This window comes from Bombina bombina, chromosome 2 (assembly GCF_027579735.1).
Source record: "Bombina bombina isolate aBomBom1 chromosome 2, aBomBom1.pri, whole genome shotgun sequence".
Classification (NCBI taxonomy): Eukaryota; Metazoa; Chordata; class Amphibia; order Anura; family Bombinatoridae; genus Bombina; species Bombina bombina.
This window is the reverse complement of record NC_069500.1, coordinates 132,306,228-132,450,406: the sequence shown is the minus strand read 5'-3', so window position 1 is coordinate 132,450,406 and position 144,179 is coordinate 132,306,228.

Sequence of the window (144,179 nt, the reverse complement as noted above, 5' to 3'; positions counted from 1 at the left end):
ATCTTTGGGAAAGTCACTAAGAGAGCATTGGCACATTGTACAGGGTGATCCTTCACTTCCATTCAGTAACTGGCAACACCCTAGAGTGGGGTACAAACGTGACAAGAACCTTAAAGATCTTTTGATGCTAACAGATCCGACTCACTGCTATACCCCTGAGACATGGTTGTCACAGAAAAAGAAATCAGGGTGTTATAGGTGCTTAGGATGCACGACCTGCAATTCTATGATTCCAGGGGCCACTTCTGGCCACCCTCACCGCAATCAGAGATACAAGATCAGGCATGTATTAACCTGTACCACCACCCATGTGGTATATTTATTAAATTGCAGCTGTGGGCGTTTTTATGTGGGTAAAACCACAGACGATGCCAGAATTCGGTTTGCCAACCATAGGTCTTCAATCAGGACAGCACTTAAAAAGGGTTCGAGTGACCAGCCAGTAGCTAGACACTTTGTGGAAAAAGGACATGGACTCCAGGATTTAAGATTTACACTAATAGACCATGTCCCCCCATTGAGGCGAGGGGGTGACAGGGATACACTCCTTCTACAAATTGAGGCCAAATGGATTTTTCGATTAAACACCCTTCAACCACATGGACTGAACACTATGTTTGATTGGCACTGTTTTCTGTAGATTGAAGTGTCCTGCCTTGTGCCACAACAATAATTTTTGGGAACCCACGTAGACAGATTGGGAGAGTTCACTTATCATTCAATTTAATTCACCTTAGCCCCTTTGACATTTCCTACACCCTGTATTGGTGATTTAGGCTTAACTATGTATATTCCCCCTTTTTTCTTTGTACTCTCATGTGTCTCTTATAGATGGTATGTAGAGAGCTTGGGAGATGGTATTTGTAGGTCATCACTATTGAATTTAGGCATTTTTTCCTTGGGGGTGACACTTTATTATATTGTTTGCTGTCCGGTGATTATATCTTTGTTAGTCCTTACCTTTTCTTTGGTCCTTATCTTTGGGAAAACTACAGCTCTATCGTCTGTGAAAGTGGGCCCTTTTGAATGTGGATGCTCCGGTCTGACAGAGTATGTGAAGGGGTGACTATTGGTATACCTCTGACTGAGGTGGCATGTAGTCCTGTGTGTTTACTGAATTTTACATCATTGTCCTTGATCTATGGTTTGTATTTTGATTTGATTCAGTGCTGCGCTCAGTTGCATCGTGCGTGTGTGTATTCCAGTGCTTCAGATCTTACGTGTGACTTGATGCTTACGGTCACTGTGGCAACGGTAAACAATTCTGGTGATTGGCCGATTGCCCCCCATGTGAGAGTCCTGTGTAGTTCCGGGTTTTTTACCCGGCGTTGTGTACCGGTGCGGCAGTGAATGGCCTCTGAGTCTCTGGCGTGTCTCAACTCCGGTGAGTTAGTAACTGGTGTTGCGATTCTGATCTCCAATACCTTTAGATACTATATGGAGCAACAAATGGCGGTATGAATGATTGATTGGAAACCCTCATTCTGCTTATTATGTGATCTGAGTGTATATTGAACTTCACATCATCGATCCTTATTTATGTTTGTATTCTGCTTTATTTATTTACATCATGCGTGTGTGCTTCTGATCTTACGTGTGACTTGATGCTTACGGTCACTTTGGCAACGGTAAACAATTCTGGTGATTGACCGATTGCCCCCCACGTGAGAGTCCTGTGCAGTTCCGGGTTCTCTACCCGGCGTTGTGTACCGGTGCGACAGTGAATGGCTACTGAATCTCTGGCGTGTGTCTTAACCCCGGTGAGTTACTAACTGGTGTTGTGATTCTGATCTCTAGCATCTTTAGATATTAGATGGAGCAACAAATGGCGGTATGAATGATCGATTGGAAACCCTGATTCGGTCTATTATGTGATCTGTTTGTGTTTCACGTCTGTTTCTATTATATCACAGTTCCTGATTTGTTTCATTTGGGCTGTCACTATCATGTTAGAACTAGGATTGCTCATTTATACACATTTTATATACGATAGCACTTGTTTGTGTAATGGGACTAAGTGGTCACTATAGTTACCAATTTGGCATTTTTTTGTCTAATTGAGGGGAGGGGTTTGATTTTACACAGTGTATAAAGTCACTATTGTTTGTTAAACACATTGTCTGAGGAAGGGGATTTTTTGTCCTCGAAACGTCACAATTTTTCAGTAAATTATTTCACTAAAAAGACCAGCGAGTGCAAGTTTGTTACTTTTTTATATTGATTTTTACTAGCACCCTGGCTGTTGTTACAAAGTGAGAGTGCACATCTTTGCTACTGATATATATATATATATATATATATATCATTTGTTTCCTTTTTTAATGTGCCCACCTGATTAACCACTGGCCCCACCTTGGCCCCCTCAGTAAAATTCGTCTAGAACCGTCACTGGTGCAGAGACATAAGGTTGGGGTAGCTTGTCACATTGGTTGTAGTAGCAGCAGTGAGTCAGGCAGTTCATGTATTAGTTTGGTTTGGATGAGGGATGGAGGAGAGATAGTAAGCCTCTCTGAATAGGTGGGTTTTCAAGGAGTGTCTGAAGCTATACAAGGTGGGAGACAGTCTTATGGAGCGGGGTAGAGAGTTCCAGAGACAGGAACAGCACGTGTGAAGTCTTGGAGGCGGGAGTGGTAAGTAGAGATAACAGGAGTGGAGAGACGTAGTTCAGGGGTTGATGGAAGAGGACAAGATGGGGAATATTTCATGATGAGAGAGGAAATATAGTTGGGAGTTAGACTGTATAGTGCTTTGTAAGTTAGGGTTAATACTTTAAATTGTATTCTGGAGTGTATGGGGAGCCAGTGTAGAGACTGGCAGAGCGGAGCAGCTGATGTTGATCAGTGACTTAGGTGAATGAGTCTAGCAGAAGCATTCAGAATAGATTGGAGTGAGGAGAGGAAATGATTTGGAAGGTCATTTAGGAGTAGATTGCAATAATAAATGCATGACAAAATGAGGGAAAGAATAAGTATTTTTGTAGCTTTTTGAGTAAGGAAGGGACGAATTCTGGAAATGTTGCGTAGGTGTGAACGACAGAATTTAGTAAGTGCTTGTATATGTGGGTTAAATGTGAGTTCTGAGTCTAGTGTGACCCCAAGTCAGTGGACCTGGGGTGAAGTGTTGAGAATAGAGTCTCCAACCATCAGAGAAATGTCAGGTGCTGGATGTCTCGAAGAGGGGGGAATAAGAAGCAGCTCAGTTTTGGACAGATTGAGTTGGAGATAGTGTAAAGACATTCAAGAGGAAATTGCATAGAGGCAGCTGGAAACCTGGTTGAGTAAAGAGGGAGAGATATCAGGAGAGGAAAGATAGATTTGGGTATCATCAGCATATAAGTGGTACTGAAATCCAAAATAAGGCTATAAGTTTTCCAAGGGAGGATGTATAGAGAGAGAAAAGTAAGGAGCCCTAGACAGAGCCTTGCGGTATTCCAACTGAGAGAGGCATAGGTTCAGAAAATATGTTGTTAAAGGAAACTGAAAATGAGTGGTTTCAGAGATATGAGGCAAATCAGTAGAGAGCTGTGTCTCGGATGCCAAATTAATGCAGTATTTTTAGGAGGAGAGGATGGTCGACTGTGTCAAAAGCAGCGGATAGGTCAAGAAGAATTAGTAAGGAGTAGTGGCATTCTGCTTTATCTGATAACAGGTCATTTGTTACTTTAGCAAGAGCATTATCAGTTGAGTGTTTAGGGAGGAAACCAGATTGTAGTGGATCAAGAATGGAGTTAGTTGTTAGAAATTGAGTTAGCCGATTAAAGGCCAGTCGTTCCAATAATTTTGAAGCAAAGGGAAGTAAGGAGAGCGGTCGATAGTTAGAAGGCGTGGAGGGGTCAAGCGAGGGCTTTTTTAGGATTAGTATGATTGACACATGCTTGAATGTATCAGGAAATGTGCCAGCGGTGAGAGATTGGTTAAAGAGATGAGTTAGGGTAGAAGAGTTTTGTTAATAGAAGGGGTGGGTAGGATTTCTGGGTTTGAGGAATGTGAGGTGCAGATATCTTTTCTAATGGTGTCAATTTTATTTTTTAAGTGATCAGCAATAATCTGAGCAGTGAGGTTGGTAGTGGGCGGGGGTGCAGGCGGATGTAGAAGGGACTTAAAGGTTGAGAACAGCTTTCTGGGGTTGGATGTATGAGATGACACAAGGGAGGAGAAATATACTTGTTTGGCCAGGCTGAGGCTGTATATATATATATATATACTGTATATACTGTAGGTATTGATATATACATATATATATATATATATATATATATATATATAACAATATCTATTTATAAATACTTAGACCATATTCCCTTAGGCGCAGAACATTGGAATGTGTAGTATTTTCAGTGAATACTTAGTATAAGTTATTAAATATGAATATTGCATAAATAGGATTTTTCATGTTTTATCTGCAAACGACTCCAATGCAAAAGACTCACATGGTGTCATTATGAGTGTAAGTGTACTTTGTAATGTATTTCTGATGTGTTTTGTGAAACTTTTTATTTTCGCAAAACTGTTAATCACAGCTCTGAGATCGCGGTAATAATTCTAGTGTAAAGTCCGATTGTGCTCACAATCACAGGTACTTATTTCTCCTCTGTTAGTGGGTTTAGGTTATAGTGCTGAAAAGGAACTAGCATCTATTTATTTTTCAATGCTAAAAAATATTTAAGATATACCTGCAGATAACAAGGTCATTATGTTTAAAATATAGCAACAACCATTTAATTTAATTGTTTTTACATCTTTCTTTTACTATAAAGCATGAAATTACTGCTGCAATCAATGCAATAAATAACATAGCAAAAACCATTACATGAAATCAAATTCCAGGAAAAACTTATAAAAAAAATAGCTTTATAAAATACTTTCCTTTTTGTCTCTTAAACATTTTTTTTTTTTTTTGGTGGGGGCTGCTGAAATACTACTTATCCAGATCTCCTGATTTATGCTGAACTTTACATCCTGACTAGATAAGGATAGTAACTCTTCCACAGATAATTAGCTGAGACATGTACCCTCTGTCTGAATTAGTATTCTGTCAATAAACAAGATAACAGCCCTAGAATACATTGCTGTTCTATATCCACAGTTGCCACCGGTGAGGTTCTTTTGGCTTACCCCACTAATCCAGTTAGCCAAATGGATCAAGATAGACACATGTCTCATAAATCACTTTCAAGTACTGGGAGAAGAAGTAGCTAATTTATCTGCCCTGTCATTATATGTGCCTTCCAGCTGTCTTGCTTGGTTCTGGATGAGCACTGAGTAGTGTAATCTATTCTATGAACCAACAAACAGATACTGAAACTTGTGTCACATAACAAAGCCAATGAGCATAGCAGCAACTACTGTTGCTAACAAGAGAGATTATAAGATTAATTAGAAATTGATTGGTTTTTAGATAGAGAGAAAAATATATATTTTTGCATCTCCTTTTTTCACAAAATGTTGTCAAATTGAATCAACAGCTGCACTATTTATTATTATTATTATTATTATTATTATTATTATTATTATTAATAATAATAATAAATAATAACAATTATTATTTTTTTTTTATTATATTAATAAATTCCAGACGCATAGATTACAAATATAAATTTAGACTATTGTATTGTATTAGTGGTAGTAAATTGTAATTCAGTATTAGGTTGATAGCAATAATGTAGCTAATTAATTCACGCTTCTTCAAAAAAATAATATACATGCATACACATCAAGCAAAAACAAAAAAAGAAAGAAAAAAAGCTACACCTGTACACACACAAATATTTGCACATATCGCATAAAAAAAAAATATGAATGAAATAAAAAACTAAAACAAGCATTACTGTTAACTGAAAACATATATGCACACAAATGCATCTCGCGTAAAAAATAATTAAACAAGCCATACCTGAGCACACACATGTATAATCCCAATTCTGAAAAAGTTGGGACAGCATGGAAAAAAGAGTCATTTGAAAATTCAAGTTTACCCTTTACTATATTAAAAACACATTATTAACACATTATTTGATGTTTTACTTTGTGAATTTAACGTATTTTTAAAAATATACACTCATTTCAAATCTGATGACTGCAAAACACGCCAAAAAAAATTGATACAGTTAACTTTTTACCACTGTGTAACATCACCTATTCTTTTAATAACACTTATTAAGCATTGGTTAAGTTTAGCAAGCGGAATTTTCAGGGACGACCCTGGAAAATGCAAGGACGTCCCTGGAAAAGACGACTTCTGGATAGCAGCACTTGTTGCTCCAAAATGTTTACATATCTTTCTGCATTAATGGTGCCCTCACAGATGTGCAAGTTACCCATGCCATGGACACTGACACACCCCCATACCATAACAGACAGAAAACCTGGCACTCACCAGCATATTCACAGCAGTTTAAAAGCAAAACTGGGGGAAGTCAGTTACATTTGGCAACAAAGGATCAAGCCCAGGACCTTGTCAAGGTCTCCCCCTTCCTGGGACCCTAAACCAGCACCCACACAATGCATGCTTTCAAACAAACCAACTGGGGACCTCCCAGGGTGACACAGGCTTTTGTAAACTCCCCTATGTAAATACAAAACACAGGAATGGACCGCACTCACAGACTGAACTGGCTATACCCATATACCATGACAGACGCTGGCTTTTGGACCTGACGCTGATAACAGCTTGGATGGTCCTTTTCCTCTTTGGCCCGGAGAACATGACAGCTGTTTTTCCCAAAAACTATTTGAAATGTTGACTCATCGGACCACAAAACACAATTCCACTGCACTACTTTCCATCTCAGATGAGACCGAGCCCAGAGAAGTCAGCAGCGCTTCTGGACATTGACTGATAAAGGTTTACCAAAGTATTCCTGAACCTAAGTCAGGATATCCATTACAGCGACGTCTGAAAGATTGGAGATCACGCACTTTCTGAAGTGGTTTTTTGCCTTGAGATTTGACTGAATCCCTTGAATCTTTTAATTATATTATGCACTGTAGAAGGTGAAATTCCCAAAATCCTACCTCAAAGTGTTGGATTATTCGCTGTTGGCAGATTGGTGAGCCTTGACCCATCATTTCTCTTGAAGGATTAGGCATTGCCTCAACTGTTTCACATCACCTTCTTATTTCAACCTGTCACATTGCTATTAGTCCTAAATTGCTCCTGTCCCAACTTTTTTGGAACGTGTTGCAGTCATCAGATTTGAAACAAGTGTATATTTTCAAAATACATTAAATTCATAAAGTAAAACATCAAATAATGTGTTAATAATGTGTTTTCAATATAGTACAGGTTGAATTGAATTTTCAAATTACTATTGGCTAGATTACGAGTTGTGCGTTAGGCTTAAAAAGCAGTGTTAAGAGATCCTTGCGCTGCTTTTTAACGCCCGCTGGTATTACGAATCTTGAAGGTACAGGCTCACCGCTCACTTTTTTGGCCAGACTTGGAAATACCGCAAATCCACTTACTTAAATTGCATATCCTAGTTTTTCAATGGGACTTGCATAGCGCCGGTATTACGAGTCTGCCAAAAAGTGAGCGGTACACCCTCTCCTGTCAAGACTGGTACTGCATTTTAAAGTCAGTAGTTAAGAGTTTTACACTACAACGCTGTAGCATAAAACTCTTAACTAAAGTGCTAAAAAGTACACTAACACCCATAAACTACCTATTAACCCCTAAACCGAGGCCCTCCCGCATCGTAAACACTTAAAAAAAAATGTAACCACTAATCTGCCAAACCGGACATCGCCGCCACTATAATAAATATATTAACCCCTAAACCGCCACACTCCCGCCTCGCAAACATTTGTTAAATATTATTAACCCCTAATCTGCCACCCCCAATGTCGCCGCCACTATACTAAAGTTATTAACCCCTAAATCTAAGTCTAACCCTAACACCCTCTAACTTAAATATAATTAAAAGAAATTGAAATAAATATTCCTATCATTAACTAAATTATTCCAATTTAAAACTAAATACTTACCTATAAAATAAACCTTAAAGGGACAGTTTACTCAAATATTTTCTCCCCTTTAATTTGTTCCCAATGATCCACTTTACCTGCTGGAGTGTATTAAATTGTTTACAAGTAGCTCCTTTACCCTTATATTGGCATTTGAAATGGTTAATTTAGCATGTGGTATCCCCACCTATTCTGAAAGTTTGTGGCCGCGCGTACCAGCTATAGATAAGCTTTGTAAACACAGCCAGCAGAAGAAATTACACTCCCAGTGTGATAAAGAAGAGATAAGGTAATAAAATGTTGATTTTCCATTGTTCACTCAAAGTATTGGTGATTGTTTTAAGGACAGATATAAGATAAAGAAGCAGGTATATGTACACAATGTGATACAGTAATGAGATCTGATTATACCTACAAGCTCAACCTATTTTATTAGGTTGTGGCTTCAAAACACAAAATCAGAGCTTTAATATACAGAAATAAACCTTAAAAAGCTAATTTTCACACATTTTTTACTCTGCAGTTGGTAAAAAAAGCAATTGCAAACACATTAAGGGAAAAACTATTTTACAGTATACTGTCCCTTTAAGCTAGCTACAATATAACTAATAGTTACATTGTAGCTAGCTTAGGGTTCATTTTTATTTTACATGCAAGTTTGTATTTATTTTAACTAGGTAGAATAGTTACTAAATAGTTATTAACTATTTAATAACTACCTAGCTAAAATAAATACAAAAGTACCTGTAAAATAAAACCTAACCTAAGTTACACTAACACCTAACACTACACTATAATTAAATTAATTCCCTAAATTAAATACAATTAAATACAATTAAATAAAATTAGCTAAAGTAACAAAAAAACAATAAATTACAGAAAATAATAAACAAATTACAAGATTTTTAAACTAATTACACCTAATCTAATTCCACTAATAAAATAAAAAAGCCCCCCAAAATAAAAAAGCCCTACCCTACACTAAATTACAAATAGCCCTTAAAAGGGCCTTTTGCGGGGCATTGCCCCAAAGTAATCAGCTCTTTTACCTGTAAAAAAAATTACAAATCCCCCCCAACATTAAAACCCACCACCCACACAACCAACCCTACTCTAAAACCCACCCAATACCCCCTTAAAAAAACCTAACACTAACCCCTTGAAGATCACCTTACTGGGAGAAGTCTTCATCCAACCGGGCCGATGTCCTCAATGAAGCCGGGAGAAGGCTTCATCCAAGCCGGGCGAAGTGGTCCTCCAGACGGGCAGAAGTCTTTATCCAGATGGCATCTTCTATCTTCATCCATCCGGCGTGGAGCGGGTGCATCTTCAAGACAGCTGGCATCCTATAGGCTGATTGGAACAGCCAATAGAATGCCAGTTCAATCCCATTGGCTGATTGGATCAGCCAATAGGATTCAACTTCAATCCTATTGGCTGATTGCATCAGCCAATAGGATTTTTCTACCTTAATTCCGATTGGCTGATAGCCAATCTGAATTGAAGGGACACCATCTTGGAAGACGTCATTTAAAGGAACCTTCATTCAGTGTTAGCAGTCGGATGAAGAGGATGCTCCATGTCGGATGTCTTGTAGATGGACCCACTCCATGCCGGATGGATGAACACAGAATATGCCATCTGGATGAAGACTTCTGCCCATCTGGAGGACCACTTCGCCCGGCTTGGATGAAGACTTCTGCCGGCTTCGTTGAGTACTTCGGCCCGGTTGGATGAAGACTTCCCCAGGTAAGGTGATCTTCAAGGGGTTAGTGTTAGGTTTTTTAAGGGGGTATTGGGTGGGTTTTAGAGTAGGGTTGGTTGTGTGGGTGGTGGGTTTAAATGTTGGGGGGGATTTGAATTTTTTTTTACAGGTAAAAGAGCTGATTACTTTGGGGCAATGCCCTGCAAAAGGCCCTTTTAAGGGCTATTTGTAGTTTAGTGTAGGGTAGGGCTTTTCTTTTTATTTTGGAGGGGCTTTTTTATTTTGTTAGGGGGATTAGATGAGATGTAATTAGTTTAAAAATCTTGTAATTTGTTTATTATTTTCTGTAATTTAGTGTTTAGTGTTTTTTTGGTACTTTAGCTAATTTTATTTAATTGTATTTAATTTAGGGAATTAATTTAATTTTAGTGTAGTGTTAGGTGTTAGCGTAACTTAGGTTAGGTTTTATTTTACAGGTACTTTTGTATTTATTTTAGCTAGGTAGTTATTAAATAGTTAATAATTATTTAGTAACTATTCTACCTAGTTAAAATAAATTCAAACTTCCCTGTAAAGTAAAAATAAACCCTAAGCTAGATATAATGTAACTATTAGTTATATTGTAGCTAGCTTAGGGTTTATTTTATAGGTATTTAGTTTTATATAGGAATAATTTAGTTAATGATAGGAATATTTATTTAGATTTATTGTAATTATATTTAAGTTAGGGGGTGTTAGGTTTAGGGTTAGACTTAGGTTTAGGGGTTAATAACTTTAATATAGTGGCGGCAAAATGGGGGTGGCAGATTAGGGGTTAATAAATGTAGGTAGGTGGCGGCGATGTTAGGGCCGGCAGATTAGGGGTTAATAATATTTAACTAATGTTTGCGAGGCGGGAGTGCCGCAGTTTAGGGGTTAATGTGTTTATTATAGTGGCGGTGACGTTGGGGGCGGCAGATTAGTGGTTAATAAGTGTAGGTAGGTGGCAGCGACATTGGGGGCGGCAGATTAGGGGTTAATAAATATAATGTAGAGTTTGGCGATGTTGGGGGCAGCATATTAAGGGTTCATAAGTATAATGTAGGTGGCTGCGTTGTCCGGAGCAGCAGATTAGAGGTTAGTAAATATAATTTAGGTGTCGCCGATGTTGGGGGTGGCAGATTAGGGTTAATAAGTGTAAGATTAGGGGTGTTTAGACTTGGGGTTCATGTTAGGGTGCTAGGTGTAAACATAAATTTTATTTCCCCATAGGAATCAATGGGGCTGCGTTAGTGAGTTATACGCTGCTTTTTTGCAGGTGTTAGACTTTTTTTAGCCGGCTCTCCCCGTTGTTTCCTATGGGGAAATCATGCACGAGCACGTTACACCAGCTCACCGCTGACTTAACCAGCGCTGGTATTGGAGTGAGATTTGGAGCAAAATTTTGCTCAACTCTCACTTCTTGTCTTTTAACGACAGGTTTCTGAAAACTCGTAATAACAGCGCTGAAGGTAAGTGAGCGGCGAGGGAAAACTGCTCGTTAGCACTGCACAGCCTCTAACGCAAAACTCGTAATCTAGCCGTATTTTTTTTAAATTTTGTATTATCCATACTATCCCAACTTTTTTCAGAATTGGGGTTGTACAAATCAAATGTTTTAAAAAAATAATAAGTATTACGGATACCTGTACACAAAGACACACACACGTACATATATACACATATCTAATAGTCAAAATAATAAAGAAATACTGTCACTTGTTCACGCACACATCATAAACATACAATCTACATACAATACGTCTACAATACAAAACAATTAAAACAAGTACTTCTCATACCTTTAGACTAGTGATGTCACGAACCTAAAAATTTGGGTTCGCGAGCGGCGAACGCGAACTTCCTCAAAAGTTTGCGAACCGGGCGAACCCCCATAGACTTCAATGGGCAGGCGAAATTTAAAACCCACAGGGACTCTTTCTGGCCACAATAGTGATGGGAAAGTTGTTTCAAGGGGACTAACACCTGGACTATGGTGTGCCGGAGGGGGATCCATGGCAAAACTCCCATGGAAAATTACATAGTTGATGCAGAGTCTGGTTTTAATCCATAAAGGGCATAAATCACTTAACATTCCTAAATTGTTTGGAATAACGTGCTTTAAAACATCAGGTATGATGTTGTATCGATCAGGTAGTGTAAGGGTTACGCCCGCTTCACAGTGACAGACCAAACTCCCGCAGCGGGTACAACATCATCATCATCACACCGTACGTCCATGTGTGTAATGCTGCCTGACTGAGACATATCCCTGTTATCTACATCCTCTGGCAATAATGGTTGCGCATCACTCATTTCTTCCAACTGATGTGTAAATAACTCCTCTGACAGATCAAGTGAAGCGGCTGTGGTGCTAGTGTTGGTGGTGGCGGCAGGCAGGCGAGTGGTAACTTGAGAGGTGCCCGAAGCTAAGCTGGAGGAGGATGGTGCGTCAAGGTTCCGAGCGGAAGCTGTAGAAGAATGGGTGTCCTGTGTTAGCCAGTCAACTATGTCCTCAGAACTTTTCGAGTTCAGGGTACGTGGCCTCTGAACACTGGGCATTTTTCTAGGGCCAAAGGGAATCACAGCACCACGACCACGACGGCCCCTGCGGGGTGGCCTGCCTCTGCCTGTCATTTTTTTTTCCATTAGTGGTACTATGCGTGCAAGCTACTGTGACAACAGATATGAGTGGCACTGTGCACTGGCAGAAGTTGGCAGAGTAGACGCTGTAGGCCTGACACACACACTTGCAGACAACTAACTGCTATTCAATCTATTACAGTCAAAATTGTATTTTTTTTTTTAATGTACACTACTATTACACCAGATATGAGTTGCACTGGTGTGACACTGTGCCCAGACAGGCCCTGAAAAATATGTTACACATCTACAACCACCAAAAAACAACCATGCTTAATAGTTTCTAAATTTTGTCCTGAGTTTAGAAATACCCAATGTTAACATGTTCTTTTTTGCAAGTTATAGGGAAATAAATACAAGAAGCACTTTGCTATTTCAAAACCACTTTTTTTCAAAATGAGCGCTAGTTACATTGGAACCCTGATATCTGTCAGGAATACCTGAATATCCCTTGACATGTATATATTTTTTTTTAGAAGACATCCCAAAGTATTGATCTAGGCCCATTTTGGTATATTTCATGCCACCATTTCACCGCCAAATGCGATCAAATAAAAAAAAAATGTTAACTTTTTCACAAACTTTAGGTTTCTCACAGAAATTTTTTACAAACAACTTATGCAATTATGGCATAAATGGTTGTAAATGCTTCTCTGGGATCCCATTTGTTCAGAAATAGCAGACTTATATGGCTTTGGCGTTGCTTTTTGGTAATTAGAAGGCTGCTAAATGCAGCTGCGCATCACACGTGTATTATGGCTAGCAATGAAGGGGTTAATTAGGTAGTTTGTAGGGAGCTTGCAGGGTTAATTTTAGCTTTAGTGTAGCGATCAGCCTCCCACCTGACACATCAGACCCCCTGATCCCTCCCAAACAGCTCCCTTCCCTCCCCCACCCCACAATTGTCCCCGCCATCTTAAGTACTGGCAGAAAGTCTGCCAGTACTAAAATAAAAGGTTTTTCATTTTTTTTTTCTTTTTTTTTAGCATATTTACATATGCTGTGGTGTAGCATCCCCCCCTTAGCCCCTAACCTCCCTGATCCCCCCAAAAACAGCTCTCTAACCCTCCCCATCTGCCTTATTGGCGGCCACCTTGGGTACTGGCAGCTGTCTGCTATTATTTCACAGTCAAAAAAGTGTTGTTTTTTTTAAATCTACACTACTGTTACACCAGATATGAGTGGTGGCACTGGGCAAGTGGGCACAGTATACGCTGTGAGCCTGACACACACGCTGGCAGGCAGGCAACTGCAATTAGATTACACAGGAAAAAAAAAAAAAAAAGCAGACTGATGTTCTAGCGCTAAAAAGGGCTTTTTGGGGTGCTGTCCTTACAGCAGAGATCAGATGAGTCCTTCAGGACTGTAGTGGACACTGAATACACTAGCCTAGCTATCAATTTCCCTATTAAATCAGCAGCAGCTACACTCCTCTCACTAAGAATGCAGCTTCCAAATGAATCTAAAATGGATGCTGTGCAGGAGGTGGGAGGGTCTGGGAAGGAGTGTCTGCCGCTGATTGGCTGTAATGTGTCTGCTGACTGTGAGGTAAAGGGTCAAAGTTTACTCAATGATGAAGAATAGTGGCGGATCGAGCATCGCATATGTTCGCCCGCCACGGCGAACGCGAACATGCTATGTTCGCCGGGAACTATTCGCCGGCGAACTATTCGCAACATCACTACTTTAGACACATAAACAAACACACAATTCTGATACAAGTAGACACATTATCAAAAGCAATAATAAATAGTTATCTGCATTGCAATTTTGCAATTTAAAAGGAAATGTATATGATTAACAACAAACAAAATGGTGATTTTGGGTAGACCTGAATTAATTGTGTTACAAATGCAATTTTGTAACAAAAATACAGATATTAGTTTTGTTTTCACTAAACGAATGTCAGAACAAATTAACGTGGCCCTGGGCTCTGGGAAGAATGGTCGTAATGAGCGTGGCTTCCCCAGTACGCTGCAGATCAGTATAAATCTACAGGTGACATTTTTTCAGCTGCAGCAAAGGATCATTTACATTTGTTTTAACAAAAATGAATGTAAATCCTATGACTATTCAGTGTTCATTTAGTTTTAAATGAAACAAATACCGAATAGTGAAGCAAACGAATATTCTGATTTTATTTTCGTTTTGAATTATTCATATGAAACGATTTATTTGCTGCTGCACATGTCTAATTTTAGATGTTTACCCATTATATTGAAGAGCATATGCTGATGTGACATGTGTGAAATTAACCTACTATAGAACGTGTATTTCTCACTAAAATATTGGAACAGGGACATTATTGGTACAGTAGGCATATGTATTTGTTGTCGTTTTAATTTTGCCAATTTGTATTAGTGTAAAAGCACAGGAAGCATTTGTATCTATTTGGTGACTTTGTTTCCTAACATCACCTAAAATGGTGGGGATATTTTAGTGTGTTTTGACCATGCTCAAAACTAATGTTCCATTCTAAAGCTTGTTGGGGTACTTAGTAGTTATTTTATAAGTGTTGTCTATGTTGTCTGGAGATTTATCAAGTCATTGTAGCTGATGAAAGCCATAAGTGAAAAATGGCACTGTAAATGTGTTGATAATTATAGTCAATTTAGGTTGTGATCAGCCAAACAATTAAAATGGTTGATTGACAACAAAAAAGTACTTTCATCATCAGTCATTAATGATCATTTCCTCTATTTGTAAAGTCTACTCTAGACCTTATTTAAAAAAAAAAAAAATCAAAAAATTACTTTGCTGTACTGATATCATTTTTATGCTTTTAAAGTTTCACTATCTACTAGAAAGAGGGCAATCAGCCTTTAAAGGGACAGTAAACACTTTGAGATTTTTATATAAAATGTTTAGTTAGGCATAATGAAGCAACTTTGCAGTATACTTTAATTATCTATTTTCCTTGTTTTTCATGTCATTTAGCTCTAGAAATTTAGGATTTTCTAATTCTCAGAACGTAAAGGGACAGTTTACACTAAAATTGTTATTGTTTAAAAAGATATATAACGCCTTTACTACCCATTCCCCATTTTGCACAACCAAAATTGTTATATTAATATACTTTATAACATTTAAACCTCTAAATGTCTGCCTGTTTCTAAGCCACTATAGACAGCCTCTTATCAGATGCTTTTTTATTTTATTTTCACAACAGGAGACGGATAGTTCATGCGGGCCATATAGATAACATTGTGTTCACACCCAATGGCCCCTATTTATCAAAGTCTGGCGCACCTGATCCGACAGTGCGGATCAGGTCCTCCAGACTTCGCTGAATACGGAGAGCAATCCGCTCTCCGTATTCAGCAGTACACCAGCAGCTCACAAGAGCTGCTGGTGCAACGCCGCCCCCTGCAGACTCGCGGCCAATCGGCCACCAGCAGGGGGTGTGTCAATCAACACGATCGTACTCGATCAGGTTGATTTCCGGCGATGTCTGTCCGCCTGCTCAGAGCAGGTGGACAGGTTATGGAGCAGCGGTCTTTGTAACCGCTGCTTCATAACTGCTGTTTCTGGCGAGTCTGAAGACTCGCCAGAAACACGGGCCATCAAGCTCCGAATGGCCGTGGAGATAGGCCCCAATGAGTTATTTAAGATTTAGCACATCACAGTACTAAATTCAAGTCTATAGATAATAAATAAAAAGTAATGTGATCAGGGGCTGTGAGAAGATGCTTAGATACAAGGTAATCACAGAGGTAAAACGTATATTAATATAACAGAGTTGGTTATGCAAAACTGGGGAATGGATAATAAAGGGATTATCTATATTTTAAAACAATACAAATTCTATTGTAGACTGTCCCTTTAAAAATGCAACCTGTTGTTCTTAAGGCTAATCCTGCTACATATCTCTCTGATTATTGTCTTTAACCGATAACAATTGAAAAACATTGCAATGCATATTATACTAACATTATAATTGTTGCTAGCCTTATTTTCTGCTGACTCAAACCTAGATTGACTCCTCCAAATAAGACAAATTGTGAGTGGAATGTGACTATTGAAAAACAATTGCAGTAAAAAGAGGATGTTAATTGGTTTAACATTTTTTAGACTTAGCTCATATGTCATTCTATTGCAAGACCACATACATGTCTAGTAAAGTGTTTAAGACCCAGCTGTACATAGACATGCACTTCCTCATAGCTATGAAAATAAGCAGCTTAAACATAGCATTTTTAATGCAAAAATTAATATTTTAATATGTTTACATAATGTTCTTTCTTATGAATTATTTAAAAGAGTTACTGTCTGGCTCAAGTAAAGAGGCATATGTAGTAGGGTTCTGTTTTTTTTTTGTAAATATTTAGTTGAAATAATTTTTATTGTTATAATTAGTTTCCAAGTATATAACATCTTGGGATATACAACAACATGAATATACAAAAAAAAATAACATTTACAATATCTGTCAGTACAGTCTCACGTGCAATTTTGTCTCATCACATAATAGATCAGCACTATGGAGCGCTCAACTATTGAGTCCAGAAAATCCCGAAGCACTGAGGACCGAATCTCATGGAGTTGTTGTCTTCCATGGTCAAATCTCTCTTTGCCTTTTAGCACATATGACCACATAAGTAGGTAATAATACTTAAAAAAAAGAAATATTGAACCAAAGAAAAAGAAAGAGACAAAAACAAAAGGAACAAAAAAATTAAGAAAAAAACTTCTAAACTGTAGAAACTTTGTATGTCTTATCCATTTGGTTTGCCTGTCATTAACACGTAACTTAATGCTTGTAATAGAAGGTATAGCTATGAACGGTGTCTAAAAAAACCCAACACAAGTTATTATTTTTTGTCGAACAGAGCTGGGGAGGATTACATTGTAGCCACCCATGAACTTCATATCTTTCCCCTTTAATCTTAACTACCAAACACGTCCAACCTTCCTATCTTATTCTCCCTCCCTCCTTTCCCTCATAATCCAGTAAAACCAGATTTTCTGGAGATTTTCTCTCGTTCCTTGAATCAGAGAGGCTTGCTCTGACATGGAATATGTAACTTTAAATTTGTCCATTATCTCAGTCCAAGTCGGGACCCCCACCTTCCAGTGTTTAGCCACACATATCCTAGTAGCTGTACATAGTGTTTTTATAAAGGTATTAATAGCTGAATTATATGTTGGGATATATTCGTTCAATAGGGCTTGTGCCATAGAAAGGTTTATGTCCTCTGATAGTATAGTACTCAATAAGGATGAGAGTTCCGACCATATCAGACGGGCCTTGGGACAATCCCACCACATGTGAATATATGTACCTACCTCCTGACACCCTCTGTAGCAGTGGTTGGTGGTGGTGGAGCCTCGTGAGTAATGAGAGGTCTGAGTCGGAGTCAAGTACCACCTAAAAGTGGACTTAAAGTCAGCACTAATCATGCCTCTACCTGAGTCTCGAGTAATGGCTATCCAGTCTTCCATTGTTAATTTGATACCTAAGTCTTTAACCCATCTGTCAACTAAAGGGGGTCTTGATTTGTATCTCGCTTTTTGTATAGCTATATACAAGTACGAAATCATTTTTTTATCTCTTTTCTTATTAATTATAAAGTGTTCCAATATAGTTAATCCTCTTGTGAAGGGGAAGTGCAGATATTTATGTATTGCGGATGAAATTTGCAGGTATAAAAACCAATGAAGTCTGTCGGGGTCTAATCTCTCTTGTGCCTGTTTAAACGTAATGAATTTCCCATCTACCAAAAAGTCTGTAGCTCGCTCGGGAGTAGGGTTGTAACCGGTCTAGCCACTGAGTCTAATGGTAACAACTGAAGAGATTTGGTCAGCGCTATCCATGACCTCACCGAATCCCTGAAGACTGATAAATTGGTATCGAGAGTGGAATGTCCCTTAGTGGTACTCCACAGTAAGATTTATTATTTCCCTCTACATCAGCTTCTAGTGTCGTCCATACAATATCGTCTGAATCTTTGTTTAGTAGTAAGTCTTGGGCTAGTCTAGCTGCCTGATAATACTCCATCAAGTTTGGCATGCTTACACCACCCACTGTTTTGTGTTGTTGTAGAGTCCTGGAGGCTATTCTAGCTATTTTATTACCCCTCAAAAATCCTGTTATTTCCTGTTGTAGTCTAAGTATATCTGGAGCTGGGAATTTTATAGGTAGGGATCTAAAGAGGTACAATATCCTTGGGAGAATCGTCATTTTATTAGCCGAGAGGCGACCAAACCACGAGAATTGTTTGCTTTTCCGTTTGTGTAAATCTGATCTAATTTTCTTAAATAAGGGAACGTAGTTTAATTTAAACAGATCCTTAAAGTCATGGGACAATTTGACTCCTAAATATTGTATTGCCTTTTTTGCCCAGGTAAATTTGAAGTTTGTATCTATTAATTTACGGCTATGATTCGGGAGAGCTATAGGTAATCCCTCGCATTTATCCAGGTTAACTTTATATCCTGACACATCTGAAAACTCTTGCAAGATATTATACAAATGTGGTAGCGAAATCAGGGGTTTCATTAGGGTCAGAAGAATATCGTCCGCAAAAAGTGAAAGTTTATATTCTTTTTGTTTTATTTTGACTCCATGTATGTCTGGGGAAAGCCTAATCCTTGCCGCCAAGGGCTCTAAACACATTGCAAAAATTAGCGGAGAAAGAGGGCAACCCTGCCTAGTGCCTCCCCGGATTTCAATAGGGCTTGATTGATACCCCGCTGCTCTTATCACAGCCGTAGGGGAGGAGTAAATATTTCTGATAGCTTTCAGAAAGGGGCCCTTAAGTCCATATCTTCTGAATACCTTGAACATGTAGTCCCAATCCACTCTGTCAAACGCCTTCTCTGCATCCAAAGAGAGGAGCAGAGAAGGCGTTTTGGTCTTTTCCAGGTAATCAGTCAAGTCCACAGTCCCTCTAATATTGTCGGGTGCTTCCCTCTCCATGATAAATCCCACCTGGTCCGGATGGTCCAGAGAGGGCAAGTGTATTTTTAACCTATTGGCTAGAATCTTAGTAAAAATCTTTATGTCTTGGTTTATTAATGAGATAGGGCGGTAGCTTTTGCATAGTTTTGGGTTCTTACCGGGTTTAGGGATGACAACTATATTGGCTCGTAGTATATCTGGGGGGATGTTCCTTCCTGACATTATATCATTGCAAAATTTGAGTAAATGTGGCACTAGCGCTACCTTAAATAGCCTGTAATACTCACCCGAAAACCCATCAGGGCCTGCGGCTTTACCTGGCTTTAGATGTTTAATTGCGTCTAATATTTAATTCAATGTTATGTCTGCATTTAGTTCCTTTAAGGCATCCTTATCAATTAATGGGAGCTGGACCTTTCTTAGGAAGTGTTCCCTAAGTGTCTAAAGGCTAGATTTAGAGTTCGGCTGTAGCCGTGAAAACCAGCGTTAGAGGCTCCTAACGCTGGTTTTAGGCTACCGCCGGTATTTGGAGTCACTCAAAATAGGGTCTAACGCTCACTTTTCAGCCGCGACTTTTCCATACCGCAGATCCCCTTACGTCAATTGTGTATCCTATCTTTTCAATGGGATCTTTCTAACGCCGGTATTTAGAGTCGTTTCTGAAGTGAGCGTTAGAGCTCTAACGACAAAACTCCAGCCGCCGGAAAATAGCAGGAGTTAAGAGCTTTCTGGGCTAACGCCGGTTCATAAAGCTCTTAACTACTGTACCCTAAAGTACACTAACACCCATAAACTACCTATGTACCCCTAAACCGAGGTCCCCCCACATCGCCGCCACTCGATTAAAATTTTTTAACCCCTAATCTGCCGACCGCCACCTATGTTATACTTATGTACCCCTAATCTGCTGCCCCTAACACCGCCGACCCCTATATTATATTTATTAACCCCTAACCTGCCCCCCACAACGTCGCCGACACCTGCCTACACTTATTAACCCCTAATCTGCCGAGCGGACCTGAGCGCTACTATAATAAAGTTATTAACCCCTAATCCGCCTCACTAACCCTATAATAAATAGTATTAACCCCTAATCTGCCCTCCCTAACATCGCCGACACCTAACTTCAATTATTAACCCCTAATCTGACGACCGGAGCTCACCGCTACTATAATAAATGGATTAACCCCTAAAGCTAAGTCTAACCCTAACACTAACACCCCCCTAAGTTAAATATAATTTACATCTAACGAAATTAATTAACTCTTATTAAATAAATTATTCCTATTTAAAGCTAAATACTTACCTGTAAAATAAACCCTAATATAGCTACAATATAAATAATAATTATATTATAGCTATTTTAGGATTAATATTTATTTTACAGGCAACTTTGTATTTATTTTAACCAGGTACAATAGCTATTAAATAGTTAAGAAATATTTAATAGTTACCTAGTTAAAATAATAACAAAATTACCTGTAAAATAAGTCCTAACCTAAGTTATAATTAAACCTAACACTACCCTATCAATAAATTAATTAAATAAAATACCTACAATTACCTACAATAAAACCTAACACTACACTATCAATAAATAAATTAAATACAATTTCTACAAATAACTACAATTACATAAACTAACTAAAGTACAAAAAATAAAAAAGAACTAAGTTACAAAAAATAAAAAAATATTTACAAACATAATAAAAATATTACAACAATTTTAAACTAATTACACCTACTCTAAGCCCCCTAATAAAATAACAAAGACCCCCAAAATAAAAAATTCCCTACCCTATTCTAAATTAATAAATGTAAAAGCTCTTTTACCTTACCAGCCCTGAACAGGGCCCTTTGCGGGGCATGCCCCAAGAAAATCAGCTCTTTTGCCTGTAAAAAAAAACATACAATACCCCCCCCAACATTACAACCCACCACCCACATACCCCTAATCTAACCCAAACCCCCCTTAAAAAAACCTAACACTAAGCCCCTGAAGATCTTCCTACCTTGTCTTCACCATCCAGGTATCACCGATCCGTCCTGGCATCCGGTGCTGAAGAGGTCCAGAAGAGGCTCCAAAGTCTTCCTCCTATCCGGCAAGAAGAGGACATCCGGACCGGCAAACATCTTCTCCAAGCGGCATCTTCGATCTTCTTCCATCCGGTGCGGAGCGGGTCCATCTTGAATCAGCCGATGCGGATCCATCCTCTTCTTTCTGTGTCTCCTGACGAATGACGGTTCCTTTAAGGGACGTCATCCAAGATGGCGTCCCTCGAATTCCGATTGGCTGATAGGATTCTATCAGCCAATCGGAATTAAGGTAGGAATATTCTGATTGGCTGATGGAATCAGCCAATCAGAATCAAGTTCAATCCGATTGGCTGATCCAATCAGCCAATCAGATTGAGCTCGCATTCTATTGGCTGATCGGAACAGCCAATAGAATGCAAGCTCAATCTGATTGGCTGATTGGATCAGCCAATCGGATTGAACTTGATTCTGATTGGCTGATTCCATCAGCCAATCAGAATATTCCTACCTTAATTCCGATTGGCTGATAGAATCCTATCAGCCAATCGGAATTCGAGGGACGCCATCTTGGATGACGTCCCTTAAAGGAACCGTCATTCGTCGGGAGACACAGAAAGAAGAGGATGGATCCGCGTCGGCTGATTCAAGATGGACCCGCTCCGCACCGGATGGAAGAAGATCGAAGATGCCGCTTGGAGAAGATGTTTGCCGGTCCAGATGTCCTCTTCTTGCCGGATAGGAGGAAGACTTTGGAGCCTCTTCTGGACCTCTTCAGCACCGGATGCCAGGACGGATCGGTGATACCCAGCATGGTGAAGACAAGGTAGGAAGATCTTCAGGGGCTTAGTGTTAGGTTTATTTAAGGGGGGTTTGGGTTAGATTAGGGGTATGTGGGTGGTGGGTTGTAATGTTGGGGGGGGTATTGTATGTTTTTTTTTACAGGCAAAAGAGCTGAACTTCTTGGGGCATGCCCCTCAAAGGGCCCTGTTCAGGGCTGGTAAGGTAAAAGAGCTTTTAAATTTATTAATTTAGAATAGGGTAGGGCATTTTTTTATTTTGGGGGTCTTTGTTATTTTATTAGGGGGCTTAGAGTAGGTGTAATTAGTTTAAAATTGTTGTAATATTTTTCTTATGTTTGTAAATATTTTTTTATTTTTTGTAACTTAGTTCTTTTTTATTTTTTGTACTTTAGTTAGTTTATGTAATTGTAGTTATTTGTAGAAATTGTATTTAATTTATTTATTGATAGTGTAGTGTTAGGTTTTATTGTAGGTAATTGTAGGTATTTTATTTAATTAATTTATTGATAGGGTAGTGTTAGGTTTAATTATAACTTAGGTTAGGACTTATTTTACAGGTAATTTTGTTATTATTTTAACTAGTTAACTATTAAATAGTTCTTAACTATTTAATAGCTATTGTACCTGGTTAAAATAAATACAAAGTTGCCTGTAAAATAAATATTAATCCTAAAATAGCTACAATATAATTATAATTTATATTGTAGCTATATTAGGGTTTATTTTACAGGTAAGTATTTAGCTTTAAATAGGAATAATTTATTTAATAAGAGTTAATTAATTTCGTTAGATGTAAATTATATTTAATTTAGGGGGGTGTTAGTGTTAGGGTTAGACTTAGCTTTAGGGGTTAATCCATTTATTATAGTAGCGATGAGCTCCGGTCGTCAGATTAGGGGTTAATAATTGAAGTTAGGTGTCGGCGATGTTAGGGAGGGCAGATTAGGGGTTAATACTATTTATTATAGGGTTAGTGAGGCGGATTAGGGGTTAATAACTTTATTATAGTAGCGCTCAGGTCCGCTCGACAGATTAGGGGTTAATAAGTGTAGGCAGGTGTCGGCGACGTTGAGGGGGGCAGATTAGGGGTTAATAAATATAATATAGGGGTCGGCGGTGTTAGGGGCAGCAGATTAGGGGTACATAGGGATAACGTAGGTTGCGGCGGTGTACGGAGCGGAAGATTAGGGGTTAAAAATAATATGCAGGGGTCAGCGATAGCGGGGGCGGCAGATTAGGGGTTAATAAGTGTAAGGTTAGGGGTGTTTAGACTCGGGGTACATGTTAGAGTGTTAGGTGCAGACGTAGGAAGTGTTTCCCCATAGGAAACAATGGGGCTGCGTTAGGAGCTGAACGCTGCTTTTTTGCAGGTGTTAGGTTTTTTTACAGCTCAAACAGCCCCATTGTTTCCTATGGGAGAATCGTGCACGAGCACGTTTTTGAGGCTGGCCGCGTCCGTAAGCAACTCTGGTATCGAGAGTTGCATTTGCGGTAAAAATGCTCTACGCTCCTTTTTTGGAGCCTAACGCAGCATTTTTTTGAACTCTCGATACCAGAGTTAATTTTATGCTGCGGCCAGAAAAAAGCCCTCGGAGCGTTAACAGCTCATCTACCGCCAAACTCCAAATCTAGGCCTTAGTTTGTACAGTTGGGTTGGTTTTCTTGCCATCATATAAAGATTGGTAGAACCTAGCAAAGTTGTCTGTAATTTCCTGTGGGTTTGATGTGAATGAACCTTCGCCTGTCTGAATGGAGGGGATCGAGAAAGATCTAATTTTTTCTTGTAACTTATGGGCTAAATAATTATCAGGCTTGTTTGAATAAATATAATAATGGGCCCTCAGTGTTTGAGAAGCTCTAAAAGAGGCGGTTGACATAATCTCAGATAGTTCCCATCTTTTCTCTTGGATAATTTTGAATGTTTTTGTAGAGGAAGTGCATTGATGTTGTGTAGTCAGGACATTTATCTCTGATTGTAGCTTGTTTGTTTTTAGTTGTGAAGCTTTATTATATGCGGCTTTGGCTTTTATAAGTAGGCCTCTAACAAATGGTTTATGTGCCGCCCAAGTACAGAGTGGATTAGTGGTTGTATCTGTATTTATGGACCAATACTCAGTGAGAGCTTTTAATATTGAATCTTGTGTAGCCTGGTCTCTAAGTATGTTCGGATCAAATGTCCAAGAGCGACTACTACTCTGTCCAAGAATTCCTGAAACTCTAATACTGACTATAGAATGGTCGGACCACGCGCATGCATGTATAGAAGAGGTCTGTAAATTAGGTATAAGTATTTGACTAAGGAAAATATAATCCAGTCTGGAGTATGCCTTATGAGCAAAAGAGTAGAATGTGTAGTCTGTAGTCATTCCATATAATGATTCCCATGAATCTATCACATTGTGAGCCGATAAGGCTCTCTTAATCGATCTAACCATTGCATTATGGTGCCTCTGTTTATGGGTTAGTCCGGAAGGTCTATCAGCCTCGATGATCTGAATGGGCAAATTAAAGTCCCCCCCCAAGAAAATTCTTGATTGAGACCACTGAGTAAGTAATTGGGCTATATGGCTAAGAAATAGGTCTTGCTTTTCATTTGGGGCGTAAATGTTACACAACATGATCTCCTTCCCTTGAATTGACCCCCTAACTATCAGATATCTACCTTCCCCATCCCTTAAGACTTCCTCCGGGACAAAGTTTAGTGAGTGATGTATTAATATGGAGACCCCCCTTTTCTTGCTATCTGTTATTGAATGGTAGTGTTGGGGAAACTGTCTAGACCAATATTTGGGGATAATAGAGCTGGTAAAGTGTGTCTCTTGAAGGAATATTAGATTGGCTTTCAACTTATCGTATTGGGTCATGGCTGTTCTGTGTTTAATATCAGAGTTAAGACCCCTTACGTTATGTGAAATAAGGTGTATGGTGTTAGTCATCTTTATCTTACCCTGGTGTTATAATGATGCAAACTCCATCTTCCAGGACCCTCCTGGATTCTCAGACGTTGTTCTATCCCACCCCCCCAGCTCTGTCGACCTTGACCTTCTTTCTGAATAGTAAGGCAAATACAAGCATAGTTAAGCAATAAGACAAAATAACAAAAAAACACAATCTAAATAATAAAACAGATGTAACTTCTGTCAGGTAAATGCTGTTTGCCATCTACCTATAATTTAAACTAAACTAAACTTTGGTATAAAAAAAGAAATTTCCCAGTAAGCACCATGAGACACCGCCTCGTATCAAATATACCATAGCATTTTGTTAAATAAGCTTCTGTAACTGTAAAAAAGAACATTTTAGAACAGTAGTGCATATGTACTATGTCAGCAACAGCAAACTTTCAAACATTTTGGGAACATTAACCTAAATCTTCATTTGTAAACACCTATCACAGGCAAGTCAATTTGTCCCTTACTCAAGGGCTATTATGTAATTACTGAAGAATCACAGCATCCAGAGTTCCTCAGAGATATGGTTGAGAATACCTTGTCCAGCTGTTTATCACTGAGAGTTCCAACTCTTTGAGTGTGAGAGATAAGAGCTTAATATATACGCTACCAACAAACTCCCCCTGCAGCAGAGACAGAGTTACCCTCCACCTCTAGACCGAAGCAGCGAGGACATTTCCTGAATCAACCCCACATAGGGTGTTAGGGGTATATATAAAAAAGAAAAAGAACAGTTAATATCAGTATTGCTCAGGTCTTGGTGCCCTTCTTCGATACTTTAGACCATCTCTGATTCTGAGGGTGGAGTGCTTTGTGCTTCTTTTGGAGTTCCTCCCATTGGAGGGTATGTCCGGTACTTCCAGCCTAAGCCTCTTGCAGACCTCTGGCATCTCTGATAAGTCTCTGAGTGTGATGGATCTACCTTCAAACTGGATCTGAAGGCCAAATGGGAAAGTCCTCCTATAAATGATTTGGTGTTTTCTCAGTAAAGAAGTTAACGGTCTCAGCATACTTCTTCTTTGTAGTGTGCGCAGGCACAAATCTTGGAAAAATTGTATAAAATTGTATAACAGACCACTGGAACTTAAAGATCGGGTGTTTCCTTGCTGCTGACAATATTTCTTCTTTCTCAGGGAATCTAAACATCTTGATAATCACATCCCTTGGCAGAGCATCTTCTTTGGGCTTTGCACAAAGTGATCTGTGGGCTCTCTCCATCTGGTACTTCTCATCGCCCGATGAGCTTGGAATAATTGGTGTAGGTAATTTGATAGCTCCGAGGAGGATACTGATTCTGGAATCCCCTTGATCCTCAAGTTGCTTCTCCGACTCCTATTTTCAATATCTTCCAATTTATCCTCTATATCAGATTTTATCTGTTGTTGGGAATTAATTTGCTGGTTTAGTGCAGAAATTTCTTCTGTAGTAGAATTTTCACTTTCCTCTATTGGGGCTACTCTGTTGCCTAGATCCAGCATGTCAGACTTGATCTCTGCAAGATTATTTGTGATTGTAGTTTGAAAGCTATCAATCTTATCCCATAGCTTTTGTGTTGATATCTTGTTTTGAGACAAGTAATTTAAGATCAGCTTTGGTCACCGGTGTAGTGTCTCCCTCTGCTGACCGAGAATCCAAGTCTGAACCGGCATCCTCCTCCACAATAGGTTGATGAAGTTCCGCCACTTTCTCCCCTTTAGATTTGAAAAAGAGGCTGGGGACCTGAGATTTGCTTGTCGCTAGCAGCTTATTTTGTTTCCTGGCTGACATTTTACAATGAGTGACAACGATAACAAGTATTTTGTACTTTCTGTAAATACAGTGCTTTGGGATAAAGCACAGCTCACAAAACTGAAAAAAAATTAATGTACCAGCAATTGACTTGTAGGCAGTTCAGGAAAGTCCCTCCTTCAATAAAGTGATGATAAATTAGACTGTAGACACGCTGCTATCTCTTAATTTTTTAGCTTATCATCTGCTGTTATAATGATTTTTAAATGGTAACTGTCGTACCCTCTATGTTCAAAGTAGCAACGTTTTCCAATAACAAAATCTTTAGCTCATTTGGTGACAGTGTGAATCCCCAAGTTAATGCTCATAACACCCACATGGCTCTAAAGTATCGTATCAGATACCAGAGGTATTATAGTAAAAGATTTCCCCCAAGCAGTTTATATTCGCTGCCATTATAACTTATGTGTGCTTCAAGATTGCTTTTTTTTCTTTTAGTGCACTGCCTGGCTCCTCTATTAGCAGAGCTTCCGCTCAGTCTAAGTCCTGCGTGTGTTATATTGCAAGAGTGTCTGCAGGCTGTGTCTAGAAATTGCCACCACTGTTTATAATGTGTAAAGCTTGTGACACTCCGACCCTCAATCGTTAGCTCTTCATGTCGGCACCAATTGCATGGGTCCGATTTTGTAGCAGGCAGCAAGATAGTGAAGTGCTGCGTGTCCAAAATGGCAGCCGTTAGCTGTTAATGCCGTTTTGATCTGACATTTCATCCATCAGCTCCTCAGTCCAAAGTTGTTTTCTGGGCTACTTCTTGCCTCCGGTATGTCAGTAGGCACTTGTGGCAAAGTTTACAGTATCCAACCTAGGATTTTACAAGGCTTCTATGGCGATGTCTCACGGAGCTAAGGGATCAGACCTCCATCTCTATGCGGCTCCAGGCTCCGCCCCCCTTTTTTTTGTAAATATTTAAAGGGACATAAAACCAAAAACAAATATTTTATGATTCAGATAGAACATACAATTTTAAACAACTTTTCCCTGTATTTCTATTATCAAATTTTCTTTTTTTTCTTGTTATTCTTTATTGAAAAGCAGGGAGGTCAGTTCAGAAGTGTGCATGTGTCTGCAGCACTCAATAGCAGCAGTTTCACAACAATGTTATACATTAACAAGAGCACTAGATGGCAGCACTATTTGTAGTCCTGTAGTGCTCCAGAATTGTGCACACTACCTATCTAGATAAGCAAATTTAATAATAAACATACATTAGAAACTTTTTAAAATTGTATTCTCTATCTGAATCATGAAAGAAAAAAATGAGTTTCATGTCCCTTTATGTCCCTTTAATTAGGGAATCTGTCTGCTCGCAGGTAGCAGCTGCTTGTGCAATGCCGCCCCCTGATTTTACTCACCCAATAGCATGCAAGTAGGGTTTGTCAATCACACCAGTTTGACTAGTCTAGCGTAATTTTTTGGTATTCTTAGTTGAAAGTTAAACCTTGGTAGGCTTATATGCTAATTTCTTAAACCTTAAAGGCCACCTCTAATCTGAATGCATTTTGACCACTAGAGGGCATTAGATCATGTGTGTCATACAGATAACATTGAGCTCACGTGATTGAAGTTACCTAGGAGTTAGCACTGATTGGCTAAAATGCAAGTCTGTCAAAAGAACTGAAATAAAGGGGCAGTTTGCAGAGGCTTAGATACAAGGTAAACACAGAGGTAAAACATGTAATATTATAATTGTGTTGGTTATGCAAAACTGGGGGATGGGTAATAAAGGGGTTATCTATCTTTTTAAACAACACAATTTCTGGTATTGAATGTACCTTTAAATGAAAAATCCAGTAGTATTTTTTTTTTGGTAAAGACTACATATTAATTATACTAAATGTAGGTAATTTTTCCCTATCTATCAAAGGTCCAAATGATAAAAGAAAAAGCTTTCTATCGTGGAGAGAAATCTCACAAAATATTTGTTTTTATTTGTTTGTTACTTTCCATCCAGAGCTCTGAATAACATGATAAAAAAGCTCTCACGCTAAAATGTTTTGTTCTAGAATTCTTTGAAGAACCTAACAGTGCTGATGAGACTTCTTTGTTAATCTCGCCAGAGCAGAGAGCTTTAGACCATCAGACCCAAAGAGATAGCCTCAAAAAGAAGTGCAATAAGCACACTATAGTATTATCAAACAATTTGGTTTACCTTCAATCAAAGTATTCTTACTTACAATAGATGCACTTAAAAGCTTTGATTTAAAAATTTAATGAATAATAATAAATTAAAAAATAATTAATAATAAAGTCCTAGATTACGAGTGGAGCCCTACTGAAAGTGCAGATTGCACTATCAATACCACGGGCCCATGCTCAGAATAGCGCACAATCTGTTATTACAAATCCGTGGTAAAACAGAATTAACAGATAATGTTTAGCACAGCCAACATCTATTTAGCCCACCCTACACTTTCAATTCATAGTGCAGACATCTCTCAAATTACAAGTTTTGAGTGCAGTGCCCGAGCGTAACATATAACAGCTCTAAAACCAATTACCATGAATGGATACCTGAAGTGTTAGGGCTACAAGCAAAGTATATCAAAACATGTAAAACATATTAAAAAAGCACACATTTAAAACAAATTATAATAAAGTATAATGGTTTTATATATATATATATATATATATATGTCTGTTCAATAAATTAGTATTTTGTTTTGCAAGTGCAGAGAGTATGGATGCCTTTATACACGTACTATTTTAAACCTTTGTAACTAACACCCTGGCAGCTGTTGGACTATTTTATATATATATATATATATATATATATATATATATATATATATATATACACTCGCCTGCCACTTTATTAGGTACACCATGCTTGTACTGGGTTGGACCCCTTTTGCTTTCAGAACTGCCTTAATTCTACATAGCATAGATTCAACAAGGTGTTGGAAACATTCCCCAGAGATTTTGGTCCATATTGACATGATAGCATCATGCAGTTGCTGCAGATTTGTCGGCTGCTCATCCATGATGCAAATCTCCTGTTCCACCACATACCAAAGGTGCTCTTTTGGATTGAGATCTGGTGAATAAGGAGGCCATTGAAGTACAGTGAACTCATTGTCATGTTCAAGAATCCAGTTTGAGATGATTTGAGCTTTGTGACATGGTGCATTGCCCTGCTGGAAGTAGCCATCAGAAGATCGGTACACTGAAGTCATAAAGGGATGGACATGGTCAGCAACAATACTCAGGTAGGCCATGGTGTTTAAACAATGCTCAGTTGGTACTAAGCAGCCCAAAGTGTGCCAAGAAAATATCCCTCACACCATTGGACAACCAGCCTGAATGCCAAATTTAAGAGTCATCAGATCAGGCAACGTTTTTCCAATCTTCTATGGTCCAATTTTGGTGGGTCTGTGCGAATTATAGCCTCAGTTTTCTGTTCTTAGCTGACAGGCGTGGCACCCGGTGTGGTCTTCTGCTGCAGCCCATCTGCTTCAAGGTTTGACGTGTTGTGCTTTCAAAGATGGTATTCTGCATACCTTGGTTGTAACGAGTGGTTATTTGAGTTACTGTTGCCATTCTATCATCTCGAACCAGTCTGCCCATTCTCCTCTGACCTCTGACATCAACAAGGCATTTTTATCCACACAACTGCCGCTCACTGGATATTTTCTCTTTTTCAGGCCATTCTCTGTACGCCCTAGAGATGTTTGTGCATGAAAATCCCAGTAGATCAGCAGTTTTTGAAATACTCAGACCAGCCCATCTGGCACCAACAACCATGCCATGCCGTGTTCACCACGTCTAGATGCCTAAATGCATTGAGTTGCTGCCATGTGATTGGCTGATTAGCAATTTGTGTTACCAAGCAATTGAACAGATGTACCTAATAAAGTGAGTGTATGTGTGTGTCTATATATATATATATATATATATATATATATTTATATATTTATATATTTATATATTTATATATAAATGGGTTATGGCATTTTAAATTGTTACAATAAATCTTAAAATCCTGTGAGTGCTGCATTCATTTTGACTTTATTCTTTTATATATATATATATATATATATATATATATATATATATATATATATATATATATATATATAAAATGGAAAATATATGTTTATTATTGAAATAATCCATAAAAAGTGTTTTAAAGTGATATGGTTTATGATAAAGTGTTGGGCTGTGAAGCGTAAGAGCACTATTAATTTAACTTGAGAGGTGTTAGTTCTTCTTCTGTCGAAGAAGGAGAATCATAAACTTTGAGACGTGTAAGGATTCTTGTACAATTTGAATTCTTAAACTTTTAATCGGACACTGTCATATACATTTTTATTAATCCGGGTTTTGCCCTCATATTGGTTAAGGAGCTCAGGATTTACATATTTATATCTCACACGTTTGAAGTTTTGAAAATAAGAGTGTAATACGGTGGTGCTTATCTGAATTTAATTAAAAACAAAAATTAAAAAACTATATTACACTATCTTTTGCTCTAGTTCTATTTAATTTGAGGATATATTATGCAAAATATAATGTGTGTTCACTAAAACTAAAAATGATTTCTGTGTACTGAAAATTAAGTATATTTCTTACAATTGCAAATTTCATAATGGAACGGGTTGAAGAGACCGGTGTACGTGGAAAAAATGCACCTAAGATGGAGGGATAGTCCTTTTAAAATTAGAAACTCTTGGTGAGGTTTCTCAATTAAAATATAGGTTACTCCCATGAAATGCCTATATATTCACTATGTATGCAATCGCCATTGTTAATATAGAAAAAACTTAATAATAAACCTATAAGGGTTGGGGAGTTGTGGGTATATTGTAGACATGTATGTTAAATACTAAATTATGTATTTAAGGTATTTTTGTTAGTTTAAAAATCAATAGAATCAGGGCCGGCTCAAGATATTGTGCTGTCTGGGTCAGAGAATTAAATGACGGCCCCCTTAGTAGTAACATTACTGATTAGCATATAAACCTACTAGCCTCGCCACTGACCTTACTAAGCTTGCTTGCATACCAGCATGCAACCAATTCTTATGCACAACTGCACATAAGAAGGAAGTTAGTGAAGAGATGCACTAGTTTCACCTTGACTGTAGCCCCTCACCAGTTATGTGCCTTTGTGCATGATGAGGTTATGCTGCTGGGAGCCTGTGACTTCCCCCCATGGAGATAGAGGACAGGAGTGGTCTGGGTCTGACAGTGATTCTAGAGCTATACTGGTATTTGTGGATCATGTATATGAAGATGTATTCTGAATGAAATGTAATGTTATCTACATGGTACAATGTTCTATGCCATACTCCTCACTTAAAATAAAGATCGGTTCAAAATACATTCTGTATAAAGTAGTCATACCATGGCCTCTATTTATCAAAGTCTGGTGGACCTGATCCGACAGGAGACCTCACAAGAGCTGCTGGTGCAACGCCGCCCTCTGCAGAATCGCGGCCAATCGGCCGCCAGCAGGGAGGTGTCAATCAACCCAATCGTACTCGATTGGGTTGAATTGTGGCGATGTCTGTCCACCTGCTCAGAGCAGACGGACAGGTTATGGTGCAGCGGTCTTTAGACCGTTGCTTCATAACTGGTGTTTCTGGTGAGTCTGCAGGCTCGCCAGAAACACGGGGCCTCAAGCTCTATCCGGAGCTTGATAGATATGCCCCCATGGCTTTAAAAAGAAAAAATAGGGAAATAACTATTTTAACATGATGTTATTAAGCTGTTTCTTTCTTGTTGCTTAAATTTGATATAACATGGAGAAGGTTAAGAGGAACCTAGTGATTAGTACTGCAAGCCACCTTTGAACCAAGGGCCTCAATGTAAAAATCTTTCATAGCCTTGTTATTCTGGTTCTCAATCCCTCAATGCTCCCCAGCATGATCCTCATGTAGAAAACTGTATTGTAATATCCTACATGTCCCACAGTGTGAATAGCCACCCATCTCCCAAAGTTTACTTTGAGAAACCCCCATTCAATGACCTCCTACCTCACTAACGTGTACATTCTATTCATAATCTTACAATGTTTTCAACTTTAAAGGCCACATATTAATTGTTAGTCTCTTCTAGCCATGTAATACCCACAAAGCAATCCAGCCTGGGAATATCCTCAGCACAGACACTGTGGGGTAAATGCATCTCAATTTATGTTTTTGAAGATTTCTGATTTGTTCTTCAGGTATTTTTCTTATTGAAACAGTGGGCATTAATTCCTGGGAGATATGTAGTGGGGGTCATTCTAGGAAGGTTTGTGGGGTGGTATTGTGTATGGAGCCTTTGGTTTTTATAGGTTTATGGTGGAGAGGATCATGTAGGGTAGGTATGATATGCTAAATTGATTTTGTATCAGGATGTCCCTTAAGAAGAAGATTATAGAGTGTTAGGTTCCTTTGAAAACAAAATTAGGGGAGATTGCAGTTAGGATATTTTGGTTGTGGCTGGTTTAGGGGAAACAACTATATGGTCCAGGGCTATTAGGGTTAATGAGATAGAGACGTTGCAGTTACAGTTACTGTGGCACAAGGGGATCTGCTAGTCCTGAAGTTGCTAATATTTTATATGTGCTAGTATTAAAATTACAGAAAACAAAAGCCCTTAGAAGCACTATATATAAATCTATGCAGTGCACAGCTATACCTGATAAAATGCTAGAATTTTTTTTGTTTTTTTATTATTTATTTCTTACCTTTTATAGCAAGTCGGGAACCATGCCCCTTCCAAAAGGACTTTTTTCCCCCTTAATGCCAAAGCGGCAAAATCGCCAGCATTTTGCTGAACGTGAAAAGACTGGTATTTTGAAGTTCCCTAATGCAGAATCAATCTTGCTGGAATTACGTTCCTCTAAGTGTAAGCAGTATATTTTCCCGCCTGAAAGCTCCCTGCTCTAGCTAGCCATGCGGCTGGCCCATCAACGTAGGGTACAAAACTTAAAAAAAAAAACAACACTGCCTACGCCTGCTGTGTGAAACATTAAAAGTTGGGTGCACCTCCCTCTGAAAAAGGTGTGCGCACGGTGGACAGGAGTGGTCTGAGTCTTGACAGTGATTGACTCAGTCCCTGAAGTGCTGCCCCCTGTCCAGTGGTTGAGCCAACCCTGAATAGAATACATAAAAATAAATAGAAAAAATAATAGAAGACAGTAGCCAGGACTTTTTAAATTTCCCAAAGTGCATTCTGTCAAATTTGCTCTATGTAACATGTTTTTTTGGAATTGACTGCTTTTTCAATATTGTATTTTTATAGATTCTAAAAGCTCACAGTGCACTGAACGTGTTTTACTTTTAATATTGTGGCAGCACTATACCAAACGTGTTGTATAATGATAACACATTTGTTACAGTGTAGCCGCAATATTAGCAGTAAAAGTCTTCTTATAGTGGCAATACAAATACAATATTAATAGAGCTGTCAATTACAAAAAAAGAAAGAAAAAAAACAGTGGCTGTCTTTTTTTTTCTTCTGTTAAGTGTGATCAGTCCACGGGTCATCATTACTTCTGGGATATTACTCCTCCCCAACAGGAAGTGCAAGAGGATTCACCCAGCAGAGCTGCATATAGCTCCTCCCCTCTACGTCACTCCCAGTCATTCTCTTGCACCCAACGACTAGATAGGATGTGTGAGAGGACTATGGTGATTATACTTAGTTTTATATCTTCAATCAAAAGTTTGTTATTTTAAAATAGCACCGGAGTGTGTTATTACCTCTCTGGCAGAGTTTGAAGAAGAATCTACCAGAGTTTTTGCTATGATTTTAGCCGGAGTAGTTAAGATCATATTGCTGTTTCTCGGCCATCTGAGGAGAGGTAAACTTCAGATCAGGGGACAGCGGGCAGATGAATCTGCATAGAGGTATGTAGCAGCTTTTATTTTCTGACAATGGAATTGATGAGAAAATCCTGCCATACCGATATAATGTCATGTATGTATACTTTACACTTCAGTATTCTGGGGAATGGTACTTCACTAGAATTACACTGTAAGAAATACATAAAGCTGTTTAATAACTAGAGATTATGTTTAACGTTTTTGCTGGAATGTAAAATCGTTTTCATTTACTGAGGTACTGAGTGAATAAATGTTTGGGCACTATTTTCCACTTGGCAGTTGCTTAATCTGTTTTCTGACAGTTTCTGTTCTCCCTCACTGCTGTGTGTGAGGGGGAGGGGCCGTTTTTTGGCGCTTTTACTACGCATCAAATATTTCAGTCAGCAACTCATTGTATTCCCTGCATGATCCGGTTCATCTCTACAGAGCTCAGGGGTCTTCAAAACTTATTTTGAGGGAGGTAATTTCTCTCAGCAGAGCTGTGAGAATTGTAGTTTGACTGAGATAAAAAACGTTTATTCTGTAATTTGTTTCCTGCTTTCAGAATTTGTTATCTTTGCTAATGGGATTAAACCTTTGCTAAAGTTGTGTTGTTTACAAGGATTGAGGCTATAACTGTTTCAATTTATTAATTTTCAACTGTCATAGATCTTCTGTGCTTCTTAAAGGCACAGTACGTTTTAATATTATTCTAATTGAATTGTATTTCCAAGTTGCAAGTTTATTTGCTAGTGTGTTAAACATGTCTGATTCAGAGGATGATACCTGTGTCATTTGTTGCAATGCCAAAGTGGAGCCCAATAGAAATTTATGTACTAACTGTATTGATGCTACTTTAAATAAAAGTCAATCTGTACAAATTGAACAAATTTCACCAAACAACGAGGGGAGAGTTATGCCGACTAACTCGCCTCACGTGTCAGTACCTACATCTCCCGCTCAGAGGGAGGTGCGTGATATTGTAGCGCCGAGTACATCTGGGCGGCCATTACAAATCACATTACAGGATATGGCTACTGTTATGACTGAGGTTTTGGCTAAATTACCAGAACTAAGAGGTAAGCGTGATCACTCTGGGGTGAGAACAGAGTGCGCTGATAATATTAGGGCCATGTCAGACACTGCGTCACAGGTGGCAGAACATGAGGACGGAGAACTTCATTCTGTGGGTGACGGTTCTGATCCAAACAGACTGGATTCAGATATTTCAAATTTTAAATTTAAACTGGAAAACCTCCGTGTATTACTAGGGGAGGTGTTAGCGGCTCTGAATGATTGTAACACAGTTGCAATACCAGAGAAAATGTGAAGGTTGGATAAATATTTTGCGGTACCGACGAGTACTGAGGTTTTTCCTATACCTAAGAGACTTACTGAAATTGTTACTAAGGAGTGGGATAGACCCGGTGTGCCGTTCTCACCCCCTCCGATATTTAGAAAAATGTTTCCAATAGACGCCACCACAAGGGACTTATGGCAAACGGTCCCTAAGGTGGAGGGAGCAGTTTCTACCTTAGCTAAGCGTACCACTATCCCGGTGGAGGATAGCTGTGCTTTTTCAGATCCAATGGATAAAAAGTTAGAGGGTTACCTTAAGAAAATGTTTGTTCAACAAGGTTTTATATTGCAACCCCTTGCATGCATTGCGCCGATCACGGCTGCAGCGGCATTCTGGATTGAGTCTCTGGAAGAGAACATTGGTTCAGCTACTCTGGACGACATTACGGACAGGCTTAGAGTCCTTAAACTAGCTAATTCATTCATTTCGGAGGCCGTAGTACATCTTACTAAACTTACGGCGAAGAATTCAGGATTTGCCATTCAGGCACGCAGGGCGCTGTGGCTAAAATCCTGGTCAGCTGATGTTACTTCTAAGTCTAAATTGCTTAATATACCTTTCAAAGGGCAGACCTTATTCGGGCCCGGGTTGAAAGAGATTATCGCTGACATTACAGGAGGTAAAGGCCATGCCCTGCCTCAGGACAAAGCCAAAGTTAAGGCTAGACAGTCTAATTTTCGTTCCTTTCGTAATTTCAAAGCAGGAGCAGCATCAACCTCCTCTGCACCAAAACAGGAAGGAGCTGTTGCTCGCTACAGACAAGGCTGGAAACCTAACCAGTCCTGGAACAAGGGCAAGCAGGCCAGGAAACCTGCTGCTGCCCCTAAAACAGCATGAACTGAGGGCCCCCGATCCGGGATCGGATCTAGTGGGGGGCAGACTTTCTCTCTTCGCCCAGGCTTGGGCAAGAGATGTCCAGGATCCCTGGGCGCTAGAGATAATATCTCAGGGATACCTTCTGGACTTCAAATACTCTCCTCCAAGAGAGAGATTTCATCTGTCAAGATTGTCAACAATCCAGACAAAGAAAGAGGCGTTTCTACGCTGCGTACAAGAGCTCTTGTTAATGGGAGTAATCCATCCAGTTCCACGATCGGAACAGGGACAGGGGTTTTACTCAAATCTGTTTGTGGTTCCCAAAAAAGAGGGAACTTTCAGACCAATCCTGGACTTAAAGATCCTAAACAAATTCCTAAGAGTTCCATCGTTCAAGATGGAGACTATTCGGACAATTTTACCTATGATCCAAGAGGGTCAGTACATGACCACTGTAGATTTAAAAGATGCTTACCTTCACATACCGATTCACAAAGATCATTATCGGTACCTAAGGTTTGCCTTCCTAGACAGGCATTACCAGTTTGTGGCTCTTCCATTCGGATTGGCTACAGCTCCAAGAATCTTCACAAAGGTTCTGGGTGCTCTTCTGGCGGTACTAAGACCGCGGGGAATCTCGGTAGCTCCATACCTAGACGACATTCTGATACAAGCTTCAAGCTTTCAAACTGCCAAGTCTCATACAGAGTTAGTGCTGGCATTTCTAAGGTCACATGGATGGAAGGTGAACGAAAAGAAGAGTTCACTCGTTCCACTCACAAGAGTTCCCTTCCTGGGGACTCTTATAGATTCTGTAGAAATGAAGATTTACCTGACAGAGGACAGGCTAACAAGACTTCAAAGTGCTTGCCGCACCCTACATTCCATTCAACACCCGTCAGTGGCTCAATGCATGGAGGTAATCGGCTTAATGGTAGCGGCAATGGACATAGTACCCTTTGCACGCTTACACCTCAGACCACTGCAACTGTGCATGCTAAGTCAGTGGAATGGGGATTACTCAGACTTATCCCCTTCTCTGAATCTGGATCAAGAGACCAGAAATTCTCTTCTATGGTGGCTTTCTCGGCCACATCTGTCCAGGGGGATGCCGTTCAGCAGACCAGACTGGACAATTGTAACAACAGACGCCAGCCTTCTAGGTTGGGGTGCCGTCTGGAATTCTCTGAAGGCTCAGGGACAATGGAGTCAGGAGGAGAGTCTCCTGCCAATAAACATTCTGGAATTGAGAGCAGTTCTCAATGCCCTCCTGGCTTGGCCCCAGTTGACAACTCGGGGGTTCATCAGGTTTCAGTCGGACAACATCACGACTGTTGCTTACATCAACCATCAGGGAGGGACAAGAAGCTCCCTAGCTATGATGGAAGTATCAAAGATAATTCTCTGGGCAGAGTCTCACTCTTGCCACCTGTCAGCAATCCACATCCCGGGAGTGGAGAACTGGGAGGCGGATTTCTTAAGTCGTCAGACTTTTCATCCGGGGGAGTGGGAACTTCATCCGGAGGTCTTTGCCCAAATACTGCGACGTTGGGGCAAACCAGAGATAGATCTCATGGCGTCTCGACAGAACGCCAAGCTTCCTCGTTACGGGTCCAGATCCAGGGATCCAGGAGCAGTCCTGATAGATGCTCTGACAGCACCTTGGGACTTCAGGATGGCTTACGTGTTTCCACCCTTCCCGTTGCTTCCTCGATTGATTGCCAGAATAAAACAAGAGAGAGCATCAGTGATTCTAATAGCACCTGCGTGGCCACGCAGGACTTGGTATGCAGACCTGGTGGACATGTCATCCTGTCCACCTTGGTCTCTACCTCTGAAGCAGGACCTTCTGATACAGGGTCCCTTCAAACATCAAAATCTAACTTCTCTGAAGCTGACTGCTTGGAAATTGAACGCTTGATTTTATCAAGACGTGGGTTTTCTGAGTCAGTTATTGATACCTTAATACAGGCTAGGAAACCTGTTACCAGAAAGATTTACCATAAGATATGGCGTAAATACCTATATTGGTGTGAATCCAAAGGTTACTCTTGGAGTAAGGTTAGGATTCCTAGGATATTGTCTTTTCTACAAGAAGGTTTAGAAAAGGGTTTATCTGCTAGTTCATTAAAGGGACAGATCTCAGCTCTGTCCATTCTGTTACACAAACGTCTGTCAGAAGTTCCTGACGTCCAGGCTTTTTGTCAGGCTTTGACCAGGATTAAGCCTGTGTTTAAAACTGTTGCTCCACCATGGAGTTTAAACCTTGTTCTTAATGTTTTACAGGGCGTTCCGTTTGAACCCCTTCATTCCATTGATATAAAGTTGTTATCTTGGAAAGTTCTATTTTTAATGGCTATTTCCTCGGCTCGAAGAGTCTCTGAATTATCAGCCTTACATTGTGATTCTCCTTATTTGATTTTTCATTCGGATAAGGTAGTCCTGCGTACTAAACCTGGGTTCTTACCTAAGGTAGTTACTAACAGGAATATCAATCAAGAGATTGTTGTTCCTTCTTTATGCCCAAATCCTTCTTCAAAGAAGGAACGTCTACTGCACAACCTGGATGTAGTCCGTGCTCTAAAATTTTACTTACAGGCAACTAAGGAATTTCGACAAACGTCTTCTCTGTTTGTCATTTACTCTGGGCAGAGGAGAGGTCAAAAAGCTTCCGCTACCTCTCTTTCTTTTTGGCTTCGTAGCATAATTCGTTTAGCTTATGAGACTGCTGGACAGCAGCCTCCTGAAAGAATTACAGCTCATTCTACTAGAGCTGTGGCCTCCACTTGGGCCTTCAAGAATGAGGCCTCTGTTGAACAGATTTGCAAGGCTGCAACTTGGTCTTCGCTTCATACTTTTTCCAAATTTTACAAATTTGACACTTTTGCTTCATCGGAGGCTATTTTTGGGAGAAAGGTTCTTCAGGCAGTGGTTCCTTCTGTATAAAGAGCCTGCCTATCCCTCCCGTCATCCGTGTACTTTTGCTTTGGTATTGGTATCCCAGAAGTAATGATGACCCGTGGACTGATCACACTTAACAGAAGAAAACATAATTTATGCTTACCTGATAAATTCCTTTCTTCTGTAGTGTGATCAGTCCACGGCCCGCCCTGTTTTTAAGGCAGGTAAATATTTTTTAATTTATACTCCAGTCACCATTTCACCCTTGGCTTTTCCTTTCTCGTTGGTCCTTGGTCGAATGACTGGGAGTGACGTAGAGGGGAGGAGCTATATGCAGCTCTGCTGGGTGAATCCTCTTGCACTTCCTGTTGGGGAGGAGTAATATCCCAGAAGTAATGATGACCCGCGGACTGATCACACTACAGAAGAAAGGAATTTATCAGGTAAGCATAAATTATGTTTTTTAAACGTTTTTTATTGAACAAATACAACATTACAACAAAACAGATTTGTCCATAAACAAGAATAGCATGGGGATAAGATGTACACTGTTACCACACAAACAGTACTACATAAACAATAATTCACGATCTGAGACATCTATGCTGTGCTCTAGTAGGATAAGATGTACATGTAATTGGTACCAAAATAATAAAAGAAAAAAATATGCAGCTAGATAGCAATATGATCGCCGTATTCAGCATTGCACACATTGCTCACAAGAGCTGCTGGTGCCACGCCTCCCCCTGCAGACTCGTGGGCAATGGGCCGCCAGCAGGGGGTGTCAATCAACCCGATCGTACTCGATCATGTTGATTTCCGGCGATGTCTTTGTGACCGCTGCTTCATAACTGCTGTTTCTGGTGAGCCTGCAGGCTCGCCAGAAACACGGGGCATCAAGCTCCATTCGGAGCTTGATAGATAGGCCCCATAGCCCCAAGATCTAGAGCTATGTCTTATATTTTAAGTGCTTGTGTGGAGAAAAGGAAATCTACAATTTGAGGTAAGCATATATAAATGAAATCTAATGCCATGTTTAACTAAAGTTACATAGAGGAGATAGGACTAAATCTAAAGGAACTTCAGTTTTATGTTCCCCACATTGCCATAGTGAACACTCTTTTGGCTCTATCCAATCTGATGCATTTGGGGCGTGGGGAATCAGCCTTTTGTTTTGATCGCTCTTGGACCAAAGTGTATAAGGGGAGGGGGGGTTGATTCAACGGTCAATAGCCGTTCAAAGAAACGGAGGAGGGGTGGGGGGGCGAGGCTTTGAAAGTGACATAGAGTTGTAGCAAATAGAATGGAAGGAGTATTTTCACAATAAGGGCGTGGAGGAGAATATACAAATTACTGCATCTATCTTTGAGCTGTACTAATTGTATTCAATACAAGACTATCCTTGACGTGTCTGTGTAGCGTGGATCATTTAGGTCTTGGGTTAGTGGCAATATATAAGTAGGACTCAGGAATATTACAATGAATAGAACTAATAACAGTGAGAGAACAAAACATATACAACTCACAGAAATAAATTCCTTATAAATGGGTTATTATAAATTATTGCATATGGTGCATGTGATTTCATACTGTTGATCGGTATACTAGTTATTTTCAGGCACCTTAGGGAAGTGTATATGTAACGTAAAGCAACACATTATCACAGGTGATAGTTGGTCTACAAACAAAGACTGTACAGAGCAATCTAACAATATTATATAAACCTAAGGGAGTTACACAACAGACTAGCATATTCACCTTAGGTAAAGTAGAATTAGTAGTGATGCCAATATATATTGCAGAGATAATAGATCAAACATGAACTAGAAATATACTTTACATGTTCTTATACGTGTATCCCTTACAGTAGGTGTATCACATATAATGTATAGGACAGGAATCTGCCACAATAGTTCATATCTGTGATGAGATAATGAAAAGTATGATATCAGCATTTATATTATGCCTTATGAATTGTAACATTAAAATGGAGAGTACAAAGGACAAAGTATGGAGTTCTCCTATAGATATCACCAAATTATATAACAAAATAGTCAGAGTAAACTTGATGACATGTAGGCTAACTTTTTTTTGCCCCACATTACTTACTTCAGTTCTAAAGTGATTAACAAACACATCAATAGTACTCTTTACTAGTGTGTAGGTATCGGAACGCTGTGTACCTCAGGGTAACTTCTCTCCATAACCTACTGTGTAGTTGTTGTATGCAGTAAATATATGAGGTGCAGATATAATGTAAGCTATATTTGATCACAGTAGTTGTTGCTATACATTCAATAACCCTATAGATAAGGTGATCTATCAGGTAAGACAACAGCTAAGAACCCCATAACCAAGAGCTTAATAAAAACATTTAGAGCAGGCATGAGTAAAAACAGCCTTGTGTGAAGGAGAACGTAATATGGTTCTCAACTATTAATTAGAGGAAATAGACTTATACACTAGGGGAATAATACATTGGACTTTACAGTCGTCATCCATATTGTAAGTAAAAGGTCAGTGTCCCAGAGGTAGATCTCTACAGAGAGATAGAGAGTCTTAGGGAACATTACCCAATGCCAGTCTTAATACAGCAAGCAGAGAGAGACCGGGTGATGAAGCTGCACCTCGCCACCATAAAAACACCTCCCTTTGCTGATGAAGAGTATATAAGCTGATGTCGCCAGAGCAAGGACCATCCTACAAGCACTTTTACTGGCAAGGATGAGTCGGTCGGAGCATCAGAGGGCCGGCCGCATCCCCCGATAAAGCCACCCAGACCCGTGCAGATTTTCTGCCACAGAGGGCTCATTTGCTTTTAGGTATTTCCCACCTGGTGTCTGCACAGCTTGTGGATAGCGGGACACTCTTCCTTGATTGAAACCTAGCAGGGATGGTGACTTGAAACAATGGTGTGATCTGGAGGCCATGCAGCTCCATTTTTGAACTTGTCATCGGAGTCAGCTTCCTCATTAAGAGATTAGGGGATTTTAGGACCTCGGGTCTTAACTTATTTTGGGTTGAAGTTACCTCAGAAAGATCAGTTTGGAGTGGGTGTCCGTCCATCAGCCCCACCTCTGACTTTAGTACGGTCCTCAGGTCCTCTATTTTCATGCAAAAATCCTGCTTGAAATTCTTCAATAGTGTGTATATTAAACCATCTATTTCCTCCATATTTGCCTATTTGGTATACTCCTTTTGTTGGAAGGATAGATTTAGTGTGTTTGCAGCTTAACCCTTGCTGCCGGGGAAGAGTGGAAAGTGTGCTTGGTAGGCCATCTTCCAGTGAAAATCCAGGGAAAGCAAAAAAGGTTATTAGTCCAGCAAAACATTCATAAGGTTCTGTTTGATAGATGTCCGGGTTTCAGTATATAGCTGTATGAGTGTACGGTGCTGGCTATTCCAAGAGATATTTAATGGATTACTCAGTTCTCTTTTGCCACCTCAGATATTGTGAACAGCCATGTTCTTTGCATAGCCACGCCCCCCAGAACCTGACTACTGTCTTTTATGGGATTTTAAAACCCCTACATGAAATCTTCTTCCTAAAAAGAAAACAAAACATGCCAACATTTTAAAAACATGTTTATTTAAATAAGAAAAATACTTGAAATACATATTATTGTATTTTACGGTATAATTCATATACATTACACAGTGTATACACATGTATGGTATACCCACAATTCCTCAGGTGCTAAAGGTATATTATTCAAGTCCTAGTTTCACTATTGTAACAAAAAAGGTTGAGTTTCTGTTGACTCATGCATATTGTATTGCCATTCAGGATAATTTTAAAATCCTGCCAGTATCAGAGAAGCCTTCCACAGATAAGTATAATAAATGCCTCTTAGTGAGACTGCCTTCAGATACTGATATCAGCCTTTTATAACAGTTCATAGCCAATCTCGATCGCAAGACAAAATATTTCTATTGTCACAGTGCTTTTGTCAATGGGGCAGTAAAGAGATCAATTTTTTACTTAAACCCCCATGGTTTCTGATTTTTCAATACCAATTAAAAAAATTATTTAGATATTCCCTACAGTTAGAACAATGGGCTCCAGTTATTAAGCTGCGGACGCAGCTTGGACCCTCAACATTTCTGGCCATGTGAGCAGGGGGCAGCATGCTGTCTGCTCACAGAGATACCGGTTGGACAGGTTCTCGGAATATGTTTCTTTGTATTATCACTGTCTGTATACCAAAGTCCAAAACTAAGGGCCCAATGATCTAAAGGTCTCTGGACTAGTGAGATTATTTAAGAATGCTCACCAATATTTCTATTTACCTGGTGGAATTATCTAAAGCCCCTTTTTACCTGAAAACAGTGAGTCTCGCTAAGGGTACATTTCAAAAGTGAATAATGGAAATTGTAATTTTAAAAATCATTTAAAAAAATGAATTGAACCATTTCCACAAAATACACAGAAAAATGCAAATCATAATTTAACTGGATGTGCAAAAAACACAGAAATACAAAGCATAATTGTTGTTTTTTCATAAAATGGGCTGAACATGGGCGTTTCATAACAATTTATGAAATAGTCTCTCAAATCCAAGCATAATTATATAAACATTCCCACCCTAAAGCTCTCACTGTATTTTCTTGCAAAATAAAAGGTGGCAAAAGTGTGACAAAATTAGCAAAATACTTAATACCCTAGAAAACACATCCATACAAAAATATAGGTGATTGTAAGATGCTATAAGCATTTTTTAAGATAATTCCATGAGGGCAGTCCCTGCGAGGGTCTACGTGAAAAAACACGTCTGATCAGGAGACTTTAGGTCATCGGTCCCTTACAGAGAACAATTGAGAGTTTAATTTATTCTGCTGGCTATGTTTACATTGCTTTTTTATAGCCTATACTTAAGTATAGAAACTATATGTAACAGTAGATATACTTTAGACAATATAAACTATTTCAATTGCCAAAATAAAGATAAAGAGGGTATTTGTAAACAATTTAATGTACTCCAGAAAATGGATCATTGGGAACATATTAAAGAGGAGAACATTTTAGGGTAAACAGTCCCTTTACTTTTTCACTTGCATCTCAGTACTTGTATCTGAGAGAATAGATGGGTAACAGTAATTAAGGAAAGTCAAATTTACGCAATTTAAAATGTTTAACATGTTTTGACCTTAGCCAGGGCGCCATAGTTTCTAAAATGTTTTATTAATTGTTTGTTATTTTTGTATCACTCTTATATTACATGTGCTGCTTTTAAATTATGTTTTACTCCACACTTTATATATACATCATACTCCTAAAGACAAATATGATATATACTGCAGAAAATAATTATTACTATTCATAAGCATTACTTTTATAATTAATATTTTATCTTACACAAAACTATTTGTCAAGCATGAAAGAATCATAGGTGATGATGTACACCATTTGTGTGCTGATGTTAGGTCAACACACCATTTGCTAAATTTTTTTTTTTTGTCAAATTAAAATTTATTTAAAGTAACGCAATTAAACAATGAAAGAAAACTTTCATTGATAATAGAAAACCATGATAATGGAAATGAAGCAAGTTAAGCTTTTACACTCTCATATTAACTCTCCAGATGGTAATGTTAATGATAAATATCTCTGAGTTCATTCAAGGGTTAATCATGGCTTTGCACATATTTCTGTCTTAATTCTTATTTAGATTCATAGTTAATATTTTGTATTATCCCTACCAACCTATAACATTTCCTGAAGCAAATGTGAAATTATAAACTCGCCTGTGTATGAAGCAAATATAAATCTGACACACACTCTCACCCTCTATACTAGTCAATTTTATACTATGTTTCATAATTTATAATTCACACAGTTTAGCAGTTAATTATTAAATCCTTTATGTAGGTATTAAATGGACACATTACTGTAAAACTGGTTTTCCCTAAATGTGTATTCAATGACTTTTTATACCAGTTTCAGTATTAAATATACATATACAGTATATATATATATCTATATATATATATATATATATATATATATATATATATATATATATATATATATATATAGGTGTATGCAAAAGTTTAGGTACCCCTGACAATTTCCATGATTTTCATTTATAAATAATTGGGTGTTTGGATCAGCAATTTCAATTTGATCTATCAAATAACTGAATAACACAGTAATATTTCAGTAGTAAAATTAGGTTTATTGGATTAACAGAAAATGTGCAATATGCATCTAAACAAAATTAGACAGGTGCATAAATTTGGGCACCCTTGAACTTCATAGACAGGTGCATCCAATCATGAGAACAGTTATTTAAGGTGGCCAATTGCAAGTTGTTGTTTTCTTTGACTCTCCTCTGAAGAGTGGCAACATGGGGTCCTCAAAACAACTCTCAAATGACCTGAAAACAAAGATTGTTCAACATTATGGTTTAGGGAAAGGCTACAAAAAGCTATTGCAGAGATTTAAGCTGTCAGTGTCCACTGTGAGGAACATAGTGAGGAAATAGAAGACCACAGGCACAGTTCTTGTTAAGGCCAGAAGTGGCAAGCCAAGTAAAATATCGGAGAGGCAGAGGCAAAGGATGGTGAGAACGATCAAAAACAGCCCACAGTCCACCTCCAAAGACCTACAACATCATCTTGCTGCAAATGGTGTCACTGTGCATCGTTCAGCAATTCAGCGCACTTTGCACAAGGAGAAGCTATATGGGAGAGTGATGCAGAAGAAGCCTTTTCTAAGTTTTTTGCACACACGCCACAAACAGTGTCGCTTGAGGTATACAAAAAAGGCAAAAGCCTAAATCTATGATTGTCAATCATGACATAAATCTTGAGATGCATATGTGGTTGTGTAACTTGCAATAGCATGCTAACAGTTGAAACTTTCAGACACCCTTATAGGACTAAGCAATATTCTATCAGACATAGACTAACATGCACCTCAGATTTTGTGATTTATGTAATCATTTACCCTTGTGGAAAGTACTATGTTGGCAAGACCTGTACCTCCTTCAGAGAACGTCTTGCCAACGCCAACCATAAGAGTGCCATAAGGGCAGCATATAAGAATCATGAGAGCGATCAACCTGTGGCACATCACTTATTAGAATATGGCCACACAGTAGCAATGATAAGGACCATACTGATTGACAGGGTCCCCCCCCCCTCTTAAAAAAGGGGAAACAGAGATGAGGAGCTTCTAAAGATGGAAGCACGGTGGATACATTGTCTTGGTACAATGTGCCCGAAAGGCCACAAGTTAGATTTATCTCTATTTTACTAACCATTTGATAAACACAGAAATTGCATATTTACAAGTGCACAATTGAGTCCACAGGGACCAGTTTGCTACATATTGTTTTTTTACACTTACCACTCATGATGATACATATATTTCCACTTGGTATTGTTTACTTATGTGTGTAATTATATTCACTAATCTAATTAAAATTTTGGGCTATTAATCCCTTGTTATATGGCTTGTCCATCAAATAATGGTTGATATTATCTATTTTAAATATAAATTTGAGTCGCAACATTGATCCCCATCTCATAACAACGTGTCATTACTATGTGCAGACCTTCCTTGAATGGTTCAGTTAAAAAATAGTCCACTGTAAAGTGGTAGTAATTGCAAAATGTTGTTGTCCTACGTGATTGGCTACTGGCTAACACTCCCCCTGTGATACATTTACAATCAGTGCTTGAGTTTATTAATGACGTAAACCCCACAGCGGGTATTTTAAACCATGCTCGTCAGTGCATACAAACACTCTGATTCTGAATGGGGGCCAGAGAAGCTGTAACCACAATATATTAAGGTAGATATTGGTCTTATATACGTGTCATGGTTGTTATTAATATCGGAGCTTGGGTTAAGTATTAACATTGGGCCTATTGTAAATGCGATTATAGGTTGGTACAAATGTGTGTAAATCCGGAGTGGCTCTGTGTTAAACCAGATAGGTCTCTCTGCTGATGCTGCAGCATTAGCGGATTAAAAGATACATTGTATCACTGGGATATGACTCGGTTGCAAATAGTAACATGTACATAATCTTGCCCTAAATTGAGACGTCTGTTGTAGAGGAAATTGATGTTTAAATATGCTCATATATCATTGGGTGGAATATAGTATCCATAAACCATTTGACTCACACATGCGTATATTACTTTCTGCTGATCAACACGTAATAGATGTTTCTATACGAGTTTTTTTTAACTTTTGTAATTTTTACAATTAAATTAATTGTCTAGTTATATTTTGCAATGAATATGTTAATGGGTTCTGGTGGGTGAGCATTTTATGAGTGGTTAACTTGTACTGAAAAGCTATTGTGCATATTGTTTATAGCACTTTAGACTAATGAATCTTGTATGTAATTGTAGATTGTCTTGAAAAAGGCTGACGGTACCAGCCGAAACGTCAACCTCTGTATGATTTGTTTCATGTGAATAAAGGAAAAAATTGTTTTGATGGAAAGACCCGTGAGTGCCCTCCTGTGTATCTTATTCTATGTTTGAAAATTAAGGAGTCACCTGGGCAACGTCATTAATGTATAGGAGTGAGTGCTTGTAGTGGATGTACAATATGTATAGTATATATATATATATATATATATATATATATATATATATATATATATATATATATATATATATATATAAACTGTATATATATATATATATATATACAGTATATGCATAGTTACAGTATTTAATGTGTATATATATATTTATTTATTTATTTATTTATATATATATATATATATATATATATATATATATATATATATATTATTTATATATATATATATATATATATATATATATATATATATATATATATATAGGGAATTACTCATTCAGTTTATTTTTTGTAATCCCAATGAAATGAGCTGAGCTACAGGGCCAGCAGCCCTCACCTCTATATTTAAATAAAGTCCTCCTTTTTTTCTCTCACTGTATACACCAAGTACCTCTCTCTCCGACCCCTCTGTATTGTCTGTATAGGTGGCAATTTAGAGCAAGCAAAAGTAGCTCAATGACGACAAAATACAGCTAAATGAGCTATTTATAAACAGCTTAAAGGGACAGTCTATTTAAAATTAAACTTTAATAATTCAGATAGGGCATGCAGTTTTAAACAACTTTCCAATTTACTTTTATCATCAAATTTGCTTTGTTCTTCGTTGTTGAAATCTAAACCTAGGTAGGTTCATATGCTAATTTCTAAGCCCTTGAAGGTCGCCTCTTATCTCAATGGATTTTGACAGTTTTTCCCAGCTAGACAGTGCTTGTTCATGTGTGCCATTTAGATAAAATTGTGCTCACTTCCGTGGAGTTATTTATTACTCAGTACTGATGCTAAAATGCAAGTCTGACAAAAGAACTGAAATAAGGGGGCACATTCGGGAGTAGACTATCCCTTTAATACACTTCTGAAGGTAAAATGGGCCACTTGGAACACATTAACTACAAGATAATAAATCACAGTACACTATTCACTTAATTCTCTCCCAGAAAATGTTTGAATTTGTGCACAAATGATCCAATAACCTATAACATTTTGCTAAATTGTCTAATTAGATTTTCTTAAATCTTCAAATATTTTGTTGCAATAATTTTTTTATTTAGATCATATTTAATTTGATTACAAGTTGCATATCTTAAAAGTCTGATTTGGACTCATACACAAAACAGTGTATAGCATCTCAAGTGTTTTTGTTTAAAAGAAAGCCCAAACCAATTTGGAAAACAAAACAAACAAACAAGAAAATAACATGTAACATGTAACAACTGAAATTTTAAATAAAGAAATGGATGATTACATTTGATGAACATAGAAGTTTCATTATTTAAAAGGTTATTTGAACTTTATTTTAAACATTTTAAAGTTAAAGGGACACTAAATCCAAATTTTTTCTTTCATGATTCAGATAGAGCAGCAATTTTAAGCAACTTTCTAATTTACTCCTATGATCAAATTTTCTTTGTTCTCTTAATATTTTTTATAAAAAAAAGCAGGGATGAAAGCTTAGGATCCGGCCCATTTTATGTTCAGAACCTGGGTAGCACTTGCTGATTTGTGGCTAAATTTATTCAGGGTGCTGAACTAAAAATGGGCCGGCTCCTCAGCTTTCATTCCTGCTTTTTCAAATAAGGATACCAAGAGAACGAAGAAAAATTGGTAATAGGAGTAAATTATAACGTTACTTAAAATCGCATGCTCTATCCGAAGAATAAAAAAAAAAATTGGGTTTAGTGTCCCTTTAAAAACAATGTGGTTTAAAGTTAAAGGGACACTGAACCCAAATTTTTTCTTTTGTAATTCAGAAAGAGCATGCAATTTTAAGCAACTTTCTAATTTACTTCTATTATCAATTTTTCTTTGTTCTCTTGCTATCATTATTTGAAAAAGAAGGCATCTAAGCTTTTTTTTGGTTTCAGTACTCTGGACAGCACTTTTTTATTGGTGGATGAATTTATCCACCAATCAGCAAGGACAACCCAGGTTGTTCACCAAAAATGAAATTTGATAATACAAGTAAATTAGAAAGTTGCTTAAAATTTCATGCTCAATCTGCATCACGAAAGAAAAATTTTGGGTACAGTGTCCCTTTAAGAAGGGATGGAATTTATTAACTTATGAAACAAGCATGCACAAGAATTTTAACTTTGCTAAAAGCCATTTAAACTATCAAGGAATGCTATTCTAAACATTAAAATTATGTAATTAACAGTTCCAAGGTGCAGAACTTGAAAAATAATATCAAACTTTGACAAACAGATAAATGCAAGTTTTTTATTTATTTATTGGAATGGGGAGTGTTCCAAATGCATTTGATAAATATTAAATAAATCTTGTAGGTTATTGCAGGGCTGATGGATGTTTTTGGAATAGGTATGAACTTGAAAATTTAGAAAACAAGCAACTCCTTGATCCTGCGGTGTATATGTTAATTGCCTTGCTGTTACAAAATATCCCAGGCTCCATAGTGTAGACAACTCAGGTTTGCAAATGTATGTATGGTATATGTAGATTGTAAGTTCTCACAGGAATAGGGCTTTCAATTCCTCCTGTATGTGTTTGTAAATGTTGTCCTGTCTCTTACTAGTTTTATGTCATTGTTTTATTTAAATGATTTGTATCCATGGACAGCGCTGCGGAATTTGTTGGTACTTCATAAATAATGTATAATAATAATAATAATATGTCAATTAAATGTGCTCCTTTAAATAGAGGTTGCGTTCGCATTGCGCTTAACTAGCAATGCCAGCGCACATTTGCTTGTGAAAGCACAATTTTGTGCTCCACTTGTAATGTAGGCCTAAATATTCTAGTTCTTTTTAGGCTTTCGCTCAAGCACAAATCTTAACTTTCAACTTGTAATACCAGCGCTATTTAGTGTGGTCGCCATATCAATTGAAAGTAATGGTTGCGCTAGAGCGATATCGGCCACACTAACCTTTCTTTAGTAAGTCTATTTTACCATGGACTTGTAATATAAAGTTGCTGTCATTAGCTCGCCACTTGTAATCTAGGCCTATGTTTCTATATATATATATATTTTTTTCTACTTTAACCTCCTCTATTCATACCTTTGTTTTGGGAAATGTTATTATTTTGGCACATGCAGCAAAGCATACTGATGTGTTTTTAATTCATTTTCTTGTCTGCAGTTTTGGAAGTCTGCTATATTTTAAAGTTTTGATACAAAAGTTATATTTTAAAATCATAAATTAACTTAATCTGTGTTATTAATATTAAACAATGGGAACTTTCTTTTTTTGGCTCAAACATATGTCTATGTTCGTGTACATACACAAATATCATTCCACATACATATATAAAGAAGTGTTAACTCCAAAACAAGGTCACAATTTCCAGGTAGAAAAGGAATATCATGCACAACCTTTGTAAAAAGTTAAAAGTACAATATTTATTGGTATACTTTAAAACGTAGTAGAGTAGCAGTGTGCTGGTAATGACATCATCTGACGTGTTTCCCAGCGTATCTCGCGCTTTCTCAAAGATAGGCTAGGACAGGTATAGTTTAACTTAAATACCTGTGTGAGCCTTAATAATAATAAAAGATAGGGTGTGCCCTAAGTCAAAATTATGTAATGAATGTGAGAAAAGGTGTTCAAAATGGTGACTATAACTTTAACAATAAAATAAATAACTGTGAAAGTCCCAAATAGATCACATAAAATAGAAAATAATGTGAAACAACAAACAAACAATTGAGCAATAATTAAATTGAAAAAGTCCCATATATCTGCAGTGATATGATATGGAATCCAAAAGAAAAGATAAGTCCAAACACAGGCTGCTCTCTGTGGGGGAATTGATGGTCTAAATACCAAGATCACTTATCTGTAGAAGGATGAAAACAAAAGTGCCACATGGCCTAGTATTACATATAATCGAATAATGAATGCAAAAAATTCACTCACATGTAGGAGAGCACCCCTTTGATGCAAATGTAGCAGACTGAAATCTCACAGTCATCCAGCAGACTGGCCTCTCGTGATTCACCAACAATGGTGGAGTAGTTCCTCCTAAAAGTTTTTCTTCTCCAATTTAGGATGACAAGTAGTAGGCAAAACATGATTGGCAGCAAGTGGTAAGATATAAAACTTACTTAACAAAGCTGTTTCATCAGGCTTCATAAAATTGTAAAAATGCACTTTCTATAAACAACCAAACAAGTATTCAGGAAAATAGAAAACATCTGTCTGTAGGTGCAGACCAATCAAGTGATGTCATAATAAACAAAACTTCATCAACAAAATTGTAGGGATACACCTAAAAGATTAAAACATATATGTAATGAAAACATTTATACAATATATACAATAAAAAAACTCAAAAACGTACTAAATAGATAAGAGAAAAGTAGCTCTAAATCATATGCTCAGAGTGTTTGTACCTTAGTACATATTTTAACACTAAATCATAACTATTTCTATTGTGAAGGTAAATATTATAGACAGTTGTGTGTAACTGCCATGGGGACCAGGTTTGTGCCAAGCTACGCAAACTTGTACATGGGCAAATGGGAGTCCATATTTTGGGACTCATGCCCGGTGAGCGTGGACCTGGTCCTATACAAAAGATACATCGATGATATACTCATGATTTAGAGGTGATGAACCAAAATCAGGCAAATCTAAAATTCACCTACCAAACTAGTAAGGAACATATCAACTTCTTAGAACTTAATATATGCATAAGTAAGGGGAAAATCGAAACATCAACATATTTTAAAGATGTTGATTGTAATAATTACATTCATCACCATAATAGATAGATTACTAATATCCCTAAAGGGAAACTTATGCGGGTCAGGAAAAACTGCTAAAACGAGAATACATGGGCAGAAATGGTTCTCAGAAAGAGGATACGATGAGGCATTTATAGACAAAACTATCGTCAAAGTGGGTAGTATATATAGAGACTCTTATGTTGACCTATAAACCAAGGTTGTTAAGACACAAAGATTAACAAGGTTGTTAATTCACAAAAAATTAGACATACCCTTCATCACCCAATACAACGAAAAAAGAGGCACTATTGAAAATATCATAAAAAAAACACTGGCATTTATTGAAAGAGGATAATATTATAGGTAAACACCTGAATGATAAGCCACAATTCATTTATCGAAAAGCAAGAAATCTCAAAACCATCTTAGCTCCAAGCATTCCAACAAATAAGAGAGACTCAAGTAGTCTGGACATTATGGGCAATAGACTTAAAGGTTTCTATCCATGCCATTCATGCAATGCCTGTAAACACAGAAAAAAGGTTGACACTTTTAAATCTAAAATCACTAATGAACCATTTAAGGTGAAAGATACAATTCGCTGCACAGACAAATGTGTCATATATCTCATAGAGTGTGGATGTGGACTGCAATACGTTGGACAAACCACACGCAAATTGAAAGATAGGATTATCACCTCCTACATATAAAATGGAAAAAAGCTGATCTACCCATCTACAAACATTTCAGAGATAAACACGATGGCAGCAACATCAGCTTCAAATATAAGGGCATTAGTAAATAATTAAAGATTGGAGAGGTGGTGACATAGAACAGCAAATGCTTAGGGTAGAATCCAAATGGATATTTAATTTGGACTGCATTTACCCTAAAGGCCAATTTCGAAGTGGTCCATCTATTCTGATTAATTACATTCCACCTCTTGCTAATTACTCTTCTGTATAGTCTTTTAGAAATCTCCAGATTTAGTTCATACATACTAGGTCATTACTATATACAAGGTCATTACTATATACAAGACCTGGGTTTTTAGATCTAGTTTTAGACTACATAATGTATGTATGTTTATACTAAAGTTTAGTTTTCATTACAGAGACCTATATAACTTTTAGGTTTTGAATATTGTATATATATATTTTAAATGATCTTAATTAATTACTACATCTTTCTTGAGCTTTAGTGATTAGCAATTTTCTATCCTTACTCAGATACCCACTATATATTTGTGTTTAGTTATCCTGTATTTTGCCAATTCCTTTTAAGAATATGTTTACAAATATTTTTACAAATTGTTATGCCATATCTTTCATTCAAGTTATAATATCTTTTTATTTTATTGAAAAATATATTTTTTATTGAATTACTTTAGGATTTTTAATGAGATTGCTTTTAATGAGATTGTTATTTTATTTTGATATATTATATATATTTTATATTTTTTTATATATTTTTATATATAGTTGTTTAAAAACATTTTTATATGAAACATTTTTATACTGTATTTATCTCAAAATGATGGGATACCTCATATAGTACAATTTCCCTTTTCATAGAGACTTCTATATCCTAATTTTGCATACATTCAACTAATGGACCAATTAATTAAGTTTTTATTTAGCCTTGTTGGCTTTAATTGTATCCTTCTAGCATTATTTACTTTTAGCCTACTAAAGGTAGTCATCCTTATACAGATTTTTTAGTTCCCATTGTTTAATATTAATGACATTGAATGGATTTTTATCAATCCCTGTTTGCCCCAAACAAATATGGACTCATATCCATTAAATCCGTAATACCGGACGTGAGGTAATCACGCTCAACCGGAAGTGACATATAGACCGGAAATGACGTCACATATACCAGAAGTGATGTCATCACACTACATTACACACCTATAAACACTAGGCATTTCAAAAAAATGGCTTTTTTTAGTGGGAAAATTTGTACTGATTCTCATTGGTTAAGACACCATTTATAGTCCCAACTGTTAACAGCCTCCATGCATCTTGAAAAAGGTTCTTCTAAGGGCTGAAAAGCATTGATCTGACCTATACCAGGATTTGTGAGGCTTGTTATTTTCCCCAGGGACCGTTTTACACTATTGGTTAGTTGTTTTTCAATATACTCCACCTTTCAGGCTATTTCTTGCATATACTTGGCTAGATTACGAGTTTTGCTTTAGGCTTAAAAAGCAGCATTAGCCGGTCCTAACGCTTCTTTTTAACGGCCGCTGGTAAGACGAGCCTTGAAGGTACAGGCTCACCGCTGACTTTTTTGGCCAGACTTGGAAATACCGCAAATCCGCTTACTTAAAATGCGTATCCTCTTTTTTCAATGGGACTTGCATAGCGAAGGTATTACGAGTCTGCCAAAAAGTGAGTGGTAGACCATCTCCTGTCAAGACTGGTACAACATTTTAAAGTCAGTAGTTAAGAGTTTTACACTACAACGCTGTAGCATAAAAAACTTAACTAAAGTGATAAAAAGTACACTAACACACATAAACTACCTATTAACCCCTAAACTGAGGCCCTCCCTCCTCACAAACATTATTTAAATATTATTAAACCCTAATATGCTGTCCCTAACATCGCCGACACCTACCTACATTTATTAACCCCTAATTTGCTGCCCCCAATGTCTCCGCCACTATACTAAAGTTATTAACCCCTAAATCTAAGTCTAACCCTAACCCTAACCCCCCTAACTTAAATATAATTAAAATAGATCTAAATAAAAATTACTATCATTAACTAAATTATTCCTATTTAAAACTAAATACTTACCTATAAAATAAACCCTAAGCTAGCTACAATATAACTAATAGTTACATTGTAGCTATCTTATGGTTTATTTTTATTTTACAGGCAAGTTTGTATTTATTTTAACTAGGTAGAAAAGTTATTAAATAGCTATTAACTATTTAATAACTACCTAGCTAAATTAAATACAAATTGAGCTGTAAAATAAAACCTAACCTAAGTTACATTAACACCTAACACTACACTATAATTAAATTAATTCCCTAAATTAAATACAATTAAATAAAATTAGCTAAAGTACAAAAAAAAACACTAAATTGCAGAAAATAATAAACAAATAACAAGATTTTTAAACTAATTACACCTAATCTAACAAAATAAAAAAAAAAACCCAAAATAAAAAAATCCAACCGGGCCGAAGTCGTCAACGAAGCCGGGAGAAGCCTTCATCCAAGCTGGGTGAAGTGGTCCTCCAGACGGGCAGAAGTCTTCATCCAGACGGCATCTTCTATCTTCATCCAGACGTCATCCAAGATGGCGTCCCTTCAATTCCGATTGGCTGATAGAATTCTATCAGCCAATCGGAATTAAGGTAGAAAAAATCCTATTGGCTGATGCAATCAGTCAATAGGATTAAACTGGCATTCTATTGGCTGTTCCAATCAGCCAATAGAATGCGAGCTCAATCCTATTGGCTGATCCAATTAGCCAATAGGATTTTTTCTACCTTAATTCCAATTGGCTGATAGAATTCTATCAGCCAATCAGAATTGAAGGGACGCCATCTTGGATGACGTCATTTAAAGTAACCTTCATTCAGTGTTAGTCGTCGGATGAAGAGGATGCTCTGCGTCGGATGTCTTGAAGATGGACCCGCTCCGCGCCGGATGGATGAAGATAGAAGATGCCGTCTGAATGAAGACTTCTGCCCGTCTGGAGGACCACTTCGCCCGGCTTGGATGAAGACTTCTCCCTTCTTCATTGAGGACTTCGGCCCAGTTGGATGAAGACTTCTCCTGGTAAGGTGATCTTCAAGGGGTTAGTGTTAGGTTTTTTTAATGGGGTATTGGGTGGATTTTAGATTAGGGTTTGTTGTGTGGGTGGTGGGTTTTAATGTTGGGGGGATTTGTAATTTTTTTTTACAGGTAAAAGAGCTGATTACTTTGGGGCAATGTCCCACAAAAGGCCCTTTTAAGGGCTATTTGTATTTTAGTGTAATGTAGGGCTTTTTTATTTTTTGGGGGGGGGCTTTTTTATTTTGTTAGTGGGATTAGATTAGGTGTAATTAGTTTAAAAATCTTGTAATTTGTTTATTATTTTCTGTAATTTAGTGTTTTGTTTTTTTGTACTTTAGCTAATTTTATTTAATTGTATTTAATTTAGGGAATTAATTTAATTATAGTGTAGTGTTAGGTGTAATTGTAATTTAGGTTAGGTTTTATTTTACAGGTACTTTTGTATTTATTTTAGCTAGGTAGTTATTAAATAGTTAAAATAAATACAAACTTGCCTGTAAAATAAAAATAAATCCTAAGATAGCTACAATGTAGCTATAAGTTATTTTACAGGTAAGTATTTAGTTTTAAAAAGGAATAATTTAGTAAATGATAGGAATATTTATTTCGATTTATTTAAATTATATTTAAATTAGGGGGTGTTAGGTTTAGGGTTAGACTTAGATTTAGGGGTTAATAACTTTATTATAGTGGCGGCGATGTTGGGGGTAGCAGATTAGGGGTTAATAAATGTAGGTAGATGTCGGCGATGTTAGGGCCGGCAGATTAGGGGTTAATAATATTTAACTAATGTTTGCGAGGCGGGAGTTCGGTGGTTTAGGGGTTAATATGTTTATTATAGTGGTGGCGAAGTTGGGGGCAGCAGATTAGGGGTTAATAAGTGTAGGTAGGTTGCGGCGACATTGGGGGTGGGAGATTAGGGGTTAATAAATATAATGTAGGTGTCGCCAATGTTGGGGGCAGCAGATTAGGGGTTAATAAGTATAATGTAGGTGGCGGCGGTGTCTGGAGCGGCAGATTAGGGGTTAATAAGTAGTGATGTCGCAAATAGTTCGCCGGCGAATAGTTCCCGGCAAACATAGCATGTTCGCGTTCGCCGCAGCGGGCGAAACATATGCGATGTTCGATCCGCCCCCTATTCTTTATCATTGAGTAAACTTTGACCCTCTACCTCACAGTCAGAAGACACATTACAGCCAATCAGCAGCAGACCCTCCCTCCCAGACCCTCCCACCTCCTGGACAGCATCCATTTTAGATTCATTTGGAAGCTGCATTCTTAGTGAGAGGAGGGACAGTGTAGCTGCTGCTGATTTAATAGGGAAATCGATAGCTAGGCTACTGAATTCAGTGTCCACTACAGTCCTGAAGGACTCATCTGATCTCTGCTGTAAGGACAGCACCCCGAAAAGCCCTTTTTAGGGCTAGAACATCAGTCTGCTTTTTTTTTTCTTCCTGTGTAATCTAATTGCAGTTGCCTGCCTGCCAGCGTGTGTCAGGCTCACAGCGTATACTGTGCCCACTTGCCCAGTGCCACCACTCATATCTGGTGTAACAGTAGTGTACATTTAAAAAAAACAACACTTTTTTGACTGTGAAATAATAGCAGACAGCTGCCAGTACCCAAGATGGCTGCCAATAAGGCAGATGGGGAGGGTTAGAGAGCTGTTTTGGTGGGGATCAGGGAGGTTGGTCGCTAAGGGGGATGCTACACCACAACATATATAAATATGCTAAAAAAAAAAATTCAAAACCTTTTATTTTAGTACTGGCAGACTTTCTGCCAGTACTTAATATGGCGGGGACAATTGTGGGGTGGTGGAGGGAAGGGAGCTGTTTGGGAGGGATCAGGGGGTCTGATGTGTCAGGTGGGAGGCTGATCTCTACACTAAAGCTACAATTAACCCTGCAAGCTCCCTGCAAACTACCTAATTAACCCCTTCACTGCTAGCCATAATACACATGTGATGCGCAGCAGCATTTAGCGGCCTTCTAATTACCAGAAAGCAACGCCAAAGTCATATATGTCTGCTATTTCTGAACAAAGGGGATCCCAGAGAAGCATTTACAACCATTTGTGCCATAATTGCACAAGCTGTTTGTAAATAATTTCAGTGAGAAACCTAAAATTGCGAAAAACTTTAAGTTTTTTTTAATTTGATCGCATTTGGCGGTGAAATGGTGGCATGAAATATACCAAAATGGGCCTAGATCAATACTTTGGGTTGTCTACTACACTACACTTAAGCTAAAATTAACTCTACAAGCTGCCTACATGCTCCCTAATTAACCCCTTCACTGCTGGGCATAAAACACGTGTGGTGCGCAGTGGCATTTAGCAGCCTTCTAATTACCAAAAAGCAACGCCAAAGCCATATAAGTCTGCTATTTCTGAACAAAGGGGATCCCAGAGAAGCATTTACAACCATTTATTCCATAATTGCATAAGTTGTTTGTAAATAATTTCTGTGAGAAACCTAAAGTTTGTGAAAAAGTGAACAATTTCTTTTTTATTTGATCGCATTTGGCGGTGAAATGGTGGCATGAAATATACCAAAATGGGCCTAAATCAATACTTTAGGTTGTCTACTACACTACACTTAAGCTAAAATTAACTCTACAAGCTGCCTACATGCTCCCTAATTAACCCCTTCACTGCTGGGCATAAAACACGTGTGGTGCGCAGTGGCATTTAGCAGCCTTCTAATTACCAAAAAAGCAATGCCAAAGCCATATAACTCTGCTATTTCTGAACAAAGTGGATCCCAGAGAAGCATTTACAACCATTTATTCCATAATTGCATAAGTTGTTTGTAAATAATTTCTGTGAGAAACCTAAAGTTTGTGAAAAAGTGAACAATTTTTTTTTAATTTGATCGCATTTGGCGGTGAAATGGTGGCATGAAAAATACCAAAATGGGCCTAGATCAATACTTTGGGTTGTCTACTACACTACACTTAAGCTAAAATTAACTCTACAAGCTGCCTACATGCTCCCTAATTAACCCCTTCACTGCTGGGCATAAAACACGTGTGGTGCGCAGTGGCATTTAGCAGCCTTCTAATTACCAAAAAAGCAATGCCAAAGCCATATAACTCTGCTATTTCTGAACAAAGGGGATCCCAGAGAAGCATTTACAACCATGTATTCCATAATTGCATAAGTTGTTTGTAAATAATTTCTGTGAGAAACCTAAAGTTTGTGAAAAAGTGAACAATTTTTTTTTATTTGATCGCATTTGGCGGTGAAATGGTGGCATGAAATATACCAAAATGGGCCTAAATCAATACTTTGGGCTGTCTACTACACTACACTTAAGCTAAAATTAACTCTACAAGCTGCCTACATGCTCCCTAATTAACCCCTTCACTGCTGGGCATAAAACACGTGTGGTGCGCAGTGGCATTTAGCAGCCTTCTAATTACCAAAAAGCAACGCCAAAGCCATATAAGTCTACTGTAATGGCATGTCTGGCACACAGTGTTGGGGCAAGGGTCCATTTGACCACTGATACCTGGTCTGCAAAGCATGGTCACAGGGCAGGTATATCACCTACACTGCGCACTGTGAAGCAGGCGTAACCCTTACACTACATGATCGATACAACATCATACCTGATGTTTTAAAGCACGTTATTCCAAACAATTTAGGAATGTTAGGTGATTTATGCCCTTTATGGATTAAAACCAGACTCTGCATCAACTATGTAATTTTCCATGGGAGTTTTGCCATGGATCCCCCTCCAGCATGCCACAGTCCAGGTGTTAGTCCCCTTGAAACAACTTTTCCATCACTATTGTGGTCAGAAAGAGTCCCTGTGGGTTTTAAAATTCGCCTGCCTATTGAAGTCTATGGCGGTTCGCCCGGTTCGCCCGTTCGCAAACGTTTTTTTCGCCCGGTTCGCCCGTTCCCAAATTTTTAGGTTTGCGACATCACTATTAATAAGTATAATGTAGGTGTCGGCGATGTTGGGGGTGGTAGATTAGGGGTTAATAAGTGTAAGATTAGGGGTGTTTAGACTCGGGTTCATGTTAGGGTGTTAGGTGTAGACATAAAATGTATTTCCCCATAGGAATCAATGGGGCTGCGTTAAAGAGTTTTATGCTGCTTTTTTGCAGGTGTTAGATTTTTTTTCAGCCGGCTCTCCCTGTTGATCCCTATGGGGAAATCGTGCACGAGCATGTTACACCAGCTCACCGCTGACTTTTTGTTTTGGAGTGCAGGTAATGAGCAAAATTTTGCTCAACGCTCACTTCTTGTCTTTTAACGACGGGTTTGTAAAAACTCCTAATACCATCGCTGTAGGTAAGTGAGCGGTGAGACAAAACTGCTCGTTAGCACCGCACAGCCTCTAACACAAAACTCGTAATCTGGGCCACTGTTTTTTGTGTTTCCTTTTCAGGTAATTTTTTTTACATTTTTTTTCACTATTTTTTATTTATTATTTTTTTCATCATAACTACTTCCCACATTTCTCAGGATTTATTGCGACTTTTTTCATTGTTTAAGATTATTTTTGATCACTCTAAGAAGACAGATCCAGTGGACGTTTTTGGTCATTAGGATTCTACATTTGGACACTGTTTATTTGGACACTGTTATATATATTTGTTATATATATTATATATACAATTTTACTTTACTTTTTCACGTGTACACATCTTTTTCTACAATTAGGTGTCTATGGACATTTATTTATGTGCCCTTTTTTTTGCACATGAATATTCAATATTAGCTACATCCAGTTGCACCTGAATTTCAGTTATTTTATCTCCTTAACCGGATTATTTGTTTTTTACTATTGTTTATGCTATTTGTTATTTTTTATGCTTACTTCATCTTGTTACTAATAAATATGTTTTGACACGAGCATATTTAATCCATAAGTATAATCTATCCACAGTTTATTTACTCATAGGTTTATTGAGACTTATTGAGACTATGGGAGATATTTATCAAAGGTATGTTGGACCTGATCCGACAGTGCGGATCAGTTCCGACAGACTTCGCTGAATGCGGAAAGCAATACGCTCTCCATATTCAGCATTGCAACAGCAGTTCCTGTGAGCTGCTAGTGCAACGCTGTCCCCTGCAGACACGCGGCCAATCGGCCACCAGCAGGAGGGTGTCAATCAACCCAATCGTACTCGATTGGGTTTAATTCCGGCGATCTCTATCTGCCTGCTCAGAGCGGACAGCGTTATGGAGCAGCGTTATGAAGACTCACGGGCCCTCATCCAGAGCTTGATAAATGGGCCTCTATAGGTCAATATTTGTTTTTCCTGTTTGCATACTTCAGCCTTCGGCGCTCCTATTTTATGTCTTTTTAAATAACATAGCTACCTCTGCTGAACTGTATTATAATCTGTAAATACAATATAATCTAGTATGCATATAATAAGTCTGCAGTTTTGCTAGTGTAGTATGTATTCCATTGTATCCATTGTTTTGTTTGTTCTGTAGTTACTAAATACATGATTGATTGTGAGTTTTGTTGGAAAGGGATATACATTAATCTAGTGGATATTGCAGTCAAAGGGGGAACTTAGATAATACATACAAAGTTGCAAATAACAGTATGTGCAATATAAGTGTGTGTTACAAACTCTGATATAGATCTAAATCCCATCTTGAATTTACAGTATACCCTTAGGTTTCTTAGTTCCAAATATGAAAATCCATTGGACTTTTTTATCAACAAGTTTTCTGTCCCTGTTACCCCTTCTTTTATTTACCGGAATAAAGTCTATTGCCTGGAAGTGAAAGGCCTTTTTCTTTTCCTTATGCAAGAAAATGTGTTTACCTACAGGAGTTTTGGGGGTATCTTTTTCAATAGAGCTCAGATGTTCACGGATCCTATCTTTCAGATTTCTACAGGTAAACCCTATGTATTGTTTGCCACAAACTCCACAGGTTATTAGAGAGATCACATATTGTAAACAGCAGTCCAACCTATATTTAATTTGGTGGACAAAGTCAGTAGAGGTTGAATTAGCCTCAGAACACATGATACAATGTGCACAAACATTACAGTGTCTCCCACATTTAAAGAAACCCTTTTTTATTAGCCAGTTCTAACTGCAGCGGGTTTCCCTGTTGTATATATATTTAATAATACGGTTACCAATGGTTAGTGGTCTTCTAGAGATAAATTTTATACCACCTTCTAATATGGATTAGCATTGTGAATCTAATGATAGCATATTGGTATTTTTGTATGATTTTCTAAATTTCGCCAAATGGGCTACTATATTGTGTTATAAAATTGATTTGTTTCGAATCCTACTTTAATTTACGTTTCTGATCATAATTTTTGGTTTGTTTTAATAGGGAATCCCTGTTTATTTTGGCAATTTTTGTTTTCATGTTCATGAAGCTTGTTCTATTGTATCCTCTAAGTACCAGTCTCTCTATAATTTCCATATAATGCTTGTTGTAACTAGATAAGTCTGTGCAAACTTTTCTGATTCTAATAAATTGGCCTTTTGGAATGCCTCTCCTGAGATGTTTTGGGTGGCAAGAATCAGCTCTGAGAATAGTATTACCGGCTATCTCTTTTCCATAGAGTTTAGCATATATTGTATGCTCCCTTCCTATCAGTTAGATTTCTAGATATTGAATTATGTTTGAATCAATCTGATATGTAAACTTTAAGTTCATATCATTAGAATTTAAATATACTAGAAAATCTTTAGCTTGTTTTTCAGAGCCCTTCCATATTATTATCAAATTGTCTATGTATCTAGCATAGACTTGTATCTGAGCACAAAACGAGTTAGAATCTCCATAGATAAAAACTGATTTGAACCACCCTAGGAACAAATTTGCATAGGAGGGGGTAAATTTGGCCCCCATCGATGTGCCCCAGACTTGAAGGTAGTAGACTGAATCAAAAAGAAAAAAGTTGTGAGTAAGAAGGGACCTTAGCACCTTAAGGACAAATTCAATTAGATCTGGACCAACATTGCTCTTTAAAAATAGATAATATTCCACAATGACATGTCTATGGTAAGCCATTTGGAGTGACATGACCAGGTCTGTTTTTTCATAATACTTATAATATGGGTAAAAAGTACTCTGTGATGGTGCAGACAAAACACAGAAGGGTGCCTCCTAGTGTAATATCGTACAAGCAGTATATATATATATATATATATATATATATATACATACACAGTATATATATATATATATATATATATATATATATATATATATATATATATACAATGGCAATAGACTGGTAATCACAAGTGTCGCAGCACTCACTAGTGTTTAGTGGCACCTACTGGGATCTCTCAGTGTCCCAGCTCACTGTTCTTAGGCTCTCACACACCTCCGTCAGGGGCGTAGTCTCCAACAGCAAAAGAACAGGCTCTCAGGCAAGTGATAAGTATAAAATCATTTTTAATAAAATAGTATAAAACACAGTGTACAGAAAGTTCCCACTATTTATTAAAATCATGCAACTAGTTTCTCAGCTGGCACGCTGTTTCCTCAGGTAGTAACCTTCACATAGCTCGGTAACGTAACTACAGCCGGCTGAAGAATATTATCTAACCATTCACTCAGATGTTCACCCAAAGACCCCACACCCAATACTATGGGGCGACCTGGGGATTACAGGTGTCTTGTGTATATTTTTGGCACTAGACGAAAGTTAGCTGTCATTTTTTTTTAATATATAAATATTCACTTTGAATCTATAATGCCTAAGTTCACCCCAGTCTAGCAGATGTTTTAACTCCTTTTGTTATGTATGGTAGGATTTCCTGGTTATTTTTTATATGTTGTGATATCACTTAATTGTCTAAGTGCTTCTTGGTGGTAGTCACTTGTATTTTGGACCACTATGGACCCTCCCTTATCAGCAGGGGTGATAGGTAGCTCCTTTTTGTCCTAGTATGACTTTATTAATTATTGGCAGTAATACCTCCTGCCTCTCCAACTCTAAAGTATATGGGCACATGTGATACTTGTCTCAGTGTGTATATGATTCATGTGTATTCTCAGTGTGCACTTGTCTTATTTTGAAATTGAATATTCTGTCTGTCCATTTGGTTTAGGAAAATAACTCTTATGGGACTGATCTTTTATGCATATATTGATTGCATATATATATATATATATATATATATATATATATATATATATATATATTATATATTCTGTACACACTATATACAGTCATATGCAAAAGTTTAGGCACCCCTAACAATTTCCATGATTTTCATTTATAAATAATTGGGTGTTTTGGATCAGCAATTTCATTTTGATCTATCAAATAACTGAAGGACACAGTAATATTTCAGTAGTGAAATGAGGTTTATTGGATTAACAGAAAATGTGCAATATGCATCAACACAAAATTAGACAGGTGCATAAATTTGGGCACCCCAACAGAAATATTGCATCAATATTTAGTAGAGCCTCCTTTAGCAGAAATAACACCCTGCTCTGCAAACCATTTTAAAAGCTTCAACTTTAACTACACAACTTACCCTGCTCTGCAAACCATTTTAAAAGCTGCAACTGTAACTACACAACTTACCCTGCTCTGCAAACCATTTTAAAAGCTGCAACTCTAACTACACAAATTACCCTGCTCTGCAAACCATTTTAAAAGCTGCAACTCTAACTACACAACTTACCCTGCAACTCTAACTACACAACTTACCCTGCTCTACAAACCATTTTAAAAGCCTCAAATCTAACTACACAACTTACCCTGCTCTGCAAACCATTTTAAAAGCTGCAACTCTAACTACACAACTTACCCTGCTCTGCAAACCATTTTAAAAGCTGCAACTCTAACTACACAACTTACCCTGCTCTGCAAACCATTTTAAAAGCCTCAAATCTAACTACACAACTTACCCTGCTCTGCAAACCATTTTAAAAGCTGCAACTCTAACTACACAACTTACCCTGCTCTGCAAACCATTTTAAAAGCTGCAACTCTAAATACACAACTTACCCTGCTCTGCAAGCACTAGCCCTCCAATCCTACCTCTACCACCCACCCTGATATTAACCTTAATATATACACAACTCCTAACAGCAATTTGGTGCATATGTCACTAATTATCCAGGATAGAGACACTACTTCATTTTCACAGCCTCTGTACTGACACTTAACTACATTCTGTTTCTCTTTTCCAATCCTCATTTGCCCACTCATCACACACTTTTTCTTATTGTTTGCCTATATCACTACTCAATCTCAGTTTACATTGCCTTATTTCAGACATATTTCCCTTCGCCTTTCCTTCTGTGTCAATTCCCTTTCCTTTAGATTGTAAGCTTGAGAGCCTATCTACCTGTAGGCCACTTTGTATTTAAAGTTAACTACTACTCATTGTGCCCAAGGGCAGGACATTCCTCTCCTTTTGTATAACTCAATTATTGCACCTCCAACTGTAATGTACCCAAATACTGTATTTGTTTGTATGTAATGCATCCCTGTAATGTTTTATTATTACTTGTGTAGCGCTGCATAATCTGCTGGCGCTTTATAAATGCCTGATAATAAAAAAATAATAATAAAATAACAGCCTCTAGATGCTTCCTATAGCCTGTAATGAGTGTCTGGATTCTGGATGAAGGTATTTTGGACCATTCCTCCTTCCAAAACATCTCCTGTTCAGTTAGGTTTGATGGTTGCCGAGCATGGACAGCCCGCTTCAAATCACCCCACAGATTTTAAGTGATATTCAGGTCTGGGGAATGGGATGGCCATTCCAGAACATTGTACTTGTTCCTCTGCATAAATGCCAGAGTAGATTTTGAGCAGTGTTTTGGGTCGTTGTCTTGTTGAAATATCCAGCTCCCGCTTAACTTCAACTTTGTGACTGATTCCTCAACATTATTCTCAAGTATCTGCTGATATTGAGTGTAATCCATGCGACCCTCAACTTTAACAAGATTACCAGTTCTGACACTGGCCACACAGCCCCAAAGCATGATGACACATCCAAAATTTTTTACTGTCGCTAGCAAGTGTTTGTCTTGGAACGCTGTGTTTTTTGCCGCCATGCATAACGCCCCTTGTTATGACCAAATAACTCAATCTTTGTTTCATCAGTCCACAGCACCTTCTTCCAAAATTAAGCTGGCTTGTCCAAATGTGCATTTGCATACCTCAAGCGACTCTGTTTGTGGTGTGTGTGCAGAAAAGGCTTCTTCCGCATCACCCTCCCATATGCTGAATTGTTGAACGATGCACAGTGACACCATCTGCAGCAAGATGATGTTGTAGGTATTTGGAGGTGGTCTGTGGGCTGTTTTTGAACGTTCTTACCATCGTTTGCCTTTGTCTCTCCGATATTTTACTTCTGACCTTAACAAGGACTGTGCCTGTGGTCTTCCATTTCCTCACTATGTTCCTCACAGTGGACACTGACAGCTTAAATCTCTGCAATAGCTTTTTGTAGCCTTGCCCTAAAGCCTAATGTTGAACAATCTTTGTTTTCAGGTCATTTAAGAGTTGTTTTGAGGCCCCCATGTTGCCACTCTTCAGAGGAGAGTCAAAGAGAACAACAACGTTTGGCCACCTTAAATACCTTTTCTCATGATTAGATGCAACTGTTTATGAAGTTCAAGGCTTAATGGGCTCACCAAACCAATTGTGTGTTCCAATTAATCAGTGCTAGGTATTCAAATCAACAAAATGAGAAGGATGCCCACATTTATGCACCTGTCATTTTGCCTTGTTATAGAATACATATCAACCAGTTCTAAAGATTTTAAAACAAATTAACATTGGTTTGTTGAAACTGTTTTTCAATAGCCCAAGCCCACCTGCCACTTACCTTATTTAGAGAAGCCAATCTATGCTGAAGTCTGCAGAAAACATGGCTAGCCACTATCATTATGCTAGTATGCAGTGCATCATTTTGCATTTGTTAAAGGGGCATAAGACCCAACATTTTTCTTTCATGATTCAGATGGAGAATGCTTTGAAAAAAGTTTCAAATTTTCTTCTATTATCAAATTTGCTTTATTCTATCTAGATAGGTAGCGTGCACATGTCTGGAGAAATACATGACAGGAAATAGTGCTGTCATCTAGTGCTCTTGCTAATGTATAACATTGTTGCAAAAACTCTTCCATATAGTACTGCAGACACGTGCACACTCCTGAACTTACCATCCTGCATTTCAATAATATCTGATCTCTGGTTAATTTTCAGAGCGCTAACTGCTACCGCAAGCTCACGTCAGCAATAACCAGCCACTTGTAATGGCTGGTTATTTATCGCGTACCCGTAAACTATAAATTAGAGCTCCACTTGTAATCTAGCCCATTATTGGTTTACTTCAGATCTTCAGATCTTATAAAAAAGCTACATTTGACAGTGTTATTTTGGATTGTGCTTGAGCACAACACATCACCACATGAAATATGAGCACAATGCACTATTCATTAAAAGTTTAGAGCCCGTTAAAAAAAATGTGGTTGCGTTAAGATGCTTTGATTAAAATAATTAAGCTTTCACTTGTAATACCACATTGTGCATTATTCTTTTTCAAGGTTATTTTAAAATCTTAAAGTGTTTATATTCCCTTACAGCAATATACATACAGTATATTTAAAGGCATATGACACCCAACATTTTTCCTTCATAATTCAGATAGAGCATGCAATTTTAAACAACTATCTAATTTGCTTCCATTATCAATATTTATTCCTTCTCTTTGTATCTTTTTTTGAAAAGCAGAGTTAGTAATATTTCCTGCCATGCAGGGCTCCAGGCACCTACCTAAGTATTTCTTCAACAAAGAACAACTTTTTTTGAATACTGTATGTTTTGTCTTAATCACAAAATAAAATGTGTGGGTTTCATATTCCCTTAATTAACAACATTTTATTAACTAATATACAATAAAATCAAGTCATTTTCTGCTAGAGTATTAGAGAAAAGCCATTGACTATACAAAGCATTGCAAGACCTATCTCACAACAATAAACAAATATTCAAATAGCAAAATTGTGTTAAGTAATAAACATTAAAATCATGTCAACCATAGAAATCAGTTCCACTCAAAATCAGGTTATACACAAAATTCAATTACCAGGACTTTTTAATGGCTGTTAATATAATAAAGAACCCAGTGGGTAAAACTATGACATGAAATTGTGTCATATAGCATAAATAAAAAAACAAAACAGACAATTCAGATGGAATACACGATAATGCACAGCTGCTCAGTTTTACTTCTGTACTGGGTGCTGGTAAATACAGCAAGTGTCCATACACATTTTGTAGACTCCACATTGATCTATAGCTCCATATGCAGAAGATGCACTTTTCTACTTACTACATTTTTTTGTAATAAGGACTTTGACTTGACCAGAAGACCATCCTACACAAAACACATACTTGTATTTCTCCTCCATTCACTAAGAGGTTATAACAGGTATTAATAGTGTGAAGCTGTGGTAGATTACAATTTTAATGACAATTTAGATAAACTCAAAAATGTAAGGTTTAGCTTAGTCAGCATTAAACTTTCATGATTCAGATAGAGCATGCAATTTTAAGCAACTTTCTTCTAATTTACTCCTATTAGCAATTTTTCTTCGTTCTCTTGGAATCTTTATTTGAAAAAGCAGGAATGTAAGCATAGGAGCTGGCCCATTTTTGGTTCAGCATCTGGGTAGCGCTTTCTAATTGGTGACTAAATGTAGCCACCAATCAGCAAGCTTTACCCAGGTGCTGAATAAAAAATGGGCTGGCTCCTATGCTTACATTCAAATAAAGATACCAAGAGAAAGAAGAAAAATTGATTATAGGAGTAAGTTAGAAAGTTGCTTAAAATTTCATACTCTATCTGAATCATGAAAGAGGCCATTTTATGTAAGCAAGTCTGTGTAGTTGTTACAGAGGGCACAATGATCTAAAGTTCTCTGCTCAGACAAGATGATCTGTCAGTGCTACGAATTTTGCAACAGGATGGTCTAAAAGCAGATTTTACTCTGTGAGCTGTATATGTCACTATGGGGTATAAACTACATATGTAGGCAATGGTGAGATGCTGGAATCTTATTAGGCATAAATACAGTGTGCATCCAAAAGGGTGTTACAAATCAGCTACAAAATGTGAATTTACATTATGCTATAAAATCATCCTTCAGAAAAAAAAACATTTGTTGTGAACAGTAAAACTCGTATTTAAGTTGTAATTGTAAAGAACATTTAAATATGTATTAAATTTCAGAGAACAGTGTAATTTGTATTTAAAAAAAATAAAAATAAATAATGCTAGTGAGCAAGATTCTGCATTCTAGTGAACTTTGTCACTTTCTTTGGAGGTAAGCTGGCAACTCACAGGGAATTTCTGGTTCAACCATTTTTCTTTGGATTTTTTTTATTTATTTTTTTTATTATTATTTAGGGCCCAATTCTTTAACATGGAGAGAATTATCATGGCACCTTTCACATAGGCACCCTTATTCTGTATAAGAAGGGGCTGATCATGGAGTTCCCAGAGTGTGTTGAGCTGTCTCCCATAGAAATAAATGTAGCTCTATGCAATGAAGCACCTACAGGGGAGAGTAAATGTGACAGGGAGTAACTAACACTGATAGCATTTTTTTAAGCAAAAACAAATGACAATTTTGCTGTTTTCAGTGTATTTTACCTTTCATCCAATTCTAACTTTGTATGCATGTCTTTTTCCATCAGTACATACAGTGCATTGCATAGATTGAAACAAACTCACAACCTTTTGTTTTGCAAGAAAAAACAGCAAGACCTGCCTAGAAAATACACACTAAGATCTGGATTTAGGGCTAGATTACAAGTGAAGCTCTAATTCATCACGCGCCCGTAAATGTTCAAATTCGCCAGTTTACAGGCCCACGATAAATAACCAGCCATTACAAGTAGCAATTAGCGCTCCGAAAATTAACTAGAGATCAAATCTCTGATTAATTTTCCAAAAGTGCCCCCAAATTTTTGTCTAGTGTGGGTTTCATTTGCATTTTTATTTAAAAAAAAAACTGCCCAAATGGTTCTTAGGGGTTAAATTGAGCGGGTGTGGGGTATTAGAGAAAAAACAGCACTAACAATTGCCTTTACATTGCGGTCTTTGGGGACTGTGTGTTCTTTATAAATATATATGTTTATGCTTACATATACGTATATGCACATATTAACACATAAATATATATGTATATATTCATATACATATATATTTAATATTTTGCTGGCCAACACTGTGCTACTTGCCCTGACGGCATGAGAACGAGGCTCCCATTGGAGCCTATGGAAGCACGCTCTAGCGAGCTCAAAGCTTCCATGCAATGGGAAGGTGTGCGCTGGTATTACTGAGTATCACGCTCACATAAGCGGTATTTTGCACTTCAAAACAAACATGTCCTTAATATGTTGCCCTTTCTCAAAAATAAATCTGGCTCCAAAAAGATGTGAGTGCCTTCTCTCATATTCACAGTTAATTAAACTGCTGAATGCATGTCTCTAGTTGGTATATTGAACAAAAAATAAAAGCTTAATTTACTCAGATGCTTAGTATCAAATAATTTGTCTACATAAATAACCACAAAGGTTAATGGAGAACTTTATAGAAAAAGTGAATTACATTTTTATATATCTCTGAATCTATCCTCAGGGATACTCATTAGAAAAGCATCTATTTTTCTCTTCTGTTGTATTTCTACTGTTTGTATTTTAAAGGGACAGTCAATACCAGAATTTTTGATGTTTAAAAAGATAAATAATCGCTTTCTTACCCATTCCCCAGTTTGCAAAACCAACACTGTTATATTAATACACTTTTTACTTCTGTGACTAACTTGTTTCTAAGCATCTTCTGACCGCTCCTAATCACATGACTTTTAGTTATTATCTATTGACTTGCATTTTAGCCAATTAGTGCAGTGTCTGCCACTAGCCACTGGCATGATCACAATGCTATCTATATGGCCTACATGAGCTTGCTCTCCCCTGCTATGAAAAGTTAATAAAATAGAGGCGGCCTTCAAGGGCTTAGAAATTATCATATGTGCCTTCCTAGGTTTGCTTTCAACTAGAATACCAAGAGAACAAAGCAAAATTGGTGATAAAAGTAAATTGGAAAGTTGTTTAAAATTACATGCCCTATTTGAAAAATGAAAGTTTTTTTTTTGGACTTGCCTGTCCCTTTAAGGAAAGCATGAGATAGCACAGGGCAGCTAAAAAATTGTTCAAAGCACCAAGATTTGTGACCTCCTCTGTGCCACTATTTTTCCATCAGCCATACTGCCTAGTCACAACTACAATTTGTGGTAACCCATGGGAAAATCTGGGCAAACATGGTGTCTTGTGTTTTTACTGGTCAGCCTAGGAGTAGCTTGGGGTCTATCCATGGACATGGTTAGTTGTTTTTGGATGGGGATGGGGGCGACTGAAAATTAATTGACAGAATCTGGACATTTATTGGTAGAAAACAGAATGATTCTCATTGTCCTTAACCCCTTAACAAATATTATAATATAAAAGTTTGTTGGCTTCAATACCACTAGAAAACATTCTGGCAGTTTTGACTCTAAGGAAACCTTCAGCTCTAAGCTTCTTACAATTTAAGTTGATTCTGTTTGGCTGCTACATCCTTCTCTACTCTAAGTAGAAACAGCATGCTGAACTTCAGGTGTTCTATTAATATTCCTCCATGTTTCATCTGTCTGAAGATCGCTGCAGCATAACCCTTATGTAGGTTAAAAATATACATTTTGTTCAAACTTGAAGCTGCATTTTTATTTTTTACAATATACACTAGCCCTACTATATGGTACAGCTATAATATCCATATTGGCCTTTATTTATATTACTATTTATGTTCTGGAAATATGTTATCAAGTTTTATACTGTGTTATGAATGTCTCTCTGCTGCATGTCAGTGGCTATAGATACCTGGTTCTGTGCCCAGCAAAAACAGGACAGTTGGAAAATAGCTTTAGGGAAAATTAATAGTTTTCTAAATTCCATCTGGTTATCAGTTTTTGGTTTGCTTAGCAGTTGGTAGGGTGTCCTTTAGATTTTATGACCCCGATAGTGTTAATTGTTGGGATACTTTTTTAAGGGGTCAAGTAGGTGGGCTCCTTAGATTCTTTAGGGTAGTAATGTTTGAGATTTGTGTAGGGGGCTTCTTGGGCTTTATGTCTTGATTGTGCTTGGTGGGGACATCTAGGGGTGGTCCCTTCAGTGTATGAAAATGACTGAACAGGCTGCATTGTTTAGGGAAACTATTAGTGCTAATAAAAGTGGAATCAAGGTTGATAGGGGCAGTGCTGCTTTGTAAGGTAGTTGGTTCCAGGGAGATACTGGGATGATCGTTGGTTCAATAACATGTATGTATGAGTGCTAACTGCTGAAACCCATTAGTAATTACCGTAATACTCTTTGGAATTAGCCATAAAGAACCTGTATTATGTAAATGACAAACTATTATTAAATAATAGCTACATTATGCTGATACAGCTGCAACTGAGTCCCAGTCACAACTTTTTTTAACCTTGCAATATCAATGCCTTCAAGGTTGGATTGAATAAACATTTGTTTTATACTTTTTATATAAAAAAGAAAATAGCATTAAAATATATGCATTTTTATTTATATTTTAAAATGTCTGGTTTTAAAACAAGAATAAACTATGTGATGTGTGACCTAAAAAGAGATACCAGAAACCTTAGTTTCTATGGGGCTAAACTCAATCTAACCCAGTCTAGACCAGTAACTTGTCAGTAACTTTTTGTTCCCCAAAGCAATGATTTTTTTTTATTTTTTATTTTCTATGAATTTTTTTTTAATGGCAAATATTATAGTAAAGTAACTGCAATAAAAATGATGATGTTTATGATTTAGCTCTCTCGACTCAGGGTCCTCAAATCCTGCTGTTTCAGTACATTTAGTTACGTGTTGAATTTAATTATGGTGCCCCCTGAAAAGTGCTGGTGAATAGAAAAGTATTTGGGTAATTAATATATTAATAATTACAACAACTATTATCCCTTTGCCGTCTAATTAAATAAAGATTAAAACAATAACAATTATGTTTTGTATTAGATAAATGTTTTATTATTATTATTATTACTAGTATTATTATTATTATTATTACTAGTATTATTATTATTATTATTATTACTTGGATTGCTCATTTGATACTAGAAAAGATACAAGGCAAACTCTTACACCTAGATTTAGAGTTTGGTGTTAGCCGTCAAAAGCAGCGTTAAGGGGTCCTAACGCTGCTTTTTACTGCCCGCTGGTATTTAGAGTCAGGCAGGAAAGGGTATAACGCTCAGTTCCTCACCGCGACTCCAGGCTACCGCAGATCCCCTTACGCCAATTGCGTATCCTATCTTTTCAATGAGATCTGCCTAACGCCGGTATTTGGAGTCTTGGGAGAAGTGAGCGGTAGACTCTCTACCGACAACACTCCTACCGACAAAAAAAGTCAGTAGTTAAGAGCTTTATGGGCTAACGCGTGAATATAAAGCTCTTAACTACTGTGCTACAAAGTACACTAACACCCATAAAATACCTATGTACTCCTAAACCGAGGCCCCCGCCACTATAATAAAAATTTTAACCCCTAATATGCCGACCGGACACCGCCGCCACCTACATTATACCTATAAACCCCTAATCTGCTGCCCCTAACATCGCCGACCCCTATATTATATTTATTAAACCCTAATCTGCCCCCCCAATGTCACCGCTACCTTACCTTCACTTATTAACCCCTAATCTGCCGACCGTACCTCGCCGCCACTATAATAAATGTATTAACCCCTAAACCGCTGCACTCCCGCCTTGCAAACACTATAATAAATAGTATTAACCCCTAATCTGCCCTCCCTAACATCGCCGCCACCTACCTACAATTATTAACCCCTAATCTCCCGCCCGCACCATCGCCGGTACTATAATAAAGTTATTAACCCCTAAACCTTACTCTAACCCTAACACCCCCCTAACATAAATATAATTTAAATGAAACAAAATAATATTCCTAAAATTAACTAAATTAATCCTATTTAAAACTAAATACTTACCTATAAAATAAACCCTAATATAGCTACAATGTAACTAATAATTACATTGTAGCTATTTTAGGATTTATATTTATTTTACAGGCAACTTTTTATTTATTTTAACTAGGTACAATAGCTATTAAATAGTTAATAACTATTTAATAGCTACCTAGTTAAAATAAGTACAAAATTACCTGTAAAATAAATCCTAACCTAAGTTACAAATACACCTAACACTACACTATCATTAAATTAATTAAATAAATTACCTGCAATTAGCTAAATTAAAATACAATAAAATAAACTATTCTATAATACAAAAAAAGCAAACAATAAATTACAAAAAATAAAAAAGAATTACAAGAAGTTTAAACTAATTACACCTAATCTAAGCCCCCTAAAAAAATAAAAAATTCCCCCAAAATAAAAAAAGCCCTACCCTATTCTAAACTACCAAAGTAATCTGCTCTATTACCAGCCCTTAAAAGGTCTTTTTGCGGGGCATTGCTCCAAAGTAATCAGCTCTTACCACCCACATACCCCTACTCTAACCCACCCAAACCCCCCTTAGAAAAAACCTATTGCTAACCCCCTGAAGATCTCCCTACCTTGAGTCGTCTTCACCCAGCCGAGACGAATTCTTCATCCAAGGTGCGCAGAAGAGGTCCTTGATCTTGTAGAAGTCTTCATCCAAGCGGGGGAAGAAGAGGTCCTCCATCCGGTAGAAGTGTTCATCCAGGCGGCGTCTTCAATCTTCATCCATCCGGAGCGGAGCCATCTTCAAAGGAGCCGACGCGGAGCCATTCTCTTCAACCGACGACTTCCCGACGAATGAAGGTTCCTTTAAGGGACGTCATCCAAGATGGCATCCCTTCAATTCCAATTGGCTGATAGAATTCTATCAGCCAATCGGAATTAAGGTAGAAAAAATCTGATTGGCTGATGCAATCAGCCAATCATATTGAAGTTCAATCCGATTGGCTGATCCAATCAGCCAATCGTATTGAACTCGCATTCTATTGGCAGATCGAAACAGCCAATAGAATGCGAGTTCAATACAATTGGCTGATTGCATCAGCCAATCGGATTGAACTTCAATATGATTACGCGTTGGCTCCTTTGAAGATGGCTCCGCTCCGCTCCGGATGGATGAAGATTGAAGACGCCGCCTGGATGAACACTTCTACTGGATGGAGGACCTCTTCTTGCCCCACTTGGATGAAGACTTCTACCGGATCAAGGACCTCCTCTGCGCACCTTGGATGAAGAATTCGGCTCGGCTGAGTGAAGACGACTCAAGGTAGGGAGATCTTCAGGGGGTTAAGGATAGGCTTTTTTAAGGGGGGTTTGGGTGGGTTAGATTAGGGGTATGTGGGTGGTGGGTTGTAATGTTGGGGGGTATTGTATTTTTATTTTCAGGTAAAAGAGCTGATTACTTTGGGGCAATGCCCCGCAAAAAGCCCTTTTAAGGGCTGGTAATAAAGCAGATTACTTTGGTAGTTTAGAATAGGGTAGGGCATTTTTTTATTTTGGGGGGATTTTTTATTTTATTAGGGGGCTTAGATTAGGTGTAATTAGTTTAAACTTCTTGTAATTCTTTTTTATTTTTTGTAATTTAGTGTTTTTTTTTTGTATTATAGAATAGTTTATTTTATTGTATTTTTATTTAACTAATTGTAGGTAATTTATTTAATTAATTTAATGATAGTGTAGTGTTAGGTGTATTTGTAACTTAGTTTAGGATTTATTTTACTGGTAATTTTGTACTTATTTTAACTAGGTAGCTATTAAATAGTTATTAACTATTTAATAGCTATTGTACCTAGTTAAAATAAATACAAAGTTTCCTGTAAAATAAATATAAATCCTAAAATAGCTACAATGTAATTATTAGTTATATTGTAGCTATATTATGGTTTATTTGATAGGTAAGTATTTAGTTTTAAATAGGATTAATTTAGTTAATTTTAGGAATATTATTTAGTTTCATTTAAATTATATTTATGTTAGGGGGGGTGTTAGGGTTAGAGTTAGGTTTAGGGGTTAATAACTTTATTATAGTAGCGGCGACGGTGCGGGCGGGAGATTAGGGGTTAATAATTGTAGGTAGGTGGCGGCGATGTTAGGGAGGGCAGATTAGGGGTTAATACTATATATTATAGTGTTTGCGAGGCGGGAGTGCGGTGGTTTAGGGGTTAATACATTTATTATAGTGGCGGCGAGGTCCTGTCGGCAGATTAGGGGTTAATAAGTGTAGGTAAGGTAGCGGCTATGTTGGGGGGCAGATTAGGGGTTAATAAATATAATATAGGGGTTGGCGGTGTTAGGGGCAGCAGATTAGGGGTTCATAGGTATAATGTAAGTTGCGGCGGTGTCCGGAGTGGCAGATCAGGGGTTAATAATATAATGCAGGTGTCAGCGATAGCGGGGGTGGAAAATTAGGGGTTAATAAGTGTAAGGTTAGGGGTGTTTAGACTCGGGGTTCATGTTAGGGTGTTAGGTGTAGACTTAGAGAGTGTTTCCCCATAGGAAACAATGGGGCTGCGTCAGGAGCTGAACGCTGATTTTTTGCAGGTGTTAGGTTTTTTCAGCCCAAACTGCCCCATTGTTTCCTAGGGGAATATTGTGCACGAGCACGTTTTTCCAGCTTACCGCTACCGTAAGCAACGCTGATATTGAGGGTTGAAGTGGAGCTAAATTAGGCTCATTGATCCGTTTTCTGAGCCTAACGCAGCCTCTCAGACAACTCTAAATACCAGCGTTGTCTTAAGGGTGCGCTGGGAAAAAAAGCAGCGTTAGCTACGCAGGTTTTTACCAACAAAACTCTAAATCTAGGCGTTAATTTCTAAAATAAGCAAACCAAGAAACCCAAATGTTGAAGGACTTGAAAGTGATGCGGTATAGCTGTAAAAAGCTCACTAGAAAATATCCCCTGAACACATCTCTATGTAAAAGGGGAAAATATTTTACCACAAAATTTCCTCATTATCCACTTTCCATTGAAAAGGGTAATTTAGGCAGGATGCTAGTCCCAGGACTTACAAGGGGGAGTGCATCTGGTATGTATGGCACAGTCATGTTATATCCCTCCTCAGTTTAAGAAAGTTTACTATTAAATATTTTTAAATTTTAGTTTGTTTAGCACTGATTGGCTTATGTGGGTTTTTTTTACACAGAGCACTTACTCTTGTAAAATTAATACCTTTTAAGGTAAATATATTTCTTTTTTACATAGAGATATCCAGGTAATATTTTCTAGTCAGCTTTTTACAGTTATGCCAAATCACTTTCAAGTGATTTAGTATATGGGTATTATGTTTCTTTAAAACAAAAGCAAGAGGTGTTTAATGTCTCTTTAACAAATATATTTTTTAACATTTAAATATCATTCAACCTCACATGTTATTATTATATTATTATTATCACTATTAATTTGTTTTTAAATAATGATTATCAGGAGCTAGACAAATATTATTCAGAACAGAAGACAAGTATAACATTCATGTGATTGTGATTTATGGTTTAGAACCTTAAATTATGAGCTGTGATTCCCCCTAATTAAAAAAATATCATACTCACAAGGATTTGAACATACAATACTTACACTAGAAGTCATAGACCAAATTCAGTCCAAATCATTCTGCACACCAGTTTTTCTCTTTGCTAAACATGATAGGATTACTTAACTTTACACACAGCATTGAATTTTTTCACCAGTGAGTCCGATATGAAAGTGATCTTATCTGCCCCTTTTTTTATCGAGGACAAAAACTACATTTATGTGTATTTTTTTAAAAATGAAGACATATTAGCTTATCACCCGACTAGTTAAGAAATGAACTTCACTTACCTAACAGTTGCCCTCATCTATTTCCTCACTAATATCATTCTCACCTTTGCAGTCCCCACCTCCTGTATCCCATCCTCCTACCCATCTAGATTGTAAATTCCCACAGGAACAGGGCCCTCAATTCCCCCTGTATCCGTCTGTAAAATCTCGACTTTTATTGTATTGTTTCTCCGTTGTACTTTTATCCTTGTACCCATGGGCAGCGCTGCGGAATCTGTTGGTGCTTTATAAATAAAGAATAATAATAACAAATAGTATAAAAGCATAAACCCATACAAAAAATGATGTATTTCAGTTTTAAGGACCTTATAGGTAAACTAGTCAAATAACAGTCATTATTACCTTTCTAGTTGATCTTCCATCTGTAGAACTATACCTGTAAGGCTTTTAGAAAATGATTTCTATATTTAAATAAATAAATATATGCTTAGGGAAACTAAAGAGTCAAATTATCAAAACAAAACTTAAGTACTTTTTGTGTATTTATGTACAAAACAAACAAATAAAAATTTAAAACACAAATATTTTCAAGGAACACTGCTTGTATATTTACTTGTTTTTTTAAAATGCACCAGGATATTTTTATTGTTCATTTTAATTTTTCTGATAAAAAAATGCTTTTTGGTTCTTATTTACAAACAGATATAAATTTAGGTTAGTGTTAGTATCTATCTATTGATCTATCTATCTATCTATCTATCTATCTATCTATCTATCTATCTATTTATGAGACCACATCTTCTTGCTCAACAATGCCATCAGAGCTTTTGCTGTATACATAATTTAATAACCACATATGCAAACTAAGATGCTGCTAAACATTTCCCAGTAAAAATATTTTTATTTGGAAATATTTGTACAGTAAAATGTCCATACTATAGATAATTCTGTAAACTGAGTGAGAGGCAAAATATAGGTTTACTTTATTATACTACTGAGAATTAAATGAAAGCACCTGCACATCACAACTTATTAACATAGAACCATAAAGTGTTGGTGATAATAGACTGAGAAAATATTTATCGTGCAGAAAATTAGCATTGGAAATAAATCCTCAGCGAAAAGGGGCAAACATATTAACGGATTGACATCTCTAACAAGAGATACATTTAATAGCCTTCACAGTAACCCAATAGGGATTTTTTTTTATTATTTACAATGACAAATCTTTTTTAGAAAACCCAACTGCTCCATACTCTCAACAGAATGAAAAAAAACATCCCTGTTATAATGGTCATGCAATTCTATATCTTGCAGGCACTGTTGAAATAAATGGACCTTGACAAATTAGATGTTCCAGGTCATTTTAAGCCATTGCAAAATATTACTTGATAGTGTGACATTAATGGGGGTGAACCATGAAAGCTTTGTATCTATTTCATTTTTGCTTCCATTGTTCATTTTTTTCATAAGGACAAATAAGTCATTTTAAATGTTTTATTTGTGTAACGGTCTCAATGAAGAACCTTGAAATTTGAATAGTGAATTTTTAATTAAATTGGAAATATAGATTGTAAGAAGAAAAGGAAACAGACTTTGTATGGAATGTTCTTAAAAAAAAAGAAAAATGTGTATCATCCGGTTACTATTAAAGAGTTACGCATATTAATTCTGTAAGCATTAATGGAAGACAATATTTATTGAAACAAATACCGTATGAATTCTAACAATTGAAGAAAACAGCTCATCATTCAAATATTATTATTTTTTTAACAGAAAACCACACAACAAAGATGTCAAATATTTATTCTAAAATTAAAAAAGGTAAAATATAGAGACTAGAAATTGAGGTATTACAGTTCCTCCGAGACTATGGGACCGATGACCAAAACGTCTCTGGAAGAAGCATAAAAACCAAACACAAAATATCTTAGAATTCTCTTAAAAAAGGGGCTATCCTTGCGAGTTGCGAGATACCTCCAATAAAAAATAATAGAGTTTTCTGGAAAGGAGACTTCCTAGGGACAGTGAAGTGAGCAGGGAACCGAGAAACAATTTAAAAATGAAATATCTTAGCCAACACTAATCACATTACATTGTTTTCAGCATATATTATCTTGCATTCACCATTATTTTAGTATACAAGTGTTTTCTATTATGGTAATATATATTTTGACACAATCTTGCCCCCTTTTTGCGAGATGTTCAGATATTACATCAGTGCCCCTGTTTAGCCCACTAACAGAAACTCATTTAACAATAAATTAACCCCTTAATGACCGCAGCACTTTTCCATTTTCTGTCCGTTTGGGACCAGGGCTATTTTTACATTTCTGCGGTGTTTGTGTTTAGCTGTAATTTTCCTCTTACTCATTTACTGTACCCACACATATTATATACCGTTTTTCTCGCCATTAAGTGGACTTTCTAAAAATACCATTATTTTCATCATATCTTATAATTTACTATAAAAAAAATTATATAATATGAGGAAAAAATGGAAAAAAACACACTTTTTCTAACTTTGACCCCCAAAATCTGTTACACATCTACAACCACCAAAAAACACCCATGCTAAATAGTTTCTAAATTGTGTCCTGAGTTTAGAAATACCCAATGTTTACATGTTCTTAGCTTTTTTTTTGCAAGTTATAGGGCCATAAATACAAATAGCACTTTGCTATTTCCAAAACCCTTTTTTTCAAAATTAGCGCTAGTTACATTGGGACACTGATATCTTTCAGGAATCCCTGAATATCCCTTAACATGTATATATATTTTTTTTAGAAGACACCCCAAAGTATTGATCTAGGCCCATTTTGGTATATTTCATGCCACCATTTCACCGCCAAATGCAATCAAATAAAGAAAATCGTTCACTTTTTCACAATTTTTTTCACAAACTTTAGGTTTCTCACTGAAATTATTTACAAACAACTTGTGCAATTATGGCATAAATGGTTGTAAATTATTCTCTGGGATCCCCTTTGTTCAGAAATAGCAGACATGTATGGCTTTTGTTGTTGCTTTTTGGTAATTAGAAGGACGCTAAATGCCACTGCGCACCACACGTGTATTATGCCCAGCAGTGAAGGGGTTAATTAGGGAGCATGTAGGGAGCTTCTAGGGTTAGTTTTAGCTTTAGTGCAGTGTAGTAGACAACCCAAAGTATTGATCTAGGCCGATTTTGGTATATTTCATGCCACCATTTCACCGCCAGATGCGATCAAATAAAAAAAAAATGTAAAATTTTTCACAATTTTAGGTTTCTCACTGAAATCATTTACAAGCAGCTTGAGCAATTATGTCACAAATGGTTGTAAATGCTTCTCTGGGATCCCCTTTGTTCAGAAATAGCAGACATATATGACTTTGGCGTTGCTTTTTGGTAATTAGAAGGCCGCTAAATGCCGCTGCGCATCACACGTGTATTATGTCTAGCAGTGAAGGGGTTAATTAGGTAGCTTGTAGGGAGCTTGCAGGGTTAATTTTAGCTTTAGTGTAGAGATCAGCCTCCCACCTGACACATCACACCCCCTGATCTCTCCCAAACAGCTCCCTTCCCTCCCCCACCCCACAATTGTCCCCGCCATCTTAAGTATTGGCAGAATGTCTGCCAGTACAAAAATAAAGGGAATCTTTGTTTTTTTTTTAAAAAAAAATTGTATAGCATATTTACATATGCTGCTGTTTAGGATCCCCCTTAGCCCCCAACCTCCCTGATCCCCCCTCAAACATCTCTCTAACCATCCCCCTTTGCCTTTTTGGGGGCCATCTTGGGTACTGGCAGCTATCTGCCAGTACCCAATTTGCAGAAAAAAATGTTGTTTTTTTTATTTTTCCCCAGTTTTTTTTTTTCTGTAGTGTAGCTTCCCTCCCACATACCAACCCAACCCCCTGATTTCGCTTTTTATTTTTATTATTACTGATTAGCCTGATTATTACCCTGATTAGCAAATCCTATGGTGCTTTCTGTAGTGTAGCGGTTCCCACCCGCTCCCTCCCGTGCACGCGCCCGCCCCCTCCCTATCGTGCACGCGCGCATGCCCGTGCGCGCCCCCGGTCATCCCCGCCCACGATCCCGCCCCCCTCCACATCACTGGGCCCATCGATGGCCGCCACCCGCCTCCCACGTCGGCTCCCACCCACCAACGATACCGGCCATCGATGTCCGGTGCAGGGAGGGCCACAGAGTGGCTCTCTCTGCATCGGATGGCCATACATGGTTATTGCAGGATGCCTCCATATCGAGGCATCACTGCAATAACCGGAAAGCAGCTGGAAGCGAGCAGGATCGCTTCCAGCTGCTTTCCACACCGAGGACGTGCAGGGTACGTCCTCAGGCGTTAACTGCCTTTTTTTGAGGACGTACCCTGCACGTCCTCGGTCATTAAGGGGTTAAACAATATGCTTTGAATTTTGTATTATAAATATGAATTTGACACCATTTTTAACATGTGCAGTGTAATTAAGTTATATGACTTAAATAGTTTTTTTTGTATAATTTTAAAACAAATTTTATATTTTTCATACAATATGATTTTTTTTTTTGCAGAACAATTTCTGTATAATTTTTAATATAGTTAAAAAATAAAATTTTTACTATATAATTTTATTTCAATCTATCATTTATTTGTTTCATAAGATTTTTAAATTACAATTATTTTGTGAGCCCTATCTCATCACATACCGGGCTAGGTTACAAGTGGAGCGCTAAATTATTGCGCTCCCGCAAATGGGCAAAGTTGCCTGTTAGCGGGAGCTCGATAATTAACCAGCCATTACAAGTGGCTAGTTATAGCTACCGCAAGCCTGCAGTAGCTATTATTGCTCTAAAAATTAACCAGAGATCTGACCTCTGGTTTATTTTCTAAAAGTGCCCCAAATGCCCTTAAAATAGAGGAGATTATAGTAATGTAGCATTTTTTTTAAAATAAATAAAAAAATGCACTTGGCAGTTTTGGGGCTTTAAAGTTGGTAGAAGTGTGGTGTTAGAAAAAAAACAACACTGAAAAGTGCCTTTACATTGTTGTCTATGGGAAACTGTGTGTTCTCATACACCGCAATGTAGCAGATACTTTAAGTATGAAACAGCAACATAGGATTTTTTATCCTGCGCAAGTGAAGACAGGGACTCTGCAAAATCCCCCAATCACATAGGTATCACACAAACGTCCACAGCGCTGGTACAAAATTCTTCTTTATTATATGACACAGACATTACATAATATACATTACATAATATAGCGACGTTTCGGGTTAACAACACCGCAATGTAAAAATATATGTATACGCTTATATGCATATATATTTATGTGTTAATATGTGTATATAAACATATTAACACAGATATATATGCATATAAGCATATACATATATATTTTCAAAGTGCTGCGCTACTTACCTCTTCGCTGCGTGAGGTTCCGATGCCATCAGAATGAGGCTCCCATTGGAGCCTATGAAAGAGCACTCCCGTGAGCGCAATGCTTCTCAACAAAGCAAACACACTCTTGTGAGCGCAATTCTTCCCTGCAATGCAAACACAAACTTGTAATACCAGCTCACATTAGCATGTACTGGTATTACAAAGTGGAGCACAAATATCGCTTTAGCTAAAGCAATATTTTGCACTCCACTTGTAATCTGGCCCACAGTATATTATATTAAATAGTCATACAATGAATAGCATAATAAATGTCTTCAAATTTGACCTAAATTAGCTACATTTACTTTATCCTTATGTTTTATATATATATATATCTAGGTAAACATACTTATGATTTATGATACTAAAAGCTGTCTTTACAGTAACAGTGTACAGTAAGATTGGTTAATCCTTAATTGTCTTTCTACATCCATTACTTGAGTACTAACATTTTCAGTATAGGTGGGGATTGTAACAGGCAAAAGCAGCTATTTCAAATATAAAAATAATTGTCAATAATCATCACTATAGGGATTATACATTTGAGTCCATCATTTGTGTATTTTTTAGAAAATAGGGTGCAAATCTAGATAAAGTTCAGTACCAGTACCCACAATGAATACAATCCATTTCAGATAAGGCAACCTCATTGGGTAAAATGTAGGCATTTTCATTTAAGTTCAAAAACAAAGTAATAGCTGATGTATTGGGCAATAACCTTTAACCCCATTCAGGAAAAGGAATTTTAAAGAAAAACTTGCTTAAAATACTGGAATTTTTTTAGCATTTTTGCTATCATTCCATTTAAACAGAAATAGAGCCAAGTTTTTTTTATTTACCTATCAAAACTATATATTTTTTTAGTAGACAACACAAGGTATTGATCTAGGCCCATTTTGGTATATTTCATGCCACTGTTTTGCTGCCAAATGCGATCCTATTAAAAGAAATCATTAACTTTGCATTTCTCACTGAAATTATTTACATACCGCTTTTGCAATCATAACACAAATGGTTGTAAAAGCTTCTCTGGGATTCACTTTTTTTCAGAAATAGCAGACATGCATGGCTTTCACATTGCTTTTTGGCAAATTAGAAAGCCGCTAATTGCAGCTGCGCACCACACTTCTAATATTCCTTACAGCGAAGAGCCAGATGATCAAAGTTTGCAAGAAAAACATGAAAAAACACATTTCCTGTAAGTGTATTATTTTATGCGCTTTTATGTATTTTGATTAAATACTACGCTTAGAAGTACCTGCGCTGCTGTGTTTTGCTTCACATTTTTGCAGCATACCACTTGCAGGGAACTTGGAGTTTACCACAGAAAGCAGCGGTTCATCTGAGTGCAGCATTATCGTCGATCATAGATCACCCATTTTCAGCAAGAGCCAAACAGGAACTATTATCTATTTCTTACCCTGCAGGAGCGACAGGGGATTCCTGGATACAAGTACTGTGATTTATATGTCACCCGTTCTTACTCACGTCAGTGATTGGAGTGCAATTATTATTATTATTGTGGAGAGTATACTGATTGCTCATAAGCACGTATTGCTAACAAGCGCTGGTATATTTTAGCTATATCTTGTTTTTAGTACACCGTACCTTATAGTTGCTGTTATTTTCGTATGCATAGGTTTTTCTTCCTGAGTAATAAGTATTTTGAGCATTCTGATAAAAGATCGAAACCTTTTCAAGTAGCGAGAAAAAACAGTGAGATCTGTAGTGAGAAAATGTTTTTATAATTACGCATTGTTTTTTGAGACAATTTCATATGTTTAGCCCATTTTACGATAAAACAATTGTGGTTTGTATTTTGTTCTTATAAATAAGAATTTCAATGTGTTTTAAATACGATTTAATCCTGTTATTTACCTACAAATTTTATGTCTTTCATAAAATACGATTTTTGGTGAAAAATGTTGTTACGATTTTTTATGCACCTTAACAATAGAATTTTTACTGCTTATTTTTATGTGAATATGATTTTCATTGTGCATTTGTATAATGTATGCATCTCTTACCCATAGGAAAATGCATTATATGTGTCTTAGCGAGACACCCTGTTTTCAGTGTAAAAAGTGGCTTTAGGTCATTCCACCAGGGAAATTGAAGTAATGGTGAACATTCTTAAATAATCTCACCACCAGTCCAGAGATGTTTAGATAATTGGGCCCTTAGTCTTCACCTTTTTAAAAACAAAGTATCACCTTGTTTGCTGCAATTATTTTTAATAGCAAAACTCTACTCACCATTTGCTTTATTTGGATGAGCCCATCAGAGTTTGAGTCTGATTTAAGGGACAGGAAAGTCAAAATGAAACTTGCATGATTCCGATAGAACATGTAATTTTTTTTTTTTTTAATCAAAGATTTTTATTGAGGCAATACAAGAAAAAGAAAGAACATGAACATAATGTACATTTTGCATTACTGTGATAATTTTTGCATACATGACATTATTTAGCTATTGGATACTGAAACCTTTACAAATATAAGAATAAAAGGATCTTAATTGAAGTATGATATATGTATCTCACTAATCAAACATAAAAAATATAGAAGATACTGTATGCATATAATAATCAAATACATAAAATCAAGCATTACCTCTTTTTTTCTTTTGTTTCCTATGTAAATACATAAAAAAATGATAGAATTTAAACATCCCGAGAAAATTATACTTCCTATAGAGTGGTATATTAATTATAAAATAAGTGTATTTATTATTTGAAGATTTACAAATTATAAGGAGTCAAAACAAGTTGCTCCTATGAAATACACGTGAACAGGAGGCAAAGTGCCTCATTTTCTTTATAGACAGAAGACTAAGAGCAACTTATGACAAAGCGATATCTGTGGCGGGTTAATACCGCTTATTTGTTCACCTAAAGTAAGAGTGAACAATAGCTATAAGGGCGGGGGGCGGAGCTATAAATTCTATTGGGGTTTACAAACTGTCCAGGCAGTTATCTTTATAGTTGAACCTTATACATATACTTAAGTAGGAACCTGCTCGGAGACCCTGGACTTTTATGTATAATATGGATCAGATTACATTCTGGAACAACTATTCTCACAGCAGGGTATCAGGATGCATGAAATATGAGATATAAGATAAATAATATGGCACATAGTAGAGAACGAGATATAGAGGGCTTCTAGAGGAGCTCCTCTCCTGGGGAGATGCCATCTACCGGCGACATGGGAAAAGGGAGTAGGGGTATGACCCGCAGGCAACAAGTACCGGCGGGAAAGGGAGGAGAGGAGTCCCTTCTGTATTTTTTAAGTATAATGCCAATTCCACTGGCCCGGCCGCAACCAGCAGAACAAGCTTGGATTAGCATACAAAACCCTTCTAGGTAAACATACATTATCCATATACTCTGCAATATCCTAACATGCAATTAGTATGTCTATGGTGAACTTTCTGACTTATAATGGTTTGAAAGTATATACCAGTGTTGCCTCTATATAGCTAGGGAGTCCTTAGAAAAGATCAAGATATAGGTTGTATGAGCAAGGTTCTACAACACCGGTATTTTCATAACAATAAGAATCAATCCATAAAAAACAATCTGAATATAAGACTAACTCAGTCTTCAACACCCCTATACAAGTATTTATATATAGACATAAAACATAGGTCTAAGCAGCACATCCGGGTCATCAGGTATGATGATCTCTAAACATATTGCAACGCTATCATGGATTATTATAGCACCTTTGACAAACTAAAGAGGTGGGAGATGGAAATAATATTACCATGAATTGGACCAGACATGTTAATATCCATCTATAAAAAAATTCTCTCCATAGTATGTATATATGTGAGCATTGGAGCTCTCTTACTTAAGACATAGATCTGTTAACCCACCTCCAACACGCTATAGACCTGTGAAAAAGGGTTATGTGTCTGTGTCAGTGTGAGCAAGCACATATCTATATACCTTATACATGGGTAATAATATAAATTGGATTTATACAACATAACATTTATAACCAACACTATGCTAGGCAAGCAATACAGACATAAATAGTGTATAAAGCTGTTCTGAAAGCTAAGATGTCCAAGATAGGATCCCTAGACCTGCATCCTAATCAGCTATGAGCACTAAATCTAAGTGAGGGAGGTCATAAGTGGTTCAAGGTGATATTCAACATTTCTACTGCATAGTATACACTCCAAAAGTACTGGGATACTCTACATAATAAAGCAATAGTGCTGTTGTTGAACTCAAGTAAGAACCAAAGAAACAGGAGCTACTATGTAGGTTTGATATATAATAGATTGCAGCAGTGGTTGAGAATCATCATGTGGCTGTGAGGGTCATATTAAACTTTCAAATGTGGGGGCATAGCAAAAGAGATAGCAATATTTAATTCATTCCCCTATACATTCGTTAGTGGGAAGAAAACTGCAAACAGAAGGATTACATTGCACAGTATTTAACCATCAAGTTGCATCACATAATCCCTCACATATTAGAAACATTTCCCATCTTGTATAAAATGTATAATAGTGGATTATTTTATATTCTCAAATACTAAGCTGAAACTATGGGGGTTGAGCATTTAAATTCACATCCTCTAACTTGTATTAAGTACATAAAGCATAAAAAAGAACAAATATCCTCAGTATACACTCCTTACCCAAAACATTTGTGCAAACCGTGGAAGCTATAGAAATCAATAAACATATAAAAATTAACTAGTAGCCCACGATATAACACAGTCATATAACATCCCAGGGGCAAAAGAACTGATAATGAGCAAGCTGTCCTCAAGCGTGTAGCAAGAAAGAGCTCAACGTCCAGTAACAAGATGTCCACTTCATCTGCGGTAACCAGGAGTAACCTCCCGGATCAAAAGAGCCTTTCAAGTGATCGCGGCAAAATGTGCCAACTGTCCTGTGAGACCTAGAAAATAGCATACTGCGGATATGTGATGCCGGCCCTGAGAAGTGCCACTCCAATTGTCCCTTATTTGTAGGTAGATAATCAGGCGCACCACAACCTCCCAAAAGGATCACTGCTGAAAAAATGCGGCGGTTATAGTCCTGTGTACCTCCAACATAACCGTAGTGCTCTGTAGGGATTATTCTCACAATGGCAGGAGCATCATCTCTGACTGCGACGCTGAAGGCTGGCGGCAAAGGTTTCACCCGACTCCGGGTCATAGGGGATGCGCCCAGTCGTCTAGGCCCTAAGAGGAGCCTCCGCTGTGTAATGGAATCAGTCACTGACTCCGCAGTCCGCTCCACGGCTAAAGGAGGTTGCACTAAGCAAATCGGGATATCGGCAACATTCAATCTGCTTTGTACCGGTAACTCCCGTTGCTCCATAATATTTCTTAGGCTCACTGAGAGATCTTCAAAGCCAGCTGACAATTGTAAACTGAGCTCCCTCAGGGCCTCGTGGATAACCAAAGAGACCTCCGCCATACTTAATGCTGCTGCTTCAATAGGCCGTAGAAACCAGGGTGTTTCCTAGCTGACACTGTCGGTCCGAGGGAAAAACTGATAAAATAGCTAAAGGTCTTCTAATAATGTAGAAGCAATCTTGCCGGTTCTGAGAAGGTTTTGGGGATATTTGTAGAGAATTGGTCCGAATTTGACAGTAGATTAGGTAAATTTCTGCAGGAGCCCTCATGCACACGTCTGCCCTGCTTGGCTGTTGGCTCCGCCCCCAGAACATGTAATTTTAAGACACTTTTAAATTCACTTCTATTTTCAAATGTGCTTTGTTCTCTTGGTATCCATTGTTGAAAAATCATATGTCAATGAAAATACACTGACTTCCGATATGCCCATCAAGTGGATGGTACCTGATGCATGAGGTACCATCCACTTGTGACTTGTGACTTGTAACTTGTGTCCCCTTCCTTTTATGGATATTGAATTGAAGTTGGGTTTAAATTACTTTCAAGACCATGAGGCCTATTTATTAAAGGTCTGTTGGACCTGATCCGACAGTGCGGATCAAGTCTGACAGACCTCGCTGAATGCGGAGAGCAATACACTCTCCATACTCAGCATTGCACCAGCAGCTGTTGTAAACTGCTGGTGCAACTCCGCCCCCTTCAGATTCGTGGGCAATCGGCCGCCAGCAGGGGGTGTCAATCAATCCGATCATACTCGATCGGGTTGAATTGTGGCGATCTCTGTCTGCCTGCTCAGAGCAGACGGACAGGGTTATGAAGCAGCAGTCTTTAGAAACATGGGCCCTCCATATGGAGCTTGATAAATGGGCCTCCATGTCTTTTCATCATATTGTTGCTCCTGTCATCTACTCTGACACAATGAAAGCAAAACGCTCTGCAGATCATATGACCAGACTTTTCATCAAACACAGAAAGGGGTGTTCTGTCAGCGACAGTTGCAGTTCAAAAGTTACTGGGAAATAGCAGTTTAACCTCGCACACGTATGTTGGAGACTCAGTGTAAAGACCGGTCCAGCGCACTGAGACATTAAGTTACACTTATCTGTGTGATAGATCACTTTGAATGGCTACTGGTTGAATTGATATTTTTGCGGGACAGAGTACTGAAATATACCGCTTCGCAACAACTCCACAGACTTTGATGCGCTTTTCCATATCTTTGGATTGAAAAAGAAAATGTACATATCCTACACTAGCTGGTGATTGGTGCCTGCACACATTTGTCTTCTGTGATTGGCTGACCAGATGTGTTCAACTAGCTCTCAGTAGTGCATTTCTGCTCCTTAAGTAAATGATATCAAGGGAATAATGCAGATTTGTTAATAGAAGTAAATGGGAAAGCTGTGTGTTCTATCTTAATCATGGATGAAAAAAATGGGTTTCATGTCCCTTTAAGGCAAGACTATGATAATGTTAATATAAACTGCATTGCTTTGCAGTTGTTATCGGCTAAATCAAGATAAGGAAATATGTGCAGCAGAATCAGCCATAAGAAGTCTGCAGTGTGCATTTCCAGCCCAATTTTCAAAGGCTAAATTAACATATAATGTCATTAATATAATGACATTATATTACAAGGTTATATTATTACACATAACAATTTATTTTGTTTCAAGGTGTTTACTATCACTTTATTGACCAAGCCACACACAGGTTATCAGCATCATTCTGCTCATAGCTCACTGCTGGGAATGGTAGCTAATCTACTGCACTCTGTTATCCATCATCTAAAATAGTCAAAGGGATCCTAGGATAAACAAGTGTCGTCTATATTTGTTATCGTTTCTTCTAGAGCTTTTTTACATGGACACATTTGGTTCTGTTCTCTCATTGAAACAGACTTTTATTCATTCACGTTATCTGCTAAAATAATATAATAAAGATTGTTAAAATATCCCAGTAGTTTAAGGTTTATTTCTTTTTCTTAATGATCATGGATCTTGGGAGTTGATAATTTATGTTTTGCTTTTAGAAGTGAGGTCATACTATTTTTATTAAAACAAACTGCAATCATAAATGTGCTTCATTATCATTCATTTCCATTACCAAGCATTCCGTTTAATATACTTTTCTTAGATGAAAATTCATATAGGTACCAAAATATGCTAAACAAAAACTGCATTCATGACAGTTCCATAAATACAGTTTTGTTTTTTTTCAATTAGTTATTTTAGTACCTGCTTTTTTAATAAGGGCAATTTGATACGCAATGAATACAGGCATCTGTATGCTCTCATAGCTACAAAGCAGTGATAAATTACCTTTGTAAAGAGATGCTAATTAAAATTTTGCTTGTAACTCATGCAAGTATTTGAAGCAAAGCAAATTTCTTTTTTCATCTGTGAAGTGTGAAGGTAAATTGCTCAGTGACAGTAGGACATTGCTAACAAGTAGAAATTGAATAACATGCTATCTTGCACTATTAGTCCTGGCTAGCGTGTCTGAATTAGATATACAATGCACTTGCTATTGTGGGCCTGATTGATAAATGCTGAGGAGAATTTGTCAAAACAACAGGGGCTACACCCAGTGGGACATCAATATGTTCCTTTTAGCCGCCCATAGGGGACTTACTACACAAAATTGTCACATAAAATTAAGACTAGTTGCTAACCAGCCATTAAGATAGCAGCAGACATCAGACAGTCTGTTCTCTATATGCATATTAGTCATATGTTTAACAATTTGGCCTGTCAAGGCCTTAGCTTGCATTGACCTCTGGAACAGAGGTTGAAATTTCCAACTAGGCTGAGACATTATGCTCAGCTGTTCAAGCTTTTAGACCATTTCCTGCCAGATCTGTGCACAGATGTAATGCCCTAAGCTATAATCTGTGGTCTAGTCCAAATGACAAATGGCACAGCAAAGATTATTGCATTATATATTAAGTACTACAACAAGTCTGTAAATTATAAGTAAGCTACTGTTCCATCCAACTGTTTTCTACTGTCTTCAAAACAATCTCTAAAAAAATAATCAAATCTCTGCTGTTCCTATGTAAAATAATATTTTAAAAATTAGCAAAGTGTAGTTAAATGTTTTCATAACTAATAAACTTGTATGCAAACTGTCATTTAGCTATATATATGATAGGTAGATAGATAGATGATAGATATATAAATAAATAAATAGATAGCTAGATAGAAAGATGATATATATATATATATATATATATATATATATAGCTATATAAATATAGATGATAGAGAAATAGATAATAGATAGATAGATAGATAGATAGATAGATGATAAATAGATAGATAGATAGATAAATAGATAGATAGATAGCTATATATAAATATAGGTGATAGATTATAGATATACATATATATAGCTATATATATAAATATAGATGATGATGATAGATAGATAGATAGATAGATAGATAGATAGATAGATAGATAGATAGATAGATAGAAAGATAGATAGATGATAGATAGATATACATATATAGCTATATATAAATATAGATAGATAGATAGATAGATAGATAGATAGATAGATAGATAGATAGATAGATTATAGATAGATCGATAGATGGATAGATAGATAGATAGATAGATAGAAAACAACTTTTTCACTTCTAAGCATACTTTATTATTTACAATTTTTTTGGAATAAATTTTGTGCACAGTTAAATCATTCAAAGGGCAGAATTACCTACGATGGATAAATTGCCCCACTCTGTTGAAATCTTTTGAAATGTCATATGTAAGCATAATGACACTTCATTTGCTGTCATCAGATGGGAGAAGAGACATTTTTGTTTGTCTTAAATTGCTTTTGTTCTTAAAAAAAATATATATTTATAGTTTTGCAGAAAACCATAATTGCAGTTGAATAAAAATGAATCAATTTAGTTGAGCATAATAATGTAAAGTAAATCTTTTTTTATTAAAATCAATATATAAAGTTTCATGGTAAATATGTGTTTTCCTGTCTGAATTTATAAATACACTTAATAACATTTTAATTTCTGTAAAATTATCAAATAGCAATACAAATCTGTAAACTGGTTTATGAAGTATTTACAAATTTAGGGCCAGATTACAAGTTGAGTGCAAAATATCGCTTCCGATAAAGCAATATTTGCACTCAACTGAGTAATACCAGCGCATGCAAATGTGCTCTGTTATTACAAGTGAGGTAGGCAAGGAACGAGTGTTTTAAAACTTTTCTGCGCTGCCAGGTGCTTGGTATACCTTAACTCCTTATGATATTATCCCCAAAGTAATATCTAGTATGTGCATGTGAAAAAAGAGAAAGGTTCGGAGTGTGAGGCGCAAATTAATGCTTAAACCTATGAAAAGTAAAAAATGAATAAATGTATATATATGTAGTGTTATATTTATTTCAGAGATGTACCCCTTAGAATAAAAAGGAATTTTGGTTAAAAAATATATCCCTAGGATTCAGAAGTTTCTAGAACAAAAAAAAAACAGAATAGCTTGAAAAAGGCCAGTGTCTAAGGCCGAAACGCGTAGCAAACTACTGCTGATATACTTCCAAATTCCTGAATTTTGGAATCAAACTAGCACCTTTGAAACCCTTGAAAAACTGACAGTTAAAGTTTTCAACTCTGCCATTACCCGGGAGTGGACCAAAGCACTCGAGAAGCAAATAAGAAAATTGGCATCCAGAGAAGTGCACATCTTGCACTCAAATCCAGCGCCAAAAGGAGAAACACTGCTTCACAACAGTCTAGGATATCTGAAAGCACATCACTGTTGCACCAGCTGAGCGGAGGATCATCACCCGGATCTGCAGCCAGGCTCCAGAATCGGCTAAGATACAGTAAGTAAAAAACAAACTGCTCCTTACTGTCTCTGTATTTCTTAGTCCGTAGAGCTCTGGCACCACTCAGAAATATTTATAACTTTGCCCATCACCCAGCAAAATCTACCGGTAGTATAAATCAACAAAAGAACTTTTGACCATTTAAAAACGGCTTGCCCATAAGAAACTACTTGAACATTATAAACCATCATATAAACAATCATTTACACAGTCGGCCGACTGCACCAGCACCACTGATTTCTTAATAGATTCTAAACCCTATTTTCAACAGTACTGATCAAAAGGAAACTATTGACTGTTATTTAACAATTTAACAATATTGTATCAAATTTTTTAGCTACAGACATATACGTTTTTATATATATATATATATATATATATATATATATATATATATATATATATATTTTGTATCAATACAAAACCATATTTATAAATTGTTTCTGCTCATAGGTTAATATATTGCAACTAATCATTATTATTTACTTATTGATCTGTTCATTGGCAAATCTTTGGCATTCGTTCACAAATTCATTGATTGTATTGCTCTGAGGTGGACATTGATACCTACCAATATTATATATATATATATATATTATTTTTATATACCTCTTTATATACGTTTTATGCATCTATTGCCTATTATTTTTATGTATTTATTATATACCTTATGAGTTTCACCTTCTATTATATATTACACTAGGTGTTTCAATGTACTAGGTGTAATATATATACTAGCAAAACTCTACTGTCAATTATTCTACATCCTCTAGAGCCACACAGATATATGATCTTTCTATATATATTTTATCAATTTGCATTATTTTATTTATTTATATCAAATAAAACAATTTTGTTCTAGAAACTTCTGAATCCTAGTATTTTTTAACCAAAAGTCCTTTTTATTCTAAGGGGTACATCTCTGAAATAAATATAACACTACATATATATATACATTTATTCATTTTGTACTTTCATAGGTTTAAGCATTAATTTGCGCCTCACACTCCAAACCTTTCTCTTTTATTACAAGTGCAATGTGAATGCAACCTCATGAGAAAAGGGAGCCTCGCTCTCATGCCATGAGACACGGAATGAGAACTAGAGCAGAGAGCAGAGAGGGAGGTAAATCAACAGCGATAGGAAGCAAATATAAATATATATGTATATGCTTATATACATACATATATATTTATGTGTTAATATGTATTTATACACATATTAACACATGATTATATACAGTATGTACTGTTGCAAGAAAAAGTATGTGAACCCTTTGGAATGATATGGATTTCTGCACAAATTGGTCATAAAATGTGATCTGATCATCATCTAAGTCACAACAATAGACAATCACAGTCTGCTTAAACTAATAACACACAAAGAATGAAATGTTGCCATGTTTTTATTGAACACACCATGTAAACATTCACAATGCAGGTGGAAAAGTATGTGAACCCCTAGACTAATGACATTTCCAAGAGCTAATTGGAGTGAGATGTCAGCCAACTGGAGTCCAATCAATGAGATGAGATTGGAGGTGTTGGTTACAGCTGCCCTGCCCTATAAAAAACACACACCAGTTCTGGGTTTGCTTTTCACAAGAAGCATTGCCTTATGTGAATGATTCCTCGCACAAAAGAGCTCTCAGAAGACCTACAATTAAGAATTGTTGACTTGCATAAAGCTGGAAAGGGTTATAAAAGTATCTCCAAAAGCCTTGCTGTTCATCAGTCCACGGTAAGACAAATTGTCTATAAATGGAGAAAGTTCAACACTGCTGCTACTCTCCCTAGAAGTGGCCGTCCTGTAAAGATGACTGCAAGAGCACAGCGCAGACTGCTCAATGAGGTGAAGAAGAATCCTAGAGTGTCAGCTAAAGACTTACAAAAGTCACTGGTAAATGCTAACATCCCTGTTAGCGAATCTACAATACGTAAAACACTAAACAAGAATGGATTTCATGGGAGGATACCACAGAGGAAGCCACTGCTATCCAAACAAAACATTGCTGCACGTTTACAGTTTGCACAAGAGCACCTGGATGTTCCACAGCAGTACTGGCAATATATTCCGTGGACAGATGAAACCAAAGTTGAGTTGTTTGGAAGAAACACACAACACTATGTGTGGTGAAAAAGAGGCACAGCACACCAACATCAAAACCTCATCCCAACTGTGAAGTATGGTGGTGGGGGCATCATGGTTTGAGGCTGCTTTGCTGCATCAGGGCCTGGACGGATTGCTATCATCGAAGGAAAAATGAATTCCCAAGTTTATCAAGACATTTTGCAGGAGAACATAAGGCCATCTGTCTACCAGCTGAAGCTCAAAAGAAGATGGGTGTTGCAACAGGACAATGACCCAAAGCATAGAAGTAAATCAACAACAGAATGACTTAAACAGAAGAAAATATGCCTTCTGAAGTGGCACAGTCAGAGTCCAGACCTCAACCCAATTGAGATGCTGTGGCATGACCTCAAGAAAGCGATTCACACCAGACATCCCAAGAATAGTCAAGAGGAATGGTCAAGAATTACTCCTGATCGTTGTGCACATCTGATCTGCAACTACAGGAAACGTTTGGTTGAAGTTATTGCTGCCAATGAAGGTTCAAACAGTTATTAAATCCAAGGGTTCACATACTTTTTCCACCTGCACTGTGAATGTTTACATGGTGTGTTCAATAAAAACATGGCAACATTTCATTCTTTGTGTGTTATTAGTTTAAGCAGACTGTGATTGTCTATTGTTGTGACTTAGATGATGATCAGATCACATTTTATGACCAATTTGTGCAGAAATCCATATCATTCCAAAGGGTTCACATACTTTTTCTTGCAACTGTATATAAGCATATACATATATATTTACAGAAATAATACAGTCCCCATAGATCACAATGTAAAGGCACTTTTCAGGGCTGTTTTCTTTCTAACACACTTGCCACTTTAAACCCCTTATAACTGCTTTTTTTAAAAAAATAATATAGATGCTTATTTTTTTGTTTATTAAACTAAGCCACACCACTTTATTTTGGGGGCAATTGGGGCAAATTTAGAAAAATAACCAGAGATCTGATCTCTGGTTAATTTTTTGAACACTTAATGCTACCCTAAGCTTGTGGTAGGGATAACCAGCCACTTGCTAATTTGCCCGTTTGCAGGTGCACAATAAATGAGCGCTCCACTCATAATCTAGCCCTTAAAAATGATTTAAAGTGAAAATTACGTGTAATTCTTGTATTGAAAAACCTAGCAAACTAACTTGAAATTGGCATTGCTAGCGATTGGCAGCTTTGTGTAACTGTTGTCCGATTGGCTCACTAGACATGTTCTGCTATGGGCCTCAAAGCTTGCAACTCTCATGTAGAATTTTTCTTATATGTTTAACCCTTTTACAGGGGTTAAACACATAAAAATTGCATTCTCTAATGAACTTGAGCAGGTACATTTTGCTTTAGTATACCTCTTTAATAAATGAAAGAAATATTTACCATAGTATGGTTTTAAAGTTACTATCCCAAAAAAAAAACCGGATGGAACAGAGCTTTATGTTACTATAAGATCTGGAAACATTTTGGCCAATATTACAAGTGGAGAAAAAATATTTTTAGCATTATTAAGTGCTTACACCACTCAAGTTTAATCATTAGTGCTCTTATTCTTGTGCTCATCATAAAAGGTGAAAGTAAATAGCTATAGCTCGAGCAAAAGCAGCTGGTGCACTAACATCTCGTGGTCTGAGAGTGCGGCCACATTAAATCTCTCTCCTCATAAACTTCTTTGGGGCATGGTACAAACCCCTATTCTGGTTTTCGCTCAAGCGCTAACCCGAAGGTGAGCTAATCCAAAGTGTGCTAAAGCCGAAGGTGCATGAAGAAATATTTTAACCATTTCACTGCTAAGCCTTTTTCACTCTAGTGCTGAGACAATTATGAGCTGTTTTTTGCTGCCTACATTTAAATCGTATTGTAAGTCAAATTTGAGTGAGTGACCAAAACAAATTATATATATATATTTTTCAGCAGGCCAAGATGATTCACATATGCCATTATTATATTTATAATTTATGTTATGGCATGTGAGATAGCTGCGGCAAAAACGGTAAAAAAAAATATGTATATGTTTAGAGTCGATTTTAGTAAATAATATTGAAAATGGCCAGTGACCACTGCTGTTACTGTGATCACCTTATTAAATTGTCACCAAGGGTAGCCACATGTGAAATAGGGGCTCATACAGATTTTTGGGGGTTATAATCTAGATTAAAGAGGCCCCATTGTGCAGTACAGAAATACAATGACTTTTTTTCTTGCAAAGTATTCACTGTTACCACAGTGATCACCTAACTATAAAGACAGAATTTATATATAATTCTAGTAGAGGGCCTTGCCTACTAGAAAATAAACATTATTAGGGTTCTCTAGACATACCAGTTTTTTTATTAGTGTGCATATAATTGAACATCTCCATGCAAATCCCCATGTTTTTTTTTTACTTTATTTTAAAAAACATCTACTTTTTAGTTGTAGTGGAGTTTTTTTGATGCTAAGGGAGCTGAGATCAAGGAGTTTGAAGAGCCTCCCCCATCCCGCTCCCTTACAGCTACCGGTGCATTCTTGTTCAACCCCCATTTGTAACATCACCACGTGCGTAAGTAGTGACATCTATGGCACTAACATGAAGCCTTGGAGTGCCACCCACTATATCCACTGTAGTGCGGGGGATTACCAAAAACAGTGCTTGATCAGTTATGCCCTTGGCTGGCGGAAAGGGCTTGTCATGCATGTGTCTACAGACCATGATGTGCTTGATGAGCATAGCTAGTCATGCTCATCAAAGTGGTTACATTGCATTGGCCTTATTCAGAAGAAAATATCTTTAAATAAATAAATACATTTAAAAACATTTTTTTATTGAGTAACGAACAAAACTATTTCTATTTTTAGTGGTGTGGACAATGTTTTAAAGTAATATGGTATATGGCAAGGTGCTTGACTGGAAAGGGCTCAAAGATGTACAGTATATATCTACACATTCACACATATACTGTATATATATATATATATATATATATATATATATATATATATATATAGATTGATTGATTGATTGATTGGAGTAGCCGTGTTAGTCCAGAGATTTAGATATCAAAATAACAAAGAGAATTGCATTGAGCAATGATACTTTTTTTATTGGACTAACTCTACATTTATAAGATGACAAGTATATACATACAGAGAGAAGTGCACTCACAGGAACGAACAACCAGCTCAATACCATTGTTAGCTTGTTCTATGGCAATTTACCACCTGAGTGGAACTTCTTTTAGCCCAGCAATGCTTTTCACAGAGTAGAACTTTCCTGTAGTATACCAGTCTGATCCCGCCTATTACTTTCAGTCCAGCACCGAAATACCAAGCAATTCCTCTCTGAACAAGGAACACAGCAACCCCAGATGATCGTTTAAGCCTTCATTGGTCCTCGTCAGTGAGGTGTAGCCATATTTCTCTAAGCACACTAAGCAAGGAGTCCACATCTGGTTGCCCCTTTTTTCCTTAGGGAGACTACATACATACAGGGAGAAGTGCACTCACAGGAACATAGCTACACCTCACTGACAAGGCCCAATGAAGGCCAAAACAATCATCTGGGGTTGCTGTGTTCCTTGTTCAGAGAGGAATTGCCTGGTTATTTTGGTGCTGGACTGACCGTAATAGGCTGGATAAGACTGATATATTACAGGAAAGCATTACTCTATGAAAAGCATTACTGGATGAAAAGAAGCTGCACCCAGGTGGTAAATCACCACAAAACAGGCTAACAATAGTATTGAGCCGGTTGTTCATTCTTGTGAGTGTGATTTTCTCTGTGTGTATTTAGTCTCCTTATGGGAAAAAGGGGCAACCAGACGTGGACTCTTTGCTCAGTATGCTTAGAGAAATATAGCTAAACCTTATTGATGAGGCCTGTTCATAGAGGAATTGCCTGGTATTTTGGTGCTGGACTGATGGATTTGAAAGGGATGGATTCAAAACATCTTGTTCAGTCAATTTAGAAGGATCAGGAAGAATTGTACTAACACAAAAACTTTCTTGGAACAAAGTAGTATTCTCTATGAAAGATTTCTAGATAAGGGTTATCCCATACACCTATTAGATTTGGCACTATAAAAAGTCAAAAAACTTGGACAGGCAATCTATTCTTAAGAGAAAAAATAACAAACAGCCAATATCAGAACAAAAATAAGATATAATGTTTATTACACAATATAACAGCAACCATCAAAAAATAAAAGATACACTAAAAAAAATTGGCACATTACACAAAGTGACTCAATTTTAATGAAATGTTGTGAGTGACAAACCGAGGATAGTTTATAAAAGAGCCCCTATACTAAGAAGCAAATTGGCCCCAAGCAAAAGGGTCAAACATCAATTTTCAGACTAGAAATAAAAATCAAGTGAAAAGTGGGATTTTTGCCCTCAAAGGAGTCTATAAGTGTGGTAAGAAGGGATGCAGCTCTTTTAAGTTCCTTTACATCTACGGTAAGAGTGGAAAATGTTCCCATCTCCGTTTTTTATAATTGCGATTCCAATTTTGTAGTCTATCTGATAGAGTGTTTGTGTGGCCTACAATATGTAGGTCGCACCTCTAAGAAAATATAAACCGGATGGGGAAAACATTTTTGCAATTGTAAATATTGCCAAAATGGTAAGATAAAACATAGTATCCATAATCATTGTTTAACTGTTCATTATAGTAACACACATATTTATAAATTTCTACCCATTGATTACATCCCAAAATCCACTGATTATAATAGACTAATTAGATTGAGACAATATGAGACCTTTTAGATTTTCAAATTAAAGACTTTGTAGCCGTCAGGGCTCAATGCCAATATTGATGTGGCTGCAATTAATTAATGAGTCTTTTACATTCATCCACACACACCATTCCCATCTATAAACACATGCACATACAATCAGGATATATATACCGATTTTCACATGCATTTACCATTTGATTTATTAATTTTCCACCATCAAAACACACAATACACACCACATACATGAGTGTTATACACCATCTCTTTTTTCAGTCTTCAATATTTGTTTAATAAATTGTTTTGAGAGCATTCACTACCATTGCAAAACACATAACACAGCGGTTCAGCACCCAGGTGGAGCAGATACATGCAAGCTGCTAGGGTCTATAATAGAACCCCAAACAATAGTCAAAACAGTCAAAGTTGCAGCAGCACCGTTGCTTAAAAAGGATTTATTGAGCCAAAACAAACATACAACGTTTTGGACCTCAGTCCTTAGTCATGTATAAGGATACAACAGTACAAATCCACATTATATACCTAAAAAACAGACCCCTAATTACATCAGGTGAACACACACCTATACATAGCTCCACCTAGTGTTAAAGACTCATTATTCTTTGTCCTTCATTCTTTAATCTAGCCAATTTGGACATTATTCCCACAATATATACATCTTACTCCTTTATATATTTTTAATCACAGAACCTCATTCACATATGTTTTAGTTTTATTGAAGTCAAATATATATTGGACAATGGGGTGGAAGGATAACATATTCATGTCAATGCTATTTCTATTACATTTAAGCCTACTCAATTAAAGGGACAGTCTAGGCCAAAATAAACTTTCATGATTCAGATAGAGCATGTAATTTTAAACAATTTTCCAATTTACTTTTATCACCAATTTTGCTTTGTTCTATTGGTATTCTTAGTTGAAAGCTTAACCTAGGAGGTTCATATGCTAATTTCTTAGACCTTGAAGCCCACCTCTTTCAGATTGCATTTTAACAGTTTTTCACCACTAGAGGGTGTTAGTTCACATATTTCATATAGATAACACTGTGCTCGTGCACGTGAAGTAATCTGGGAGCAGGCACTGATTGGCTAGACTGCAAGTCTGTCAAAAGAACTGAAAAAAGGGGCAGTTTGCAGAGGCTTAGATACAAGATAATCACAGAGGTTAAAAGTATATTATTATAACTGTGTTGGTTATGCAAAACTGGGAAATGGGTAATAAAAGGGATTATCTATCTTTTAAAACAATACAAATTCTGGTGTAGACTGTCCCTTTAAAAATTGTCCATTCCATTGTCCTGTTCATACCACCTGGCAACATAGTTCCTATTTTTTTATTGAGCATCAGATATTACAGCTATTTAAATATATCTGCAGCTTATTAACAGCCACATCAGGTTAATTATACAACAAGTTACAACCAGTTTACATCTATTATTATTTAGATGCTTTCCTTTTTTGCTGATATATAATTATATGCCAAACATTTTCTGGATTTCTCACTAAGGTGGATTACCCCATACCCATCTACCCTATTCTAGGCTGAGGCGAATTGTCCCATACCCATCTACCCTATTCTAGGCTGAGGTGAATTGTCCCATACCCATCTACCCTATTCCAGATTATTTCCGAGTATTTTACCATTTAGGTGCCATTTACCTTGCTTGCAACCATTGTTTTTAATTATTTAAAATGTTAAATTTGAATTAATAAAGTTTGATTTTACCCGCATTGTGTTCCTACCTGACAGGAACTTACCATATAATTGAGTGTGTGTATACTAATAAAGGTCATTGCATTTGTTGTGCTTTTTATTTAGAAGCACATTGTGTATAAGTGGATCCTATGGTGAGGAGTACTATTTTGTATACATCTATATTGTTTTTTTCCACTATTTGCTCTATGTTGCCTTTTAGTATACAGCACCCACTCCCAACACTGAACTTACACTACACATAATATTTAATGTTTTATTGGGTCACCATTTTGTAGTGCCATTCTTTTCCCCTTCCCCTTCCTCTCAAATTTAGTTCCTAATTCATAGATCCAATAAAGTTCTTTCTGCTTCAAGAGTTTTTCCCTATCGCCACCTCTCCTAGGCTTTTGTACCTGTTCTATTATTTGAAACCTAATTTGGCTAAGGCTATGGCCTGCTGTTATAAAATGGTGTGCCACTGGTCCAACTGCTCAGTCTGATACTGCTCTTATGCTGGTTCATCCTTTCACACACCTTGCGGGGTGGTCTCCCCTACATAGCCCCACCCACATAGGCATTTAATCAGGTACACAACATACTCTGTGTTACAGGTGAAATACCCCCTGATAAAATATTCTTTGCAAGTACATGGATGGGTAAATATAGCACCACATATCATATTATTGCAGTTGGTGCAATTTAAACATGGGAAACAGCCATTGTTCTTTTTATTGATATATCCCTGAACTATTTTCTTTTTTGAGACTACATCAGCCCTCACCAGGGTATCCTTTAGGTTTTTACACCTTTTATAGGTGGGCATAGGGTATTCCTGAAGCTCACTCACTTCTGGATTACACTCACTCAAAACTTTCCAGTTTTTGCTCAAAATCCCTTGTATCTTATTGCTCAATTGAGAATACTGACTCACAAAGACCATCCCCTTCATATCCTTCTTTTCCTTCCTCTTCTGTTCTAATAATTTCTGTCTAGTGGTCTTCATAACACTCTCAATACTTTCTTGTATTAATGTTGGTGGATATCCTCTTTTTAGAAATGACTCCCCTATCTCATTCAGTCTTTGTTTGTGCCAACCCCTCATCTGATACAATGTGTCTCACACGCAAAAATTGGCTTTTTGTTAAAGACTGAGAGTGGGTGGGTGAGCACTGCTGTAATGTAGCAAATTATTACAGTCCGTCTCTTTACTGTACAGATCCACTTACAAGCCATCTGCCGATTGGTATATCTTGATGTCTAGGAAGTTGATATACTCCTCACTGTGCACCAATTTAAACTTAATATTAAGAATAGCCCTATTCAAATCCGAGAAAAATATTTCAGGGTTCCAATGTTGCCCATCCATACTCCAAACACCAGGTGACTCCATACTTCAGAAACAATGGGTGGCTATAGACCACATGTTCTTCAAAAACATTCATGAAAATATTTGCATATGTAGGGGCAACATTGGAACCCATGGCTTTGCCCTGGAGCTGCAAAAAATACTCATCTTGGAATAAAAAATATTACATCTGAGCACAATGCCCAACAATTCCAAGATAAGATGTCTCCTTGCTTCACTCACTTCAGTACTATTACAAAGTACCCTATTTAAAGCTTCAAGTCCTGCCTCATAAGTAATGGATTTGTACAAACTTACCACATCCATACTGTTCAGTATACCTTTCCATCCACTTAGGCACATATCTTGGATTTTATTTAAGAAATCTCCTGTATCCCTTATGTTGGAACTAGATTCCACAAATGGTCTTAAAAATGTATCCAGGAAAATTGATAAATTGGACAAGATGGACCCTATTCCAGCCACTATTGGGCATCCAGGTGGAGATTATAGGTGGGGTTATCTCTTCAGTCTCCAACAGGAATTTGGCCACATCTTGTTCAATAATCCCTCCTCTTAATGCTTTAGTAATACAGTTCTCAACCACTTTCTTAATGCCTAATGTTGGATTAAAAGGTAAAAATTTGTACACTTTCTCATCAACCAATTGTGTTTTAATCTCACCGACATAGTACTCTTTGTCCAGAAGGACAAAAGACTGAATGAGTTTGGGGAGTCATATCTAAAAAGAGGATATCCACCAACATTGATACAAGAAGGTATTGATAGTGTTATGGAGACCCCTAGGCAGACATTATTAGAACATAAGAAGAAGGAGAAGAAGGATATGAACAGGATGGTCTTTGTGAGTTAGTATTCTCAATTGAGCAATAAGATCCAAGGGATTTTGCGCAGACACTGAAAAGTTTTGAGTGAGTGTAATCCAGAAGTGAGGGAGTTTCAGGAATGGAGTGCTGTTCTCTCTCTTTCGAGTTTCAGGAATACCCTATGCCCGCCTATAAAAGGTGTAAAAACATAAAGGGTACCCTGGTGAGGGCTGATGTAGGCCCAAAAAAGAAAATGGTTTAAGTATATATCAGTAAAAAAACAATGGGTGTTTCCCATGTTTAAATTGCACCAACTGCAATAATATGATTTGTGGTCCTACATTTACCCATCCATGTACTGGCAAAAAATATTATATCAGGGGGTATTTTACTTGTTACAGAGTATGCTGTGTACCTGATTAAATGCCCAGGATGGGTGCCACTTATCTTGTGAGTGCATTTTCACTATTTTTAACTCTCTATAATATATATATATATATATATATATATATATATATATATATATATATATATATATATATATATATATATACGAAATACACTATCAGGTGCCCCTTTTTTTCTTTTTTTCCTTACTCAGTGTGCTTAGAGGAAAATAGCTACATCTCACTGGCGAGGCCCAATGAAGGTTGAAACAATTGTCTGGGGTTGCTGTGTTCCTTGTTAATAGAGGAATTGCCTGGTATTTTGGTGCTGGAGTGACCATAATAGGCGGGATCAGACTGATATACTACAAGATAGTTCTACTCTGTGAAAAGCATTACTGGACTAAAAAAAGCTGCACCCAGGTGGTAAATCGTCATAGAACAAGCTAACAATGGTATTGAGCCGGTTGTTCGTTCCTGTGAGTCTGCTTCTCTCTGTGTTTGTATATATATATATATATATATATATATATATATTTTAGTCCTTTACAGTTAAAATCAACTATAATAATTATTAAAATGGAAATCATCTTTTCAGCCTAAAATGTAGGGAGTAAGAATTGCAAGAAGAGTAGAGAGAGAGAAAAAAGAGGCGGGAGGGTAGGGGGAAGAAATTCCCGGGAATCAGGTCAGTGCTATGTTTGGACTGGGATTCTAAATGATTGATAATAGTATGTTTTCTTCCACCAGTTAGCAGGTGCTGGGCTCTAGAGGGAAAAGGAGCAGTTAACATGCACTCCAGCGTGTGTAGGTAAGTATGAAAATGGTAGGTAAGAATGAAAATGTATGTAAATGTTTAACTAAAATTTGATATTCATTTAGTTTTAAACTATATAAATTCTGAATAGTGCAGCCAACAAGTATGTCATGCTCCGCAGAGCAGGTTTAGGGGTATGGAGCTTATGCAAGGTGGTGGCAGGCTTAACACTGTCTGGAATACTGAAAGGTGCCAGTGATAGGTGTCTTTATGGAATCACCCCTTTTAGGCATGCTTTAGTAACAGACAAGCAAGTAAGTTTATTCACCGAAACTGGAGACTTGGAGGCTTTAAACAGGATAGGCAAGCAGGCGTGCCCACACCAGAACTGAAATCTGAGGTGATGCCCACAATAGGGCCAGGAACAAGAGTGATCACTGTAAGGCCAGCAATGATGTGCCAACGGGGAACCCGAGACAGGAGGTGCCCACTGGAGCCTGAGAAAGGAGGTGCCCACTGGAGCTTGAGATAGGAGGTTTTGTGAAGCAGCCTTTTATAGGAGAGCTGATTGCAAAACTACCTTCAGCTGACATGCAAGTAGAGTCAGAGAGCAATCCACTGCAGGTAACAAGTCTCCAAAAACCTGAAGAGAATGCAAGGCCCTTTGGTGGCGCCAGAGCAGAGAAGCAAGCTGTGAATCAAGAGTCCCAGGTTCAAATCTGGGCAGGGCTGTGATAGAATATATATAATTTGTTATAAAAATTTTGAACAAACCTAAAAATGCATTGCTGCACATCTATAATGGGAACATAGCCTCCTCATAATGAAGTAAAATATATGGCAAGCCAAAGCCTCCTGTTTCCAGGGTACACTGCAACAAGTTTGCTGCGATCCTCAGTCTTCTTCCATTGCAAATGCATCTATTTATTAAGGATTGAAATTTGTTTAATAAATAAATGGGGAGATTTATCGGCAGGCATCTAAAGAGATAGGTCAGTTTCGGAAGTTGCATCAGTTTTATCATTGCTATCCTTCCAAACAATGAGACTTTATCATATCTCTTGGACATAAGGTCCATGTGAATCTGGCCATACGGTGAATTGTAATTCTTGTCTATAGCAATAGATAAATCATGGGATAGGAAGGTTCCCAAGTGCTTAATGTCAGTTAAAGACCATTTAAAAAAGTATTTTTGTTTAAGGCAGAAAAGAATATCCATCTTATGAACATTTAATTTATAGTAGGATAGGTGACCATACCAGTCTAAAAGATCTAAAAAGGCATGCAGGGATGTCTTTGGGTCTGTGATGAACAGGGTCAAGTAATCAGCAAAAAGAGCTAATTTTGTAGTTTGTGTCGTGGATAAGCAATCCATGAATTTCTGTAGAGCGGGCATCTGTATTGCGTACCATTGAAAAATAAAATGTGGGAGAGGCATATTGTCAGGGTGCCAGGAATCAGACTGAGACAAAAAGTGCAAAAATAAACACACCTTTATTAATAGAAAAAATTAATAAAAAGTCCACAAGTCAAATAACAAGCCAGGAGTCAAAACTAGAGCTGGTAGTCAGACGAGTCGAGTCAGGAGCCAAAACGAATAGTCAGACGAGCCGAGTCAGGAGCCAAAGTGAGTAGTCAGACGAGCCGGAATCAGGAACAAGGAGAACAGCAGAGTTAGGAACAAGCCAGGGATCAGGAACCAGGAGGGACGTCAGACAGCCAGGTAATACACAGGAACTGGAACTCTCACAAACAGGTCTGAGACAACGCAAGGGCAAAGCATACTGAACAGAGGCCCTTTAAATAATAAGTGATGACATCACAATTCTGAGATTGCAACCTGTCTCATATGGATGATGTACACCAGTCCAGCCATAATAGGGCATGGAGGAAATGAGCAGCCTCACACACTCTGCACTAGAGTCAGCAAGAGAGTTGAGTAAAATGGCTGCCAGCAGCACATGGGAAATAAAGCATGGAAAAAACCCTGACACATATAAGGCGATTTTGCTTTACGGAAAGATTCCAGCAGGCCAAAAGCTCTAGCAGTATTAAACATGTAGTCCCATCTCACAATGTCAAATGCCTTTTCACCATTCATTGACAGGGTGAGAAGGTGTAGTCCCATGTCAAAGGCTTCTGTAAAGATGTTTAGAAGACAACGTGTATTTTCAGCTAAAATCTTTGCATAGATATTAGTGAGATAGGCCTTTAAATTTCACATAGGGTATGATCTCTCCCATCTTTGGGGAGGGTAGGATAAATGCTTCTAGGAACTCAGATTCAAAGGTATACAAATTTGAGGCAACATTAAAAAGTCTGAGAAGTATCGGGGAAATCTTTTTAGCAAAGGTTTTTTTAAATAAGGCCATGAAGCCACCCAAACCAGGAGCTTTATGAGATTTAAGGTTATAGCTAGTTCTACTTCTGCTTGGGAAACAGGGCTGGAGAGGTTAGCTATCGCATCCCTATCAAGAGTCGTTATTACTTGTGGGGGCTGTCTATGAGCACTGTAAAGGAGGTCAAGATTGTAAAGTGATATATAGTATATCAATGACTCTAGTAGAAAATACCTGTTCATTAGTCATTTTAATAGAGGATAACCTTTTTTGGTCCACCTTGTTTAATAATAATAATAAAGTTGATAGAGCAACTGTACTCTCTCACCTACACTCACCTCCTCTTGAGAAGTGATTTCTTATATTATATGAATTATTTGGTTTGCTAAAAGGTGACTTGGTTCTTGTTTATTAGTGGTTTCAAGAGATCTGAGGTCAGCGTACAAATGGGTCCTGTTCTATTGGCAGCAAGGATGCTTTTTTATGAAGTGACCCTTAAGAAATGCCTTTTTAGCTGCCCACAAGGTTGACAGTTCTGTTTCCCCATTATCATTAATTGAAATGACCGATGGACCTGTAATTAAGGAAGCTGGAAGCTTCTTGGTCAGGAAACCTCCAGAGAGGGATGAGTTAAGGGTCTAAATTGAGACCATATCATGGTCTGACCAAGGACAGTCAACAATTTTAGACCGGGTTAACCTATCTAAAAGCTATTAGTCACAAAATAAGTAACTCAATCTAGAATAGGATAGGGGGGATTTCGATAAGTAAGTATAATCCCTTTAAAACACTTTTTAAACATGTATTTAAATAATAAACATGTTTTTCATATTTAATATGCTCTTTGAAACTATTACCCATTGTTCTCAAAAACAAGTCCATTTGAAATGGGTCAATCCTACAAAAAGATCAGACCTGGTTATTTTATCTATCTTTATTTTATATATATATATTATTTTTTATATATATATATATATATATATATATATATATATAGTCCATACATACAAAGTGTAACAGCACCACAGCACAGTCTTGCTTCTTAGAGGTGAAAAATTATTTTATTGAGGTACAACAACCATAAAAAGGCGACGTTTCAGACCTACATGGTCCTTATTCATGCATAGTTAAAAAACAACTGAACAAACATTTAAAAAGGGTATCAGAGCCAATCAGGGTTTGGTGCTGTAAACTAATTGATTTAACTCATACCTGTTCAGGTATTGCAATTTGCTTTACTTAAGAGCCCCCTTGAAATTTATGGTGCTGGGCTCTAACTATCTATCTTCTATATATATACAGGGAGTGCAGAATTATTAGGCAAGTTGTATTTTTGAGGATTAATTTTATTATTGAACAACAACCATGTTCTCAATGAACCCAAAAAACTCATTAATAGCAAAGCTGAATAGTTTTGGAAGTAGTTTTTAGTTTGTTTTTAGTTATAGCTATTTTAGGGGGATATCTGTGTGTGCAGGTGACTATTACTGTGCATAATTATTAGGCAACTTAACAAAAAACAAATATATACCCATTTCAATTATTTATTTTTACCAGTGAAACCAATATAACATCTCAACATTCACAAATATACATTTCTGACATTCAAAAACAAAACAAAAATAAATCAGTGACCAAAATAGCCACCTTTCTTGGCAAGGACACTCGAAAGCCTGCCATCCATGGATTCTGTCAGTGTTTTGATCTGTTCACCATCAACATTGCGTGCAGCAGCAACCACAGCCTCCCAGACACTGTTCAGAGAGGTGTACTGTTTTCCCTCCTTGTAAATCTTACATTTGATGATGGACCACAGGTTCTCAATGGGGTTCAGATCAGGTGAACAAGGAGGCCATGTCATTAGATTTTCTTCTTTTATACCCTTTCTTGCCAGCCACGCTGTGGAGTACTTGGACACGTGTGATGGAGCATTGTCCTGCATGAAAATCATGTTTTTCTTGAAGGATGCAGACTTCTTCCTGTACCACTGCTTGAAGAAGGTGTCTTCCAGAAACTGGCAGTAGGACTGGGAGTTGAGCTTGACTCCATCCTCAACCCAAAAAGGCCCCACAAGCTCATCTTTGATGATACCAGCCCAAACCAGTACTCCACCTCCACCTTGCTGGCGTCTGAGTCGGACTGGAGCTCTCTGCCCTTTACCAATCCAGCCACGGGCCCATCCATCTGGCCCATCAAGACTCACTCTCATTTCATCAGTCCATAAAACCTTAGAAAAATCAGTCTTGAGATATTTCTTGGCCCAGTCTTGACGTTTCAGCTTGTGTGTCTTGTTCAGTGGTGGTCGTTTTTCAGCCTTTCTTACCTTGGCCATGTCTCTGAGTATTGCACACCTTGTGCTTTTGGGCACTCCAGTGATGTTGCAGTTCTGAAATATGGCCAAACTGGTGGCAAGTGGCATCTTGGCAGCTGCACGCTTGACTTTTCTCAGTTCATGGGCAGTTATTTTGCGCCTTGGTTTTTCCACATGCTTCTTGCCACCCTGTTGACTATTTTGAATGAAACGCTTGATTGTTCGATGATCACGCTTCAGAAGCTTTGCAATTTTAAGAGTGCTGCATCCCTCTGCAAGATATCTCACTATTTTTGACTTTTCTGAGCCTGTCAAGTCCTTCTTTTGACCCATTTTGCCAAAGGAAAGGAAGTTGCCTAATAATTATGCACACCTGATATAGGGTGTTGATGTCATTAGACCACACCCCTTCTCATTACAGAGATGCACATCACCTAATATGCTTAATTGGTAGTAGGCTTTCGAGCCTATACAGCTTGGAGTAAGACAACATGCATAAAGAGGATGATGTGGTCAAAATACTCATTTGCCTAATAATTCTGAACTCCCTGTATATAGTGTTGCTTGGGTGTTTCTTGATCTGCGCTGTGTACGTTGCAAATGGTTATTTTGCTCTAAATAGTTCCTCCTGATATATTTCAATGGCAGCTAGTTTCTGAATATTCCACTATCATCAAATGGAATGTGAAGGAAAAAGGTATGGAGTTGAGTTTCAGAGTTCAGCGCACATAGAATGGAGAAAAACAAAAACAAAACCAAATTATGGTGCAGTATGTCAGTACTAGGCAATCAAAAACTAAATGTGAGATTTAAATGTGCTCACCTTGTTTAACCTCAAACATGTGAGGTATGTTGGAAGCATGGAGGGGATGTAATCCTTATCTGTGGTAAAGATGTTTCCAGCTGGTATGCAGAAACTTTTAGCAGGTGGAAATCTTGATATCCCTGGAGTAGAAATATGTTGGTATTTGAGACAAACTTCTTCTCTCTGGAGTTAGGTAGAGACACTTTAATTCTTTTTGCTGGATTTCTTTCCTTGTTGCTGTTTATTTCTTTTCCCCTTCTTTATACTTGAAAGGCTTCTCCTCTCTGGAGTATCGTATAAACTTTATGTATGCAAACCAATTAGTGCTCAGTTTACATACTATGAGATCAATTGTGGATATTAATTGCAGCACTCATGAGATGTGTATAAATGATGCTTGCAAGGACACAAAGTGAAATTTAAAATAAAAACACTTTTATTTTCCAATGTCCAATAAAAAATGATAAACAGAAATCCTCTTTGATAATAGTCCAGATCAGGGACAGAAATAGGTGAGCAGATGAAATATAGTATATTTCTCTAAATCCGGTAGTGAGTTTTTTTCTTATTAGGGCTGGTGCAAAAACAGCTAGCTGATAAAAATTAGTGATATTGTGGTATAGGATGCTGTAAGTACAGCTGAAGGTAAATTCCTTGCATTGTTTTTGAGCTCTGAAAAGCTCCCAGAGTTCAGGTGGATAAGTTGGTGTTTATGATGAAAAACCGTAATAAATAGTTACATGAACTGCTGTAAATACAGCTAGATGATGATTCCTTGTGGTTTTTTGAGCTCTAGATAGCTCACAATATCCGGATGGATGTATATTCGTGAATTACGCGTTTCGTGAATTACATTCACTTCATCAGAGGGTATCCTATATATATAGGTTATATTTAGCTACTGAACCTTTCTTAGTGCTGGTGATTTCAATGAGAAAAAACAGCTGCTTCAACTGCAAGTTCTTTAACATGCACAGTTCACATGTCAAATGGACAATGTACTCAGGCAAACAGCAGATACAAGTTAATAAAAATTGCTCTGCTTTCTCAACTCTCCCACTGATTGATTTCTGAAGTCTCTTGCTTATATAGCGTTTCTGTAGCCATTACTGTTGTATTTAAATTTTTAGTATAAAGTGAGGTTTCAGCAGACAAAACAGATATTCTAAATGACAAAATAAAAGTAAACAATTTAATACACTCCACCAGGTAAAACGGATTATTAAGAAGAGAAATTAAGAATATGAACAAGACAACCTTGTCAGCTTTAAAATAGCGAGATATGACCATGTGACAAGATACTGCCCGGGGGCAATAGAGTCTTAATGAATTCCACATGCTGGACTGAGATGTAGGTAAAAAATCCTGACCATGTCTCTAGAACACCCAGGATGTCCATGGCAAGCCTCTTGAGACACCTTTCATTCTATCCAATGAAATATGTTTATGATAAAAAAAAAACAGATTTGTGGATATTTTAAAATTAGAAAACTTTACATAAACCATTTTTCAAGCATGTTTATAATTGTGATGTTAATTATTGTTTTTTTCTTGCTGTTCATGTTTGATGTGCAAGATATTAAGTATTTCTTCCACAACAGTATATGGCAATGGAAGGAACAAACACTAATAAAATTGTGGAAAATATAGGTTAAGCAAAGTTCAATGAATATCAAACCTGAACAATTTGTAACAAGGTCACTCAGCAATCCTTTTAAGTGTCTATGAATCTGGTCAATTGAGCTTAAAATCACAAGACTTTAAGAAATTACAGCCTATTTCTAAAAATACAAATAGAAAAAGAGTAAAATAAAGGGAAAAATATTGAAATTTTAAATTGTTCCGTTAGTCTCATATTTATTTACTGGCTGTAAGTTTAATGATTTTTAATCAATTTAGCTTGAAAAAGTTTGTTTTGTGGTCAGTTTATTAGTTTCAAAGTAGAAGGATGAGGAAGGATGGACCAAGATTGGCAATGCAAACAGTATATGTAACAGTGGAAAAATTCAAAAATAAGAAAGGATAAAAAAAAGAGAGGAAATATAGAGGTTAAGATCAAAATAACGAAAAGGTTGGAATGTTGGAGATATATAATACATAGTTTAAGAAAAAAATTACTCCATCTCAAAATTATTCATTATTTTGTTACTTAAACTAAGAAAATATCCAGAGAACATGGAGTTTTAGAGACCTAGATATCTACTAAATGCAGATTATAAAATACCCACAAATTTCTTGACGAACAGAATTTATAAAGTTAACAATTTATTTAAAATGATCAATGATTTGTCAGTGAAATGGTGGCATGAAATATACCAAAATGGGCCTAGATCAATACCTCGGGTTGTCTACAAAAAAAATATAGATAGTTTTGATAGGAAAACCAAAAAAACAATGCTCTATTTCTGTTTAAATGGAAAAAATGCTAAAAATTCTCCAGTCTTTTAGGCATTTGCCTCTAAAATTCCCAGTCCTTAAGGGGTTAAAGGGATATGAAACTCAATATTTTTCTTTCTCAATTAAGAAAGAGCATGCAATGTGAAAATACTTTCCTGATTACTTCTATTATCTAATTTGCTTTGTTCTCCTGGCATCATTTGTTGAAAAGTATACCTAGGCAGGCTCAGGAGCATCATTGCACTACAACTGGGAGTTAGCTGCTAATTGGATGCTAATTGGATGCTTCACATACAGTCAAAAATATTGGCACCCCTGCATTTCTGTCAGATAATGCACCACTTTTCCCAGAAAATTGTTGAAGTTACAAATGTTTAGGCATTCTCATGATTATTTTTTTTTCTTTGTATTGGTGTGACACAAAAAAGTGGAGAAAAAAAGCCAAATCGGACACATTCCACGCAGAACTCAACATTGGATTGGACAAAATGATTGGCATCTCAAAATTGTAAGATAAAATTGCATTCCAAGCATTATGATGCTCCTGTAGTTTGTAATTAAACTCACCTGTATCAATTAACAGGTGCTGACAATATAGAAATCACACCAGCAACCAGTTAAAATGGTGAAAAATTGACTCAACCTTTCAGTTGTGTGTCTCTGTGTGCCACACTTAACATAGAGAAGAGAAAGAGCAGCAAATAATTGTCTGAGGATTTGAGAACAAAAATTGTGGAAAAGCATGGACAATCTCAAGATAACAAATCCATCTCCAGAGATCTTATTGTTCATGTGTCCACTGTGTGCAACATTGTGAAGAAATTTACAGTCCATGGCATTAATCGTCCTAGATGTAGACGGAAGAGAAAAATCGATCAAAGATTGCATGAAGGATTGTTTGAATGGTGGATAAAGAACCTCGATCAACTTTCTGATAAATTCAAGTTGATCTTCAGGCACAGGGTACAAATATGTCAGCTCATACTATACGTTGCTATCTGAACGTTAAGGGACTATATGGTAGGAGACCCAGGAGGACCCCACTGCTGACACAGAAACATAGAAAAGTCAGATTGAAGTTTGCCAAAACTTACCTGAGGAAGTCAAAATCCTTTTGGGAGAATGTGCTAAGGACAAATGAAACAATATTACAGATTTTTAGTAAAGCCCATCATTCTGCTGTTTTAAGAAAAAAGAAATGAGGCTTTTAAAGAAAAGAATAGAGTCCCTACAGTCAAACATGGTGGAGGTTGACAGATGTTTTGCGATTGCTTTGCTGCTTTAGACACTGGATGTCTTGACTATGTGCATGTCATTATGAAATCTGAAGACTATCAAAGAATTATGTGGTGCAATGTAGGGTCTAGTGTTAGATAGTTGAGTTATGGGTCTTACAGCAGGACAATGACCCAAAGCACATGTCAAAAAGCACCAAGAAATGTTTTAAGACAAAACGCTGGAAAGTACTGAACTGGCCAGCAATGAGTCCAGATCTCAATCCCATAGAGCACCTGTGAAGAGATCTCAAAACAGCAGTTGGGAAAAGGAGCCCTTTTAATCTGAGAGACCTGGAGCAGTTTGCAAAAGAAGAGTGGTCCAAAATTCCAGTAGAGAGGTGTAAGAAACTCAATGATGATTACAGGAAGTGATTGATTTAAGTTATTTTTTCCAAGTGTTGTGCTACCTAATATTAAATTGAGGGTGCTATTAATTTTGTCCAGTCCATTTTTGGAGTTTTGCATAGAATGTGTCAGATTTGGCTTTTTTTTCTCCACTTTTTTTTGTGTCATACCAATACAAACAAAAGAAATAAACATGAGAATGCCTAAACATTTGTAGTTGCAACAATTTTCTGGGCGAAGAGGTGCATTATCTGACAGAAATGCAGGGGTGCCAATATTTTTTGACATAACTGTATATGCCTCTTGTAATTGCCTGACCAAATGGTTGCAGCTAACTTTTTATAATTAACAGCTAAGATTTTTATAATTTGAACATAATGTGTATTACAAAGTTTATAGAACAGTCAGCAAGCAATACATAGCCAAGTACAGTTTGTTTTACAAAACATCTTCCCACAAAAAATTAGAAAAGTAAATACAAAATATAAATTACTCAATTTTAAACATAACATACTTTTATATAGATAATCAAACTTCATTCTACGTAATAACTGTGGCTTGCTTCAGATTATCTTAATGCTATCTTTCCACATATTTCTATTCCAACATAAAACAAAACAAAGGATCCAACACAATGGGCTAGATTACAAGTAGAAATTTGCCCATTTTGGGGGAGAGAGATAATTAACTAGATATTACTAGTGGCTGGTTATTGCTATCGCAAGCTCACGGTAGCCATTAGCACTGCAAAAATTAACCAGTCAACAATTTTAGACCGGGTTAACCTATCTAAAAGCTATTAGTCACAAAATAAGTAACTCAATCTAGAATAGGATAGGGGGGATTTCGATAAGTAAGTATAATCCCTTTAAAACACTTTTTAAACATGTATTTAAATAATAAACATGTTTTTCATATTTAATATGCTCTTTGAAACTATTACCCATTGTTCTCAAAAACAAGTCCATTTGAAATGGGTCAATCCTACAAAAAGATCAGACCTGGTTATTTTATCTATCTTTATTTTATATATATATATATATATATATATATATATATATATATATATATATATATATATATATATATATATATATATTATTTTATATATATATATATATATATATATATAGTCCATACATACAAAGTGTAACAGCACCACAGCACAGTCTTGCTTCTTAGAGGTGATATCAGATCTCTGGTTAATTTTCTAAAAGTTCCCCAAATGCCCTCAAAATAGAGGGCATTACAGTTTATTATTAAAAAAAAAATGTAGCTTATTTTGTAATTTAAAAAAAACTGCACTAGGCAGTTTTGGGGCTTTAAAGTTGGTGGGAGTCAGGTGTTTACATTGTGCCTTTACATTGCGGTCTATATATGTATATAATCATATACATATATATTTAAAAATGCTGCCCATTGCTGCGCTACTTACCCCCTTCACTGTGCAAGGTTCTAATGCCATCCGTAACAGCATCAGAACAAGGCTACCATAGGAGCCTATGGAAGCGCGCTCTCGTGAGTGCAATGCTTCCTGGCTCACATTCATATGGGGATTTACTTGTAACACCAGCACACATTATCGTGCGCTGGTATTACAAACTGGAGAACTAATATCACTTGCATGGAAGCGATATTTAGCGCTCCACTTGTAATCTAGCCCAATGAGTTTTCTCTCTCTCCCTCTTTCCCGGGTCTATACATCTTCCCCACATAACACTAGCTTAGCTAAATAACCTAGAATGGGCATCTAAGATATACTCAGAGTTACATTAGAATATATTTCTGTTCTTTGTAATTCAGCTTTTAACATTAATATATATTCCCCATATAGAGAAGAATCTTTTAATGTTTATTTCAGAATATTTGATTGCATCAAATTGTTCTATTATCATTTGAAAATGAAGCATATTCAAGAAAGCTTTTAAATTTGGTTCCTTCTTTGCAATCCAATTCTTAAAGGGACAGTCAACACCAGATTTTTAGTGTTTAAAAATGTTAGATAATCCCTTTATTACCCAATCCCCAGTTTTGCATAACCAACAGTTATAATAATACATGTTTTACCTCTGTAATTACCTTGTATCTAAGTCTCTGCTGACTGCCACATTAATTCAGTTAGTTTAACAGACTTTCATTTTAGCCAATCAGTGGTCCTCTGTAAATTTATGTGCATGAGCTCAATGTTATCTATATGAAACACATGAGGTAAAATTGATTCAGATTAGAGGTGACCTTCAAGGTTTAAGAAATTAGCATATGAACCTCCTAGGTTTAGTTTCAACTAAGAATACCAAAGAACAAAGCAAAATTGGAGATAAAAGTAAATTGGAAAGTTGTTTAAAATTACATGCCCTATTTGAATCATGAAAGGCTTTTTTTTGGACTTAACTGTCCCTTTAAGGATTACATTTCTAGCAACTAAAATGATGGTATTTGACCATCTAGTTATTTTGCTTTGGCTCTTTCCTTTAACTAAAAACAATATATCTAGTGCAGAAAAAAAGGATTTGGATTTTATATATTGTTTTCTAACCAAAAGTACATTTTAGACAAAAAATTCATTATTTTTGGACAACAAAAAAAGCAATGTTTGATAATGGCGTCCCTAAACCTACACTTCTTACATGAATCTATTCTCACATTTTTCCACTTTGACAAGACTGATGGGATTAAGTAGGAAAGAAAGAGTATTTGAGAATGAGATTCACTCCAACTGGACAACAAAGTGGCTTTTTTTGCTCTTTTCAAATAATCAATAAATAAATCAAAGTTTTAATGCTTCAACTAAGAGATTGTATTCTGTGAAAATGTTTGCCCATATTAAAATTAAGGCTTTTAGAGATAAGAATAATTTTTGATAGATAACAAATTTATACAAAAAAGCACTTGATGCTAAGCCATTCTTGTATTTAGAGATTAGCAAGATCAATTTATTCAATTTCTCAATTTAAAACACTGCAGGCTAGATTTAGAGTTTGGCATTAGCCGTCAAAACCAACGTTAGAGGCTCCTAACGCTGGTTTTGGCCGCCCGCTGGTATTTAGAGAAAGGGTCTAACGCTCACTTTGCAGCCGTGATTTTTCCATACCGCAGATCCCCCTACGCCAATTGCATATCCTATCTTTTCAATGGGATCTTTCTAACGCTGGTATTTAGAGTCTTGGCTGAAGTGAGCGTTAGAAATCTAACGACAAGACTCCAGCCACAGAAAAAAGCCAGGAGTTAAGAGCTTTCTGGGCTAACGCCGGTTCATAAAGCTCTTAACTACTGTGCTCTAAAGTACACTAACACCCATAAACTACCTATGCACCCCTAAACCGAGGTCCCCCCACATCGCCGCCACTCTATTAAAAAATTTTAACCTCTAATCTGCCGACCGCACACCGCCGCCACCTACGTTATCCCTATGAACCCCTAATCTGCTGCCCCTAACACCGATGACCCCTATATTATATTTATTAACCCTAATCTGCCGCCCCCAATGTCGCCTCCACCTACCTACAATTATTAACCCCTAATCTGCCGACCGGACCTCACCGCTACTATAATAAATGTATTAACCCCTAATCTGCCTCACTCCCACCTCAATAACCCTATAATAAATAGTATTAACCCCTAATCTGCCCTCCCTAACATCGCCGACACCTAACTTCAAGTATTAACCCCTAATCTGCCAACCGGACCTCACCGCTACTATAATAAATGTTTTCACCCCTAATCCGCCTCACTCCCGCCTCAATAACCTTATAATAAATAGTATTAACCCCTAATCTGCCCTCCCTAACATCGCCGACACCTAACTTCAAGTATTAACCCCTAATTTGCCGACCGGACCTCACCGCTACTCTAATAAATTTATTAGTACAAAGTACAAAGTACAAAAAATAAAAAAGAACTAAGTTACAAAAAATAAAAAAAATATTTACAGACCTTAGAAAAATATTATAAACAATTTTAAGCTAATTACACCTACTCTAAGCCCCCTAATAAAATAACAAAGCCCCCCAAAATAAAAAAAAAATCCCTACCCTATTCTAAAATACAAATAGAAAAGCTATTTTACCTTACAAGCCCTTAAAAGGGCCTTTTGCGGGGCATGCCCCAAAGAATTCAGCTCTTTTGCCTGTAAAAAAAAACATACAATACCCCCCCAACATTACAACCCACCACCCACATACCCCTAATCTAACCCAAACCCCCCTTAAATAAACCTAACACTAAGCCCCTGAAGATCTTCCTACCTTGTCTTCACCACACCAGGTATCACCGATCCGTCCAGGCTCCGATGTCTTGATCCAAGCCCAAGCGGGGGCTGAAGACGTCCATCCTCCGGCTGAAGTCTTGATCCAAGCGGCGGCTGAAAAAGTCCATCATCGGGTAGAAGTCTTCATCCTATCCGGACAGAAGAGGAGATCCGGACCGGTAGACATCTTCATCCAAGCGGCATCTTCTATCTTCTTCCATCCATCGACGAGCGGCTCCATCATCAAGACCTCCGGCGCAGATCCATCCTCTTCTTCCGACGTCCTAAGTCCGAATGAAGGTTCGTTTAAATGACGTCATCCAAGATGGCGTTCCTCAAATTCCGATTGGCTGATAGGATTCTATCAGCCAATCGGAATTAAGGTAGGAAAATTCTGATTGGCTGATGGAATCAGCCAATCAGATTCAAGTTCAATACAATCTGATCGGAACAGCCAATAGAATGCAAGCTCAATCTGATTGGCTGATTGGATCAGCCAATCGGATTGAACTTGAATCTGATTAGCTGATTCCATCAGCCAATCAGAATTTTCCTACCTTAATTCCGATTGGCTGATAGGATTCTATCAGCCAATCGGAATTCGAGGGACGCCATCTTGGCGAGGTCCGGTCGGCAGATTAGTAGTTAATAATTGTAGGTAGGTGGAGGCGACGTTGGGGGCGGCAGATTAGGGGTTAATAAATATAATATAGGGGTCGGTGGTGTTAGGGGCAGCAGATTAGGGGTACATAGGGATAACGTAGGTTGCGGCGGTGTACGGAGTGGCAGATTAGGGGTTAAAAAAATATGCAGGTGTCAGCGATAGCGGGGGCGGCAGATTAGGGGTTAATAAATGTAAGGTTAGGGATGTTTAGACTCGGGGTACATGTTAGGTGCAGACATAGGAAGTGTTTCCCCATAGGAAACAATGGGGCTGCGTTAGGAGCTGAACGCTGCTTTTTTGCAGGTGTTAGGTTTTTTTTCAGCTCAAAATGCCCCATTGTTTCCTATGGGGGAATCGTGCACGAGCACGTTTTTGAAGCTGGCCGCGTCCGTAAGCACCGCTGGTATTGAGAGTTGCAGTGGCGGTAAATATGCTATATGCTCCCTTTTTGGAGCCTAACGCAGCCCTTCTGTGAACTCTAAATACCAGCGGTATTTAAAAGGTGCGGGGGAAAAAAAGCCAGCGTTAGCTACGCGGGTCGTTACCGACAAAACTCTAAATCTAGCTGTGCATGTCCTAGGGACTGATAATAATGCCTGATCTGCAAATACGCATAATATTGATCATTTAAACAATTATATTTTTCTGTTAGATAATCAAAATTATATAAGATTTTTCTCTACTGATCAATGAATTAATAAAAAAAAATGTATACCTATTTAATACCATATTTTGCATATCTTTTAATCTAATCCAGGTAAAAATTCCAGGTTGCCCCTAATTGGCAGGAATTTAGAATAAAAATAATCTACTGACATTGCTTTACAAAGCTTTTGATACTAATGCTTATTAGTTTTCTTTTTTTACTAGGTAGTTTATCATATTGAATATGTACTAAAACATTTAAATGGTCTATATTTAAACTATATTTTGTTCTAGATTTATAACTTCAAATTTATTAGTGTTTGTTAGAGATCCAAAAATAATTTTCTAATAGGATACCCAGTTATAGATTTCCAAATCAGGTAGTCGTAATTCACTATATTCTCTGGGTGCTGATATTTTTGAGAAAAAAAATTCTATGCTTCTTGCTTTGCCAAAAAAAATAGATTAGAACTTTTTATTTTTAAATCAAAATAAATCTCTATTTTCGATTAGTGCTGAAATATTTTGAATCAAGTATAAACTTTTTGGCAGAGCAATAATTTTAACTAATAAGCGGCCAGATTACGAGTTTTGCGCTATGAGGCAGCGTTGAGCTCCATACCGCACACAAATACCAGCGCTGCTTCTAGCTGGTTTTCTGTGCTCGTGCACGATTACCCCATAGACATCAATGGGGAGAGCCAGCTAAAAAAATGCCTATCACCAGCAATAAAGGAGCGTAAAGCTCTGTAATGCAGCCCCATTTATTCCTATGGGGAAAGAAAAGTTATGTTTACACCTAACACCCTAACATAAACCCCGAGTCTAAACACCCCTAATCTGCCGCCCCGACATCAACGCCATCTACCTACACTTATTAACCCCTAATCTGCCGTCCCCAATGTCGTCGCTACCTATCTACACTTATTAACCCCTAAACTGCCGCCCCCAACGTCGCCGTCACTATATTAAAGTTATTAACCCCTAATCCTAACCCTAAGTCTAACCCTAACACCCACTAACTTTAATATAATTAAAATAAATCTAAATGAAAATTACTATCATTAACTAAATAATTCCTATTTAAAACTAAATACTTACCTGCAAAATAAACCCTAAGCTAACTACAATATAACTAATAGTTACATTGTAGCTAGCTTAGGTTTTATTTTTATTTCACAGGAAAGGTTGTATTTATTTTAACAAGATAGACTAGTTAGTAAATAGTTATTAACTATTTACTAGCTACCTATAAAATAAATACCAATTTACCTGTAAAATAAAACCTAACTTGTCTTACACTAACACCTAACATTACACTACAATGAAATCATTTAAATTAATTAAATACAATTAAATAAATTACAAAAAATAATATACTAAATTACACAAAATAAAGAAGAAATTATCAAATATTTAAACTAATTACACCTAATCTAATAGCCCTATCAAAATAAAAAAGCCTCCCAAATAAAAAAAAATCCAAAGAAATCAGCTCTTTTACCTGTAAAAAAAAAATACAAACAACCCCCCAACAGTAAAACCCACCACCCACACAACCAACCCCCCCAAATAAAATCCTATCTAAAAAACCTAAGCTCCCCATTGCTCTGGAAAGGGCATTTGGATGGGCATTGTCCAATAAACCCTTAAAAAAACCTAACACTAACCCCCGTAGATCCACTTACAGTTTTTGAAGACCGGACATCCATCCTCATCAAGCTGGGAGAAGTTTTCATCCAAGCCGGCAGAAGTCCTCAACAAAGCCGGGAGAAGTCTTCATCCAAGTGGCAAGAAGTGGTCCTCCAGGTGGGCAGAAGTCTTCATCCAGACGGCATCTTCTATCTTCATCCTTCTGACGTGGACCTGCTCCATCTTCAATACATCAAGTGCGGAGCATCCTCTTCTGTCGACGGCTACTGAAGAATGAAGGTTCCTTTAAGGGACGTCAGCCAAGATGGCGACCCTTCAATTCCGATTCAAGAATTCTATCAGCCAATCGGAATAAAAGTTGAAAAAATCCTATTGGCTGATTGGATCAGCCAATTGCAATCAGATTGCAATAGCCAATAGGATTTTTTCAACTTTAATTCCGATTGGCATGAGCTTACATTCTATTGGCTGATTGGAACAACCAATATAATGCAAGCTCAATCCTATTGGCTGATTGGATAAGCCAAAAGGATTTAATCTCAATCCTATTGGATGATTGCATCAGCCAATAGGATTTTTTCAATTTTAATTCCAATTGGCTGATTCTATCAGCCAATCAGAATTCAAGAGACGCCATTTTGTATGATGTCCCTTAAAGAAACCTTCATTCTTCAGTAGCCGTCGACAGAAGAGGATTCTCTGTGCTGGATATCTTGAAGATGGAGCTGCTCCGCGTCAGAAGGATGAAGATAGAAGATGCCGTCTGGATGAAGACTTCTGCCCATCTGGAGGACCACTTCTTGCCGCTTGGATGAAGACTTCTCCCAGCTTTGTTGAGGACTTCTGCCCGCTTGGATAAAGACATCTTCCAGCTTGATGAGAATGGATGTTCAGTCTTCAAAAACTGTAAGTGGATCTTCGGGGGTTAGTGTTAGGTTTTTTTTAAGGGTTTATTGGGTGGGTTTTATTTTTAGCTTCGGGTTTGAACAAAGGAAAAGATCTAAATACCATTTTAAGGGCAATGCCCATCCAAATGCCCTTTTCAGGGCAATGGGGAGCTTAGGTTTTTTAGATAGGATTTTATTTGGGGGGGTTGGTTGTGTGTGTGGTGGGTTTTACTGTTGGTGGTTGTTTGTATTTTTTTTTACAGTCAAAAGAGCTGATTTCTTTGGGACAATGCCCTGCAAAAGGCCCTTTTAAGGGCTATTGGCAATTTAGTTTAGGCTAAGGTTTTTTTATTTTGAGGGGGCTTTTTTATTTTGATAGGGCTATTAGATTAGGTGTAATTAGTTTAAATATTTGATAATTTCTTCTTTACTTTGTGTAATTTAGTGTTTATTTTTTTTGTAATTTAGTTAATTGTATTTAATTAATGTAATTGATTTAATTGTAGTATAATGTTAGGTGTTAGTGTAAGACAGGATAGGTTTTATTTTACAGGTAAATTTTTATTTATTTTAACTAGGTAGCTAGTAAATAGTTAATAACTATTTACTAACCAGTCTATCTAGTTAAAATAAATACAAACTTGCCTGTGAAATAAAAATAAAACCTAAGCTAGCTACAATGTAACTATTAGTTATATTGTAGCTAGCTAAGGGTTTATTTTACAGGTAAGTATTTAGTTTTAAATAGGAATTATTTAGTTAACAGTAATTTTTATTTATATTTATTTTAATTATATTAAAGTTAGGGGTGTTAGGATTAGACTTAGGGTTTGGTTTAGGGGTTAATAACTTTAGTATAATGGCAGCTGTGACGTTAGTGGCGGCAGATTAGGGTTAATAATATTTAACTAGTATTTGCGATGTGGAAGTGCAGCGGTTTAGGGGTTAATATGTTTATTATGGTGGCGGAAATGTCCAGAGTGGCAGATTAGGGGTTAATATTTTTATTTTAGTGTTTGCGATGCAGGAGGGCCTCGGTTTAGGGGTTAATAGATAGTTTATGGGTGTTAGTGTACTTTGTAACACTTTAGTTATGAGTTTTATGCTATAGCTTTGTAACGTAAAACTCATAACTACTGACTTTTAGATGGTGGTACGAATCTTGACAGTACCGGCGCTATGAAAGTCCCATTGAAAAAGGACTTTTTGAAAAGTGCGGTAGTTACGTTGCGTTACGACCAAAAAGGTGTGCGGTACAGCTATACCTGCAAGACTCGTAATAGCAGCGGTAGTGAAAAAGCAGCGTTATGAGGCTTTTTCACTCATAACACAAAACTCGTAATCTAGCCGAAGGGTATTGGTAAATATGACCATCTCTTTATATTCTCCAAGATACCATCTAATACAGGTTTATGATTCAATTCATAGCATTCATAAGTAGAGAATAACATTTTTATTCCTAAAATTTTAAAATATTTATTTATTATTTTAAATTGAATTTTTTATTCCTTATAAGCCAAAGAACTTCCCATTTTATTTTATTAATTTTATAACCTGAAATTGAACCAAAGTTTTATAAGGTTTCTATGATTTCGGGTATTTGCACTTTTGAATGTCTAACAAATAGAAGCATATCGTCGGCATATTATGAAAGTTTTATTCCCTTTGTACCAATTTGTATTACTTCTAATATTTTTCTGAACATAATAGCTAAAGGTTCCAATGCTAGATTAAACAATAGAGGAGATAATGGGCATCCTTGACTAGTACCTCTTTGCAATTTAAAATAGGGAGTCAATGGATCATTAATCAGTAAGGCAGATTGTGGAGAATAGTATAAATATTTTGTACATTTAACAAAATTATACTAAAACAAAATTTTATAGAGAACTTATTAAATTATTCCATTCCATAGAATCAAATGCTTTTCAGCATCCATTAAATAGATTAATAAATCTGACTGTCCAATACTAAGTCCCCCCCACATATACGACATTACATTCATAAATTATATGAATAAGATCTGCAAGCGATAAATCTTGTTTGATCGGAATTAATTATATAATATATAAATAACTATAGTATCTTTGCTATAATACTTGTTAGAAACTTGTAGTCTAAGTTCAGTACTGATATTAGTCTATATATAGATCTGTTTCCTGTTTACCAGGTTTAAGTATTAAAGTAACTATTGAATCTAAAAATCTTCTTGTTTTATTAATAACTTGGAAAGAGTAATAAGAATTAAAAAATCTTTCCATCATTGGAACAATATCTTGGTCCATTAGTCTATAAAATTAATTTGGTAATGAATCTGGACCGCATGCCTTTTTTATGTCAATTTTTTAATAACTTCTATTTCTTTTCTTTCAATTGGTTTATTAAAGGGACACTGTACCCAAAATGTTTCTTTCATGATTCAGATAGAGAGAAATTTTAAGCAACTTTCTAATTTACTCCTATTATCACATTTTCTTCATTCTCTTGGTATCTTTATTTGAAATGCAAAAATGTAAGTTTAGATGCCCGCCCATGTTTGGTGAACAACCTGGGTTGTCCTTGCTGATTGGTGGATAAATGTATCCACCAATAAAAAAGTGCTGTCCAGAGTGCTGAAACCAAAAAAAATCCTTAGATGCCTTCTTTTTCAAATAATGATAGGAAGAGAACAAAGAAAAATTGATAATAGGAGTAAATTTGAAAGTTGCTTAAAATTGCATGCTCTTTCTGAATTACAAAAGAAAAAAGTTGGGTTCAGTGTCCCTTTAAACAGAATTAGGTGATATTGAGCTATTTTTAGTTTTTAATTTTATTCCAAAATGTATCTTTCTGATAAAAAATAATTTGTCTAATAACTTATACATTTATTGCAAAGTTATTACAAATATCTACCCTCTTTTATTATGCCTATAAAATATTTTTTTCCAGCTGTATTTGCAATAATGCACTATATTTAAACCTTTGAAATGTACTCTTATATTTTAAGTTCTCTGTAACAAAAATGTATTCCTTTGATCCTTAGCTAAGATATATTTATATCAATTTATTTTAGATGGTTCAGAAAGATATTTTTTATATGAATTAGGTTATTTAAGAGTTGAGCCTCATACTTTCTAGTTTCTACTTATTTTTTATTAAAGTTAGCCATGTAAGCAATAACTTCCCTCCTCAGCACCACCATTGCTGCTTCCCAATATAATTCTCCACTTTCTTCATACAAAATATTAATAAGTTCATATTCAATCCATTTAGCTTTTAACTTTGAAATTAAGTGTCTAGGGAAACAGAAAAAAGTTTTAAATTTTTCTTAAGAATCTTAATACTGGGCCATTTGAGATACATAAATTAATGTTAGAATTATGGAGTCACTGACAACTACAGAGAATGAAACCACCTTATGAGATCTAGCCATTTAAGAAACAGATAAGAAGACATTATCCCCAGACAAGATCTGTTCAGACACCATACACACCCATGCAATAAATTTTATTTTTTACCCTCAACCTTGCCTCTTTTCCCTCTCCCCTCCCCCCCCCCCCCCTTATTCGCTCAGGTGATACTCTGTTATAATTTGGCATACACAACATGAGAACTAGTAGTTAACAACAACCCAGTGGACTAACATGATCCTTGACTACAAATATCATCAATGTAGATGACACTTAACATTGTATATAGTTGTCAGTAGACACTGTTGGTATTTAAATGACTTACATATAATTCTACTGCTTTATTGTTAATATTTGAATCCAAAATATTGAACTGTAAGATCATAAGCTGAAAATATATAAAGTTTGAAATTTGGAGCTGGAAGAATCCACCAATATTGAGACTAGTGATGTCGCGAACTGTTCACCGGAGAACAGTTCCCTGCGAACATAGCTTGTTCGCGTTCGCCGCTGCGAGCGAACATATGCGATGTTCGATCTGCCCCCTATGTGTCATCATAGAGGAAACTTTGACCCTGTATGTCACAGCCTTCTGACACATTTGAGCCAATCAGCAGCAGACACTCCCTCACAGACCCTCCCAGCTCCTTGGCAGCAGCCATTTTAGACTCATTACGATCTTGCTTTCTTAGTGAGAGGAGCTGTAGTGTTGCTGCTGACATAATAGGGAAATAGATAGCTAGGCTAGTGTATTTAGTGTCCACTACAGTCCTGAAGGACTCATCTAATCTCTGCTGTAAGGACAGCACCCCAAAAAGCCCTTTTTAGGGCTATAACTTCAGTCGTTTTGTTTTTTTTTTATTTGTAATTTTATTTGCATTTGCCTGTGTGTGAGGCTCAAAGCATATACTGTGATTAGTGCCACCACTGATATCTGCTTAACATTAGTGTAAATTTAACCAACAAAACTTTGAAATCATTTTGCTAGTGTAATCTAATTTAATTTTCTATCAGGCCTGTGTGTTTCTGACTTACACAGCATACTGTGGTTAATTGCTGCCCTACCTAGCAGCCACCACTCATATCTGCTTAACATTATTTTAAATTAAAAAAAAAACTTTTAAATCATTTTGCTAGTGCAATCTAATTTAATTTTCTATCAGGCCTGTGTGTTTCTGACTTACACAACATACTGTGATTAATTGCTGCCCTACCTAGCAACCACGACTCATATCTGCTTAACATTATTTTAAATTTAAAAAAAAAAAAACGTTTAAATCATTTTGCTAGTGTAATCTAATTTCATTTTCTATCAGGCCTGTGTGTTTCTGGCTTACACAGCATACTGTGGTTAATTGCTGTCCTAGCAGCAGCCAGCCACCACTCATATCTGCTTAACATTATTTTCAATTTAAAAAAAAACTTTGAAATCATTTTGCTAGTGTAATCTAATTTCATTTTCTATCAGGCCTGTGTGTTTCTGGCTTACACAGCATACTGTGGTTAATTGCTGCCCTAGCATCCACCTATCATATCTGCTTAACATTATTTTAAATTTAAAAAAAAAACTTGTAAATCATTTTGCTAGTGTAATCTAATCATCAGTCTGCTACTAGTGCAATTGAATTGCAGTTTCCTGCCTTCCAGCATGTGTGCCAGGCCCACTAGCCAACTAGTGCCACCAATCATATTTGTTGTAACAGTATTGAAAATATTTTAAATCAAAACTTTTTTGCTAGTGTAATCTAATTTCATTTTCTATCAGGCCTGTGTGTTTCTGGCTTACACAGCATACTGTGGTTAATTGCTGTCCTAGCAGCAGCCAGCCACCACTCATATCTGCTTAACATTATTTTAAATTTAAAAAAAAAAACTTTTAAATCATTTTGCTAGTGTAATCTAATTCCATTTTCTATCAGGCCTGTGTGTTTCTGACTTACACAGCATACTGTGGTTAATTGCTGCCCTACCTAGCAGCCACGACTCATATCTGCTTAACATTATTTTAAATTAAAAAAAAAAAACGTTTAAATAATTTAGCTAGTGTAATCTAATTTCATTTTCTATCAGGCCTGTGTGTTTCTGGCTTACACAGCATACTGTGGTTAATTGCTGTCCTAGCAGCAGCCAGCCACCACTCATATCTGCTTAACATTATTTTAAATTTAAAAAAAAACTTTTAAATCATTTTGCTAGTGTAATCTAATTTCATTTTCTATCAGGCCAGTGTGTTTCTGGCTTACACAGCATACTGTGTTTAATTGCTGCCCTAGCAGCCACGACTCATATCTGCTTAACATTATTTTAAATAAAAAAAAAAAATTGAAATCATTTTGCTAGTGTAATCTAATTTCATTTTCTATCAGGCCTGTGTGTTTCTGGCTTACACAGCATACTGTGGTTAATTGCTGCCCTAAAAGCCACAACTCATATCTGCTTAACATTTAAAATTTAAAAAAAAAAACAAAACAAAAAAACATTTTTCTAGTGTAATCTAATTTCATTTTCCATCAGGCCTGTGTGTTTCTGGCCCACTTCATATAGTGTGATTAATTGCTCTTTTTTCCACCACTTATATCTGGTGTAACATTAGTGTAAATTTTTTTTAATTTTTTTTTTACGTCAGTCTGCTATTGTTATATAATTTTAGTTGCCAGGCCAGCCTGGCTGCCATTAGTGCCAGCCTGTGTGTCAGGCTGCCAGCACATACTGTGCCTAGTTCAATCCTGAGTGCCATCACTCCTATCTGTTTTTAACATTAGTGTAACTTTTTTAAAAACAAACTGTTACATCAGTCTGCTATTGTTATTTAATTGCAGTTGCCTGTCTGCCAGTGTGTGTGCCAGGCCCACTTTCCAACTAGTGCCATGAATCATATTTGTTATAACAGTAGTGTAAATATTTAAAATAAAAACTTTTTTGACTGTGAATCATCAGCCTGCTAGTGCAATTGAATTGCAGTTGCCTGCCTGCCAGCGTGTGTGCCAGGCCCACTTGCTGCCAACTATTGCCACCAATCATATGTGTTATAACAATATTGTAAATATTTAAAATAAATAATTTTTTGACTGTGAATCATCAGTCTGCTAGTGCCATTGAATTGCAGTTGCCTGCCTGCCAGCGTGTGTGCCAGGCCCACTAGTCAACTAGTGCCACCAATCATATTTGTTGTAACATTATTGAAAATATTTTAAATCAAAACTTTTTTGACAGTGAATCATCAGTCTGCTACTAGTGCCATTGAATTGCAGTTGACTGCCTGCCAGCGTGTGTGCCAGGCCCTTTGGCAAATTAGTTACACCAATAATATTTGTTCTAACAGTATTGTAAATATTTAAAATAAAAAATTCTTAGATTATGAATCATCAGTCTGCTAGTGCAATTGAATTGCAGTTTCCTGCTTGCCAGCGTGTGTGCCACGCCCACTAGCCAACTAGTGCCACCAATCATATTTGTTGTAACAGTATTGAAAATATTTTAAATCAAAACTTTTTTGACTGTGAATAATCAGTCTGCTAGTGCCATTGAATTGCAGTTGCCTGCCTGCCAGCATGTGTACCAGGCCCACTTGCCAACTAGATACACCAATCATATTTGTTTTAACAGTATTGTAAATATTTAAAATAAAAAACTCTTAGACTGTGAATCATCTGTCTGCTAGTGCAATTGAATTGCAGTTTCCTGCCTGCCAGCGTGTGTTCCCGGCCCACTAGCCAACTAGTGCCATCAATCATATTTGTTGTAACAGTATTGAAAATATTTTAAATCAAAACTTTTTTGACTGTGAATCATCAGTCTGCTAGTGCCATTATATTGCAGTTGCCTGCCTGCCAGCATGTGTGCCAGGCCCACTTGCCAACTATTTACACCAATCATATTTGTTCTAACAGTATTGTAAATATTTAAAATAAAAAATTCTTAGACTGTGAATCATCTGTCTGCTAGTGCAATTGAATTGCAGTTTCCTGCCTGCCAGCGTGTGTTCCAGGCCCACTAGCCAACTAGTGCCACCAATCATATTTGTTGTAACAGTATTGAAAATATTTTAAATCAAAACTTTTTTGACTGTGAATCATCAGTCTGCTACTAGTGACATTGAATTGCAGTTGCCTGCCTGCCAGCGTGTTTGCCAGGCCCACTTGCCAAATAGTTACACCAATCATATTTGTTCTAACAGTATTGTAAATATTAAAATAAAAAATTCTTAGACTGTGAATCATCTGTCTGCTAGTGCAATTGAATTGCAGTTTCCTGCCTGCCAGCGTGTGTGCCAGGCCCACTAGCCAACTAGTGCCACCAATCATATTTGTTGTAACAGTATTGAAAATATTTTAAATCAAAACTTTTTTGACTGTGAATCATCAGTCTGCTACTAGTGCCATTGAATTGCAATTGCCTGCCTGCCAGCCAGCGTGTGTGCCAGGCCCACTTGCCAACTAGGTACACCAATAATATTTGTTCTAACAGTAGTGTAAATATTTAAAATAAAAAATTCTTAGACTGTGAATCATCTGTCTGCTAGTGCAATTGAATTGCAGTTTCCTGCCTGCCAGCATGTGTGCCAGGCCCACTAGCCAACTAGTGCCACCAATCATATTTGTTGTAACAGTATTGAAAATATTTTAAATCAAAACTTTTTTGACTGTGAATCATCAGTCTGCTACTAGTGCCATTGAATTGCAATTGCCTGCCTGCCATCATGTGTGCCAGGCCCACTTGCCAACTAGTGCCACCAATCATATTTGTTGTAACAGTATTGAAAATATTTTAAATCAAAACTTTTTTGACTGTGAATCATCAGTCTGCTACTAGTGCCATTGAATTGCAATTGCCTGCCTGCCATCATGTGTGCCAGGCCCACTTGCCAACTAGTTACACCAATCATATTTGTTCTAACAGTATTGCAAATATTTAAAATAAAAAATTCTTAGACTGGGAATCATCTGTCTGCTAGTGCAATTGAATTGCAGTTTCCTGCCTGCCAGCGTGTGTGCTAGGACCACTAGCCAACTAGTGCCACCAATCATATCTGTTGTAACCTTATTGAAAATATTTTAAATCAAAACTTTTTTGACTGTGAATCATCAGTCTGCTACTAGTGCCATTGAATTGCAATTGCCTGTCTGCCAGCCAGCGTGTGTGCCAGGCCCACTTGCCAACTAGTTACACCAATCATATTTGTTCTAACAGTATTGTAAATATTTAAAATAAAAAATTCTTAGACTGTGAATCATCTGTCTGCTAGTGCAATTGAATTGCAGTTTCCTGCCTGCCAGCGTGTGTGCCAGGCCCACTAGCCAACTAGTGCCACCAATCATATTTGTTGTAACAGTATTGAAAATATTTTAAATCAAAACATTTTGACTGTGAATCATCAGTCAGCTACTAGTGCCATTGAATTGAAGTTGCCCGCCTGCCAGCGTGTGTGCCAGGCCCACTTGCCACTTAGTTACACCAATCATATTTGTTCTAACAGTATTGTAAATATTTAAAATAAAAAAATCTTAGACTGTGAATCATCTGTCTGCTAGTGCAATTGAATTGCAGTTTCCTGCCTGCCAGCGTGTGTGCCAGGCGCACTAGCCGACTAGTGCCACCAAATAATTTTGTTGTAACAGTATTGAAAATATTTTAAATCATAACTTTTTTGACTGTGAATCATCAGCCTGCTAGTGCAAGTGAATTGCAGTTGCCTGCCTGCCAGCGTGTGTGCCAGGCCCACTTGCTGCCAACTATTGCCACCAATCCTATTTGTTATAACAATATTGAAAATATTTAAAATAAATAATTTTTGACTGTGAATCATCAGTCTGCTAGTGCCATTGAATTGCAGTTGCCTGCCTGCCAGCGTGTGTGCCAGGCCCACTTGCCAACTAGTTACACCAATCATATTTGTTCTAACAGTATTGTAAATATTTAAAATAAAAAATTCTTAGATTATGAATCATCAGTCTGCTAGTGCAATTAAATTGCAGTTTCCTTCCTGCCAGCATGTGTGCCAGGCCCACTAGTCAACTAGTGCCACCAATCATATTTGTTGTAAAATTATTGAAAATATTTTAAATCAAAACTTTTTTGACAGTGAATCATCAGTCTGCTACTAGTGCCATTGAATTGCAGTTGACTGCCTGCCAGCGTGTGTTTCAGGCCCATTGGCAAACTAGTTACACCAATCATATTTGTTCTAACAGTATTGTAAATATTTAAAATAAAAAAATCTTAGATTGTGAATCATCAGTCTGCTAGTGCAATTGAATTGCAGTTTCCTGCCTGCCAGCGTGTGTGCCAGGCCCACTAGCCAACTAGTGCCACCAATCATATTTGTTGTAACAGTATTGAAAATATTTTAAATCAAAACTTTTTTAACTGTGAATCATCAGTCTGCTAGTGCCATTGAATTGCAGTTGCCTGCCTGCCAGCTTGTGTGCCAGGCCCACTTGCCAACTAGTTACACCAATCATATTTGTTCTAACAGTATTGTAAATATTTAAAATAAAAAATTCTTAGACTGTGAATCATCTGTCTGCTAGTGCAATTGAATTGCAGTTTCCTGCCTGACAGCGTGTGTGCCAGGCCCACTAGCCAACTAGTGCCACCAATCATATTTGTTGTAACAGTATTGAAAATATTTTAAATCAAAACTTTTTTGACTGTGAATCATCAGTCTGCTACTAGTGCCATTGAATTGCAGTTGCCTGCCTGCCAGCGTGTGTGCCAGGCCCACTTGCCAACTAGTTACACCAATCATATTTGTTCTAACAGTATTGTTAATATTTAAAATAAAAAATTCTTAGACTGTGAATCATCTGTCTGCGAGTGCAATTGAATTGCAGTTTCCTGCCTGCCAGCGTGTGTGCCAGGCCCACTAGCCAACTAGTGCCACCAATCATATTTGTTGTAACCTTATTGAAAATATTTTAAATCAAAACTTTTTTGACCGTGAATCATCAGTCTGCTACTAGTGCCATTGAATTGCAATTGCCTGCCTGCCAGCATGTGTGCCAGGCCCACTTGCCAACTAGTTACACCAATCATATTTGTTCTAACAGTATTGTAAATATTTAAAATAAAAAATTCTTAGACTGTGAATCATCTGTCTGCTAGTGCAATTGAATTGCAGTTTCCTGCCTGCCAGTGTGTGTGCCAGGCGCATTAGCCGACTAGTGCCACCAATCATATTTGTTGTAACAGTATTGAAAATATTTTAAATCATAACTTTTTTGACTGTGAATCATCATTCTGCTAGTGCCATTGAATTGCAGGTTCCTGCCTGCCAGCGTGTGTGCCAGGCCCACTTGCCAACTAGTTACACCAATCATATTTGTTCTAACAGTATTGTAAATATTTAAAATAAAAAATTCTTAGACTGTGAATCATCTGTCTGCTAGTGCAATTGAATTGCAGTTTCCTGCCTGCCAGCGTGTGTGCCACGCCCACTAGCCAACTAGTGCTACCAATCATATTTGTTGTAACAGTATCGAAAATATTTTAAATCAAAACTTTTTTGACTGTGAATCATCAGTCTGCTACTAGTGCCATTGAATTGCAGTTGCCTGCCTGCCAGCGTGTGTGCCAGGCCCACTTGCCAACTAGTTACACCAATCATATTTGTTCTAACAGTATTATAAATATTTAAACTAAAAAATTCTTAGACTGTGAATCATCTGTCTGCTAGTGCAATTGAATTGCAGTTTCCTGCCTGCCAGCGTGTGTGCCACGCCCACTAGCCAACTAGTGCTACCAATCATATTTGTTGTAACAGTATCGAAAATATTTTAAATCAAAACTTTTTTGACTGTGAATCATCAGTCTGCTACTAGTGCCATTGAATTGCAGTTGCCTGCCTGCCAGCGTGTGTGCCAGGCCCACTTGCCAACTAGTTACACCAATCATATTTGTTCTAACAGTATTATAAATATTTAAACTAAAAAATTCTTAGACTGTGAATCATCAGTCTGCTAGTGCAATTTTATTGCAGTTTCCTGCCTGCCAGCGTGTGTGCCACGCCCACTAGCCAACTAGTGCTACCAATCATATTTGTTGTAACAGTATTGAAAATATTTTAAATCAAAACTTTTTTGACTGTGAATCATCAGTCTGCTACTAGTGCCATTGAATTGCAGTTGCCTGCCTTCCAGCGTGTGTTCCAGGCCCACTTTCCAACTAGTTACACCTATAATATTTGTTCTAACAGTATTGTAAATTTTTAAAATAAAAAAATTCTTGACATCAGTCATCTAGTGTAATCTAATTGCAGTTGCCTTCCTCCCAGCGTGTGTGCCAGGCCCACTTGCCAAGTCAACTAGTGCCACCAATCATATTTGTTCTAACAGGTTTGAAAATATTGAAACTAAAAACTTTTTTTTACTGTGAATCATCAGTCTCCTAGTGCCATTGAATTGCATTTGCCATGCCTGCCAGCGTGTGTGCCAGGCCCACTTGCCATTTCCAACTAGTGCCACCAATCATATTTGTTCTAACAGTATTGTCAATTTTTAAAAAAAAAAAAATTTGGACTGTGAAGCATCACTCAGCTAGTGTAATCTAATTGCAGTTGCCTTCCTCCCAGCGTGTGTGCCAGCCAGGCCCACTTGCCAACTAGTGCCACCAATCATATTAGTTGTCACAGAACTTTTAATATTTAATTTTTTTAATAGTATTGTAAGTGTACATTTTAAAAAAAATGACAGGCAGAGGCAGGCCACCCGCAGGTGCCATCGTGGTCGTGTTGCTGTGATTCCTTTAGACCCTACAAATATGCACATTGTTCAGACTCCAGGTGCCAGGGGGGACGCGAAAAGTTCTGAGGAGGACCTAGTTGAATGGCTAACACAGGACACCCAATCTTCTACAGCTTCCGCTCCTAGTCCTCCTAACCTTGACGCACCATCCACGTCCAGCTGTGCTTTGGGCACCTCTCAAGTGACCAGTGCCACTCGCCCACCTGTTGCCACCACCAACACTAGCACCACAGCAGCTTCACTTGATCTGTCAGAGGAGTTATTGACACATCAGTTGGAAGAAATGAGTGATGCGTAACCATCATTGACAGAGGATGTAGACAACAGTGATATGTCTCAGTCAGGAAGCATTACAGACATGGAGGTACGGTGTGATGATTATGATGTTGTACCCACTGCTGCTTCCTTTCTTGATGTGTCATATACAAGTGAAGCGGTTGATGATGATGTGTCGGTGGATGTCACGTGGGTGCCTGCTAGAAGAGAAGAAGAAGAGGGGGAAAGTTCAGATGGGGAGACAGAGAGGAGGAGGAGGAGACAAGTTGGAAGCAGGGGGAGGTTGTCTCAAGGAGCTAGTGGCACAGTCAGACAGCATGCATCGGCACCCGGAGTCAGCCAGACAGCACGCCGACGCCAATCAACGCATGCTGTTGCCAACACCAGAATGCCGTCATCGCAGAGCTCAGCAGTGTGGCATTTTTTTGTGTGTCTGCCTCTGACAACAGTGATGCCATTTGCAACCTGTGCCAAAAGAAACTGAGTCGTGGGAAGTCCAACACCCACCTAGGTACAACTGCTTTGCAAAGGCACATGGTCTCCCATCACAAATGCCAATGGGAAAAACACATGAGTAGAAGCAGCACACAATCTCAAAGCCGCCCTCCTCCTCCTGCTCCAGCATCTTCAGCCACGTCAACCACTGCTGTCGTCCTTGCCCCCTCTCAACCATCCTCCACTGAGTGTCTCTTACGTAGCAGTTCCTGGTCATCTGCCCACAGTGAGGTGTCTGTCAAGGACATGTTTGAGCATAAGATGCCAATTTCTCAAAGTCACCCCCTTGCCCGGCGTCTGACTGCTGGCTTGTCTGAACTCTTAGCCTGCCAGCTTTTACCATACAAGCTGGTGGAGTCTGATGCTTTCAAAAAATTTGTATCTATTGGGACACCGCAGTGGAAGGTACCTGGCAGAAATTTCTTTTCACAAAAGGCAATCCCAAACCTGTACTCTGTTGTGAGAAAGGAAGTTATGGCATGTCTGGCACACAGCGTTGGGGCAAGGGTCCATATGACCACGGATAGCTGGTCTGCAAAGCATGGTCAGGGCAGGTATATCACCTACACTGCGCATTGGGTAAACCTGCTGACTTCTGACAAGCATGGAATGCGTGGCTCTGCAGAAGAGTTGGTGACACCGCCACGACTTGCAGGCAGGCCTGCTGCTACCTCCTCTACTCCTCCTACTCCATCCTCTTCCATAACGTCTTCCAGGACTGAGTCCTCTTCTGCTTCTGCATCTTGCTCCACATCAATGGCACCCCCCCCAGCTCCTCAGATATTATTCAACATCCCAGATATGGCAGTGTCACGCCGTCTTGGGGGTTGACTTGCCTGAAAGTGGAGAGTCACACCGCACCAGCACTCCTGACCGCCCTGAACACACAGGTGGATCAGTGGCTGACTCCGCACCAACTGGAGATTGGCAAGGTTGTTTCTGACAATGGAAGTAATTTGGTTGCGGCATTGAAATTGGGCAAGTTGACACATGTGCTGTGAATGGCACATGTGTGTAATCTGATTGTTCAACGCTTTGTGCATAAGTACCCAGGCTTACAGGACATCCTGAAGCAGGCCAGGAAGGTGTGTGGCCATTTCAGTCATTCCTATACGGCCATGACGCACTTGTCCGATATCCAGCATCGAAACAACCTGCCAGTGAGGCGCTTGATTTGCGACAGCCCGACACGGTGGAATTCAACACTCCTAATGTTCGACCGCCTGCTCCAACAAGAAAAAGCTGTTAACGAGTATTTGTATGACCGGGGTGCTAGGACAGCCTCTGGGGAGCTGGGGATTTTTTTGCCAAATTACTGGACACTCATGCGCAATGCCTGTAGGCTCATGCGTCCTTTTGAGGAGGTGACAAACCTTGTCAGTCGCACGGAAGGCACCATCAGCGACATCATACCATTTGTTTTCTTCCTGGAGCATGCCCTGTGAAGAGTGCTGGATCAGGCCATAGATGAGTGTGAAGAGGAAGAGTTGTGGTCACCATCACTACCAGAAACAGCCTTATCAGCATCGCTTGCTGGACCTGTGGCAACGCTGGAAGAGGATTGTGAGAAAGAGTAGTTAGAGGAGGAATGTGGCTTTGAGGAGGAGGAAGACCAAGCACAACAGGCATCCCAGGGTGCTCGTTGTTGTCACCTCTCTGGTACCCATGGTGTTGTATGTGGCTGGGAGGAAGAAGATACCCTCAGTGACATCAGTGAGGACAAGGAACGGGACATGATTAGCTTGGCATCCAACCTTGTGCAAATGGGGTCTTTCATGCTGTCGTGCCTGTTGAGGGACCCTCGTATAAAAAAGCTGAAGGAGAACGACCTGTACTGGGTGTCCACGCTACTAGACCCCCGGTATAAGCATAAAGTGCCTGAAATATTAACAAATTCCCGCAAGTCGGAAAGTATGGAGCATTTCAAAAATAAAATAAAATCTATGCTTTACACAGCATATAAGGGTGATGTCACAGCACAACTGGAATCTAACAGGGGAAGAGATGAAAGTAATCCTCCTCCTCCTCCCACGACAACGGCGGCAAGGACAGGACGCTTTCCTGACGTGTTGTTGATGGAGGACATGCGGACCTTTTTAACTCCTATGTATCGCCAGAGCCTTTCGGGATCCAGCCTCAGAGAAAGACTCAACTGACAGGTAGCAGACTACCTAGCATTAACTGCGGATCTTGACACTCTGAGGAGTGATGGACCCCTTGACTACTGGGTGTGCAGGCTTGACCTGTGGCCTGAGCTTTCCCAATTTGCAATTGAACTTCTGGCCTGCCCCGCTTCAAGTGTCCTGTCCGAATGGACCTTCAGTGCAGCAGGAGGTTTTGTCACTGAGAAGAGAAGTCGCCTAGGTCAAAAAAGTCTTGACTATCTCACCTTTATTAAAATGAATGAGGGATGGATCCTGAAGGGACTGACATTGGGCGATACATTTGAGTAAAAAAGGCCTGATGATGAGATGAGCTGCCTTGGGCTACAAATGGTACACACGCTGTCTTTTTTTTTCTTATAATGCAGGATTACTTGCATGACTTATCCGCCAACAACTAGTGTTCAAGCCGTAAGGTTTTAGGGCATTTTCTAACTGTTTTACAAACATCAATTTTTCTGGCCGCTGCTACAGCAGCAGCTGCAACAATACCGAATTTTTAAGGCATTTGTACATGCCTAATTTTTCTGGCCTCTGCTGCTGCACTGTGACTACAAAACTCAAAGCAAAAAAAAAGGCACATAACAGTGATTAAACTGTTAAGAATAGTACTACTTAACACACCACTCATATCTGGTGGCACAGTACATTGCACGCGCAGTGCCGCAAATTTGAAGTAGTAGGACCGACCAAGCATCTTTTTCCATCTCTTGGTTCCGAAAAATTATCTCCGGGTTCCATCGATGCCATACCTGTACTCTATTGTGCAAAAGGATGGCATATGTGGTGTTTCATGCTGTTGTGCCTGTTGAGGGTCGTGGCCCATCGTATAAAAAGGCTGAAGGAGAACGACCTGTACTGGGTGTCCAAGCACATTTTTTGTTCAATATTCCCGGTTCCTCTAAATTATCTCCAGGTTCCTCAAATCAATGCCATACCTGTACTCTATTGTGCAAAAGGGTGGCATATGTGGTGTTTCATGCTGTTGTACCTGTTGAGGGTCATGGCCCATCGTATAAAATGGCTGAAGGAGAATGACCTGTACTGGGTGTCCAAGCATGGTTTTTTGTTCAATTTCCCGGTTCCTCTAAATTATCTCCGGGTTCCTCAAATCAATGCCATACCTGTACTCGATTGTGCAAAGGGTGGCATATGTGGGGTTTCATGCTGTTGTGCCTGTTGAGGGTCGTGGCCCATCGTATAAAAAGGCTGAGGGAGAACGACCTGTACTGGGTGTCCAAGCACATTTTTTGTTCAATATTCCCGGTTCCTCTAAATTATCTCCGGGTTCCTAAAAATCAATTCCATACCTGTACTTGATTGAGCAAAAGGGTGGCATATGTGGTTTTTCATGCTGTTGTGCCTGTTTTGGGTCGTGGGACTTCGTATAAAAAGGCTGAAGGAGAACGACCTGTACTGGGTGTCCAAGCACGTTTTTTGTTCAATATTCCCGGTTCCTCTAAATTATCTCTGGGTTCCTCAAATCAATGCCACACCTGTACTCTATGTTCAAAAGGATGGCATATGTGCTCTTTCCTGCTGTTGTTTCTGTTGAGGGTCCTTGACCCTCTTATAAAAAGGCTGAAGGAGAACGAAGTGTACTGGGTGTCCAATATTTTTTTTCTTCAATTTCTCGGTTCCTAAAAATTATCTCCGGGTTTCTAAAATCAATGCCGTACCTGTACTCGATTGTTCAAAAGGATGGCATATGTCCTCTTTCCTGCTGTTGTTTCTGTTGAGGGTCCGGAACCATCTTATAAAAAAGCTGAAGGAGAACGACGTGTACTGGGTGTGTCCAATCATTTTATGTTCAATGTTCCCGGTTCCTCTAAATTATCTCCGGGTTCCTCAAATCAATGCCATACCTGTACTCTATTGTGCAAAAGGGTGGCATATGTGGTGTTTCATGCTGTTGTACCTGTTGAGGGTCATGGCCCATCGTATAAAATGGCTGAAGGAGAATGACCTGTACTGGGTGTCCAAGCATGGTTTTTTGTTCAATTTCCCGGTTCCTCTAAATTATCTCCGGGTTCCTCAAATCAATGCCATACCTGTACTCGATTGTGCAAAGGGTGGCATATGTGGGGTTTCATGCTGTTGTGCCTGTTGAGGGTCGTGGCCCATCGTATAAAAAGGCTGAGGGAGAACGACCTGTACTGGGTGTCCAAGCACATTTTTTGTTCAATATTCCCGGTTCCTCTAAATTATCTCCGGGTTCCTAAAAATCAATTCCATACCTGTACTCGATTGTGCAAAAGGGTGGCATATGTGGTGTTTCATGCTGTTGTGCCTGTTGAGGGTCATGGCCTATCGTATAAAAAGGCTGAAGGAGAACGACCTGTACTGGGTGTCCAAGCACATTTTTTGTTCAATATTCCCGGTTCCTCTAAATTATCTCCGGGTTCCTCAAATCAATGCCATACCTGTACTTGATTGAGCAAAAGGGTGGCATATGTGGGGATTCATGCTGTTGTGCCTGTTGAGGGTCGTGGCCCATCGTATAAAAAGGCTGAGGGAGAACGACCTGTACTGGGTGTCCAAGCACATTTTTTGTTCAATATTCCCGGTTCCTCTAAATTATCTCTGGGTTCCTCAAATCAATGCCATACCTGTACTTGATTGAGCAAAAGGGTGGCATATGTGGTGTTTCATGCTGTTGTGCCTGTTTTGGGTCGTGGGCCTTCGTATAAAAAGGCTGAAGGAGAACGACCTGTACTGGGTGTCCAAGCACGTTTTTTGTTCAATATTCCCGGTTCCTCTAAATTATCTCTGGGTTCCTCAAATCAATGCCACACCTGTACTCTATGTTCAAAAGGATGGCATATGTGCTCTTTCCTGCTGTTGTTTCTGTTGAGGGTCCTTGACCCTCTTATAAAAAGGCTGAAGGAGAACGAAGTGTACTGGGTGTCCAATATTTTTTTTCTTCAATTTCTCGGTTCCTAAAAATTATCTCCGGGTTTCTAAAATCAATGCCGTACCTGTACTCGATTGTTCAAAAGGATGGCATATGTCCTCTTTCCTGCTGTTGTTTCTGTTGAGGGTCCGGAACCATCTTATAAAAAAGCTGAAGGAGAACGACGTGTACTGGGTGTGTCCAATCATTTTATGTTCAATGTTCCCGGTTCCTCTAAATTATCTCCGGGTTCCTCAAATCAATGCCATACCTGTACTCTATTATGCAAAAGGATGGCATATGTGGTGTTTCATGCTGTTGTGCCTGTTTTGGGTCGTGGGCCATCGTATAAAAAGGCTGAAGGAGAATGACCTGTACTGGGTGTCCAAGCACGTTTTTTGTTCAATATTTCCGGTTCCTCTAAATTATCTCCGGGTTCTTTAAATCAATGCCACACCTGTACTCTATGTTCAAAAGGATAGCATATGTGGTGTTTCCTGCTGTTGTTTCTGTTGAGGATCCTGGACCCTCTTATAAAAAGGCTGAAGGAGAACAACGTGTACTGGGTGTGTCCAATCATTTTTTTTTGTTAAATTTCTCGGTTCCTAAAAATTATCTCCGGGTAATCATGCAGGCCATATAGACCTCCCTTGATAAGGGGAGTAACAGGGATTAAAGTGCTAAGAATAGTACTAATATAAACACACCTAGTTACCATGGGTCCCAGACCGAATGTTTTGTTGTTATACTTTGTCAGGGTAATCATGCTGGCCATATAGACCTCCCCCGATAGGGGGAGTAAGAGGGATTAAACTGCTAAGAACAGTACTACTTAACACAACCTAGTTACCATGGGTCCCAGACCACGTGTCTTGTTGTTATACTTTGTCAGGGTAATCATGCACGCCATATAGACCTCCCCCGATAGGGGGAGTAACAGGGATGAAAGTGCTAAGAATAGTACTACTTAACACAACCTAGTTACCATGGGTCCCAGACCACGTGTTTTGTTGTTATACTTTGTCAGGGTAATCATGCACGCCATATAGACCTCCCCCGATAGGGGGAGTAACAGGGATTAAAGTGCTAACAATAGTACTACTTAACACAACCTAGTTACCATGGATCCCAGACCGCATGTTTTATTATTATACTTTTTCAGGGTAATTATATATCTATCAAATCTATCTATTTATCTTCTATCGATTCTATGTAACTATCAATCTATGTATATCTATCTATCAAATCTATCTATCTCGTGTCCGGACTGTTTTGAGACAGCCACTTGTGTTTTTGGCAAATTTGAAGTAGGAGGACAGACCAATCATCTTCTTCCATCTCCCTGTTCCAAAAATGCAGGCCATACAGACCTCCCCCGATAGGGGGAGTAACAGGTACTAGTAAACTACTAAGAATAGTACTACTTAACACACCAAGGGTCCCAGACCGCATGTCTTATTGTTATACTCTGTCAGGGAAATTATATATCTTTCAAATCTATCTATTTATCTATCAAATCTATCAAACTATCAATCGTATCTATCAAATGTATATTGCATCTATTGATCGATGTAATTCGTATCTATAAAATGTATATTGCATCTTTTGATCGATAAAATTCGTATCTATCAAATGTATATTGCATCTATTGATCTATGTAATTTGTATCGATCAAAAGTATATTGCATCTCTTGAGCTATGTAATCTATGTATCTATCTATCAAATCTATCTATCTCGTGGTTGTGCAAATGGACTGTTTGCGGTTGTTTGCGGGGCGTTACACTTGGAGTTTGGTCTGTCACTGTGAAGCGGGCGTAACCCTTACACTACCTGATCGATACAACATCATAACTGATGTTTTAAAGCACGTTATTGCAAACAATTTATTAATATTAGGTGATTTAGGCCCTTTATGGGTTAAAAGCAGACTCTGCATCAACTATTTAATTTTCCATGGGAGTTTTGCCATGGATCCCCCTCCAGCATGCCACAGTCCAGGTGTTAGTACCCTTGAAACAACTTTTCCATCACTATTGTGGCCAGAAAGAGTCCTTGTGGGTTTTAAAGTTCGCCTGCCTATTGAAGTCAATGAAATTTTAAGGTTTGCGACATCACTAATTGAGACCAAAGGAATAACAAAATGTATCACAGATGATGGACCACTGGTCTCAGCAAGGGACTTCTGGATTGTATATCCCTCATATTTGGACATTTATCACTGATAACAAACATTCCTTACTCTACCTGAAAGTCTCTATTGGCTGATTAAGTTTTTGAGATGTTGTTGTAAACTTAATTTATTTATTTCAATAAAGCTCCTTCTAAAACAAATAAATAAATAAATAAATAAATAAATAAATAATTTAGTTTCCCTTCTGGAATGTGTAAAAGGTTGTTTTTTGTTTATTGTGTTAAATTTAACAATAGGGATTTTAGGAGCCATATTAAAATCACCTCCCACTATAGCACAAGTTAATGCTAATCTTAATTATTAAATAACTTTCTTCAGAATCTAATTCTTTATATTTAAAGTTTATATTATTTGTTTTAATTAGTAATGTAACTCCTCTC